The sequence below is a fragment of the Amblyomma mixtum genome, chromosome 5 (assembly GCF_055824585.1).
Source record: "Amblyomma mixtum isolate Tamu chromosome 5, ASM5582458v1, whole genome shotgun sequence".
Classification (NCBI taxonomy): domain Eukaryota; kingdom Metazoa; phylum Arthropoda; class Arachnida; order Ixodida; family Ixodidae; genus Amblyomma; species Amblyomma mixtum.
In genome coordinates, this window is record NC_143016.1 from 152,394,102 (window position 1) to 152,538,280 (window position 144,179).

The 144,179-nt window shown below is 47.7% G+C and overlaps 2 protein-coding genes and 1 pseudogene across 3 annotated transcripts; 1 reads left to right on the forward strand and 2 right to left on the reverse strand.

Annotated features, from left to right (window-relative positions):
• The first annotated feature begins 7,377 nt into the window (after positions 1-7,377).
• On the forward strand, positions 7,378-83,918 carry LOC149344170 (cytochrome P450 3A9-like). 2 transcript variants are annotated; one of them, XM_089546190.1, is made up of 14 exons: positions 7,378-7,556; positions 21,175-21,271; positions 24,530-24,582; positions 31,496-31,592; positions 49,698-49,823; positions 54,707-54,956; positions 57,588-57,718; positions 59,637-59,697; positions 60,238-60,307; positions 74,883-74,991; positions 76,172-76,260; positions 77,964-78,104; positions 82,330-82,495; positions 83,772-83,918. In XM_089546190.1, exons 1-14 carry the CDS (start codon positions 7,510-7,512, stop codon positions 83,850-83,852), a joined length of 1,518 nt encoding a protein of 505 aa, XP_089402316.1. In that variant the 5' UTR covers positions 7,378-7,509; the 3' UTR covers positions 83,853-83,918. The 2 variants fall into 2 exon arrangements, with proteins under 2 accessions (XP_089402316.1, XP_089402317.1); XM_089546191.1 differs by lacking the exon at positions 49,698-49,823.
• A 24,738-nt stretch (positions 83,919-108,656) lies between these two features.
• Positions 108,657-126,936, reverse strand: LOC149344171 (uncharacterized). The gene is made up of 5 exons (XM_089546192.1): positions 120,952-126,936; positions 118,943-119,011; positions 117,501-117,569; positions 116,875-116,960; positions 108,657-110,562 (listed from the first exon to the last, which is right to left on the reverse strand). The coding sequence occupies exons 1-5, from the start codon at positions 121,106-121,108 to the stop codon at positions 110,449-110,451; spliced, it is 495 nt and encodes a 164-aa protein (XP_089402318.1). The 5' UTR covers positions 121,109-126,936; the 3' UTR covers positions 108,657-110,448.
• LOC149344172 (uncharacterized) lies at positions 114,764-116,708 on the reverse strand (annotated as a pseudogene).
• Positions 126,937-144,179: the final 17,243 nt, after the last annotated feature.

Genomic DNA, 144,179 nt, shown 5'->3' on the forward strand with positions numbered 1-144,179 from the left:
CCAAAGTACAAGAAAAACTGCTGGCATCAGCTGGAGCAGTTTCGAAAAACAGCACAAAGCCACAGCCCCCAATTTCCATTGCCAGCAAACGCTCCAAGGGCGCCACCATCTCCATCAACCAACCACCACCAACTCGCCACCTTCCAATGGCACTCCCGTGGAGAAAAAAAAAAATTCATGCAGCGAGACTCCTTAAATTTCTCTGCCTGTGCACCCTGAAACTTGTCGCCCTTCTGGCTTTGCGTGGCAGATGTAAAGCAGTTAGCTCTCGCATAAACATTGTCGTTGGATTTAGGTTGCATTTCAGAGCGGTTAGGCTGCTTTGAAAAATAGACTGACACCTGACACCTGCACCGAGTCATCGCTGCGAGACAGCCTATGACGGCTGCACAACAGACATTTGTCCAAATGCGAACCCAGGACCGGACGTTTCGCTGTATAGGTCAAGGACACTGAGATTCAGGAAAGAAGAGCGATGTGCAGCCGTAGTATTATTTGAAACCGCTAGAGAGCAAATGTATCTTGCTGTTGTCTGCAAAAGTTCAGATAGGACACGTGCGGTGTTCTGTCACGCTTTGGTATTTTTTCAAAATGTGTAGGCACTCTTTATTGCGATGTGCGCTGCTGCGCAGAGCTGCCGAGCCCGCTGCGGCGAGGTGCGCAGCGGGCTTGACCACATCGTCCAGACAACCGCGATTCTGGACATTTTCGATACTTGGATCAATCCGGCCGATGCAGGCAAATCACTGGGTATCACGCCATTCTCGTTTTCTGCTTGACGATGGTGATGTTGTCGGAACGGCATGAAAGTGTGCTCTGTGCATATTCTCGAGTGGTTTTTAGCCGAGAAACTTGTGAGAAACGACAGGTGGCCTTACGTCTAACCGAACACAAGGGCTGCCTTCATAGAAACAAACGCAATGGGGCCTCCATAGAGAGAGACAGTGACTTCGGTGTTAAACGAAACAATGCTCATTTAGCCGGAAAGAAAGGCAGCAGAAGTTGGAAGAAAAAGCTTGAACAAGTTTGACTGGCTTCTTCGTCTAGTATAGAAAGGCACAATAGCTACAGGGCAGATAATACAGAACGCAAAAAACTAAGAAACTTACAAGCATAAAAATATTAAAACAGAGACGTGAATGACCACAAGAATATAGAAGTTATTAATAAGTTATTGTACTACAATAAGAGCATAGTTCATTAGCCACCTCAACTAGAAAAAACGAAAAAGCAAAGCGAAGGAAATCTAGCATTGCAGACATTGGGATACAAGCACTAAATTGCAGTACGAGCACAAGCCGGCGGCTTGCGGAAAACCTGAATTAAGCACTGACAATGTAGCAGCTCAAAAGAGATCACATCACATGTGCCGGACGCTCTAGGCATTATGAGACAAACAAAGAAAAATTTGTGAAACATCGAGGGAACATAATGAAGCGGCTTTACAACAGGGGGTGATGCCTAGGCCAGTAGTAGCACGGGTATTAAAAACATATTTAAGTGAATGACAAAGCATATGCGTACCATTGTCGCGGGTATAAAAAACAGCTTAGTCCGACGCAAAGAGTATGTTCGTACAAAGGTTGGGAGGTCAAGCAAAATAATAAAAAATAAAATGTTACGCTTTATTTGCTGCTTTTAGCGATGGGCTAAGCATATGTTTCACAACTGCAAAGCATTTAATAATTGGTGATGAAACGTTCTGTGGCAGGGTAGACGGCGGGCGAATTAAACAGCCATTCGTGGAGCCAGAGACGAGAAACGAGAAGTGTCTCAGAGTTAGCTAATGTTTACTTACCTACGTATAAGGTGAGAAAAAAAATATAGATGTGATGTGAATACACAGTAAAGTAAAACTAGTTTCATTGGGGGCAGATAGATATGAGGATGCTGATACAGCACGCCAATGACGCGGGCAATGTCTAAGGTTGAGTTGAAACAAACTAACCAAGTAATATGTATTATCCTACCTTTTGGTGAAAGAGCATAGGCAAAACTGCGCGCAAAACTGGTCCCGAAACTGTTGAGCGTCGGCCACAAGAACAACCTAGTGTCATGTGATCACGAGAGCAATTTCAGAACGTGTGAAAATGGAAGCTCATTTTTTCGGACAATATCAGCACCGGTGGAAAAAAAAAGGGGGGGGGGAGTTTGAATATGACCCTGAGACGAAGCACTAAAGTCTCGAATGCCACCTCTAAGAGCTCACTCGCCCAAGGAAGGAAAGAATGACCAAGCTTACAGTGAAAACCATGCTAATTGTCTTTTCGGACGCCAAGGGTTCAGAAGAATTCGTACCCCAATGGCAGACAGTAACGCTGCCTACTACGTCTATGTGCTCGGGACATGAAGAATAGTGGTCGTCCGAACGCGAGACGACATCGGCAATACGTGTTAGCAGCACGACGACTACTCTCCCAGCCACGCCTTCCTACGTGGTCAGTAATTCGGGACCAAGCACAACCTTTCAACGCAGCCCCAGCCCACTTACAGTCCTGACCTGGCTGTGACAGATATTTTATTACCGAGCATCAAGGCCTGCCTGAAAAGAGCCCGTTTTGAGACCATCGAAGCGACCCAAACCGCCGTGACAGAGGCTCTAAAGGATGCTAGCATTGACGCCTTTGAGGATGTGTACAGTGCGTGGCAAAACCTCTGGCATAATTGTGTAGACGCCAGAGGGGAAAACTTCAAATACCCTGAAATATTTTTACGGATATAATTGCATTACTGCTCCGAGACACTCTGTAGATAACTTATTAACTAATACAGATAGGCATCTGTTTACAATAAAAGATTTTTTGTCGTCTGTTAGTAACAGCCACATCAGTTCTGAGGATTTATAAATGCAATTACACTCGCCACTATCGGTCACCAAACATGGGCTATTTCTGGCACAATGGGAAGAATGCGCGCCTGCAGTGAGAGCTCGGTGACGCCCATCAAATCTCGCCAATGCAGGACGCACGTATAGCGTGGCATCTCTGCCCTTCCCGCGCTACGGTGCTCACCGCTCTTCACACTCTCTCTGTTCGCAAGAGAGCGGGGCAGAGATGCCAGCACGTGCGCCCTACATGGGCGCAATTTGATGGACGCTGTTGAGCGCTCTTTGGACGGGCGCATTCTTCGCATTGTGCCAGAACGGTTGTTGACCCACGACAGCGAGGGAAACGGCGTTTTTGAAGTTCTTGAAACTGATGTAGCTATTACTAGTGGATCGCTACACATGTCTAAAGGACCTGTTTGCGCTCGTTAAAAGTTAGCTATTATGTTCCGGTAATCACTTGGTTAGTTAACATGATTCGCCTGTTTTATAACGTACGCCATCATTGGTATGGCTATGCTGCAAAAAGCTTCTCGTGACCAGACCGATATTTATTTTGAAACATTACTGGCGAGCTTCCCTGAAAAACCTCTATAACTTGAATAAAAGGGTCCTCAATGTACTGCGCACGTGGTTTGCAGCAAGGTTGAAGAAAAGCCATTGACATCTTCGCACTGACCACAGTGTGACGAATGAAAATATATGAGTACTAAAGATATAACCGAACTACATACTAATATTTTGGCATAACCAACATGGTGAATTATGGAATAAATTGCTCGAGTCAAGTACACAAAGAGCCAGCACTAACATTCGGTCTTGAATATTGGGCACTATGAATTCATTTTGGGCCTAGAAGAGCAGTTGCAGTTTGATGGTTTTCGAAATGCTGTGTTGTTAGGCTCTTACGTTGTGGTTCTTAGATAAGGCTGACAACGGCTTGGAAATAACTTTTTGAAGAGCCTTAGAAATGATCAGAAAGGACGGACAAGGAAAAAAATTCCTTCATAAATAGCTTTTTTTGTTCCTGGTAGCTTTTCAAACACTCGGATGACCGTCGCTACTTGCACCATGGAGAGGAAAGTACATGACTTCAAGCTAATGGTGAAGATGCACGATATTTCTGCGGCAGTTATATCAGTAACATACTTGACCGGTAGTACCACTATGCCATAGGAGAAGCTGCGGTTAAGATTATGAAAGAAAAAGAATAAAACCCTCTGAGATAAGATGAACAGTAAAGAAGGTCTCGAGTTATAGCCAAGTTCAATAATGCGCGGAGCCTCCGTACTAGACAATGACGGGGATCAAGTAGAAGATAGGGGTTAATAAAAAAAGCCAGCTGCAAGCCACTAATTCAAGGACACATACATACACCTTGTCAGAACATTTAACGCCATTTTAATGGCTCAAAACTTTTGAAGGATTTCTCCAGAGAACCTCACTGCGACCATTTGAGAGTTCTGAAAGGTTTTTGTAGTAATTTGTTTTTTGCTGCTCTGATGTAAGTTTTGTTTTTGTTTCGTTAAGCTTGTTATTTAACAAATTACTCAGGTAGCCTGTATTCGACTTCAATACGGTTAAGGAATGAGGCCCTCATCCACGCTTTCCTATGCCTCCTGCGTTTGGTAGCCCTCTTACAAGCTAGATTGGGGCGCGAAATTTCTGAATAAAATTTTTCTATTAACTGTTAGCATCATTTATCGAACACAGCTCACCTCAAGGCTTGTTACCTCCTCGTCGGGGAAACGTTCGACCATAGAGCTGCGACGTATTAAAACGAATAAGTATATTGCATCGACCGCATAGAAGCGCATTTCTCTAAATATACCCATCTGCCGATATGATCGCTTCATCCACAGCACGCGACGACGGTTTTGTAAGCAACAAGTAAGCATTGGTAATAGAGAGATCAAGCAGACTGTCTTATAGAGTAGATACCCGGGTGGAGTCGTTAATTACGTTGAGGCATGCACGAGAGGAGAGGAGCACTTGAAAGTCATGCCACAACCTGCTGTCACCAAATATACTGAACCCTCCCCCTGCCTAGATGAATGCATAGTTTTTAGCTCTTTTATGAAGGTTTTACAAATGTTCGTAAGGTGGTTTGGTTTTACTAAGTTAAGGTCACTTGTGCTGCTATCTGCATTTTTTGTAGAAACACTCATGCACGGTCTAATGTCTTTCGACATCTCAATTCTATTAAAATTCACGTAACTCCTATTTTGCCGCTACGCCATGTTTGTCGCAACTTCATCATTAGCAGCGCGTGAAACAACTCATGCACAAGCTCATGGCGTGTAACCAGGCTTATGTAACATGCTTCTAGATGGTCATGAGGGTATAACTGGAAAAGTGTTTTAGATGTGTGTGTCCGGAGCTCTTTTACATTGAACTGTTTCTAGCTTAAATGAACAGTTGTTCCTTTAATTCAATACTGCTCTATGTGAAATATGGTTGTATATATTTATATGGATCTTGGTAAAAAATTTTTATTGAGTTACCGTCACCTACAACGAGCCAGATTCAGCTACAATCAAAAGTCAACCAACAAAAGTCAACTACAACCAAGCAAGAACCTGAAACCTTGGAAGGTTGGCGTGCTTGGTAAGGACCAAACTCGAGCACTACAGTAGATTTATAGCCTAGAAGGTTGACACCCTCGAAAATGGAATTCGTCATTCCAGCTTATTACTCTATCGTTTGACATTTATGAGAAAAATTCTCTGAAACGCTCCGTAATGCTATTGTAGATTTACTCCTGAAATATATTGGCCCAATTGGTATCCCGGGACTGGGAGGTATAAGTCAAACCGATGTAGAGCACGTGCTTCCTTGGTTTGCACTTAATACAACAGATGTGAACAAAGCAAAAAAAAAATCTTATATTTCCACAATCTACATAAAGTCGTAGTAAATTCCATACGAATTTGAATACATCACACTTCATAGGAGTTGCCCGTGTCTGCCAGTTTAACCAGTAGACAGCGCAAAATACTTAGCATGAGCAGAACTGCTAGGCAGCACAGAAGGTGCGAATGCTGCGAGAAGAAAGATCAGGTAAAAGCAGCAGTCGTGCATAGCGCGTTCTTGTCTCCATCTTCTCGTTGACTACACCTACCTCTGACACTTGGAATGACTTTCGACAACACTCTATCCATATCGCGGAAATAGCGAGACGTTTTGACCGGCTAGTGCGTAGCTATAGTCTCTTATCTAGCCATTGATGCACATATACAAAAAAAATGGTTTATGGTTCATGAAATGTTTTGTGAAACCCTAAAGCTAGTCAGTACTAACATACAATCTTGTTGTATCTGGTTTCACATCCTCTAACAAATTAAACGTAGTAAGTAGTATCCTAAGAAGAATTGCCTACCCCTCACGCATGGAACACAATTTCATAGTCATAAAATATCACATAGCACGAATCGCTTTATGTTATTCATAAAGAAGCAGTCTTTACTTGGAACTTTATGTCAGCCTTCCCTTTCAGATATTTTCGAATGTAAGAACATCCGATGACAGCGATTACGCCACATATAAAAAAATTATTCCTCGTGTGTGCACTAATTGCGGCTTTGAGAAGTTGAAAATAAATAATACACTCACATTTTTTTGATAAATTTAGAAATTCATACGGTCATTTGTGCAGTCAGCTCAGAGAAACCACGTGGCTGAGCTGTGCTGTTTAATCTAGAACAAGCTTTTCATCCGCGTTTCATCTGCATAAAGTGCACTCTGTCGGTTTGTTATGTATGTATAACGTTGAGAGAAAATCTTGTAGAAAAGTCTCACTCATTCATGGCATGCACGTCTTCTGTTTCATAGTTAATGGTCTCGTTTATTGTTATGAATGCTTAGTACTTCAGTTCGGGTTATTCCGTGCAGCAGCTCTGCACTTGTGCTAAGATGCTGTACCACGCAGCCATGCTCATAAGCATTAATAATTAAAATGGATATCTTGTATATTCACTTTACAACGAACTATTATTATTATTAGTATCACTATTACATTCCTTGCAGCCAAAACAGTGTCTTTGGGATGTCTTATACACCGACAATATTCAAGTAGTTTAACTATGGTTATGAAGAAAAAATTTGTAAATGGTGCTCAAAGCTAACACGCACTGCCTACTTCGTCGGCTGCTTTGTGGGGGCTTTTAGTGGAATAATCACCTCACATTCTAGAGGTGCTAGTTCTGACCCCCGGAGCAGCCAAGTATCCACTTTTTTTTTTTTTTTAAAGGGTACAAGATTGAAGATTTCTCCGGGTCTAGTGCTCGGGTTCTCTGGGGTGAAATGCATGGGAAGAGGATTTTAGATCAGAGCACTGCGTTGACTAATCAGTGATTCTTTCCGCAGTCAAACAACCTACTATTCATTCTCTTTGTCTCGTAAGGGAAAAACCCACTTGTGGCTTGAGGAAGGATTTGAAATTACCGCGCTTATTTTTATTCTCAGCTCCATAGCGCTCATTGCGGCAGCCGTGCAAACTAAAGCAGTCATCCTGTTTTTCTCGCCTTGATATGAAAGCAAGCACCTGCTTGTTTTCAAGGGCTGATCCGCGCATATAATCCGTGCACACCGTCAGAGCGCTTGTCCTGACGGCTAGCCAGCGCATTGCTCGCGCGATAACCCCATCAGGAGACTGGAGTCAAGCAAGCAGTACAGTTGCTGGGACAATGCTGACCATACTTGTGCCTGTGTTTCTTCTGTTGGTACTTTACGTGTGAGTATTTTCAGGCTTTTAACGGCGTCGATGTTGAGAAACTCGCAAGGAGGCGAAGTAAAATATGTTCATGTTTTTCAACCTAAACGAACTCGCTGCAGAATGAGCGTACCACATTGCAGTTCTCGCAATGGTGAATAATTATTTAAAAAGCATAATAATGTACGCAGCCCGAAATACAATTAACCTCCTCATCATAACAACCGCTGGGCGTGAGGTGTGCAAGACACATATTATTATGGATGTTTGATAAAGGAATAGGTGTCGTGCTACACCTGTCACCTGATTTCTAGAAGCGTGAAAAGTCAAACCACCCCGAACACCCCCGGACGTAGCAACCGTCTCTCGATCATTTGTGACTATGCGATGTTCCACTGATGTGAAAGAGCACGAGTTTGCCAAAACGAACCTTTTTATTGTGAAATCCACTGCAGTGGAAGTAAGTCAACATTTCATGTACTGACTGGAATGGTAATAAAGAAAGACAAACTATAATCGATTATTTGAGTTGCCTTCTCTAGGTGTGGAAAAAATCCCCAGTGGCTGCTCTCATTTGCATGTTAATTAGTCATTGTCATCAGTTTATCTGCGTACACTGCAGGAAAAACGCATCTGCAACATCCTCTTATTCACCCTGTTATGTACCAGCTCCGGTCACCTTATCCCTCCAAAATTTTTGATCTCACCAGCCCCTGCCCCAGTCTCTGTTGCCTCATGCTACGTTTACCCTATCTTTTAATTCACTCGGCTACTTTGAAGGATCTTCCGCTAACCTCCCTCGACATTGCATGCGTCTTTGCCCATCCTCGTCTCATCATTTCATTTCGGAACAGAACACAGCGCATACAAGAATATTTTTTTTCGTTCGAAACTGCAAGGGCTTGACTAGGATATCATAACTGGTGTGTGCTCCTCTTTTTGTGCCTTCTGACTTTACCCAGACTATATTTTCCTTTCTCTGAATAGCTGCGCAGTCCTAACTTTAAGTGCAACACTTCTTGTCTGCCCTTTTCGTTAGTTTTTTTACTTTCTGCCCGATGTGTTGCTACGCTAATATAAAGCTGTTATACATTTTCAGCATCAGAAATAGTGCTAAACTGCTGTTGATCATCTGACACGATTTGCAAATTGTACTTCACCACATTCTTATTTCCCTAGTTTTCCACGGTCGTGGTCCGGATCTACCTGCCCTAAGCTCATGTATTCCCTTGCCACTCCTAATGCTTCGCTGTTATACAAAACTATCGTTCCTTTCCTAGACTTCTGAAAATAATTTAAATAATAAGAGATTTTTAAGGAAAGGAAATGACTCAATAACCATTTCTGTTCTCCCTGAGACTCCGAGAAATGAGACCGCGCCGTAAGGGAAGCGAGAAAGTGGGAGTGAAAGATAGAACGGAGTGCCGTAGTAGAATTATCCGGAATGCAGTTGAGGATGACAACATTTATTTATTTATTTGTTTGTTTATTTATTTATTTATTTATTTATATATTAATTTATTTAATTAACGAACTGCAGCCGACATGCACGCTACGGCAGGAGTGGGCAAGGAAAATGTACAAGACACACATCGCAATTCTGCAGTTGTATATGCACAAATGCGCACCTTTATACAAAAAATGCAATGTATAAAGGGAATTATAAATTACCAAGAACATTCAAATCAGCCACCTGGAACAAATCATGCGTCTAGGATAGCGGATGCAAACCTTCTGGATGGGCATGAACGAATGAAGCAAGATAATGTTCTCCAGTCTTTAATAAAGCGGGAAAGAATAACAATCTAGACATACTAGTAGGAACGTAGTGTGATACCAGGTATACTTCATACCGCCCTCTTTTTGATGACTCTGGCGCCAAGTTAATGTACATGCTATTTGAGAGCGTAATCGAAGAACTGACAATGCAATGTAAGAATTTTAATGATTCAATGTGGCGATATCAAAATAGTGGGCATAAAATCAAGGAAGGAAGTGCAGAAAAGTACAAAAAATCACGATCATAACGACTATATATTACTTTGGTTTTCTGCATGTTAATTTTTAGACCGACCGTTCTGCTCTGCCGGTCTAACTCATTGATCATGCTTTGCAGTTCAAGTCCTGAGTGACTTAGCAAGGCAACGTCATCAGCGAATCGCAAATTACTTAGGTATTCTCTTTTAACTCGTATCCCCAGCCGTTCCCATTGCATGCCACGGAATTAGTGCACCGCACGGGCTCGGGCCAACCCGCGGGCCGGGCCGGGACATGATCTGTTTTGCCGGGCCTGGGCCGGGCCCGGGCCTGAAGTTGCGGGCCCGGGCCGGGCTCGGGCTTAAAGCTGCGAACCCGAGCCGGGCTTGGGTCCGTACAGAAACGGCTGGTGTCCGACTATTCATTCACTTTTGCAGAGTTAAGTACACAACTGCGGCATTGGAGCAGCGACACGGATGAACTATGGGTTATAGTACGCGCTGAGAAAAAAAAAACTAAGCTTTACTCATTGACTTATTTATTTCCTTATTTCCTCGCCGCTGTGGCTTAGTGGTCAAGGTGCTTGATTACTGAGTTGGAGAACCAGGGTTTGCTGCTAGCCTCGGCGGCCGCATTTCCGTTTCGGCGGCAAGCATGACAGCCATGTACTTTGCAGTATCATTGCTCGTTGAAGAAACCCAGGTGGTCGAAATGATCCGGAGCCCTCTACTTCGGTGTCTCTCACAGCCTGACTCCCCTTGGGTGCGTAAGCTCCCAAAACAGCTTTTATTTTATCGCTATATTTCTCTCATGTGAGAAAATTCACAAACTAAAGCGCGTTTGGTTTTCTTTTTGATCAGCCGTCCGGAACGTCTCGTAAAGGAAATAGCCGCAAAAGCTCGCGAGAGTTTGTAAATCTCATCTCATAACCACATCTATCCCTCCTCGCTTCTTCAGCCTCGTTGTCATGACAAGTGTTTTGCCCTGTAAGTTATCACGTGGTTCGCGCGTTATCTTCCGCTCCACCAGTAAGAGAAAAATTCAACCGGTGAGATCGCGTTCACTAAAAAAATGTTATCCCACTGCTTGCTAGGCAGCTTTTATGTTTATACTTCCGGGCGGCAAAATATAACTGATTAAAATCATGTGGGAATGAAAATTAGTCTATTACGCGCGTATGCAGCTCTTTTTATTTGGCTCTCGGAACTTCCGAGTTCATCTCTGCGCACCTACACGAGATCACTGTCTAAAAGACGGGCCTGGCGAGCGCTATTCTTAATCACTTCCTTCTGGGTTAAAAAGAACCAACTTTCTGCAAGCCAAACTGTGGTTTCAGAACCTTTGTAGGCCAGTTTCTTATCGGTCTAGTAGCAGTCTACTTGCTCAGAGTGAGCAATATACCTCAAGCGTTACTGTGAAACGAGCCGGGCCGGGCCCGGGCTGGGCTTCACTCCGGGATTCACGGGCCGGGCCGGGCCCGCTAGAGCGATAACTTAGCGGGCCTGGGCCGGGCCCGGGCTTGAAGCCACGGGCCTGGGCCGCGCTCGGGCTTCATGTCTCGGGCCCGGGCCGGGATTGGGCCTCAGATTGAGGCCCGTGCAGTGCTCTACACGGAATACTTCCTGTAAACAGGCGGTGAATAGCATAAGAGAGAGCGCCTTACATTCCAACACAACGAATTCTTACACCGCCTACGGCGTGCACTCGTGGCAGTAAGAAACCGCACTGTATCATGACGAAGCATCGATGAATAATAGCACTATATTAACAGGCTTACTGATTCATTAAGGCAGCAAGCTTCTAGCAAACTGCACAACTCCAGTCATGCAGCGTGAAAGAGAGAAGTATAGAGAGCGGGAACGAGGTCGTAGTCAGACTGCAGCATCTCCCATTCAGCCTTCACGGCTTCCCACAGCTCGTCGCTCGCCACATTGTGGAGGTCGAGCCTCGAAAGATTTTTCTTCATGATCTCCCAAACATTCTCTATTATCTTAAGATCGGCTCCTTGCGGCGACCATGGCAGTTTCATTGTCCGCGTCAGGTGTGGATGGGTGAAATTCCCTGCTGCAGATAAAAGCAACCGTCCTTAAAGGGAACATCGAGAAAATTGGGAAAAAGAGTGTGATCAACAATGTCAATGTAAATGGCGGAACAATATCGGCCTGGAATCCGAACGATTAGTCCGCCCGTCCCATGCGATCACGCCCCTGACGTTTACGTTGCGGCGGCGGTTTTTCGTCACGTTCTGAGCATGGTAAGGATCATGCCTGCAAAAGCACAAACAGGAACGCATTAAATTCATGGCCACATTCTCGGTACCATTTAGCGATGAAACTCAGAGGGTTAATGCAGATGAAAGGAGCATTTCTCAAACAAACATCGAAAGGAACTAATAGAGCAGAACGTTGGGCCATTTGGTGTAGCGACATATTCAGGAAAACATTGCGCAGATTAACACAACACGGAAGTGTGAAACACGCCCACACATACGACACAAACTTGCAACTGTATTATTAGAAAAGATATGCTGCCGTAAGAATCAGAAACGGTGCAAGCGTACAATATCCTGTGCAAGACGTGTGGGAAAGACAGCGATCACATGGGGCCAGCCCAGGTAATTGGCATGCTCTCGGAGCCTACCGTTTAGACAGCGCGCTATCGTGCCTCTATACACAGAACCACAGCTCAGTGTAACCTTATACACCATACCAACAGTGCAGTGTGCAAACTGAGTTTGGTGTTTGGTGACACATTTTTTTCTTCCTTGCTTTTTTACCTTGGCACCTGCTGGTCATGGGGCTCAAGCGGGTCATTTTCAAGGGGACTGTAATAACAACATCAGCTCCTAACTTATTAGCCATCCCTTTGACTTTGTGCGATAGCTTGTGCATATATGGGAGGACTTGAAAAGGCCTTTTTTTCAGGAGGACTTGAAAAAGGTGTTTGTACGCTTGCGCCCTTTCTGCTTCTTAAGGCAATGTATTGTTTTTGAGAATACAGTTGCAAGTTTGCTCTCGTGTGTGTGTGTGTGTGTGTGTGTGTGTGTGTGTGTGTGTGTGTGTGTGTGTGTGTGTGTGTGTGTGTGTGTGTGTGTGTGTGTGTGTGTGTGTGTGTGTGTGTGTGTGTGTGTGTGTGTGTGTGTGTGTTTCTCCCTCCCGGCCTATGTTAATATACGAAAACTTTTCCTGAATATATTGAAACGAATGCGAATGCGAAATGCATTTTTAATGTGCATTAAAATTCTTAATTGCCTGCGACGGAAAGAAACGACGATATTGTGTCAAAATAAAGGCATTTTTGCATACAAGGAGAAATACGTTTTGTGTAGAAAAGAAGGGAAAGTACGAAATAAAAGAGAACAAACCTTTCGAAAGCTCGGCGGCATGCTCTTTGCTATCAAGTACAGTCAGTGCAGAAGGTTGACTTGTCTGTGAATGTCACGGTACCCCAGCCCGCTACAGTCCATTAAAGATGGTACTGCGCAAACTCCAGTCTCCCCGCCTAGTTGGCGGTCGCGAGCAGAGTTTCTTGGGCCACATTTCTGTTCTTAAGACCTGTGTCAGGCAGTCGCCGTCGCCCAAGCTCGTTACTTGTGTTCAAGCCAATTACGGGTTTTATACGGCTCGCCGTGATGAAAGGATTCCATGTGGCTGTAGCAACGATGGTCAGGTCCTGCTCTGTTATTTTCCGGCTTAAGATAATACCCGCGTCACCAATGAGGCCTTCATCGCGGTACGTCTGAATAACGCTATTAATTTCCGCCTGCCTGGTGCGATTTTTTTTAATATTTCTCCCTGCGATTTGTCTGCCAGCGACAATCCAATTACGCGGTGTCTCGTCCCTTGCGGTATGCGAGGAGATATTGCGCTTACCGCTGGGCAGCTACAAAAGAGCAGCAAGCCAGGGAAATTCCATATTTACACAATAAAATGGGCGTTACCATTTTTGGCGCGTGCGCAATGCATTTTACTTGAAGATCAAAGCTCGTCTATTTCGCCGCTCCGTGCAGTGATAAGGCAAGAACTACACGGTCGGTCAGGGTTCGCACGATACTTTTAAGAAAGCCAGCGGCTCTGCATGACTGGAAATATGCTTTCGCCCGTGAATAAATGGGCAAAGGAAAACGGCTACTCGTACCTTGCCACAAAAACTGGAGGTTTTTTTTACATCAGGAAGAAGGTGACTCAGCTATCGTAATGAGAAGCCCAGATGACCGGCGAATCTGCTTGTATAGCCTTCAAATGAAGAATATCATGACCACGATTACTTCATAACACGGCTCAACTTGGAGGAATGCCTTAAGATCCTTTTTTGATGGTAAAGCATAAATGGGTCACCTTGCAGTGACAGCTTTCCACATCAAACGTAGTCAGCTCACAAAAAGTATGCGTGTTTAACATAATTGTTAGGAAGGTTCAAGTTTTGGCCATTGTTATACTAAGAGATGTTTGGTTTACAGATGATGGTGCTGTAATAATAATAGCTGGTTATAATTAATTTTACCTCAAGCGCACTGAGAAAACAGGCGGAGGTGTTTTAAATTCAGTTGGTTATGTGCTTTCCAGTAACGTTATACCAGAGCTATAGAGCATAACATCTGATTTTAAAATGCTGGTCATTCAGCATGCAGCCTAAGTAATTTCTGTTGTTTATCGCCCACAGCACTGTTGTGTAGAGAATTTCTTCGAATGTTTACAAGGAGTGTTTGACTGTGTTTTCGGCTATTGGCACATCCTCATAAGCGGGCAGCATTAATAACAGCTTTCGAATAACATCTCCTATAAGGAAAGTATTCTTTAACGCACGAGCTAAAAATACGGTCAACACATATGCGAAGATCATCGTTACCATCCATACTCGATCCGTTCATTACAAATCTGGACCCCGGAACCCCACCAGCAGGAGTGGTAAACCACTCCATAAGTGACCATTTACCGATACACTATAGGATTTTTCAAAGAGCCTCGCTACAGTGCAGACAACCGTCTCTTTCCTCATTACGAAACATCGATCAAAGGATACTCGAAAGTTTTTGTCAGGAGAGAGCAACCGAGACGTCGTGGATTTTTACCAAACAAGTATTACTGAAAAGTGACACAAAGAGTTCCTAGAAAGAGTTAAAGCTATCGCCGACGAATGCTGTTCCTAACTATCCAAAACCATAACTCAAGATCCATGAAACCATGGACCACAAAAGTATAACTGAATACGATGCGTAAGAGAGAAAAACGACTTGGAAATTCATACGTACGTAGATCATAAGCGATGCGGAAAGCTCCAAAAAGCTCAGGATCAAACTTGTGCAAAGAACTCGCAAACCAAAGCGAAGCTACCTAAATGATCCGTCGTCGGGTGCAAAAGCTGCTAGGCCAGACGAAACTTGGAGGCAACTAGATGCGCTCATGAGCGGTACGCCATAAGAAGTACAAGTCGAAATAATAATAAACGGTAAGGTCTTCTGGGGATGGACAACCGCGAAGCATACTTCGCAAAACTTTTACTTTGATCGTGCTGCTGAGGCATAAGTGTTTCTATCTCTAAATTTGTTGCGTAGGCCAGTAGGGATAACGATGGGCTCCTGCCTGGACGTGTTAAATTTGCTCAGGATGACTTCATGCCCTTTCTTACGCACATTTCTAATCTCTGCCTGTCTAACAGACGCTTTATCAAAAATCTGAGAGTTGCTGATGATCGCATAATGTATAAAAACGAAGACAATAATAATTTCTCTAATTTTACACATATATCTGTGCTTCCATATTTTTTTAAAGAGATTGAAAAGATGATTTAATCAAGGACCATGAAATTCTGCAATAAATATCACATCTTCTCTGTAGCGCAATACGGGTTTCGCCGCCGACCACTCATAGACGCCTCCACCAAAAGGAAACAATATTGGACAACTTGATATCAAAATTACTTCGCAATATTTGTCCATTTCTTAAGGCATTCGACTGCCTTGAGCACAGAGTATTATGAACTAAGCTTAAACGCGGTGGAGCATTACACTTAATTCAAAAGCTGCTTAGGATCTCGCGTTTGACGTGCAGAATTAAACAAAATGAATCTAGTTTTATGCTGACTCATGCAGGAGTACCGCAGAGCAGCGTCTTGTGCCCGCTAATTAATAATATATGCTTGCAAATTGCAACGTTAACTATAAAATCGCATGCTTATTTCGTTATATATGCGGATGACACTAGCAGATTTTTCACCGGAACTACAGCCAAAGAACTGCCTTGTGCTAATAATACTACACTGAAAAATATTCGTGAATGGCGCTTAAACAACTCATTGGTAACAAATTCAGGAAGGACGAAAGCTATTGCATTTTGAACAATAAACATCGCACTACACACTACCCCAAGCCTGTCTATCCATAGCAGTTACACACCTTAGGTAATGTAAAAACCCTCCGAGTTTATTTTTAAGCAAACACTTAAAAATGAAAAGCACATTTCGGTTCATTATAATAAGGCTATCCAAAGGATGCGTTACAATAAAAAATTACGCCACCTCTAGCCTGGAAATATCAAATTGCTCATCCATGACTAAATCTGCTCTAGCAGTCTTACATGCGGTAATTTAGTATGGGACACCGCTACACAAGCCAACCTGAGTAAGATTAAGATCTTGTAATAAAAAGTTTTGCGTATCATTCATAACATGCCCTACAATCGGCGAAGTGCACGCTTCTTCCTTCAACTCAAAGGAATTCCCGCAAACAGCTTATACGAATATACTCAGATATATTAATACATGAAACTAAAAAGGCCCCTAGCAGATTAGTAGAGATCATTGCAACACTAACGGCAAATACGAAAATAAGACCGCTGCGATACATGCCAACACGCCGCGTTCCATCCAGCAGACCCTCTTATTGGGAGCAGAGATTAAAGCAATTCTTACCTGATATGTAGAACAACTTACACTTACTGAATCTTCATGCTGATTTACGAAGTGTGTTATTTCCATAGGTTGTAGTGCTGTATATCTCTGAATATCGACAATACTTTCTGAATATAGACAACTCTAACTCTGAATATAAACAGCTCTAAATATAAACAACGTTAACTCGGAGTATGAAAAATGCTGTCTTTTAGGTTCCTTTTGCAATTAACTTGCTTGCGTAGTTATTTCTGGAGCGACGTCGTTGCTGGCGCAATTATAACGAGAGCGTAGTTCGTAGGCTGCCTTTTCTGCTGGCTTTTCCGCCCCGCTCCAGCTATCATGTCACGTGCCGTATAAAACAATATTAATTTGAAAAATAGTCGCTCTGTAACTGTTAGAGATATTTTCTTCCACTATCAATCAATCAATAAATCATTTATTGAGACATGAACTTGTATGCTCAGTACATGCCACCGAGATGAGACAAAAGGAAGAAGCTGCTGGCATTCTTCCTGACGAGGCCTCACCCCGGGTCACACATCAAAGGCAGAAGGGTGGTTACATTCATTAAAACTCAACAAGCTCTTTAGTTCAATTTTTACAGTAGTTGAAAGTTAATAAAGCCACACGGGATTACAAAGAGAAAAGAAAAAGACCAGTAACACTACAGATTCGCAACACAATCGAATATATGACAGGAGTGAGGCTATCACTGTAAACACTACATATCACAAGTATTTGATGGGTCAGTAGTACGCGTAAAAAGCATCTTCATTTTCTTTTTGAAATGACAAGTGGTTTTACTAGTTACAGCTTCGTCAATTATGGAAGGATACACATTGCAAAGTGCGGAAATTTGGTTATCAATGTGCTGGGTGCCGTAATTTGTCCGGGCACGACTGGAAATGAAAGAAGTGACTCGCAGACTATATCGTATGTTTCTATTTACGTACTTGTTTCTGAAAGATGTGACGTCCTGCTTTATTTTATGATAAATATGAACAGCAACTGAAAGCTTATAGCACAATGGGAAAGGAGGAACATTGAAGGACTGTAATAAGCAGTCGCCCGAGGAAGGATTAGGAGAACATGCGCGCAGGGCTCTTTTTTGTAATGAAAATAATCTGGCTGTGTCAGTTTTGTTGCAAGTGCCCCAAATTAAATTGCAATACACCAGTTCAGAATGGACGAGGGCAAAATACAACTGCTTTTTAGCCTGTACGGGCAACAAGTACCTGATGCGATTTATCACACCAATAGATCGAGCTACACGCAAACGGACGTGATTAACATGGTCACCCCAGCCTAGATCACTACGAAAGAATACGCCCAGGAATTTACAAGACTTTACGGATTCAATCAATGTATTGTTGAACTGGAGTCGGATGGGATAATCTATAGGCTTATTTTTGGGACGGAAAATGATAAACTTTGTTTTCTTGACATTCAATTCCAATCTGTTGACTGCAAGCCACAACATAAGTTCATGTAGCCAGGAATTTGAACGACGCTCGAGTTCACGAAGATCTAAACCGGAAAAGAAAACATTCGAGTGATCTGCATACAGAGCAATGCTAGAATAAGATGAAATGTTTACTATATCATTGATGTATAGTGTGAAAAGAAGGGGCCCCAGTATGGATCCTTGAGGAACGCCAAATTTGTTTAATTCTGCATCGGATATGGCATCATTTAGTCGCGTGTACTGAGTGCGATTTGTCAAATAGCTTTGTAGTAACCTGTGAGGTGTTCCGCGGATACCATACGTGTATAACTTATGAAGTAATATGTCGTGCTTGATTGAGTCGAAGGCTTTGGAGAAGTCAAGGAAGACACCAACAGTGTAGAGCTTATGTTCAATATTATGGATCAGACTGTTTTTTATCTCGAGCAGTGCTGCCTGTGTGGCTTTTCCGGGCTGAAATCCATATTGCTCCTTGCAGATGATATTGTAAGAATGCAGGAATTTATATACCCTCGTGAAGATCACTCGCTCAGCAACTTTGGAGAACAAAGGCAGTATAGATATCGGACGGTAGTTATTGGGATCATTTTTGCTGCCTCCTTTAAATATTGCTGTAACACGGGCAGACTTCATTTTATCCGGGAACTCTCCTGTAAGAAGCATTTGATTACAAATATGCGCAAGAGGAAGGGCAATAATCTTAGCAGCAGCTTTTATTGCGAGTGCAGTAATGCCGTCTGGGCCAGGAGAGCATGTATTACGAAATGAGTTTATAATGGAGAGAATTTCATATTCAGAAGTGGGGGATAAAAATATTGAATGTTCACAAGCTGGGACCAAAAAGGAATCGACTGAATTTACAGCTGGAGGAAGATTATACGAAGTGCCATTTCCTACATTTAAAAAGTGGGCATTCAGCTTATTGGCGACAGAGACACCGCTATACATTACTCCATTGATTTGCATTTCCGAAGGAAGAGCATGTTGCTTCTTTCCAGTGAGTTTGTTGATGCTTTGGCACAGTGATCTAGTGTTTTGCATTGATGAAAACTTTAGACGATAAAAAAGCGACTTTGCCTTTTTTAAATCAAGGTTTAGTTTATTTCGAAACTTTTTAAACTCCTTAAAATCATCTTGCCTACGTGTGTCAAGAAATCGTGCAAATAACGCATTTTTTTGTTTAATACGCTTCAGAAGGTCACCAGAGATCCACTCCTTTCTTGCTCTCCTACATTTCCTGACTTCTACAACTGGAAAGGCTTTGTCGAACGCATCCAGTGTATTCTCAAGGAAGATGTTATACGCGGCAGATGGGTTTTCTGTTTTAAATACTTCATTTATGCCAGTTTCAGACAGAAGTAAACAAAATTTGTCAATGTTCTTTTGGTCATATGTTTTGCGTATAAAGACAGAAGTATTTGGTTCCTTGGCACATGAAAAAAGTGCAAAAAAGGGAAGGTGATCGCTTTTTCCCGAAGAGAAAACACCAGACTTCGTATTGCAGGGTGAAAAGTCTGTGAAACATACATCGAGTAAGGTTTCCGATTGACAATTTATTCGAGTGGGAGTATCAATGATGTTGTCACAGCCATAAGATAACATCATTTCCATCAATCTGATTTGTGTTGGATTAACGTTCATAATATCAATATTCAGGTCACCTAGTAATACAACATGCATTTTTTGTTGACTGGTAAATTCCAAAAAAGGTTCCACAAACTGGAAAAACATGTCCACATCACTGTGAGGGGGACGATACACCACCATTACAGCTATATTATAATACAGGATGGTAACAACTTCAAAATTGTCAGTCACCAGTGAATAGTTGTTCAGTATGTCAAAACGCAGGTGCCTCTTTATGAACAGGGATACTCCCCCTCCTCGTTTATTTACCCTGAACTGAGATACGTCTTCATACCCTGCCAGTGGGATAACATCCTCCTACTAAACCCCTACAACTCTACATCCTACATCCTAAACCCTGCATCCTACAACTAAACCCCTATTTCCCAATGCCTGCATGACTGCTGAAGTTTCGACTTAGAGGGATACTTTCTCGTAATCTATGAAGGCTTTATATAGGGGCTGGTTATACTGTGCGCATTTTTCTATAATTTGATATTGAGGATTTGGTGAACTCTCGAGTAGTATTTACGAAAACCTGCCTGGTTGTTTCGTTGATTAAATACTAATGTTTTGCTGCTTTATTTGCGCTTACCGTAGTAAATAACTTGTAAATAACGGACAGAAAGCTGATCGGAATCTACAGCCGGCCAAATCTCTACCTGGCGTGCGTGATGGCCGCGTTTTTCGTGCTCCTGCAGCTTATGGCAGAGCAAACTTGCGAAAATATCAAACACAGGATCACTAAGCCTGTGCTTAATATTGAGCTTTCTGCAAGTTTGCTTCATCCCAAAGCACAGGAGCACAGAAAAAGCAGCCGTCGCGCACTGTGGCGCATCGCTTTACGGGTGCCCCAGCAGAATTAAGAAGACTTCCAGGAATCTATTAATGTAGAGGATGGCCAATTCCGCATACACGAACATTAACCCCTCATTGTTATCCGAACAGATGCCACCCGTGAACGCTGGATCTCAGCACCGGAACCGAAGTGAAAATCGAACTGCTAGCCCATTTATTTTTATTCGAGCTGTTTGCCAATAGGCATAATGAAAAGGGTAAAGAAAGTTATAAAAAGGAGTGTAGACAAGCCTCGCTTTGAAAAGGCAGCCTACGAACCACGCTCTCGTTATAACTTCGCATGGAATTTGCACTTGGCCTAACTACGCAAATCAGCCATCATTTTTGTTTAAGCCAAAGCTGAGGCGCGCAAAAGCATAACCTTAATGTTTTAGTCATTTGCATGCCGGTGGGTGTCACGGCTCGTGCAATGAGATGTAATCGCTCTAACGCACGCTGTGCTATCCGCTGCCGCCGGCAACCGTTTCGCGTGATTGCACAGCCTTTCTAGCAAGTGCGTTCTGTCCTGCTACGTTTAGATTGGTAATGCTTGTCGTGAAACCTTGAAAAATGACGAATTTCTAACTCGTCTATTGATTAGTGAAACTATCTATGTATGTGCCAAATGCCCCGGCGCAAGACGAACGTAGCGTATTTTACGTCCCGTTATTTGTGTATCAAAACTTAACCCATCGTTTTGCGCCAAGATGCTTGACACAGAGACTGCCTTTTGATTTGCGCATTGTGAGACACCGTCAGTGCTGTATGATATCTCGCTTAATGGTAAAAATATTATATTTCGCAATAACAGAAACTTCCAATTGTTGCATTGCCTTATTTCAGCTGGCGCCGAAGAAAGCTCTCGCTGTTCAAAAGACTTGGGATTCCCGGCCCGGAGCCGAGTCTCATATGGGGAAACATCCAGGAAATTAAAGCAAAGGCAAGTTCAGTATAGCACAATTCATGTTACAATACGTTCTGCTCCGGTTAATGGCGGCTGATACATTTCAAAACCACCCAGATCCTACCCTGTGAGCGCGTACGCTACGGAGCGCACGCCGACCACGGCGGGCCTTGCTTTGAGGGAACAAAAAGAACGACACTGTGGCTGGCGCAAACAGGAATTTATTGCTACAATAACAGCAATGCCACCTGGTAACCAAATACACTAAGGAAACGAGGTCGTCCAAGCCTCCAGCAAGGCTATGAGCGAACGTTCGCCCATGCTATGGGAAAGGAGGAACTCCGAGGCCGGACGGGATGAACTGGCGGGAGAATGTTCCAACCACGAGGCCTCGCCCAGGTGGCGGAGCGCGGAGTACCGCACCGAACAGTCCGTATGCGTCCGGATACCGAGCCGAAGAAAGGGTCGTCTTCCCTTTCTCCCCGCGCGTACAGCAATCACGCCGTCCATGACGCTCGTGTCGCTGCGACGCCGTCATCCACCCTTGTTAGTTAAGGTAACGAACTATGGAAGACGCATCGCTGGGAAGCAAACCACAGAAAACGAGCGGAAAAGGTTCCCACAAAGCATTGTAGGGGCTCGAAATGTAAAATGCTCTTTTAATCAAATTAGAAAGTAAGAGAGCTTCAACGTGTCTACGAAACAAAAGTTCCATCTGTCATTACGTATGGTTTTATGCCCTGAGGCAATCAACATCGCTTTAAAAAAAATCTGTTGCATGAAGTATCTGCCCCTCATGAGCATCTTAACGAGCTTGTTCTCCTGCACCCATACCGGCTAAGAGAAATAAAAAATGCGATCTTGCCTACATAGTAATTTTGTAAAGCACTCAGTAAAATTTTACTTATTGTTTTATCTTCGTGTTGCACACAATATGTGGAACAAACTGATTACTCTTATTTCAAATTTTCGTGAATCTTTACTGGCGGCTTCATGCACTATACACATCATCATCTAGCGGTGAAGACGAGTTTTCGCGCAGTAATACTTTTTTTTTCTTCTGGGAGCCTGAAACCAAGCATTCCGTTTCTACGTGTCCTTAACACCACTGATGCTCGCCAGTGTCCGTCGATTCTGCGCCGTGCATTTCCTGTATGGTGCATTTATTCCTCTTGATTTTAACTACATCATAAACTAATGTTTGTTTATTGTCGCTCTTCTCACTTTTCACATTACAAGTAGTTTCTTTTCATTTCAGCCGCTTCGCATGCTGTGTTCTGCCGCTCAAATGCCTTCACTGTTGGCCGTAAGGCTTTTTAAACCTATGTGTAGGCATTATACGTCACTTTATAAAAGCTCTATAACGCTCTTCGCAGTAAAAAAGATCACATGTTTTGTTTCAAAAAACATTCTAGCATCCTGGAGCGCTGACATACTCCTCCACAAGGCACTCCCATTTTTGCGAGCTCACCCAGTCAAACCAGCCTTGCTTTCAGCTGCTTCCTAAGCAGCTTGATTCCTAAGCAGCCGAACGCAAATGCTTTTGCGCCCCCACGCCGATTCAGTCTACCTCCTTATGACGACTAACACCTTCCAAAAGGCATGTCCCGTAAAAAAAATTGGAACTGCTCTTCTACGAAAGCTCGACAGAAAAAAGATTCAATTTTCCGCTAGGTATCTCACGCTTCAATTCTGTTTCACAATCTCACAAACGATAGTCCAAGGAAGGCTAAGGCCATTTGCACTGCAATTCGGTGATTTTCGTGGCCAACGTGTTACAGCTGGTGGACAACTTAAGTGAGGCAACAGTGGAAGAGCTATCTCAACGTTAAGGTCGGTGCAACCTGAACGGCAGTGCGACATGATCCTTAAATCCGTGGTAGGCTTGTTTACACTCCTTCTTATAACTTTTCTTACCTTTTCCATCATGCCCAATGGCAAACATCTTGAATAAAAAAAAAGTATGACTGACAACTGCAGTTCGTGTTTGACAAGTGAATTTCTTTAGACGCAGGTATTATAACCGCGAGAAATTTTCAACTTTAATAGAGAAATGGCACCAAAAGATTGCTGCGCTGAGCAAACTGCCTGTTTCCTTGAGTATTCAAGCTGCCTTTACGAATTTTTTTTTTCAGATACAGCAGCATGTGAGCTCTAGTAACTGAAAAAACAATGAACTGTAATTAGCTCCTAAAATTTGCGTCCCGCGAGCCAATCGGCTGAAATGCCGGCAAGTACATTGGAACGAGCATATTTAGTTTACTGGCTTCGACACCAGGCGACTGGGTAGCCAGGTAGTTCTACAATAACTTTATTCCTGAACACACGAATTCCATAAACATTTGCTGTAGACTTTACATTCCCATGTCCTGACAAAGAAAGGCAGGTGTCTCCATATGCTTTGAAGGTTTTTTTTAAAAATATCTTCATGCGATATTTCTTTCGAATGAGATATCATAGGAGCAAATCGTCGGCACTGGTGTTCCCTCCTTTCTCGTCGTGTGTGTCACGTTATTTTCCTAGACTGGACCACCTCATCCAGCTGGGCGCTATTTAAACGTTTTCTAGTTTTCCAGCCGTCCATTTTCTGTATGGTAAAAACCTGCTAGAATTTTTTATTCTCCTAACACTTTCTTTTAGGAGCCACCGCAGGCAGAAAGTGAAATTTTCTAATCATGTAGTCCCGGATGCTACCAGGAGCTTTGAAGTCACTCTTAACAAATTTCAGCTGCCGCACAGGCCCTTTTTAAGTCTTCGTGCTTCTAGCAGCCAGAATTTTCATTATCGCGTAGTCCATAATAACATTTCTGGTGTCTAGTTTGGTAGACGTACAACCATATTCTTCTTATCGCCTATAAGTGGTTCGGCTCCTGCTAATCCTGTTCTAGAAGTCCCCAAAAACTAAGCACAGAAAAAATTGTCGCAAATAACATGTCCCGCTCCGCAATACCCGCACTAATACAATTTGTTCTTAGTGTGAACCTTGTGGTCTATGTTAAGCTGGACAAATACAGGTAGCGGTAAAGCAAAAACAAATAACTGCTTTAAAAAAATATGGCCGCTTTGTAGAGCTACTTTTTTGCAGCTAGCAACATATATCCAGTTTTCAGTTATCTCCAGCTACATTACGCCATCGTTTCCTCCACGGCAGCTGTAGTTTGACTATTTACACCTGTCTAGATAGAATACAAGCTGCTTTTCTCTGCAACTGGTCGGCACACGCGTCAGGAAACTTGCCTTTTTTTTCCACAACTGCGCAAATGTTTCGGGGCGTTAATCGTCTTCCTCACGCAGGGTGCAGCGGCTGCCTTTTCTGACTGGACCAAGGTGTACGGTGACATAGTAGGGTGAGTATAATCAGCACAGCACCAAAAGCACAAGGCTTTGCGGACGTGTGCTGTGAACACTTGCGCTTTTTGGAGCATGCGTCGGCTCCGGCGGCGTCCTCTACACTCTCCCGCGCCGCGCTGCAGATGCTCTGCCGCCGCTCTGAAATTGCAATCAGAAGCTAGTGGAGTGGAACGTCACAACAAAACACTATGCTATCAAGCTGAAGGGCCAGTCTACTTTCATCCGCTGTGCACTGTCGTCGTGTAGGTTCACCATCGTCATGTAGATGCATCATCATCGTGATTCATATCAGAGGGCATGTTAGAGAGCATGTCTTTGAATGGCTTTCTTGGCTGAGGAAATTAATTTCATAAACTGTTAGTAACCGTAACTGCCTGGCGCTGTGTGGAATTGGGCTGCATTTTATTACGTGAAATCCGAAAAGAGCAGAGAACAGCCGAATGTGCCGCCCTGCAGTCATATTGAACGGAAGTCCGATATGTACGAAAATCTCTTCCCGCTGACCTATGGCACCTTCCTAAATTCCGGAGGCCTCATATGCTTCTGCGTGTCGTATTGTGAGTTTGCTTGGTTCTCTTGCTGCTCATATTGTCCCTCTTTTTCCCTTTTCCTTTTTGATCCTCTTTTCTTTCCATCAGTTGGCACACCATTTTGATAACATCCCTTCCTTTTTAGTCCTTTGCTGTATGCTTCTCAATGCCGAGTTCTTGTTGGAATTTGCTTTTTTTAAGAGATGCTTGCCAAGCTAAGTACTATATTGCGGAGCATATAACCCTCAGTACGTCCCTATTGAGGCCGTCCCTGCAGGCCGCCTCGCGGCCGCTTACATAACTTTCTCATGGGGCACCAGACCTGATTCCTGCTTGCAGCTGCTAGGTGCGCAGCGTTTGCGTGAGACATATGCCCTGGAAACGATCGTAGTTGAGCATTTATGTTCACGAAGCAGTCAAAACACATGCTGCTTTATGCTTCGTCAGTGGGGCTGAAGACGATAAAAACCCATAAGAACTAAGAATTCTTTATGGTAACCTATAACGGCTTGTAGAGCGTAGATGAAGCTCAAGTATGCGGTAGACTATTTCCAACATTTTCTATCTTTCATCGTGACAGTACAAAGCAGCTCATGGTCGGTGGGCACAGTGCTTGTGTCCGTCTTGCAGATATATGCGTCTCTACTTCCAAGCATGCGTTGCCTCTTAAAGTCAGAAGTAGCGACAATGTGTCGAATTCTATATAGGGAAGCGCACCGCTCGACCGCTCTGTATAAGGGTTACGCAGGGAGTAGAGAGCGTTGCGCTATCCGCACACCTGCGGTCTCGCATAATCTCGCACGGAGCAATGGCGCCATCGTTCGGAGCGGCGCGGAACCCTTAATAACGGTGACGACACACTCTGCCCGCCAGGTGCCGCTTCGCACGGATAAATGTTTTGTCAAAACGAGGTCGTGCCTTGAAACGATGTCCAGTCTCTAGAATGTGGTACAGCGTTACTGCAAATATCACGTCTACACTCGACCACGAGAGACTTTTTAAGCATGAAATGCTTTTAGCTCTTGATGTCGGCGTTCGAGGGTAACTTTGGCTCCGGCACAGTCGGAGAACCGAAGAGTGGAAGGACGCGAACCTAAACGCATTTTGGCGAAACTTCTAGTCACCCCCTGAAGTCTGCTTCCTGTGATGTCAATGGAACAGCGCATGTGCCAACAACAGCCTCTGAAGCCAGCGCACGTCGAGGAGCAGCTTACACTCTTTCCTACAGCCCACGCGACGCACAAGCTTTCCTCGCACATGTCTACCAAGCGACAGCTCCGTATGTGTTGCATAATCTGCGCACCCGCGGCCACCTCACCTCGAGCAGAGGCACGGGCCCTGAGACATCGTATCTCGTGCGGAGCCATGGCAGGATCCTTCAAGAGGCGAAGAACCCATCGCAAACACTGAGGGCCGCAGAAGGTCGTGGTCTTCTACGTTTAGAAGAACTTTTTGTTGGGCTAGATGGTGCATGTTGTAAGAAAAAGAACAGTAGCGCAATAAAGACGAACACAAGAGAGGACCACACATGACTAGCGCTAAACTTCATCTAACTTTATTCACTAACAGCGCAGCAAATATAAGGAAAAACCAGGATACGTGCCGACAGATATCAGTTTCCACACCACACTATCTACTGAACCGTTCAAGATACGCCATCTCCGATTTGTAGAGGTTCACTGACGTATCGCTAACACACGATACACCTCTCTTCCTTATATGATATGCTTCCAATAGTTCCCTCGCCCTTGTGCCTTTGCTTTTACCTAAAATCTTTATCTCATGAAACCGTGGTTGGCACTTTCTGCAGTACTTGCATCTTGCCTGTGGCAGATGTTCTGCCGCTCGAGGGCATTCATAACACTCACTTCTACGTTGCACCCTGCCACCCGAGCGACGGTGAGGACGGATTGTTGCGTTTGGCCGATACGAGACTGACTTCAAGCGACGCTCGATCTCTGTAATGTGCTACGCCAAAACTGCAAAGCGTTTCACGGTTGTGTCTACTCTCGACCACGAGAAACGGGTTATCTTTTTATTAGCATCGTTTTGGCTCGTAAAACCTGCACCAATGTAAATCCTGCAGCGATGACGTAAAGGTAGAGCATCCGCCTCACGCGGAAGGCGGATGCCAGTAGCCAGTAGCGCACAGCAATGGGACATCCCTTCAGTAATGAAAGAGGAAGTACAGAAAGCCTTAGGATCAATGCAAAGAGAGGAAGTAGCTGGCGAGTGTCAGATAACAGCAGATCTATTGAAAGATGGTGTGAAGATTGGGCTACAAAAACTAGCCACGCTGTATATGAAATGACTTAAGGCCTCGCACGTACCAGAAGCTAACATCATATTAATTCGTAAGAAACGCGACGTCCAGGACATGAAAAATTATAGACCGATCAGCTTGCTGTCTATTGCCGAGAGCCAGGACAACCTTACACTTTAATCAACCGCATGAACAGGCAGGCTATTGAAAAGGATACCCGACAATCGACAACATTCACAATATCAGTCATGCAGCTGATAGATAAATGCGCAGAATATAAGCAACCCCTATATATAGCCTTCATTGATTACGAGAAAGCATTTGACTGAAGGGAAACCTCAGCTGTCATGCAGGTATTCCGGAATCAGGTTGTAGAAGAACCTTATGTAAAAATACTGGACGATATCGATAACGTCTGCACAACTAACAAAGTCCGTTGTAAAGTTAGCAATAAAATTTCAATATGAAAGAGTATTCGGCATGAAGGCACGATCACGCCAATGGTTTTCACCACCTTTTCACAAGAGGTATCAAGAGGCTTAGATTGGGAACACTTCGGAGAAGTTTTAAAGAATACCTTAGGAATCTGCGATTTGATGATGACATACAATTGCTAAGTCACTAAGGGGATGAATTAGGAAGCATGATCAATGACTTAGGCAGAGCAGAGCGGCTGAGCACAACAGAATGCCAAGAGAATAGCAGTTTAAAATTAGCAGCGTGGCTCTGGAAGTCGTTAAGGAATACGTCTAATTTGGGCTGGTAGGGGCCACAAAACCGCATCATGAGAGGGAAATAACCAGAAGAATAACAATGGGATGGAGAGCATTTGGCCAGTTCTCTCGTATCATGAATGGCAGTCTACCAATATCGCTCGAGAGAAAAGTATAAAGAGGTGTATCTTACCGGCAATTAACTATGGGGCTGAAACGTGCAGGCTAACCAAAAAGAAAACCAACTTAAATCGAATACAACGCAGCGAGCTAGGGAAAGGGAAATGAGAGGTGTAAGTTTAAGGGGCAAGAAGAGGGCAGTGGGCCTGCGAACAAACCCGGGTTAATGACATGCTAGATGACAAGCATGACAAGCATGACATTGTCAAATCAAGCAATTGTCAAGCATGTCAAATCAAGCAATTGGGCTTGGGCATGGCATGTGTTAAGTCAAGATAACCGATGGTCGTTAAGGGTAACGGAGTGGATATTAAGAGAACGGAAGCGTAGCAGGGGACAGCAGAAAGTTATGTGGGCGGATGCGATTAAGAATTGTGCGGGGATAGGGCGGCCGCAGCTGGCACAGGACAGGGTTTTTTTGGATAGACATGGGAGAGGCGATCTTCCTGTGGTGGACGTAGTGAGGCTGATTACTGGCTTGTGTACACTTCATATGGTTATGGGCCTGTGAGGTATGTAAGCTACAACGGGTACATCTACTCGTTGCCCTTATTGTGCACGATTAAGAAATACTTGGCCTCGCTTTTAGATCCCAATTTCCACTTATGTCTTATTGTTTGCCATAAAGCCCCGGTTTCGGCAGCCATGGGATTAGCATGCACATAGACGTCGCGGTCTCAAATTATTACCGGTTTTTACGACGCAGCTAGCGTAAGTCATGGTAATGAATATGAGGAGTGCCGCCAAAGAAGAACAGGGGAATGCGCCGACAAAATGTGAGACTGAAAACGGCGCCGCGTGCAAGTTTCGTGTTTCTCGGCCGAAGCGAGTGAGGAATGGTTTCTTTTCCGAAGTCTGTTCGAAACAGGAGACGACGACAGGACGGCTCGGGTGGACCGGCGCTGTGCGTTTTTGTTTAATCCTTCTTGCTAGCTAGCCAGAGCGGCTTACAGCGAACAAAGTATTTTAAATTGTGTTTATCTCTTCTCATTGTAATATCTTCTAGTTAGCCACGGAGGCTAACAGCGAAGCGTGTGTTTGATATTGTGCACTCTTCTTATGCGTTGTGATATATTACGCCTGAAAGACAGCGGGAAAGTCATGTATTTGCTAAACAGAAAGGTTTGGCTGCATAATAGTCTATTGGCTGAGGATGTAGTTTTGGCGCGAATGCAATCAGATGGGTGCGCGCAAAGGAGAGCGCCCGAGGTTGGGTGTGTGGGAGCCGGACAGATCGGTCGTGTGAGGCCGATGGTGGGCCCGGGGCCATGCATGGAGTTGGAGACGTGGCCGGATGGGTTGGCCATGTGGTAGCAGGTGGTGGTTGTCGGGAGTCGTGGAAGTTTGGGCGTTTATTTTTAATTAAAGCGGAGGGGCCGAAATCTTCCGGGATGTATAAACCTATTTTGTAAATACGGCAATAAATAACTTCGTGATGAACTCCCCAGTCGCGAAGAACGTCCCCAGGATCACTCATAAGACCCGCCTTCTACCACTTCCCGTCAGCATCAAGTCAACAACAACATCGACTTCGACGCGAGAGGAAAAAATTCGTGACTCCGGTCTTTTCAGTTATACTCATTTAAACAAAAAGCCTTCCATAGGCCGAATGAAGTGGCATTCATGTGATTTGTACGGCATGTGTGCACAAATTGTTAATAAAAAGCTATGAATAAACTTCGACCAACCCTCACGTTTAATGTCTTCTTAGGCAATGAAGAGGGTGAATTCAATTCCATTTTTTATTTGTTTTCTGGAATACTAGTCGGTCTCTAGGGTTAAAAGTTGCAGTCACCAACTTGACGTGACCATAGAGCCGTTTAGAAAGCTGCAGAAGATGTTCGTTCTAGAGTAGGGTTACAAAATGAATTTCAACACGATGCAGAAAAAATGAGCCAAGAATAGACACCTGCTTCAAGATTTTTCGTAACGATCTATAGCCTTCTTTTTTAAAGTCAAAAAAAGCTTTCTTAACTTCTGCGAGCCGAGAAAGTATATCTGTTTGCGTTTATTTATGAACACGGGTTTATTGATTTATTGATTGTTTTATGATTTATTGATTGAAGGTGTAGCACTAAGTACGAAAGTAGAGGACAAACCAGGGCCCGGAAGTTCCCGTTCAAGATATAGTAGTTATAGGTAGCAACAATGCCATCGAACAAAGGAAACTAACGGTCATGTCTAAACAATACGTGCCGCTCTCTTGCGTAGGGTTTCTTTAGACTATTTTTGCCGTTGTTGCAAGCAAGTATTGAAAACACAATATTAGAAGCAAAACAGGGTAATAAATAAAATGTCTCTGCCTGTGTCCTTCTTCTTCTTGTCCCGTTCGTTGCGCTGTAGTCACGGAATATAAAGGCACCTGAGCGTAAGCTAAGATTCAAAATGGCAGACAGGGATTCCTTGCGTCCACAAAATATCGAAGCAGCCTAAGAAGAATTCACTAGGCTCCTATGTCGAGATTATATTTTCAGCCACCTCAAAACTGCCAGAAATACATAAAAAGCTTGCTGTTAAAAAAAGAGATCCGCAGTATGCACTCACAAGGAAAAAAGAATTTTGTTGTCTCCAGTGGAGGTGGAGGCCACCGAGTGCCTCTGTCAAGCGGCATATAATACATCGCCCAAACTGGCAGACTTAGCAAAGACAGACTACGAGGGCGCGATCGCGAAGTGGATCGATGTAATGAAGGGCACATGGCAAAGCACTGTTGTGCGTTCAGGTTTCAGCCTAAATATGTACGTCGCAGCACCTTATATTTCCGAGTGACCGCAGAACGAGCAGTCTTTCACTCCTCGTTTGGGTGAGCGTTCCATACGTTGCGTTCTTGATAAGGAACTGAAGTCGATAAGGTGGCCTCAAAATTGTCGTGTTTTATTATCATAGCAGTAAACGCAACTTCAGTAGTGATGGCCTTGAATTTCTCCAAAGCCTTCATGCCATTACCCACTCAATACAGGGAAAGCTCTAAAATAATTATGAAACGTTTCCAAATTCTGGTTTAAATAAAAAAAACAGTACATTACGCTCAGTTTCACGATAAGAAAAGGTGCGAACTGCGTGCTTATGATGAACAGCAGCCGTAGTATTTTCGGCCTTTTATTAGCCCTTCAATTATCATCTGAATATTTCCTTTTGGAATCAGACCCCTGAAGTGAAATGAAAGCGCAAATGATAGTTTACTGTCGCAAACTGCTAATCACGAGGCACTGAAACAATGCAGATTCTACAACGGAGCGGTGCCTTTCCTGTTGGTCAAGGACTTGGAGCTGTTGAAGAAAGTGTTAGTCGAAGACTGGCACGTATTTGCAGACAGAGGGGTTCGTACCTTGTCACTTTACAATATTCATTAATTTAGAATATTATCTCTCTTTATGAGCTGCTGCGATTTCGAGGATAAAAGAAGCGATTTACGCCCAATGTATTTACTCGAAACCTCCAATATGAAGTAGATTCCAAAGGCGGCTGAGTTACCCATTAGCATCCACATCAGCGCCTTCATGTGGCTACAAATCAAAGCTGTAAAACTGTCCCAGAAACTTTGCAGTTCAAGCAAAAATCTTTCTGAACCAGGGTCGAAGCCGCGATCACCGTCTCTCCGCGCTAATCGCTCTATCAACTAAGCTAACCAGAACAGCAAGTAGGTAGCTAGCTTTTCACTGTAGCCGTAAAGCTCCGCAAATGTCAATATAAGTACTTCGGTCAGGTTAAAGTATTTGGCCCGAAAGGATGACAATTCTTGTGCCGTTAATATCACTTGCGTGAATGATCTCGAGAATATGGTGAGGGCACAACACTCAAACTGTCTTTATCAAGGAGACCTCGCGTCGCAAATGGACACATATGAGGACTGCTACAACCATGATCTGGATTTTTTTAATGATTTCTTAGCAGCCCGCAAAACCGCTTGACACTGCTGCACATGAATGCTCATAGTATTCGAAATCATCACGGCAAATTAAGTAATCTATTTCTTTGGTTATCATGGTGTTCTACAGTTCTCTGTAGCTTGGCTTTTATTGGAAGAGTCTGAGCCCCACCTTGAACAATACAGGACTAATGCCTGAGTTTTGATTGAGGAAGTTTTGTGGTTTTCGGCGTACTGCAGACAGAAAAGCGTGAGGTAATATCTTGATTTCCAATGGTCAGAAATAATATAGAATGTCTTATTGTACAGTTAGATGCAGGCGAGACTATAGTAGTCCATACGCCACCAGCAGGGGTCAAGTTACAATTTTTTCAACGGCTCGAATGCGTTGTTCTTTTCTTGAGTAGCTCAGTGCGTCCCTTTTCAATCACGGGTGAGGAGAATGTTATTGTACTCTCAGAACATACAGGCAAGTCGAATGAAAAAGAAATTTTTTCGCCCGTGTGAATATTTTTACAGAATCGACCGCTATGACGGTAAAACTTACCACGCTAGTAGATATATGCCTCAGCAATATATACCCCACGTCTATATATCTGGTTTATAATGAATAGATGTAAGCGATCACCTACCATTGTTAGTTTAACCCCATTTACGCGTTTTAGAAATAAAGTAAGAGAAATAAACGAGTCAAGAATTATAAAAAAAGCTCACGCTCTGGAAATATTTTGTTCCCTTATCAGTGACTCTGACTGGTGACCTGTATTGAACCAACAAGTCTCAAAGAAGGCATATGATGCGTTTTCGATGAACTTATGTGGTGTTACGATCAGGCTTGCTTATTAAAGACGAACAGATTGCGCAGGGATGTATCAGTAGAGCTATTTTTAAAATTTTAAATAGAAAGAAAAAAGTTGTATCATTCATTTGTTAAATATCTTGAAGCCACAAAGTTCAATGACTTCAAGAAGTGTAGAAATATGGTAAACTCATTGGTAAAAAACAAAAATAGGCAGCATTACGGGCAAAAATTTGCAAAAATAACGACCATTCCCAGAAGGATATGAAACAAAGTTAGAAACATAATTCGCGAAAAGAAACCATGGGCAGGTTTGCATACTGCAACGCACAATGGCGTTTTGTCGAGCTTTGCAGCTGCAATCGCCTTAAGTAGCTTCCTTGTGTCTGGCTCAAAATCTACCTACATTAAAACAAACAAAATACAATCGAGCCACTAGGACTATTGATGTAAATTCGCTTGAATTAACGCCCATGACACCTTTCGAAGTCAACTGAACAATCGTTATGCTAAAAAATAACGTAGCAACTGGCTACGGCGGTATTTCGTTTGGGCCGTAACATGTGTCACTCATGTAATATCTATTTCTGTGGCTTATATCATCAATTGCATACTTCAGCCCGAAGAGTTTCCAGTTCGTTTAAAGGCTGCACTTGTAAATTCTGTTTTCAAGGGAAGTTACAGCTACGGATTGAGCAACTACCAGCCAATTTCAGTCTCGCAGTCCTGTCCAAACTCTTTAAAAAGCCATCAGCGTCAGGATCTAGAAGCTGTTCGATAAATATTATGTAATCAGTACTAGGCAGCACAGGTTTTTTTTAATGTTTTTTTAGTCAAACCAGCCTTGTTTAACGTAAATAATGGTATGATAAGAAATTTCGAACAACGGTTGTACACGCTTCAACAGTTTCTAGACCTGCGGACAGCGTTTGATTGTGTGTATGAACGTTCCGACGTAGAGTGGGACCGTGCGGTGGTCCAGGGACCCAAGGGGGTCTAACACACTTGCCATAATAAAGTTTTTCTCTCTCTGTGTGTGCCACTAGGTACTTTCAGTGAAACACAATAAGTCCAAGATCTACGGTATTCCTTTATAATTAATAGAAAGCTATCTATCCAGCTGTTATCATTATGTTCGTATGAATACTATCTGTTTGACTAGGCTGCTTTGTTACCTAGTCTGATTTGTATTTTGTTTAAGCTTACGTTTTTTTCTTTCTTTGCTGTATCACACTACATTTTGCATTTACTTTTTGTTTTTCATTTTGCTGCACTGTCTTTACTTTTTTATCCACTTCCTTCTGTAACGCCCCCTGGAACCCTAAAGGTATTGTAATAAATAAATAAATACGCGTCTAGGCTCCTTCAGGCAAAAAGGAGTTCCAGAAGCATTTATTCTCGGAACTTTCAACTTCGTAAAACAAATAAATAGTTTATGCTCCTTTCTAAGTGCCGCAAAACGAATTATGTTGGCAAATGACACCGACGTCTTATTCTTCAGCGATTCACTGCCACAAGTTGAACTTGAACATAGTGGTGTTCTGGGCCAGTTGGTAAAGCATGTTTAAGGGAGGCGTAGCGCGAAAAAAGACAGGGACGAGAGAGACACAAGACACAGGACCAGCGCTAACTTACAACTGAAAAGTATATGAAGCGACTATCCGAGCTCGAGGAACCAAACGCGCATGCCCAGCAACAACTGATTAGATAAAGCGGAAAGATAAACCTGACCTAGCACGACTAGAACACGACCTAATCACCATGACGAGAGCTGTACAGCCCCGTGCCAAACCTACGAGCGGTGACGCGAAAGCGATTACTTAAAAGTTAGAAAGATGGATTCCTTTCCAAGCAGAACTACCGACGTTTCACTGATGCACTTATCTCTTCCCAGCTTATGAATGAATGAAGCCTCAAGAACCTCCCTTGCTAGCTGTTCTTTAGAGCGACCAAGAACTTTAGTTTTCCCGAAAAGCGGATGACAACCGCAACTAGAGCAATGCTTAGGCAGATTCTTACTTCTGTCTGATCTGATGGACCTAGCATGTTCTCTTAGGCGATCATTGAGGCAACGACCGCTTTGCCCTATATAAACACGACCACAGCTGAAAGGGATGTCGTACACAACAGCTACTTTTCACTCAACAAACTTAGTAACATGATTAACACTGCAAACCGGTTTCTTCTGACTTCGACTTTAAAGTGTCTTGTGTCTCTCTCGTCCCTGTCTTTTTTCGCGCTACGCTTCCCTTAAACACAAGTTGAACATGCTGTTAATAACTATTTTTTCCACCTGTTTTGTTGGTTCGGCATAAAGAAGCTATGGTGCACTGTTGATTAAACAAAATCTTCGCGCTGGTAAATAAGGTTAAGGAACCTGTCATAGAAATCTTTCTTGATTTTAGAAAGGATAAGTTCATGTTAAAGCAAAAAAAAATTAGGTGTGTGGTCTGAAAGAAACTTAAACTGGACTTTTCTTCAGCAAAGCTCCGTACCAGTGAAATGTAGGCTGCCTCTTCAAGATTTGTCCAGTTTTCCTTAGTGGTTGCTTTGTTCCTTTAGTACTCGCTTTTTTCATTCCAAGCTTTCCTGCTACACCTTAGTCTGGGGCTTCACCGAAAGTCAAAATTACAAATTTATTATTTTGCAGGAGGAGGTGTAAATCATAATTGCGCAATATCATTGCCCACCATAAGGCTGCCAACTTTCATGAGACACCCAATGTTAAAGCCAATCAAATTTATTATTTCATATCTCTTAAGAACATTCAAAAAGATTTATAATGCACAAAAATTCTGGGCAAATAGTGCGTACACAATTCACAAAGAAAATTTAAGAACGCCAAAAATAATTATGAACCACAGCGCATTCAATATCAGACACGTAGCCTGATAAACGAAACAGGAATTTACCAACTACGGTGCCGATATCTAAAAAAAACTATTAGAGCTATGTTGATTGAAAATAATAAAGAATTAACTTAAGTTCCTAATGCTTATATCCTTAATTTGTGTGCGTATGTAAGTGTACGTGTGACTGCACAATTTCTTTTCAATCTTGCTATTGCGTATGGCTATCATGTAAAGTTCTAATGATATGTTCAGATTTATTACTGATATTTAATGTAGGATGGGAGTTTGTTAAAGGCACTGGGACCTCAGGAGCAGGGCGGCAACAGTCCGTGGTCGGCGAAGGCGAGAGCACAGCACGCGCAGCGATGGCAATGCCACCGCTAAGCAGAACGGTCGTCTTCGTCTTCACAATTGCCCCCGGGGAAAAGAGGAACCAACCTGGCGACTTAGGGCGCGGGCAGGATGGCTGGGTCGTAGAATGGCTTGAGGCGCTGGACGTGAACAGTCTCGCGTCCACTGCAGCGGCGATCAGAAGAAGGCACGACAGGCTCGACTGTGTAATTAACTGGAGATGTGCGCTCCAGGACACGGTATGGGCCATGGTATTTGGCGAGAAATTTTGACGACAGGCCCGGAGTACTTGTCGGAACCCAGAGCCACACAAGGGAGCCATTGGGGAAGTGTGGCGTTGTTTGATTGAGGTCATGGCGGGATTTCTCTCTGCACTGGTTGTCAGTTGTGAGAGCACGGGCGATGCGGCGACAGTCTTCGGCGTACTGGGCGGCTTCAGATAGAGGCGTATACTCGGAAGCGTCGGGTTGGTACGGCGGAATGGTGTCGATGATAGCAGAAGGGTGACAGCCGTAAAGGAGAAAGAAAGGAGAGAAGCCAGTAGTGGACTGCGTTGCGGTATTGTACGCATAGGTTACCTACGGAAGCACAAGATCCCAGTTAGACTGGTTATAAGAGACGTACATAGATAACATGTCACGGAGGGTACGGTTAAAGCGCTCGGTGAGACCGTTGGTTTGCGCATGATATGCGGAGGTGGTGCGATGAATTATATTGCACTTGGTGAGCAGTGCCTTCACAACATCGGATAAGAAGGCGCGGCCTCTGTCGCTCAGCAATTCGCGAGGGGCGCCATGACGAAGTATGAATCGGTTTAAAATAAACGAGGCAACTTCGGAAGCTGTGGCAGCTGGAAGGGCGGCGGTTTCGGCATACCTTGTCAAATGGTCAACCGCGACGATAGCCCAACGGTTGCCGGCCGAAGTGTACCGAAGGGGGCCGATAAATCAATGCCGACGCGGTCAAATGGGCGTGGCGGGCAGGGTAGCGGCTGCAATTCTCCAGCAGAACGTTGAGGAGGTGGCTTCCGACGTTGACAGGTGAGGCATGGGCGCACATATTTGAGGATGAAGGTGTACATGCCACGCCAATAATATCGTAGCCGGATGCGAGCGTAGGTCTTGAACACTCCGACATGACCACACTCCGGGTCAGCGTGAAAATGGGCGCAAACTTCCTAGCGAAGGTGACGGGGAATAACTAGCAACCACTTGCAGCCATCTGAGTTGTAGTTGCGGCGATAAAGAAGGTTATCACGAATTCAGAAATGGGAAGCATGGCAGCGAAGAGCACGCGAAGGAGAAGCAGCCGTAGGGTTGGTGAGGAAGTCAAGAGGAGAAGAGATCGATGGGTCGGCACGCTGCGCCGAAGGCATGGCGCTGAAGTGAAGCATCGGTGGGGAGGCGTCTAAGGTTGAAAGGCTCGAAGTATTGGCTGGAAGTGGGCAGCGCGGTAGAGCAACGGCGTCTTGATGTTTGCGGCCAGTACGATACGCGACGCGGTTGTCGTATTCCTGGAGGCGAAGGGCCCACCTCGCGAGGCGACCGGATGGGTCTTTCAGAGAGGAAAGCCAGCACAGCGCGTGGTGGTCGGTCACGACTTCAAACGGGCGGCCGTAGAGGTAAGGGCGGAACTTGGTACGGGCCCAAACTATCGCCAGACACTCTTTTTCAGTGACCGAGTAATTAGATTCAGCCTGTGTGATCGTGTGGCTAGCATAGGCAACAACGTATTCGGCGAAGCCAGGTTTGCGTTGTGCGAGTACGGCGCCGCGGCCTACCCCACTGGCGTCAGTATGGACCTCGGTTGGTGCGGTCGGGTCGAAATGGCGCAGTATCGGTGGGGCAGTGAGGATACGGCGCAAAGAATCGAAGGCGTCGTCACACACTTGGGACCATTGCGAAAGATCGGAACTGCCGGACAGAAGTTGTGTCAAAGGTGCAGCGATTGAGGCAAAGTTGCGTATAAACCTACGGAAGTAGGAGCACAAACCTAGGAAGCTGCGCAGTTCTTTGATAGAAGTAGGTCGAGGGAACGCAGCCACAGCACGAAGTTTAGCCGGGTCCGGACGGACACCCTCCTTGGAAACAACGTGGCCTAAAATGGTGAGTTGGCGAGCGGCACAATGGCACTTCTTTAAGTTGAGCTGGAGGCCGGCGTCAGAGAGGCAGGTCAAAACGTGCTTCAGGCAGTAAAGGTGAGTGTCAAAGTCAGGCGAAAACTCGACGATGTCGTCGAGGTACCAGAGGCAGGTCTTCCACTTCACACCACGCAGAATGGTATCCATCATCCGCTCAAACGTGGCGGGAGCATTACAAAGACCGAAAGGCATTACAGTAAATTCATATAGGCCGTCAGGTGTTACAAAAGCTGTCTTGGGGCGATCGGCCTTTTCCATGGGTACCTGCCAGTATCCGGAACGTAAATCTAAAGAGGAAAATATTTCGGCCCCTTGCAAGCAGCCTAGCGCGTCATCGATGCGTGGCAGGGCATATACGTCCTTGCGCGTAATCTTGTTAAGGCGGTGGTAGTCTATACAGAAACGGATGAAGCCGTCTTTCTTTTTGACAAGCACAACTGGCGAAGCCCATGGACTGCTTGAGGGTTTAATCACGCCGCTCTTGAGCATTTGGTCGACTTGATCTTCAAAAAAATTGGAGGCTTATCAAGGTTAAGCCCAGTGCATGCGAAGCATGTTAAGCAGCTGCCTCAATGTGGATGGGGCTAAGTAACGGAGACGTGGTTTTAGGTTAATCGTCGTACTTTATTCTTTGCAGCCCGACAAACACTCTTATTGTCCGTAAATGCTGACGCGACGGCGGGCGCGCGCCGCTTCATCCCTGGCGTGACGTCACATATCACGTGATGCAGCGATGGTGGCGCCGCCGCCGCGTCGCGCGCGACGGCGCGAACCGAAGCGTGGAGGCCTCCGCCGGGCGACGTCCGACGGCGCGATATGAGGCCCCATCTGCAGCCGGTGTGACGCCATAACGTGACGTCACATCATGTGATCTCACTTCAAGGTCAATGGTGGCCACCGCCGGGAGGCGACCGACGGCGCGATATGAGGCCCCATCTGCAGCCGGTGTGACGTCATCACGTGACGTCATGTCACGTGACCCTACTTCAGGGTCAATGGTGGCCACCGCCGGGCGTCGCGAGAAGGCCGGAAACCTACGTCAATATGCTTCGCATAATAACTTGGCGCTCGAGTGCCGACACACGATAGGGGCGCTGCCGTAGAGGAGCGTGGGCACCTGTGCCTATGTGATGTGTGACAGTCGACGTTTGGCCCAGTGAGCTGTGATGTCAGTCGAAGGAGGCGCGGAACTGGTGGAGCAAGTCGAGAAGCTGCGTGCGCTGCGGCGGTGGAAGATCTGCGTCGATGGAGCGGAGAAATAGTTCGGTAGATGAAGGAGTGGGTGTAGAAGACAGTGGGCTGAGCGCAGCGAGACTGATGTCCGATGAACCGGCAGTCTCCTCATGGGTTAGAATAGACGCGAAAGGTTGGACACTGGCGACACATTCGCCACGGCGCAAAGCACTAGGGTAGGGAAAAGGGTTACAGACCCACAGTACGGAAAGGCCAGCAGAAATAGTCAATGCGGCTTAAGGCAGAGGAAGGCACTTGCGCCGGAGAAAAGTATGGGCTGGCGTGAAAAGAACAGTGTCATCACGGGAAGGGGCACAAGAGAGGCGCACAAGGACGGAAGAGCATGGAGGCAGGTCGACGTCTTCGGTGACGAGGGCTTTAATACATGGCGGTGAAGGAGCAGCGTCCGGCAGGGATTGGGGCAGAGCAGAGAACCCGACTTCAGCGCGAGCGCAATCGATGACAGCGGCATGACGAGACAGGAAATCCCAGCCCAAAATAACAGAGTGAGAACAACACGGCAGTACGACGAACTCGATCGTATAGAGGACATCCTGAATTAAAATTCGAGCGGTGCAAGCTGCCGACGGCTTCATGTGCTGAGCGCTGGCCGTGCGCAGCGAGAGACCGGCAATTGGCGTCTTAACTTTCTTCAAGCGGCGACAAAGGTTTGCGTCTATTACTGAAATTGCGGCGCCAGTGTCTACAAGCGCTCGTGTGTCTGTCTCTTTCTGTTGTCCGTTGTTTTTATGCGCTTTCCAGGTTTAACATGTCTAACCAACTCGCCCAAACGCAGCCATTATTGGTCTACAAGGGCCATGACAGAAATTCCCTCGACTGAAACGTCAATAAGGTTCGCAGTGGACAGCTGAGGTCTTTGGTAGTTCGACGAGGACGCAATTCTTGCCTCAAGAACTGCGACACCTAGTTTTCCTCTTGAGAATTACTTGGGCGGCGACGCATCGGAGAAATGGAGCGTCGTCGCGGCGAAGGGGCAGGGCGGTGGTAATGGCTGAACGGTCGGGGGAGAAAGGCCGAGTGGACGCACGGGGCTCAGCAGACGCGGAGTACTGACGCGCTGGAGGCCAGTACCCGACCAGCGGTGCCGAAACTGGGAGACGGCGACGGCAATGACGGGCTACGTGGCCAGGCAATCCGCAAGTGTAGCAAATAGGCCGGTTATCCGTCGTGCGCCAAGGATCTCGGTCTCGTGGAGATGGTCGCAGATAAGGTGCCGGCGCTTGTACGGGCACTGACATTATAGGGTACGTAGGCGGCCGAGGTTGTGCGACGACTTCAGCGTAAGTCATTGGACGGGCGACAGGTTTTGGGGCGACGTTGGCATAATTCAGAGGGGTGGCGACTGGTCTTGGGGCGGCGTCAGCGTACGCCAGCGGAGCTGCGACAGGTGATGGTGAATGCGCTGATGGAAGCACCTCAGCAACCTGCTCTCGAATTGCATGTTGGAGAGCCGGGGCCAAATATGGTGGCGACCCTTGAGGGCTAGGCAAAAGCGAAAGCTGACGGGCCCCCTCCTCACGTACAAAGTCCTTGATTTGCTGCAGCAGAGAGGAGCTGTCAGCTGCGGGTGTCAGTCCAGAAAGTGACTCTGGCTGAGCTGAGTGCTGAGGAGTCAGGACCCTCTGCTTACGCAACTCCTCGAAGCTCTGGCACAGCGTGATGACTTCCGAAACGGTGCGCAAGTCCCGAGCGAGCAGCATTTGAAAGGCGTCATCATCAATGCATTTCAAGATCTGCTTGATCGTGTCAGCTTCCGGCATGCTGACGTTCACTAGGTTGCAGAGGGCGATTACATCTTCTGTGTAGCTAGTGAAGCTTTCGCCGACCTGCTGCGACCGTTCACGCAAGCGTTGTTCGGCGCGAAGTTGTCTGACAGCTGGGCGACCAAACAGTTCGGAGAACTTCGTCTTGAAGGCCGAACAAGTCGCAACGTCCCCTTCAGGGTTGCGATATTATAAGTTTGCGACGCTGGTAAGATAAAATGATGTACTTTGTCTCGTCATCCCACTTGTTATACAGGCTCACCCGCTCGTAGGATGCGAGCCAGTCTTCCACGTCATGGTCATCTGTGCTGCTGAAGATAGCCGGGTCCCTTTGGCGAAGGGAGCCGGCACAGATGACAGTCGATGGGCCTGCTTGCATGCACGGCTTGGTGCTGGGTGTCCACAGGCATCGCAGGTGTCGGAAGAGTGCGGCTACGGAGCTCCAGAGCCGATATCGTTACCCGGCGACTCCACCAAATGTAGGATGGGGGTTTGTTAAAGGCACTGGGACCTCAGGAGCAGAGCGGCAACAGTCCGTGGTCGGCGAAGGCGACAGCACAGCACGCGCAGGCCGCCGCTAAGCAGAATGGTCGTCTTCGTCTTCACATTTATAATATTGATGTCATATATTTTTTAGTCAGTATCTGCGGTTCATGTTTTCCGACATGCTGACATGACTTATCGCTTTTTCTGTCAGTGCTCTTTAGCATGCCCCTAATCTGAAATATTGTTACGCCATTCTAAGTCTAATCAATGTCAACCAAAACTCTAAAAGGGGTAACAGCTATCGTCACGTGATTCGCCTGTTTCTTCTTCTCCTTTATCAGCCTCAGAAACAAACGAATCAATGAGATCCATAAAGAGTAATTACTTCTTAAATAAAAACTACCTCGAGTGAGGGCTTTCCTCTAAATTATTTGGACCAATACGGTTCCCTCTTCAAGTTGTTTGTCGATTCAGCCTCGCCGTGTCATATGCTAGCCGTTATGGTTGGCTCAGCGGGTAGATCAACTGCCTCGGATTGGCGGTAGCTTAGAGTTCAATCCCAGAGCACGGACGAATTTTTCTTCACCGGTTAAGCTGCTGAGAAAGCTTTGTATAATTTCTTTGTAATTGTATGGCCGCATTGAGGACGACACTCATCAGTAATACTGCCTAGCAGAAACGTTCTATTTGGAGGTTGCATTGTCTCTTCACATCTGTGAGGCAGCTGCTTTAAGCTCCGTCCCGTCGATTGCATTTGGTCTGAAGACGGAAGCATGTCATGCAAATGAAGTCTACAAGACTCAGTGATCTTCATTTATTTATTTACTTAGTATACTTCAAGGCTTCCGACATGAGCGGTGAGATTTAACAAGCGACGATAAACAATGTGTGATTATGGATGTTCATGGTCATCTTAGAGGCTTGAAAATGGCAGCGGTCTGTTGTCGCTGAAGTTTCGACCGAAGGTTGTTTGAGCCTTTGATAGTATATAGGCAGAAGGACCGCTGAAATGTGACAGTATGAGCAGCTGAGGATAAATTTCGTTGGGATGGATATGACGGGAACAGTGTTGCGCAAGTCCTGCTCTATGAAAAACATCTCTGGTAAAGCCAGACGTGCGATATCTGAAGGCCACGGCAAGGGTGGGGATATTACGACTTTATTTTAGAGCGCTGTTTATTTAGTTACAAGAACAATAGCAAAGCAGGAGCCCATTTGCGCGGTTTGGGACTAACTCTAGAAGGTTGTCAGTTTACACCTGGAGGGGGGGGGGGTAAGCATCCACAAGTTGCTATCGCAGAAGAGTTGCGTAGGGAAGTAGTTTGTTAGAAAAGGACACTAGGAATAGCTTATAGCATAGACATTCAATTGCACGATTAACCAAGCTTGACATTTTATCGACATGCCCTTTCCATTTTAATCAGGAGCACCAAGATGTTTGGTGCTGGTATGTGCTCGTATGTGAAGTTTGATGTTCCGAGGTAAGATTTGGGTCATGAGGGACGCCCTAATTATTTTTTATCATGCGCTTACATAGCACAGCACACCGGTGGTTTTGAATTATGCCTCTAGCGAAGTGCTACCACCATGGCCGGGTTTCGATCCCGCGACATTGGACCAAAATATTTAAACAAGTGAGAGAGTCTTATGGGATCGCTCTGTAAATACTGCGTGGGAGTGACATAGCTGCAGTGACGATGTAAAAAAGGTAGTGCAGTCTTGCTTTAAGCAAGACTGTACTACCTTGGGTCCGAACAGTAGTAAAGATAAGAGATTGGTCACGAACTACCGCCTAATTTGACTTACATCCGCTTCTTGTACACTACTTGACCGCATAATTCACAAGTAAATATACAACTTCCTCGAAACTAACAATTTTTTTACTAAATAGCGTCGATTCAGGATGGGCCGCTCAACTTACACAGAACTAGTCGAAACTATTCATGACTTTGCATCATCCATTAACAATGGAACGCAGATTGATGCAGTATTTATGAATTTTTCAAAAGCTTTTCACGAAAATATCACGAAAAGTTAATTTATGAATTAGACACAATACTTCATAACAAAAAAAATCATAACATGGATTCCAGCCTACCTTTCAAGCAGACAACAATTCGTGGTTTTAAGCGATCATAATTCTGAGAGGCTTACAGTTCACACTGGCGTCCCGCAGGGCACTGTTCTTGGGCCTCTGTTGTTTAAAATATATATTATGATATGGTTGCTAACATTCCTGTGAAAGTTAGACTATATGCTGATGACTGTGTTATTTATAGTGAAATAAAAAGCGTGTTAGATCAACTACTACTGCAAAACGTTTCAGCGTGGAACTGCTGCATGGTAAATGAACTTTGATAAAATGTATTAATGAGGATCTCTCACAAAAAGAAAGTCTTACCTTTTTAATACTCTACTAACGACGTTAGTCCTTCAGAAGTAACAGAATCAAAATATATAAGGCTCTGGATCACTAAGAATCTTAGCTGGAATAAATATATTGATCTCATAACATGTAACGCTTTTTGTAAGTTGTTTTTCTTAAGGCGAGCATTGCGATTGTCTACCCCATCTGGCCACCTTCTTGCTTGCAAATGTGTTTCCCTAGCCACCCTAGATTATGCTGCTATCCTTTGGGAACCGTTCACTCAGAGTAATATCTGCAAAGTAGAGAGGGTTCAAAAGAAGGCTGCTGGATACATATGTCACAATTACCGATGTACATCAGTTACACCTCCTTTAATCAAAGCTGGCGTGCGGCAATAACTGAGCGAAATTGTTCTTCACGACATAAATGCATGTATCAATTATTCAAGAACACTAGCGAACTGCACTCACCAATTTTTCTTGTTTTGTCATCTGGATATGCGACCTGGCAACGACTTGAGCTAAGGTTAACTCGTGTTCGCGCCCTTAATAGCTGCTTTAAATACTCATTCCTTCCAAGAAATATTTACGGTTAGAATAATTTCACTAACAATGAAGTGTTGTAACCGTCACTGACGTTGTTCTCACAGCATATTACATAGTTTATTTAAATGACCTTAACTTCTACCGTGTTATTGTTCGTATATATAAATTCTGTATGTTTGACACTGTGTTTCAGAGCTGCCACTTGCAGTGTTATTCCTTGTTTACCTGTGCTGTTTTTTTAGCTGCTTAGTTTTTTTCGCCACCTTGCTAAAATCCCGACACTGGGATTGCAGTATGGACAAATAAATAAATAAATAAATAAATAAATAAAAACATTTCCCTCAATTCCTGTACCACCACAATATTAATCGATGCTATAGAATCTGTTCAGAACCGGTAAGGTCGCTTCATCCTTTACAGTTATTCTCGTACGGCTATTGTTTCTTTAATTAAAACTAAACTTGGTCTGACTAGCCTTGCAGTTCGCAGAAATATTTGATGCCTCAGTCTTTTCCAAACCATTTTCTTTCATAACGAGACTCTAAAACAGGAATTTTTTTCTTCTATACCATCATACCTGTCATCACGTGTGGATCATCCGCATAAAGTTTCCATCCCAACTTGTAAAACGAATGTGCTTTTTAATTCTTTCATACCGAAAACTAGCACTGAGTGGAACCACCTTCCACCCCATATCGCCTGCATTGAAGACGCGTCATCTTTCAAGCTACTTATCACCAAGCACATCATCGAACAAGCGTCTGCATCATGATTTTTGCCTTTAGCCTGTACTTTTTACTTTGTATTTTTTTTATTTTTTTCGCCCACCCCCTCTGTAACGCCCAGAGGGTATTGTAATAAATAAGGAAATAAATAAATGCGAAAAGAGGGGCGCCTATGCACTCTCCTGCTCGCATTTATTTTCATTGCACTGGTATCTTGATTATAAGAAAAAGACGCTATAATCATCATCCATTGTACCATTGACGACTCTAGCGTCTTTTTCTCGCCAGCCAGGCACAAGCGCGATGGAAATAAATGCGAACAGCGGAATGCGTAGTCGCCGCGCTGTTTGCATTTCTTGGTACCGCCTCTGTAGTGCGAAGTCATTTGGGAGTCTAGTAGCATCCGAGGAGGTGCTTATTTGGCGGTAGAGCAAGAAATATCCAGCAATAAGTCCAACTTTCCAAGTGGCGTTCACCAGCAAGTCATTTATATTGGTTAGAAAAAGGAGAGGTCCCAGTACTGTACCCTGAGGTACGCCAGCAAGCACTGGAATAATCGGCGATAAATCGGAGTTGACTGAAACGAATTGTTGGCGATCAGGCAGGAAAGAAAGGACCCAGTTGAGTACATAAGGATCTGTCTTCATGCACAAGGGTTGAGTAAAATGCGGATATTAAAGACTTGATCAAGAAGTTTTTGTAAAAGGGCACGGAGGAAAATATTGAGGTCGAGGCTGGAGCGTAAATGAATGAATGAATGATTGAGTGATGAATGAAAAACTTTATTGTACAAGGCTTCTTCCTCGCAACGTAGGTGGAGCCCTCAGTCCAGGGCCCCAGGCGCCTTTGCAGTCTGGCGAGCCCTGTCGATCAGCTTGAGCTGCTCTTCAGGCTTCAAGCAAACAGGGCAAACTGTGTGTGATAGAAATGAACTATCTGAAAGCCACGCGTGGCTTTCGGAGGCTAAAAGTCTGCCAACGTCCGTATGAACTTTATGCTCCTTGATTTTAAACCATGGCCTTGTTATGGAAATGAGCGGTAGTTATTTGGGCAGTAACGGCAACCTTTTTCAAGATTGCAACAGTATTCCCCACTCGGCATCCATGGGGCACTGACTGATCCGGTCGCCAGGCCCTCCTCAACTATGAGCGATAGCAAGTAATTACTCATATTTTGGTCAGTTTAAGCATCTTTGTGCTTATGTCATCGTTTTCTGTCGAGGATTAATCTTTTAAGCATTGAAATGTATTTTTAGTGCCACTAGGGTAGTAACTGTAGAATTCATTCGTGGCAGAATCAAGGTGACATGGCCAGGAAGGTTCTGAAGAGGTTTTTTTGTAATTACGACAGAAAATTAGGCATTTATGATGCTTATTTATGATGACTAACTGAAACAGGAAAAGTGAAATTAAAACAGAAATAGGTTGCGAAGAAGGTGAAAAATTCAAAATACCCTCGTAGACAGGCTGCCCGCAAAATCTCGCTGTTGAACTGATTAGGCTCACAAATATTGAGTAGCTGCCCATGGAGCAAACATGATGTGAATTCACTGCGCGATTGAGAAACACATTAATTCTGAGAAGGCGTCACATTTTGCCCGGTGCACACTCTCATTTTGCTTCAGGGGCTGAGGCAAAATGCAACTGTTTTAATTAGGAAAATTCATACTTTTTGCTGTGTGTTCTTTTTTTAATGGATAGCGCGCGATGCCGGGATGGTAGCAAATACCGCTCTTTTCTGCTTCTTCCTCTTATCACGTCCGGTAATTCTGGACAAAATCATTTTTAAGCGGGAAACCATTTACGAACGCACTTTTTTTTTCAAATAATGTACGATTTCAGTATAACAATTAATATAACCACAGATGACCCGGCGGGAGTTTTGTTTTTTTCGTTCATGTTTTTGCTGTCGTCACAAGCATTTCCCATTGCTTTCCTATGAAAGTCTTAAGGGTTCGGGGCGATCGATGCAAACACTTTAAAAGAAAGATTTTGCTACATATCAGAATAATGGACCATTATCTTCAATAATTGCACAACTTTCTCTTACAATTTTTCGATTTTCAAACTTTTCGCCTTAGAAAGCTGGACATGTATATAATAAAAAGAAGGTCACCGTTCAGAAAGTTGTGGGGCGTTTTGCTCCAGTCTTCGGTGTGTTTGGCGCACGAAACAATTTCGTTTATTCTAGATTTAAATTTTCGTTTTTTATAACATGCGTTTACCTACTGATATGTCTAAACAAACGTGAACTACTCTTCAAGAAACTAAATATTTCAAGGAGATCCTCTGCAGCAATCAATTTCATTTTGTTGCGCAAGCATGCCGTCTTTTTTCAGAATTATGCCATAGATAGTACTCAGCTTACCGTTTCGGTAACCTGCGCCTCCTCCGTAGGTGCACACGACACAAACGGCACGCGCATTTAAGTTTTCTGGCAGCGCACGAACTCCCACAAAAAAAAAAAACAATGGAAAACAGTGCGATCCTCCATCCAACTCACAATTTCGAGTTTGAATTGCTGAAATCTTTCGCCTGGAAGTTACTTTTTCGATCTACAAGACCACGGGAAAAACCGCTTTAATTTGCTGTACTGTATTCACCTATGGGATAGAAACGTGGAGGCTAACAAAGCGGGTTCAGTTTAAGTTAAAGACAGCGCAGGGAGCTATGGGAAGAAATATGATAGGTGTAACGCTAAGAGATCGGAAGCAGGCGGACTGGGTGACAGAACAAACGCGCGTTAATGATATCCTAGTTGAACTCAAGAAGATGAAGTGGGCTTGGGCAGGGCATGTAATGCGAAGGCAAGATGAGGGTAAGAGAATGTATTCTAAGAGAAGGCAAGCGTAGCAGGGGGCGGCAAAAAGTTGTGTGTGCAGACGAGATTGAGAAGTATGCCGGGATTCGGAGGCCGCACCTGGCGAAGGACTGGGTGAGGACATGGGAGAGGCCTTCGCCCTACAGTGCGCGTAGTCAGGCTAATGATGATGATGACGACGACTGTAGACAATATAAGCAGCGTCCAGTTTACGTGCCCATGTGCGCCTTTGGTTTAAATAAATCCCTACCCATCCACTTCGGTGTCCCTCATAACTAGAGGTTGTACTTTTCAGTTTTTCTTTTTGAACACTCGGCTTACTTTTTATGGTTTTTATTTCAGGCCGCTGCTTTCGGTTTTTTTTCTAAGACTTAGTGTAGCTGTTTGAGTTGTCAAGAGTTATTCATAGTCTTTCTCGGTATTTTTGTCATCCAGAACAATTTATTACCAGTAATTAACATGCAAATGGTAGTGCTTGCAGCTGTGTTTGTAGAAAAAATTCCTAACCACATTAAAAGAGTAACTCAGCTTAACTCAGATAGCCGCCAAACAAAACCAGGAGTGGAAGTTTACTTCTAAGAACTAGGCTGACATGTTATGGTTGGGATGTCACGCTGCTTGAGCGCGAGGGCCGGGCATCACGAAGCGTGCGTGTCGATGGCAGCTGTGGACCCGCCGCTCATTCGTCGCGGTAGCCAAAACATACTTTTCGTGACGCCCATTCCCCGTTTCGTGCCAATTACCTGCATGCATTTCATTAATCTAATTACGCGTCTAACTGCTGAAAGCAGGCGATGATAGTGAGTAAACAGTTGTCAGCTAGAACTCTGTGAGTGGATGATGCTTCCCGTTCTGCAGGGGCGTGCAAGCTAGCGGAACAATAGCTCAAATGGCACAACTGAGCTGCTTATCCCACAATACCATCGTCGCGTCATGCCTCGGGTTCCCCTACGTACTTAATTTTCAACTTTAATTGAATGTAACTCGTATTCAGCAGCCAGCTAGCTGTGCCTTGCAAGCCAAAAATGTTTACTTTTTTCTGTGAAAAAAATCATCGAAAAGTAAATCAGGCATAACTTTATCGTTTTTTTTGTTTATATAGAGACGTTAAACTCCTACTCATAGCCCATGCGTTGCCTAGGGACGCTAAACCACGAGTCTCGGCTATTAACGATTGCTTAATTGAGTAGTTCTTGTAGGAGAGCTGTATTACTATTACAAAAAAAGGCAGCCTCTGCGTATGTATTTATGCTAAAACATCGATTCCTTATGGCTTTCTTTAGGGACTACTTCTCCCATTTCCGGAGCCCCACACTACGGCGTCTCTCATAGCCTGAGTCGCTTTGAGACGTTAAACCCCATAAAGCATAAACCATTTTTCTTGCTCCATGATCTGGAAAGAAAGAATTGTGGCTCTAAACACAGGTAAATAATGCGCCCTTTTGTTTCTGCAGGAACTTTTCAGTGTCCTCCCAGCTCCCGTAAAACCTGATTCAATGGCTTTTACGGCAACGGCGGAGCGTTGGAGAGCCCTGAGGCAGACAGTTAGCCCGGCGTTTACTACCAGCAAGCTGAATAAGGTATTCCTAAGAAGTTCTTGGTAAAGGGTCAGTTGTCAGTTTTCTCTGCCGCGACGTGTGTTCGGCCAAGCAACGATTCGGTGTCTTCTTACATCTGCTGTAACCTGTCATGAGATGTCAGACATGTTTACTGTACAAGGATACCCTCCTAGATGCTAAAGTATGAATTGTTTGCCACTGTGGTTCTAAAGGCGGCACATTGTTGTAAACATGCCAGGTACTTGACTTGATGAACAAATAAACTAATGCTTTAGCAAAAGCCACGACTTCATTTGAATCTGCAAACTGGTTTCCCTAGGTGCTGAACGACAAAAGATTGAGGCTCTTTCCCGACGTCTGAAAAAAATTGCGTAGTGCACTTAAGACTGCTTAGGTGCTTTCAATGCGAAAGCACTGTCTCATCGTGAGCTCTGTTGCGAGGTTCATTAAAGATTCCTTCCTTTCTAATGACACACCATTCACCAGCATACGGTCGTAAGGAAGCGCATACACTAGGTTCGCGTTTATCCGCCAAGAAGTAACGCGGTTTTGTGGCCTATAAGTGGCTTGCTCACCTCATAATCTGAAGATCCTTGGTTGAAGTCCCCACACCTTCGGAGGAATTTTTATTCTTCTTTGCTCTAGTCGTCACTAACTGTGGTCTACTGCATGCTGACGTCAAGAGAGAATATGGCGACGTCACTGACGAATTTCGTGCCGTGGATGCCGACGGACGCGGGCTTTTATGCTAATCCGACATATAATGCTTGCGCATAAAAAATGACTATTGGCCGGAGAACGCAAGCATGCACACCCAGAGGCCCACGTCAATCGGAGAGGTGCGCGTCGCGTTCCATTATTAGGAACCCTCTAGAGCGAGCAGTCACCGCGAGAGAGACTTATTCGATAACCGCTAGTAACCAGGAAGGGAAGGAAAGTGATAGTAATCTATGAACTAGTATCACTCGTCAGAATGTGCTTATTATTGTCCTGTTTGCATTACGGAGTTTAAGTAGGTGCTAGTATTACTCCTCCAGCTACAGATGTCCAAGTGGAATAATAAATTAAAAGATTACAACTTTGTTGCCTGCTTCATAATTTTTCCGTTTTATGACACCCTGCGAAGCTCATTTATAACGCTTCATAAGCACTTTTTCTTAAGAAAAAAAGTGTCTGAAATATCCAATCTTGGGTCCTAACAGCCGGCATATCAAGGGCTCATAATGTGGTAGCCCGTACGTACCAAAAATAAAAACTACCCTCCGGCCAGAGGCAGATGGGAAGCAGGAGAGCAACAACTTTATTGTAACAAAAGCTCGTAAAGGATGGGCTCCTTCTTGTCCAAGAGTCGACGGGCCTGGGCTTCACGGGAAGCTCTGCCTACTCGCTATGTTTGGCCAGCTGGTTGAGCAACTTCCTGAGCGGCCTGCCATGAGGATGTGGATAGGCTGGGCATGGGGGGCACTGCCGGCGGTAGGGGCATTCCCACAGGCACTGCATAAGAGTGGACATGGCCGTCCCACTTGTTGAGTTGAGTAGAAGAGTCAAGGCAGGGTGGTAGCGATGAAGTAGGTACGGAGAGATGTAGCAGTTTGTCTGCAGTTGCCGCCAAACTGCGCTGCATTTTATATCTAGTAAACGGTGAGGTGGTGGCCGTATGAAGCAGCTCTTTTTGTATGATTTGGCAGTATATGAGTGGATCCCGCGATGTTTCCTGCGATGGGTTGGGTGTCCGACCTTCGGAAGCATGGTTCTCGAGTCACCGCATGAAAACGCTGATTACCAGGGATCGAGGTATTCCCAGGAAGTCATGTGAGGGTTATCTTTCGGCTAAAGGATGCGAAAACACGTCTGGCGGTTGATGTGATAACGCTTTTCTTGTACTGACGCAACGCTGATTAGTTGGCACATATTTCTGTAATGTTGCGGTCTTGTGTAGCGTGTGTGAGCATCATGGCGATGGCCTTGCCCTCAGCCTCCGTATGGCTGTTGGCGCGGAGGGCTGCGGACCCGATGGTGCCATCCTCGTTGGCGGCGACAGCGGTATAAAAGCCTGGTAGGCTGTGTTGAGGCGCGTCCACGTGGAGGATGTTGGGTCTGCCTCTGTAATGTTTGGTGTAATATTCAGCTCGGGTCTGGCGTCTGCCACTGTGGAGCTCCCGGTTCATATTTTAAGGAAGAAGTTTGCTGAGCAGTTGCCCCTGCATGTCACGTGGGATTATTTCATATTTGGGGGCAGGTGATCAGGTGGTTGGAGGTAAGTGCCGATGCTATAGGAGCTGTTGGCCAGTTTCTGTGCGGGTTAGTCGAATTGTGTGATTGCTCGTTGGGCTTCGAGTAGTTACACACTTTTAAAAATACACTTGTAAAAATACAAGTGTACCAGACGGCCTTCCTAGCTAATTTTTGCCACGGTATGCAGAGTGGGTATCGTTTATTTTGACAAATATTTTCAGAAGCTTCTAGCGGACCTGCCATGCAAAGCCTCAAGATTGTCACAGCGCTATTGTGTTCCCAGTTCCTAAATCCGGCAATCAAGTATAATTAAATATTGCCCAGCTTCCACCAATGCGTACTGTAGCAAAGCATATTCAGCATTTCTTTTAAGCGAATCACTCCTGTTCGTCTCGACACGGATTCCAAAGTGGTTTAGCGATTTGTACTTAGGTCCAAGACGCGGATTATGGTTTTTAGTTACCTTTCTACGCTCGAGAGCAAATTCACGGCATCTACATAAAAGCTGAGAATGCCTTTGGCACGGCTCTACATTGAAAATTGCTCTTTAAGCTTAGGCAAGCAGGTGCTTGAGATATTGTGACCGTGATTGCAGAGTATCTGAGTGGTGGTGTACGACCCGTGCGTTTTGCGTAACGCTTCTATTATTCAGTATAAGTTTTTCCAGTGTTTTTCGTGGGTTATAGTCGGACACAACTGAAGAACGAAGCTGCTTTTCCCCGTTAAAGAGAGAGAGAAAGGAATTTTAATGAGAGAAAGGTGGAGAGGTCGGCCGGTTGTAACATGGCCCTGGCCTGCTACTCCACACAGGGGAAAGGGAAGAGGAGGAAAAGGAAAGTGCGAATGAAGGCTGATGATGGCATAATACAATGAGTTTCACGGGTGATGTCCACACACACACACACACCACACTGGCTGGCACTCGCATCGCGGTTAGTAGACGCACATAAAACACATAAAACTGGTGTCTGCAGCACAAACACCGACACATGTCGTTAACCATGTCCCCCTCCAGCCAATCGCGTCGGCCGATTCTCGTGACCCTGCTAGGGTGACAATGCCGGGAGTGCTGCCACAATGGAGAGAGGGATCTATCCCCAACTATGGAGAGAGGGGACTACCTCCTTTTGTCTACCACTCCCTGCTTTGTCACACTAGCAGGCTCACGAGAATCGGCCGGCTGGAGGGGGGTCCTTTGACGGGGAAAAGCCGCTTCGTTCTTAAGTTGTATCCGACTGCAGTGTTAGGTGCTTTGCTCTTTTCAGTTTTTACAAATAGAGGCGTATGTGAAAGAATCCTTAAAAAATTTTGCTAACCTACGCAAACTTGTTAGTCGCAAAAGCAAATAATCAACCAACCAAACTAGAAAAACAAAGCTCATGGAACGCTCCATCCACCCTGTCGAAAAAACTTTGGCTTGTACGTTATATGAAACACATAGCCGCATCATCAGAGCAAACTGGACGCACAAAACGCTCACGTGTCATCAATCAAACACCTGTGCGAAACCATTTCCTGGAAATAAAGTTTGTTCGAAGACAGTACGTGCTTCTGTGTGAATGACCTGGTTTGTATGGTACTTTATGTTCGCTTCATTTCACTTTTTTCTTTCCTGGCTGCACTGAAAAATCTGTTCATTATGCCCGGGAAATCATTTGTCTTTCAGATTAGTTTGGGCCCGCAAATACATTTGCATGGTCGCCAGTGCTGCCTTAGGTAACTCGGGGTGGTCGGTATTCGCAACTGCCTCGTGCAGTGTTTCCCACGCCTCTCCTCATATTATATATAGCGAAATAAACAAAACCAAAAAAAAAATAAAAGTATTCCCAGTGTACTCGAACCAACTGTAAAAGAAACCTTTCACCGACGACAGTTTAGTTTATTCTACCGAAGCAGATACAAGTTACCACATGGTATTCAAATGACGACGTACGGGAATACTAAGACCGGTGTATAGAGAGGGGAAGGAAAATAATTGCAAATTTAATCCTTATTTGTTCTACAAGAAATTCTGTTCTTTTCCTTGGCTATAAAGTTAGTGAAAACATTTGTAAATTCACATTCTTATATTTCTTTAAGTACTTAAGAGCCGTTCATCCTAGCGAGCTGTGCTGGCGCACCAAGGGAAGGAGGTCTCCTCTAAGACCTATCGCAAACTACGCTATCTGCGAAGACAATTGAAGCATGCGCAGCAAAGATGAAGCTAATAGCCTGTATGACATTTGATCACCATGTTTTTGGAGTAAGCTTCAGCTGTGTATTTGAGAGATACACTACAAAAAAATTAACAAAATCGCTGTGTGTGTTGTTTCTCTTCTATGTAGGAGAGCCCATTTTGTAGCTGACACGCTAAAAGCGTGTCATCTGTGATTATTAGAATCACAGTTTCAACAATTGCATTGTTCTACTGTTAACGCTTTTTTGATGCTGCCGTATCAATGTCTGACTATTTTTTTTCCTTAATAGAGTGGTCCTAAACACAAGATTAGTGCTCATAAATAAATAAAACATTGTATTTTTCTCCACATGAAACACAGACGATGTAGAAGAGACAGTGAAGCCGTGGGTGTAATCCACTGAACCTTTCACTACTCTCTCCTTTAATTTTGTTGCTCATGACGATAGATACCTGACGTGTCAGTTGCAACCTACTCTTTGTCATTTCGCAGATATTTCCCGTGTTTGTGACTGGTAGTGAAACACTGGCAGATATCGTTGCGAAAGACTCCGAAGGGGGAAGGTCGACGGACGTCATGTTTCTTCTTCGGAGGTACTCGCTGGACGTCATTCTTAAGGCTGGTTTCGGCATTGACCTGGCCGTCCAGAAGGCGGCACATGGCAGTATCTACGACAGGCTCACAGCAGCGAGCCCTCGACTACTGCAGTCTCTCGGTCTACAGGGAATCACTCTGATATCTAGTGAGTGCCAGAATGCTTTCTTTTTTCGTGTCACTTGTATACGACCAGCTTTATTCGGGGCTTTCCTGCTGTGAAAGCCATGTCATGACTGTAAAAGTGTGCGCAAAAGGCATCAAAGTCTAAGGAAGATTTGCGGCATGTGTGGATTCAACATTCTTCAGCAGCAGTCAACAGCAACAGCAGCAGGAGTCAAGACAACAGCAGTCAAGAGCAAGGATGTGAGAAGCTTGTTATGATAAGCGTTTGATTTAACAGCTTTTACTTTTTGAAAATTCGGCTGACTTTTTTCGGCGTTGATTTCGAAACAGAGTTATTGTTTATTTTTTCGACTAATATTATACGCTACGCATAGATTACAGGATTTTGTTTTTCTGGTGTTATAGTGCGGTGCTCCTGTGTTGTAAAAGGTGACCTAGAATCTTTGTTTAGCTATTGTCAACCCTGTCGTTCAATTTAACAGTACCTACGTCAAACATTCTCGTAGTTAGAGGAATGCCTGTAGAAAGAAATGCCGTAGCATTTGAAAAAGCACGAACGGAAGATGACTGATGGAACCGAAACACAAAAACGCGTAGGTTGGTTTCTAAAAGTTAGGTTCTCGTTTTAACGTTGGACTTGCGCACTTGGTGGAGCGAGAGGGCGGGCATTAGTCTGCGCACTGACGCCACCGACGAAAGGGCCGGTATAACCATCGAAGTAGCCAGAACATAGTTTTTTTCCGCTTATGCATGGCTTAGCGCCGGTGTGGTTTCATGCAGTAGAGAAGCCGTCTTCACTAAGCAACTACTCTAAGCGGGTGACGGCAATTAACAGGGCTTCGCTAGCAGGCAGTGTTTTGCGATGAGCTGGAGTTTTATTTTGATCAATGTTCATCGACAGTGTTGACCTCGATGTTCCAAAGGAGGCCTCTGATGATTGGGTGCTACGATGACACACTGCAGGAACGGCCTAGACAACGTCGTCGGAGAGTATAGAGTAATACACAGCACAATGAACTCACAACTTCTTTACGAATTGGCAAAGTGGTCGCTATCATACATAGCGGTCAAGAACGTCAAGCCGGAGCTCGCTCTTCACGTCGCCCTGTCAGCCTGACAGACCTAAGAAGCGTAAAGAGTAGCGGTTTCTTGTATTCCTGAGCAGCGCCAGCGTCAAGCGTGGCCTTGACCGCACTATCATCCATCACATAACCAAGCCGTTAACGATTCAGCTGCCGCGGCCGGGATAGAACCCGCGGCTGCTGACCCGAAAGACGCGGGTTCGATCCCGGCCGCGGCGGCTGAATTTCTTGAAGGCGAAATTCTAGAGGCCCGTATGCTGTGCGATGTCAGTGCACGTTAAAGAACCCCAGGTGGTCGAAATTTCCGGAGCCCTTCACTACGGCGTCTCTCATAGCCTCAGTCGCTTTGGGACGTTAAACCCCAGTAACCCAACCCAAACCCAGATCAGAAGACATGTTAATTCCAGGATTGTGCAGCAGAGTTTTGTGATTTTTGTGAAGGCAATTTATGTTGTTTTCGAATTATCTATTGACAGTATTGACAACGAATAATTTGTTGACAGTTACGACGGCACAGGAGAAGGCTGTTGTTACTCTCAATGATAAATTTCTAGTTTAAAGAATTCAGTCTTCAGTCAATGGTTTGTATCGCGATAACGCCGGGTAAAAAAGGGCGTGTGAATAAGCGATGCAGTCGTGCAAGTCTTTAACTTAAGCCAGGAATAAAAGTGGTCCTAGTATACACACCTCGAGGAGTGCATTTATGCATGATAAAGAAAACCCGAAAGCACGTTAGAGATACAAGCTGCTTGTTGTCGTTCAGATAAGTGGCTATTAATAAGGTAATTCAGACCTACAGTGTTAATTCATTTAAGGTTAGTTCATCAAATAAATTTATTTTTTTTAGTCAAATACCTCAGTTAACTACAAAAAATACCGGACCAGCAAAAGTTCCCTTATCGTAGCGGTTTTAATTTTACTAGCAAAAGACAGCAAAGGAAGATTACCAGAACATTCTGATAGGAATCTGAATTATAAGGTGATAAAATGCTAAACTTTGACAAGTACTTCCTCAACCACGGTTAAAAATATTTCTAATCTATCTAGCTAAAGGACGATATGGGGCGATAGTTGGAAACGGAAGTCCTATCTCTTTTCTTAAAAGTAGGTATAATCATAGCTTTCTTTAATGAGACTGGAAATACGTAAGTTTCAAGAAATAAGGTCATTATGGTAGAGGCCTTTGTGCTTCAATAAACGTAGTTGGCCTGTTGTTTATTATGGTAATGGGGCTGGTACTAATTTCCGGCGGACCTAAGGGCTAGGACCAAACCGTTTTGAGCACCTGCTTACAATCGCATTCACATAGGAGGTGGCTGCCCGGGTTTTAGCGAGTGAAATGGGCAGTAGTACTTCAAAACCCAAATTTCACTGCTGTAGCATAGCATGGATTTATCATGTCCATCAATTCCCTCTTCCTTCTCGCTTCGTTTCCCAGGTTTTTACTCGTAACTAGGCCTCCGGCGTCAGAATACCACGTCCAGAATGCCATGAATGCGATTCTATTTGAACTACACTCAGCGCAGTAATTTAAACCGGAATTCTGTTCTTTTTCTCCGCTTTACATCTAGACTGCCTGCCGGAACTTAATGTTTTATTCAAGTGGCTAGTGTCTACGGCATCACTTTTTACTGATGGTTGCATTCAGCTTATCCAGACAGTAGTGACACCAATCGTCGAGAACCGCCGCAAATCTGATTCCGTAAGTAGCTTAATGTTTGTACCGCGCTGCATGCTGTCATAAGTTTTAATCGTGCTTTAGAGGCATAAATATGGATGTACAAATTTGAAAGAAGCCAACAGCCACAGAAACCAAGGGGCACAGGGGATTTTTTTTTAAATTTATTTATTTATTTTGTGGTGTTGATCAATTTAGAATATTACTGAATATGTTATCGCTTAAAGCTAATTGATTGGAAAAGCAGAAGAAAAAACAACCACATGCCGCCGGTGGGATGTGGTTGTTTTTTCTTCTGCTTTTCCAATCAATTAGCTTTAAGCGATAACATATTCAGTAATATTCTAAATTGATCAACACCACAAAATAAATAAATAAATTAAAAAAAAAATCCCCTGTGCCCCTTGGTTTCTGTGGCTGTTGGCTTCTTTCATATTTATAACGAGCCCCTCATCCCCTTCTCTTGTTTGCTTGATGTACAAATTTGTGGTTTCACAAATGCGCCTTTCGTAAGAGCTCAGCCTCTCTCAGTAATGACCTTAAAACTCAAATTTCTATTCCTCACATTCCGGTATCAGTTTTGTATTTTTTATTGCTATAAAATTGTCGATACGCCACGGACCCTGTCTATTTGAAAGCATTCGTTTACATAAAAATAAATCGCAATTATACTTTCAAGATTAGCAATTTACTTTATTCTTGTAAACGACAGATATTTTATTAACCAGCGCACTCCAAGAACTTGTTATGCACTGTGAGTGTAAAACTAAGCACAAGGAAGGCAGTTGCAACGGAAACAAGAAAACGAGAGCTCTGTGAGAGAGACAGAATGTGGGTGTGCATCTTATGAGCGGTCTGTACTGCTGCAGGGAATAAATTTCAAATGTTTACGTGAATCAAGCAATGGGGTTGGTTAGTTCAATGAAAAGTGGTTGGCTGATTGAGTGAAGTCTAGGAGAGGCCAATGATATGGTGCCCTCGTTCAAACATGATAAGATGCAGAACAGCCCAGCGAAAGATCCGATCGCCAGGAGTCGGATTCTTATAGGTTTAGAAACTGTACAGACTCTCAGTAGATGCTGAACGTCGGCTCCCGCCTTACGGGAGTGGCATTCCGGATACCTGGGGTGGAGAAACAAGTATACTCGATATTCATCTCGATTTTCAAAGTCTCCTAGGTTGGAAGGCCGCTTTATCCATCTCCCACTGCTGCCCCGCCCACCAAAACGTCATCCACCATCCACCCATAAAACTTCAGCAGCGCCATCCACCACCAAACCACCCACATACGTCCTCTGTAAGGCCTCCACAAATCCGCACAGTAGTGGGACAAGAAAGTGGCGATGGAATCGTATTCAAGGACTCATTTGGCAAAGCAGCTTCTCTCCAGAAAAGCACCATCTACTTGTTTACCTAGATAGAGGCTGCGCTCCCACCCACCGCCATTCACAACCTACCTGCACTCTTCAAAAGAAGAGAAATCTATCTAAAGAGGAGAACTCTAAGAATCTCGAGGTGATCAAGCAACTACTGGCAAGCAACTACTCATCAAGCATAGTATTGGGGGGGTCGGAGCGCTTGATGTAACGAGTTTTCCATCAGAAAATGTCTATAAACAGAGCTCATTACATAAAAAACTGAACTAACCTGAAGCGAGAACTAGCCTTTTATATCCTCCAGGGAAGAAAATCCGCCTTTAATATTTTGTTACCCAAATGTACACAACCGGAACATCAGGACGTGCAGTAGGATGTGTTAACAGTAGTCGGCTGGGTTTTGGATGTTGCTACATTGAATAGAAAAGAAATGAAGTAATGGGAAATGAGGACGTCCCGGCAAAAGCCTCAAGAGCGCCAAACTGGACGGGTGCATTTTTCTTTATTCAGCGTATAAATTAGCAAAAATAACACTTCATCTCACATTTTTGTCCTCCTCCTTGCAGGGACAGCCGGCTGATGTCTTGCAACTCCTTCTGAACCGAGAAATCGGCCTCAATAAAGAAGGTTCGAAATCTGCGTAGCCTTCTTATGCTCGTACCCAGATTCTTTTAAAATTCTGCATTATCGCACAAGAGGGCGCCGTATATATGCTCACATTTTGCATATTTTCTTGTCATTCCTCTCGTTTACCTACACCGTGCGGTCCGTGTTAAAAAGCGTTTAACTTCGTGCCGTGTAAGTTAACAACAAGCGATTGTATACAGCTTCACGCTTGTTATTCTGGCCTCTATTTCTTGAAAGGCTGTTATGACGTAACAATTCCTTTCACGCAATCAGTTCAAAACCATTCGTAACTTAGTTCCGCTTATGCGAAGGACTTCAAAGGCCTTCGCATAAGCTTTATACAAGCAGCTGTGACAACTTTCTAGCACAAAAATCTATAAAAAAAAACACGCGCGTGCGTGTGCACAGGAAACAGCACGCGCCATACCAGCTCTAAATCGATTGTAAAGAAGTTATGCAGTGCAGCACAGAATCTTACCGGCCCACATTTCTCAGGAAAAGCAAGCAAGGAAAGGTCTGCTCACGTCTCCTTAATTGCAGGAAACCCGGCTAAGGCTGCTCTATCGCGCGCTGAAGTCTTGTACAACGCTTGCGTGTACGTCTTTGCAGGGTAAGTTGGCTACAGTCCTCTAATAAATTAGGCCCTCTTGTTGCATTCGCTGTTTGGTGCACCCTGGCGCTCGTCCAGTTTTGTTCATCCTTAGCTTCGAGTTAATTCCTCACCTTCATTAGCACCTTAACAGCGCGTTTCGCCGAAGATGTCCTGCCTTTTGAGTAACAAGAGCCGGTCGTAAGTAATATTGATATCAGTTTTTGGAATTTCGAAAGCGCAGTTGCCCTCGGCGCTGCAAACCAAGAAATTTTGTCTACATCGCGCCAGAATACATACGCGCTTTAAAAAAAATTTGCAGCAAAGCAACCCCTCCTATGCACGTAATTCGTTGAAGTAGCCAACATTTCTTGGAGCATCTGCGTTTTCTAAATTCTAGAAGCTGATATAGATATTACATGCGGTAGGGCTACACGCCTCTCAATAAAACAGCTTACTACTAGTAATAGTTAAAAGTTACCATATTGAAAAGCAGCTCGAAAGGTGACGGACGAAAAGAGGCGAGACAAACACAGCGCTTCTTGTCGCCTCTTCTGGTTCGTCATCTTTGGCGCTGTTTTTCATTATGGCAATTCATACCCAACTTGCCTAGATTTCCGTACTCCAGAGGTTAAAAAGTTAACTTCTAAACATTCATCAACCAGCCTACTAGTTAGCAGGTCTTAGCTGTATTCTAATGCGCTACACTGCTGTAAATGCTGTGCCGATAAAGGCATTCTTTTGACTGAAAAAACAATTTTTAAAAATTTCAGGACTTCTTAGATAAAATGCCCGAAAATACACGCCTCTGACGACATTCTCAAACCTCTATGAGTCAATCTTACCAGTTACAATGCGACGTTGGCGGCCTGGCAGCGAGCACTTAAAAACGCCGAAATAACGATGGTAGATTACGATTACGACAGTTTGTCGCGTGCAGCCCAAGAGGCTGCTAGTTAAAACACTTAGCGCGAGAACCTCCGTGAATATTGAGTCCGGCGAAGCCATCGGAAAGCGAAGCTGTTTTCTTTGCGCCTTTTGAATCTCACTCGGAACTTTGAGTGTGGTGAAAGTATTTTAATACGACAGCATTAGCAGGGCCATGAAAGCGAAAACTGTTCGCGAGTGTCGGCTTGGGTGTGAAGCCTCCTCCTGCTACGCGGTGTTTGGGGGAATTTGCCTGTCTTTACGCGCCACCTGTCAACCGTAACCCTCTCACCACTCCTCTACCCTCCTCCCCTCCACTTGAGGCGGAGAGTATTAAGACGCCGGACGAAGAATCACTCGGCAAAAACGAAAATTACTAAGCAGAAAATTACTCAGCCAGCTTCAGCTCTGCGTGCATGTTACACAGCCTCCAGAAGAACTATGTATGCCAGAATGAGCCGTGAACGCGTTCTTCCTTCTCGCATCGCTCAGGAAGAGCTACCTGTGCCCCACAAGCCCCACCGGTGACTATGTTTGAAACAGCCATCTGCCGGTGAAGTAGCGCATCGCTTAACCGCTGCGCCACTGCTCAGGTAGAGTGGTGTGAGGATTCGCCGACATCTAACAATGTGACACATTTTGCGTGGTTGCGTAGTTACACATGGTATGGCATTATATTTGGAGTAGACTATGGAGTGAAAGACAGTGGACTCATGATTGGAATATAATCAGCACTGCAATAGACTGGCGAGTGAAAGAAGAATTGTAAAGCATTTCCTCCGCATCAGTACAGTTCGTTTCACCTAATTTGTTTTCTGCTGCCCACTATTCTGACAGGAAAGTATGGAACCCATCAGATAAGCCTGGGTTTACGGGTTCTGGGTATTGTCACCTTAATTTTGCCGAGAATGAGATGTTTAGGCATTTCTTCCTTTAAAATGATTCAGGGATGAATCTCAGCCTCTGCTTGGGGAACATAAAGAGAGGAAAAGCAGGGACAGGCACAGAAATTCATCAATTATATTCGTCATTCCAGGAAAGGTAGAACATATTACCATAAATATTGGTGCATGGCGAGAAGCGATAGAGTGCATCCACTTGAGCCATGTAGTGATCGTTGGTCTGAATCATGGCAACGAAATTGCCAGCATTGTGAGTTTGGGATAGAAAGCGCTCGGCGCGCACGCTAATGTTAAGACTATAGTACCTCACCGGCATCCCAGAAATTTATTGTTGGAGGCATTTTGGGACGAAAAAGTAATCTACGAAGACAATACACGAGGACAGGCGCTGTTCTGCACAAATATGGTACACCAGCTTCCCCAAACATCTCTTCTAACAACTATTATAGGTGGGCGTTTGCTTCGATTTGGTCGTCTCGGCCAGGTTGAGGTCTACGGTCCCGTCTCAATATGCGGCTGCTGTGGTGTGACAAGGAGAGACGGGTTTCGAGGATAGGAGTAAACTACGTGTTTACTTTACATATTTACAGGAGTCTTTGAAAGAAACAAGCACCATTCAGTGAGAAGCACTCTACTAGCGCACACGCATTCTGGCTGGTTAAATACAGCCCGAGATCCCCTGATCCCTAGCCGGGGAAGCTCCGTACCTTAACCATGGCCGATCAAAGAGTCTCTCAAAATGACTTGGCGAGCAGACCAACACAGGAGGCGCACCGTTGCCATCTCGCAGCGGTTCCAATGGCGAGGGCTCGTTTTTCCGGCAGGGATGTCGATGCTGTTACAACTTATCAGCTGATCTGGTGATAGACCTCCAACATCATGAATAGCAGTACCTCTTGCGCCGGTCTTCGACCATTGTTCACTACAAGTACCATGGCCAGAACCGTGGCTGTTCACGGAGATGGTGGAGTACTGCCGCCGTCGTTAGCTCAGGGAAGAGGGAGATTCGCTTTTTTTATAGGCCACAGACCTTCGCTAAGCGTGCTCTCTGGGAATGCGTTGGCTTCCTCCTTTCGCCTCCACTGTTCCGCAAGGCAGATAAGATTTCTTCCCCTCAACGACGCGATCAGCCCTTAGTGGTCACGCAACGCAGCGTCCGCATCCCCAGTGCTGCAGGTGGGCTAACCCTTTCTACCGGAGACAGCCGCCGCGGTGGCTGTGTAGTTATGGCACTCGCCTGCTGACCCGGAAGACGCGGATTCCACCCCTGCCACGGCGGTCGCATATCGACGGACGCGATATGCTCGAGGGTAGTGTGCTGTGCGACGTCAGTGCACGTAACCAGGCGGTCTAAACTATCTGAAGCCATTCAATGCGGCGTCCCGCATAGCCTGAGTCGTTTTGGGACGTCAGACCCCCTAAAACCAAACCAGAACCTTTCTCCCGGAAACAAAAGGAAGACGCTTCAGCTGTCGACGCCGCCGCCATGGCGCCGCGCACGATGTTGGCGCCATGCTGACGCCGATGTGAAGACGCGTCTGCTGAGAGCTCATGGGAGGTCCCGCGCAAAAAACCCTCCCAGGATTGGGAACTGAATTCTGCCATGGTTCACCAATGCAGCTGCATTGTGGAGGCTAGCGAAAAGTCTGCAGGTTAAACTGTGGACAGGACATCGGGCTACGGAAACAATACTACGAGTAAAGTTGAGAAATGAAATCCAGGGCTTAACGAAAACCCTTCTTGTCGGGCATAATTGCGGATGAAAGGCCTCAAGCCCCAGCACTTTATAAAATGTAAAGAGGTTTTTGGCTCCAGTACGAATGCCATTTTTACAAATGTTATGAACATGGTTTCCGTAGCGGTGCCAAATGGTTTTTATACTCAAATGGGAAGTCGGCGCTTCAAGTATTTACATCAACATCATCAGACCTGAGAAGCAGCGCGCAGATTTCACAACACGTGTTGAGGATTATAGTTGAAAGGAAGAACCAGTTTGAACAGGCCACAAAACGAGCGGAGCACAAAACCGAGATTTCTTAAAGCAACCGACCGGATACTAAAATGACGAAAGTCGCATTCGGGGCCGACAGAGAATCTGGTGCAGTGATTCTGAGTTCAGTGGCAAAGAGGATTCTCGGTTTCCACGAGAGATGGTAAAGTTGAGAGACCACTCCACTCCGCGACAACTCTGTGGCAGTAGAGGAGAAGCTAAAAAGAGGAAAACACGCCTCCTCTTCCTTCTCAGCGGAGCATGGCCCCCGCTTGCAATTTTTAATTTTCTTTTAAAGAATAACATGTTATCAGTATTGCTTATTTTAAACTGCACTTCTAGCATAAGTGACAAATTTTAGCGTTAAAAGGTAAGAAAAACTGATGTTCAATGTGCGCAGTTAGGTCAAATGCGAATTAGGCGTGCTAGCATTTCGGTTTTCCTTTCGCTTTCGGGGTTCAGTTTGGTTTGGTTTATTCGGATCTCACGTCCCAAAGCTACTGAGGCTATGAGGGACGCCGTAGTGAAGGACTACGGAAATTTCGACCACCTGGGGTTCATTAACGTGCACTGACACCGCATATTACACGAGCCTCTAGAATTTCGCCTCCATCAAAATTCGACCGCCGCTGCCGGGATCGAACCCGCGTCCTTCGGGTCTGCAGCCGAGCGCCATAACCATTGAGCCACCGCGACGGCACTTTCGGTGTTCAGATCCAGTGCTCACGGATGGCAGTTGTCCGGATAGCGATAATGGCTTAATGTCCATATATGCGGAATTGGTCACTATCTCCATTCATAGCTCCCTGGGAGTCTTTGTATCACTGTAAGGAGATAGCGCCACCCAGCGGCGTTCGTGAGGAGAAGAAGACAAAGCACGAGGAGCGCGTGCGGAGGGGTACGCCGAGACAGGTCGAACAGGATTACGGGGCAGAGAAGAGAAGAGCGCGGTGGACGACGGACGTGGACGAGTTCTGCTGGCTCCCCGAGTTCCGGGCTTGGGCCTCAGCCGCAGACGTCCGGGCCACCAGACCTGGACATCCATCGTCGAGACCTCAACCACCAGGCCCAGGCGCCACTCTTCTCCGTCCATCCGTCAGCTGCTCCACACAGGCCGCTTCTGGCACCTACGTGACTTTTCCGGGATACCAGACCTGGGAACCGTGCTGGGAGCCCACGAACGCTGACGTTGCGGTAGCGTTGCATCGACGTTGGAACGCCAAGAGACTCCTTGACTGCCCGACACCCAGCCAGTCCTCTCCGCTCGTTGCTCGAATAAGACAAGTAGTGTGAACTTTCCTCTTTGACTTTCTTTTCCCTGTATTGTCCGTAAGCACTTTGTTCTGTTCCACCGTGTGTTTTTTCCCGTGCGTTGCCGCCTTGCTCTCTTGTTCCTTTCCTTTTTTCTCGCTCATACTGAAATTGGTTTCCTTTCCGATAAAAGCCGCCTCGTTTATTGTTTGTACTTTTGTGTTTGTTTAAAATAAGACCTGCAATCTCACAGATCCTCACAAATTTGGCGTCCGCGACAGGACGAGGTCGGTTATTATTTCTTTGCCTGTTGTGTTAATTTAGGAACAGTATGAGCGCGTCAGAGTTGGTTGCCTTAGGCGAGCGCATGGGCTTGTGCGGCGCGGAGTTACGAGCGTGGGTGGAGGACGAGCTTCGTAACGCACGGGAAGAGAGAGCCGCTGAGCGTGAAGCTGCGAAGCAGAAATTGGAGTTAGAGCGAGAAGCTACGAAGCAGAAATTGGAATTAGAGGCACGGAATTTAGAGACGGAGAAACAGAAATTGGAGTTAGAGGCGCAGAACTTGCAGCGACAAATAAGGCTCAAGGAGGGTGGCCCAAATCCTCCGAGTGGCCGTGGAGAGCGTAGCGTCTCATCGACCAGCTCCATTAACCCGCACAGCCTCATACCACAGTTCAATGAAGCGCGGGATGACCTCGATGCCTACTTAAAGAGGTTTGAGCATGTGGCCACGGGGCAGGGCTGGCCAAAAGAAAAGTGGGCAACGGCGTTGAGCTTGTGCCTTGGTGGCGAAGCACTTAGGGTCTTCGGTCGGCTCTCGCCTGAGGATTCCGTGGATTATGACAAAGCGAAGCTTGCCTTGCTTCAGAGGTTTAGGTTCACCGCGGAAGGGTACCGAGAGAAGTTTCGCCAGAGCAAGCCCCAGGATGGAGAAACGGCCTCGCAATATGCTGCCAGGTTGTTTAGTTTCTTTGACCGTTGGGTCGAGATGCGGAGAGAAGGCCGCACTTTTGAGGTGGCTCGCGAGATGGTCGTGAGCGAGCAATTTCTGAACAACTGTCATTCTCGTTTAGCCCTTTTCTTACGTGAGCGGGAGGGCAAGACAGTTTCCAAGCTGGCGGAGGCTGCCGATCATTTTCTCGAAGCACAGCGACAAAATAACTTGTTGTTCTTCAAAGAACAGGGAGAGCATACGATGAATAAAGCCAAGGACGAGGTTTCAGGTTCACAATCTCGCCTGCGGTGTTTTCTTTGCGAGAAGACTGGGCACAAGGCGGCAGATTGTAGGACGAAGCCGAAGCAATCGTATTGCACCTGGTGCCGCGAGGTAGGATATTATGCCCAGTCGTGCAAAGCTAAGAGGCCAGGAGACCGTGAGGAGTCCGCCTGTTGCATGACACCTCGATATTCACATCCCGATAGCACTGCAGTGGTAACGCGCGTAGAGGGCCAGTTGGGGGAGATGGTCTGTCCTTCCAACCCGGTGGAAACTGCTATGCCCGTGGCGCACGGTGAGGTGTTCGGCCAGCCTGGTTCGGTATTACGGGATACGGGCAGCACCGGCATTGTTGTGCGTGAGTCCCTTGTACCGGCATCGGCACTTACAGGGAAGCAGGCTACATTATTCTTGGCCAATGGGACCCGTGTAGAAGTTGCGGAAGCGGCGGTGGTGATTTCCTCACCGTACTTTTCGGGTAAGGCCATCGCGCGGTGCTTGTCTACACCCCTATACGACATCATAATAGGCAATGTCCCTGGAGCTAAACCTCCATTCTCGGTTGACCAGCCAGTTCTAACTGATCAGGCAGTTTCCCTTGCCATGACGGGTGCCGTCGATGTTCCTTCCCTTATGATGACAGCAAAGGTTTCAGTGAGTAGTAAAAGCCCCACTCTGAACACACTCCACTTGTCACGGCCGGAGTTTCGCCTGAAACAGGAAGAAGACCCGACTTTAGAGGTGTGTCGCAGGAAGTTGGGGCAAATATTCCGTGGAAAGGGACAGACCACCCACTCTTTTGATACAGATGAAGGGGTTCTCTTCCGGACATACCAAGAGTGTCCCGGCCGAGTCGTTGAGCAAGCGGTGGTACCGAAGGGCTTACGCACACAAGTCCTTAAGTTGGCGCATAAGAGTGCATTATCCGGCCATCAAGGAATACGGAAAACAATAGCAAGGGTGCTCAGTGAGTTTTACTGGCCCGGTGTACAGGCTGACATTAAGAGTTATGTCAGATCGTGTGTTAAGTGTCAACCGACTGTGTCAAAGGAAAGGGAGAACAAAGTAAATGACGCCGTTGTTCCATCGGTGCCGGCGGACAACGGCCGGCACAGAGTGTATAACATCGTAGGACGGGGACATTTAAAACCATGGTGGAGACCGAGGTCGGTTTGCAGAAACCGGTTTCACAAAGGAAAACGGAAGTACTAGTTGAAAGAGTTCTCGCGACGGTGAAGTGGTTTGATGTGAAGAATGGAATACGGAAGAATATAGCCCACACCTGTTCTTGTTGGCATTATCTGTGTTCATGTTTGTTTTTGAGTGTCGGCTACCTAATTTGTATGCCTTCCGTGTTTCTTCGCCCTTCTATGGACGCTTCACGTTGACTTTCCATGTGCTCTCTGTGCTGTGTGTGCGAATGTCTGTGAACGCTTCGAACATTGTCGACCGTCGTATTGTGTGTGGTGTGTAGTGTGCGCGCTGTGGTGCGGTGTTCTGTGTTGCGATCGTCGAACGCGTCTGGTGTCGCTCTCCTGAAGTTGAGTTCTTTCCCTTGGAAAAAACTTCCGAAGAGGGGGCCTTCTGTAAGGAGATAGCGCCACCCAGCGGCGTTCGTGAGGAGAAGAAGACAAAGCACGAGGAGCGCGTGCGGAGGGGTACGCCGGGACAGGTCGAACAGGATTACGGGGCAGAGAAGAGAACAGCGCGGTGGAAGACGGACGTGGACGAGTTCTGCTGGCTCCCCGAGTTCCGGGCTTGGGCCTCAGCCGCAGACGTCCGGGCCACCAGACCTGGACATCCATCGTCGAGACCTCAACCACCAGGCCCAGGCGCCACTCTTCTCCGTCCATCCGTCAGCTGCTCCACACAGGCCGCTTCTGGCGCCTACGTGACTTTTCCGGGATACCAGACCTGGGAACCGTGCTGGGAGCCCACGAACGCTGACGTTGCGGTAGGGTGGTGGTGATGAAAACATTTATTACGAATGAACAGGAGGTATGTTTGGATCAGCCCGTAAGGGACTGATCCTTACAAACACTAGGTGGAGGTCCCTAGTATGGGACCCCAGTGGCGGTTGCCGCCGCCCGGGCGCGCCCGACTAAGGCTTGTTGGGCCTGTAAGTCGTGGCAGCCGAGCAGGGTCGCCTCCCAGTCCTCCCGGGTTGGGTTGGGGATGGGGGGAATAGCGGGGTTGGAAGGGCAGGCCTACACCATGTGATAGGTGTCAGAAGACACCGCACTACAGTGTGGGCTGCTGCCGCTAAAGGAGGGGTCAAAATGTTTTAGCGCTGCCGGGCACAGCAATGTATTGGTGAGAAGGCGGAGAAGGAGCCGCTCATCCGCCTTGTTCAGGCCTTTACATGGGCTAGGGTAAAGGCGATGACAATTTTGATAATATGTTGTAATATCTTTGAATATCTAGATCGGATTAATATCGGGTTCCTGATCGGATGGGGAGGAGAAAACAGCCCGGTGAGAGAGAGCGCGGGCGGCTGCGTCTGCTGCCTCGTTTCCTGCCAACCCCTGATGAGCAGGGGCCCATATGAGGTAACGGTGTGCGGGGTCCGTATCCCGTATGCAATTTTGGTATATTCGATAGGCTAGGAAGGGAGTGCAGCCTTGTTCGACGTTCCGACAGGCCCCTCGCGAGTCAGTGATTATGTATTTTGAATTGGAATGTGAGGCCGTGAGAGCAATCGCGACCTCTTCTGCTTGTGTTGCACTGCGGGCTCTGAAAGTTAGGCCGTTAACTGTGTTGCTGTTGTGAACTACCGCGGCCGTGTACCATCCCCCGTGTTGAGCCAGTCCTCTCCGCTCGTTGCTCGAATAAGACAAGTAGTGTGAACTTTCCTCTTTGACTTTCTTTTCCCTGTATTGTCCGTAAGCACTTTGTTCTGTTCCACCGTGTGTTTTTTCCCGTGCGTTGCCGCCTTGCTCTCTTGTTCCTTTCCTTTTTTCTCGCTCATACTGAAATTGGTTTCCTTTCCGATAAAAGCCGCCTCGTTTATTGTTTGTACTTTTGTGCTTGTTTAAAATAAGACCTGCAATCTCACAGATCCTCACAATCACTCCTAGCGCAGGGGTGCAGCAGTCAAGAGATGCGCCATTGCTCATATATGGCTGGTACTACCATCGGTGGGTCTTGAATTGCTTCGGTTGTGTTGCGGCCCAGATTGTTCGTCCCGAAAACATCTCACCATTAAATGTGCTGCCGCCTTACACGGTGGTCAAGTTGCTACGCATATATATATATATATATATATATATATATATATATATATATATATATATATACATATATAGCACAATAAGGTAAACGTACTTGGTTGCTAGTTTAAAATAAGATGCGGAATTGAGAAACGCTTCGTTTATTGGGAGTCGACGTTTCGGACAGAGCCTGTCCTTTTTCAAGACTCAGGCTCTGTCCGAAACGTCGACTCCCAATAAACGAAGCGTTTCTCAATTTCGCATCCTATATATATATATATATATATATATATATATATATATATATATATATATATATATATATATATATAGCGAGGTATACGCTTCGTTAAAGGAAACATATTTATTCAACTCGACGTTTCGATCGGAAGACCGATCTTCTTCAGGAGTGATTTTACATTGTTAATGCATCCCCTTTTATAGGGGTGGGCACAGAACAGGTAAGTGGGAAACACAAAGCACATAGCAGAAAAAAAAGTTATTACAGGCAGTGCGACCCACACACACACACACACACACACCCCAAAAAAGGAGAGAGTGCGAGGAACAGGTACTCAGTAAGAAAATACAACGTCCAGATGCGGCCTCTGTTTTGTTAAGCACCACAGGCTTGCTTATTGACAGGCGTGTCCAGCTGGGAGGTGCTCGACAGGTGCGTGGCCGTGCAACAACTTTCGTTGAAAAATGCGAAAACTTGTTCCTTCTCCTGGCCGCGAGAGCAAAAAAATATAAAATATGACCCTCCAACAGAGAGAGCAGACAACCACCGCGAGTAGGTAAAGCGCTCACGCCAAGAAATTCCTCCGCGGGGCGCTTCTACATGCTTCCGAAAGTACACAAATAGAATCATCCAGGGAGACCGATTGTTTCTGGTATTCGCACAATAACAGAACCGATCTCAGAGTATATCGATTCGCTCATCAAACATATACCTCCGAAACATCCATCTTACATACGCGACACTAATCACTTCCTGAAAGAATTATCGAATGTCACCTTCCCTCAAGGGGCTTTCCTAGTTACCCTGGATGTGGTATCACTTTACACTAACATCCCACATGACGACGGAATTCAGGCAATGGTTGGATCATATAAAGAATACAAAATTCTAGACACCCCTAGTTCAAGTGCCGTCGAGACACTTGCAAATTTGGTTCTTAAACTTAACACCTTTGAGTTCAACAACTCATATTATATTCAAACTAGCGGTACAGCTATGGGCACAAAAATGGCTCCCAATTACGCCAACATATTTATGAACAAAACTGAATCAGACTTTCTGTCCTCATATCCAACAAAACCAGCTTTTTACAAACGCTTTCTGGATGACATATTCATAGTTTGGACAGAAACCGAGGATGAACTCATCCATTTTATCGCCTCATTCAACAAAATCCATCCCAATATCTCTTTCACACACATCTACTCAACCAATAAAATTAACTTCCTGGATGTTCTGGTTCGAGTAGAAGGAAGTACATTAATCACTAGTGTCTATAAAAAACCCACAGACAGACAACAGTATCTTCATTTCAACAGCTGCCACCCACGCCACTGCAAAACTTCCATCCCATACTCACAGGCCATCAGATTCAAACGAATTTGCTCACGATCGGAAGATTTTCACGAAAATGCTAATCGCATGCGGGACACTCTAAAAAAACATTACCAGTCTTCTATAATCAACGATGCCATTAAAAAGGCAGAAGCTACTAATATTAATCATGTCATTAAGGAATCTCAGCCATCATCACAGCGCTGTAATCTCATACTAACCTTCACAAATAATCTCCCGAATATTAACAACACCCTAAAAAAACACTTTAATATCATAGAACAGAGTGACCGTCTTTCAAATATTTTCACAACGGTCCCCCAAGTAACATATAGAAGACCAAAAAATCTGCAAAACCATGTTGTCCATTCGACAGTCAATAAACCCAGAGCTGTAGGTTGCACACCATGCAAAAAAAGCCGATGTCAAGTCTGCAAACACATGGAAACCACGGCACTGGCTAAAAGCAGCCATTCAAATTTCAAGCATTCTATCCGGGAAGACCTGAATTGCGATTCCAGCAACGTTGTTTACATGCTCGAGTGTGGCGACTGTCGAATGCAATACATAGGCCAAACATACAATTCCTTCCGTTTCAGATTTAATAACCACCGCTCACATACCCAATCCCTCCCCAACCTCCCTCTTTCGAAACACCTCCGCGAGAAAGGTCACGAGTTTGACAAACTTAAAGTAACAATACTACAGAGTGGCTTCAAAAACACTCGTGAGCGCGAGCAACGAGAATCATATTTTATTTTTAAATTTAACACAGTGCAAAATGGCATTAATGAAACTTACGGCACCCTCACCTCTCTTCCGAGGTCAGGGGCCTACGAAATTAAACGAAGCACCACTGAAGTCGTCTGAGGTCATACCCCTTTCTGCATGCCACACCTGTGCCACACCTGTGCCGTTTCCCCCCGCCCCCCGGGTGTGCTCACCTTGTGGTCACGCTAATGCCACACAATTTTTTTTTTTTTATTTTTTCCTTTTTAATTTTACTATGTAAGCTCACATTTTTTATATATTTTTTAATATTTTTTATATTTTTGTATATATATATATATATATATATATATATATATATATATATATTTACATTCCTTCCAATACTTCCTCTCAACCAGGGGTGGGTGCACTATTGCTTGGTGCGAAGAAAAAGCACTACTTTTTTTTACCTATTTGACTTTTTTTTTCGAGGTTTCTTCCTTGCTCTTTTCATTTTCTCTTTTTTTTTCTTTTTTTCTGTTGTCTGCTCTCTCTGTTAGAGGGTCATATATTATATTTTTTTGCTCTCGCTGTTCCTCGCACTCTCTCCTTTTTTTAGGGGGGGGGGGCGGTGTGTGTGTGTGTGGGTCGCACTGCCTCTAATAATTTTTTATGCGTATTTTTCTGCTATGTGCTTTGTGTTTCCACTTACCTGTTCTGTGCCCACCCCTATAAAAGGGGATGCATTAACAATGTAAAATCACTCCTGAAGAAGATCGGCCTTCCGATCGAAATGTCGAGTTGAATATATATGTTTCCTTTAACGAAGCGTATACTTCGCTATATATTCTTATAAGCAGTCTAGTACTTCACGCTTTCACAACCTATATATATATATTTTTATTGTCGACTGTATTCCTCACAATCTAATCCTTTCCTTCTATTGTTCAAGATTTCTGTTACCTTTCATAATGTTCACTTATTGTTTTGTTTTACTTTGCTGTTAACTTCGCTTAATGTTCTTGTTGCTTTTTGTGTGAAAATGAATACGTTGTTTTGAAACTGTCTCCCCTGCGATAATGCCTTCGAGGCGACGCAGGTATTCTGTAAATAAATAAATTAATAAATTGTAACGGGGGGTTTAGTACAAGGTACTGGGGCGACGGGAATGGCAACGGCAGCAGTCCGCGATCAGGTCGGCGAAAGGCACACAAGCGTAGCTCTGGCCAAAGACTCTCGAGAGCACTGTCACCTCGTCTTCGTCTTTGCAAAACCATCAGACGCATCTTCTTTAGCCTTACAATATATATATATATATATATATATATATATATATATATATATATATATATATATATATATATATATATATAAAAGGCATGTTGCCCACTACACAGTAAGCAGTTGAGCAGTCTGTCACAAAACCACCTTCTGACAAGGAGACAGGCAAACACAAAACGGCTAAATGCGGAAATGCACAATGCAAGTTCTAGCACACGAAAAACTGTTTTCATGATCACAACAGATTTGGTAGGCCCTTCTTTTTACAATAAACTTCTATAGATGGCGCAATCTACACCACCGATGTTACCGCGGAGAGAGCAACGCGCTAGGTGGCCAGGCGTACCGCCGTGCGGCTGAACTATATGGCGGAATGACACAGTTACGCATGCTACACCCCTGCAGCCTTTGCATGATGGCCTAGAAAAGCTGCCGCCTAGTATAACACAGGCGTTGGCCGCACAAAAGCCTTCTCTGTGGCAGTTGTAGTTTCACAGCTCACTTCTCAATAAGGTCCCCTTGGAAGTCAGTGTCCGTCTACTGTACGGTATGTGGCGTCAGTGATCAGGAGCGGCTGTTAACATCACAGGACGAGCTGCTCGGATTAATGGAGAACGGCTCTTCCATTCACCGTCCTACAAAGAAAAAACAACGGTTAGAATTTGTTTTCTTCGCTACCGGGGTGCTCAGTGGTTCTGGCACACTGCTGCTAACCTGAAATACACGGGTCCCATTCCGGCAGTGGCGGTTGCATTTTAGTGGAGCCGAAATACTAGAAGCACAAGTAAGCTAAACTGAGCTAGTCGGAGCAATTACATCTTAGAAAAACATAGCGCGAAAAACGAGACACAGAACAGGTGAAGACAGGACACGAGCGCTTGTATCCTGTCTTCACCTTTTCTGTGTCTCGTTTTTCGCGCTACGTTTTTCTAAGATGCAAATACTAGAAGCCCGTGTAGTGTGCGATGTAAATGCACGTCAAAAAACCCAGCTTGTGGGAATTATCCAGAGCGGTCCGCTGTGGCGCCTCTCATGATTTGGACGATAAACCTTATAAAATCATAACACCAAACGAAAATTTGCTTGCCACTTTTCAATTGTATGTCGCCAGCTACAGGATGCTCTCCTTGTCTCACAATCACTCCACTGTGGAGCATCCAAAGAGGCTGGCGAATAAAAGCCAGTAGGGAAGGGTTATTGGAGAGGGCTTTACTTCTCGATACCGACTCATGCCGTTAGTACTCATATCCAGAAGGCGCTCGTCCTGCAATGAGCTCGGCCTGGTTGATAATGCTGATAAATGCCGAACTCTGATTCCTCGGTGCATGTGGCAACGACCGTCCTAGATAGCCACTAGCATCACTGTGGGTATGGATAAGGGGTTAACGCGACAGCAAAACACCTGTTTCATTTCCTGTAGTTTATGGCACATAGAAGGTTCGGGCGCCGGTTCTGCTGCGGCTTCTTTTTTCTTACGCTGGCTTAATTAGTCTCCGTCATTTCTGGAGCTGCAATGTAGTCCCTAATTTTCAGATTGGATGGCACAGTCCATGCAACAGCGGCGGCCCTCTATACGCTGGCCTTGAATCAAGGCGCCCAAGAGAGCCTTCGAAAGGAAATTCGGGCCGCCTTGGACAAAGAGGTAACTTCTCTCTCCTTCTAGAGGGACTGCTGCTTATGGCGCACTTTCCTTCGCCAGTCACGCGTAGCACTTCCAGCTCTTCCTTGCACTCCGAGTAAGGGAAAGCACAGCGCAAGAGGAGAGCCATCTCGCGCTACCTTCGTCGTCTTCGAGTGGGGCATGCTCTCATCCGAGGTCACGTGGCTATTCTCTGCATGTGCGCGGAACCTCGCGTTTCCTGCAGTCAGTCGGAGCAGGCTAATCCTAAAATTAGATTAACACCTCGGGAGGGTAGTGCAGCCTTTTTCATTACTGTGTTTGAGGCGGGATCGAAAGTCGAAAGCGAAGTAGGCTTTCCTCTAGCGCGCTCCTTTTATAAAAGGGACTGAGCTGTCCTAAAGCAGACTCCCTTCCGTAAAAGGAAGAGCGCTAAAGAAATACTTGCTCACTCTTTACTCCTTTCTGTGGCTTTTTTTATTCTGTGGCTCTTTTTAAGTACACTTAAAAAGAGCCACACAATCAATTTTTGTTACGAGCTGTAATTCGATGGAGTTTTCACTGTTCATTTGTGGTAGCGTTGAGGTTTCGTGTTCACTGAAATGCGTTGTGTTTTATGTTGCATACCTTTAATTAGATCCCTGTCTTTGAAACATATGGTCCATGCATGTTTTCTTGATTGTTTGTGGTGACTGCTTACGAGTCGATTGGGTGTTGTAACCTAAGCGCATGCTATATTTATGAAATTGGCATTGCTCGCCTGAATCTTAGTCCCCGTCACAAGCATGGATCAGGACCCAGGGCCGCAAGATCTGAACAAGTAAGATACAACCTCTGAAAGGGTGGCAGTGACCTTTGATCAGGCTAAGGAGACCACCGCATAGTTAGTCGCAGCAGCTATGGACTTTTGGTTAGAACATTCGCCTCGTACGCGCGAGGTGCTTGGTGGGAGGTGCTAGGCTCGGAAGTTGCACGTGCATTTTCACCTCTGGGTGCGTGGCGGTGGACTTGCGGATGCCGAAGCTGACGACGCGAAGCTGAGTAAACAGGTAAAAACAGGTAACACTGTAAAACCGGCAACGTTTAGGGTTGCTCTCGCTTAATTTCACGATGTAAAAAGACCGTGCATATCTGGCATTTTTTTTTGTGTGTGTGGATGCTCGATACCCACTGCCGGCCGGCCGTTCTTCCTGTTCTTCGACAGGGGAAACTCGACTATCACACAATAGGACAGCTGAAGTACCTCGACATGGTAATGAAAGAGACTATGCGCCTTTATTACCACAACGTTGGGTGAGTATCTGGTCCTTCTTTGAGATTCATTGTGCAGTACGAAGAACTTCTAGCTAAAAAACGTTAACCCTACTCGAAGTGCTTTCGTATGAGTAATATTGTCTGTTGGGTGGAGAGGCTCTCGGTTGAGCCCACATCGACCAACAATATGCAGCTAATGGAGTAGTGTGTCGTTGCCATTCGGAATGAACTCGAAGTATTGGCTCCACACTGAGAGAATTTCTCCACTTCAAATTAGTAAACGTTAATTCACCACCCGTTGTTTCTCCGAATGCCTCTGCGAGGAGGCGGTAATGAGCTGACGCCAGTAAAGCGTGGATACCAGCCCAGGGCAGATTTTTTTCTGGATGTGTAGCGTGCCTGGTCTCTCCGTATCCAAGCCTTTCACGTTGAAGAAAAGAAGAACGTTAAGATTAGTGCTCCCACGCTGCAAAAGGTTCCTACGCAGCTGGCACATACGTACGGCCCTTCGTTTTCAGGCAGAACACGATCTTGTCCAAAATCCCACCTGGTACACCTTTCGTGAAAAATTGTCAAAAGCCAGAATTCTACCGAAAGAGCGCTACGCTCAATAACAAAGCTACTTTATTATTTGATGATAGGGCACAAAGAAGCAAGGCAATGAAAAAAAAGCGCGACGACGAGAACTCTGCCGTTGTCACCAGAGTTATGTCAGGCACACCGCAGATGTCGGCAGTTAGGCGTCGCTGAATGGCTAAGTAATTCGTCTATTCAATCCGTTGGAAGAACTCTACTAGCAGAGGAAAAGTGGGCGGCTTTAAATATGAGGTTACCGCTACGGGAAATAGCGGCAACTTATGAAAGAGGAGTTCACCGCAGGCAGCCCGGAGTCCGTAGTTATTATTACATTTACACCCAGCTGTTGGAGTGCCGTGAAGAAGGGCCAATGTAATATTTCTATAAAAATTTGGCAAAAAGAATACGCGTCCTGACTTAACATCACCTGATTCAGTCATTGTGTCAAGCACCAACCTTGTTGACGAGGTCCAGCTGTGTTGATATCAAAAAAACACTCCCAATTTTAATGTTTGCTTAGCGCAGTAAGATATCTGGCCCCGTTAAGCACGAACGCGAGAATGACGCGCGTGCAAATGGTAATTTAAGCAAATAAATAAATACAATTAAAGAATAAAGAATAAAATTCTAGGTGAAGTACATCATTTTGAAATTGTCAGTGTAAGAACCGAAACCTATATCGCGTTATGATCTGAAGGAAATGAGCGATCATAGTTAAGTTTTTTCACCCACAAAAGTACTCTGCAAAAACTGAAATAATAGAATGTCCTATAGAAAAAATCGACAAGTAGCTCTAGTTTTGCCTAAGATTTCCGAAAAAAAATGCTCAATTTAGGTTTGTTCCCCTATTTGCGAAAATCAACAACTGCCTGCGTAAACGCTGTCACTTTTTTTATGTATCCAACCTTTTCGCCACTTCTTTAATCCCTTCTCTCACTTTACGGTCCAGATAGGTGTCTGCCCACAGTAAGTGCTCCAATGCCTTTGTTTACAAAAACTATTAACGGTGGCGCGCACTCTCGGCGGCTTCGGCAGGGGAAGGAAGGTTCTAGCTATGACTGGTCGTGGTTGTTCACTGCTTAGAGCGCTGGGCTTCTGAACCAAAGTGCCCGGGTTGTTCTTATACTCTGTCAGTTTGAGGTCATTGCTGCTTCCGACCGACGCAGGTTTGTGACAAGACGCGCTACACGTGACTTCGAATACAAATCAGTCAAGATACCTAAGGGTGTCAGTGTCATGGCTGCTGCGAGTTGCTTAAACCAAGATCCAACTATCTGGACCAATCCGACCCTGTTTGATCCTGAAAGGTGGGTAATCTTTACCTTCGTACTGCAGTGTATAAAACGATACTGGTGACAATTTATCGACCTCATTGTTTCTTCGTGCGCCGCAGATGTTTATACTGTATCACATTTTACACTACAACACATGTGCGACTTTTTTTAGGCTCTGAGTCATGTAAAATGCGGGTTCGCCACATCGGACTTGTGCCTACGCCTCAGGTTTCATTGTATATAAGTATTCATTCTGCATCAGATAAGAAACCAGCCGACCTCTTTCACACCTTTTTTCAACTTCTCTAAACAAGCACTAGAACCTACAGCATATTGCCAGGAGCAACCACCGTTAAAATTTTAAAGGTCACAGAGTGCCTGTGGGAATCACCAGCCATTAGACGGCGCCACACATTCATGGAATAAAGCAGCTGAATTGGGTTTCGATTAGAAGAACTCTTGAATTGCACCTCGCTGCCTGGTCTTTCAAACGCGGAAGGAGCGGTGGGGTCCAGTCATCCCGATGTTATAAGAGTGTTGTGTTGGGTTTTATGGCACATAGGCAGCTAAGGCCATCATGCGCCAAGCACACGATGTTATAAGAAATAATTCTGTAGTAATTAGCTTTCAGTGTAGAAGTTCGAAATCTTGGTAGTCCTTGGAGTGTTTTATCCAACGCGACCGCAATATTCACACGAAAGAGCGAAGTAGAGAACACACTTGGGGCGGACTGAGGCATCCTTAGCGCCATCGTAAGCACCGCGCTAGTTTAGTGAATGTTCTGGCATATTTTGATGTGTTGCAAGTGATCTTGAGCCGTATAGTCTTACCAGTTTCACTGTGTTCGCCTTTAACGCCGGTCAACAAATTCCTCTAATGTGTACACAAGAACCTCCCAACCTTTCCTGATTAGCAGCCAGCTCCCAGCCAATGATCATCTATACCAATCGTCTCACTGTTTGAGCCTGAGCCACCTGTACCATTAACAATCAGGCGTCTACGCATTGCTGCATTTCATAAGCTCGCAAAATAACATGACGATACGCACATAGCCTTATGCAAAAATTCTGGAAGATATCTAGAGATGGTGCACAGCTATCATACTCTTACATAAAGCCAGCAATAAAATTCTAAAAAGAGAAGGTATCAGGCAGGCACGACCTCGCCAGTGCTAATCACCGCCTGTTTACGGGAGGCCTGGATTAGGAACTGTTTGGGATAAGAGTTAATGAAGAATACCTTAGCAATCTGCGATTCGCTTATGACATTGCATTGCTAAGTCAATCTGGCGATGAACTCTAAAACATACGAATCAGTTAGACAGGCAGAGCAGTACTGTGGGTCTAAAATTAATATGCAGAAAACTAAAATAATATAAACGATTGCACGATTCATAAACGATTGCACAGCTATCATAGTTCTCCATAAAGTCAGCAATAAAATTGCAATAATGAAAAGTGTCAGGCAGGGATACACGATCTTGCCTATGCTATTCACAGCCTGTTTACAGGAGGTATTCCGGCGCCTGAAATGGAAACAGCTGGGTATCAGAGTTAACGAAGAATACCTAAGTTATCTGCGATTCGTTGATGACATTTCCTTGCTAATTCACTCAGGACATAAACGGCAAAGCATGATCAATGAGTTAGACCAGCAGAGCAGAACGGTGGATTTAAAAGTTAACATGCACAAAACCAAAGAAATATTGAACAGTCTAGCAAGGAAACAGCAGTTCGCTAATGGTGGCGAGAGGCTGGAAGTAGTAAGAGAATATGCCTATTTAGGACAGGTAGTGACCGCAGATCTGTATCACGAGACTGGAATAACTAGAACAATAAGAATGGGGTGGAGCGCGTTTTCCAGGCTCTCTCAGATCATAAATGGCCGTTTACCAATATTCCTGAAGCGAAAAGTATTTAAAAGCTGTATCTCATCAGTACTCACCTATGAGGCAGAAACGTGGAGGCTAACGAAAGGGTTCAAGTTAAGGACAGCGCAGCGAGCTATGGAAAGAAGAATGATTTGTTTAACGTTGAGACAGGAAGAGATCAGATTGGGTCGGGTATAATGAAGTCTTAGTCGAAATCAAATGAAGGAACGGCTTGTGCAGGGCATCTAATGGGCAAGTTAACCGATGGTTCATGGAAATAAATGACTGGATACTAAAGGAAGCGAAGCATAGAAGAGGGCGGAAGAAAGTTAGGTGGGAGAATGAGATTAAGAAGTTTGCTGGATGGGGTAGCCGCAGCTAGCAGAGGGCAGAGGTAATTGAAGAAATATTGGAGAGGTCTTTGTCCAGCAGTTGGTGTAGTCTGGCTCATGATGAAGACGAGCGTACCCGTGGTACACGCTGCCCCTTACGACATTAGTATTTAAAAACTCTGGCATTATTCTTAGTGAAAAAGCAAAGTTTTAAGAAGTGTTTAAGACGCTCACCTGTTATAGAGAAGTTGTCGGCTGCTCGTGATGTCGACGCGAACCATAAAGGTAAAGCTGGGGCTTGCTTTCGCCAGTCACTTTAAACTCTTGAGAACATCGCATATAGCCTTGTAAATAGCTGATTTTTCCGGTTACTCCTCAGTTTCTTGCATTCCTTTATTACGGACACAGACACATGGAACATACTGCGTTGGAAAGTCTTTATATAATGTAAAGCCGTAGTACTACCAACCCGCTACTAGGAGTGTTGTGACGAATAAGATGGACAGACGATTACGAGAGCCGGTATTGCGAAATTGGAGCGTAGCTCTTCATGTATTTTCAGTCCATAGCTGGCAGGTGGCGTGCCACGCTGCTACCCACCCGCCGGGTTCTTACGGTGGCAACCACATTCCGGTTGTCCATCCCTCCACTCTCGCCGTGGCAGGTGTCGTTTCGCTCTGCTACTACCTGCCACCTGTCAGATGACAGGGTGGCATATGACTTGTCAGTTGGGATGTTACGCGACGACTACGACGCAGAACACAGACGCGGGATAAAAAAAATGCATCTCTCTAAAAAAATGCATCTTGATAATGCCAGCGAAAATGTTCAGAATGCCCTATATGGACACAGCTTTTAGAAAAGTGAATCTAACCGCACAATTGTGAAACTACATTTCGGCGAAAAATTAGCATTCAACTCATAGCCGGTGTAAACGACATTGTTCGCTGAAGTCCCCGAATTTCTAAGGGCTAGCTGCAGAATGAAATAGACACAACAAATTGGTAGGGGTTGCACGTTGTTAAAGCGAGTAGACGTGCGAAAGCAGGTGATCATTCTTCAAATAGAGGAGGCACTTAAACTTTGCCTTAGGGGCGTGGCATGATATCTTTAGTATGCTGAATTGATGCTGAATTGATGATTCCTACTTAAGATTCATATATGGCGGGGAGTCCTCATATACCACTACCAGCGCCGTTTCGCAGCTGTTAAGCGATGTGCACTGCACTGGCAGATGGCTGTTTCTATCCCAGCCACCCGTCGGGATAGTGCGACCCGTGTTGCTCTTCCCGAGCAACCTCTCATGCAGCTGGCACGAAGCTCGTCCGAACTTACCCGAGCTTACACGAGTAACTCGTATAAGCTCGGGTAGTAGCGCAGTTGCACCGTTGCTAGGCAACGGCACAAGGTCAACAGAATGTACGTACGTGCATACGGTGTCAAGATTCTTAGTCGGTGTTGGTGAGCATATGAGAGTTTTCGCACTAAAACGTTAAGAGATGATAGGTTCCCTTTAACAGAAAAGGCAATGTCTACACTTCGGATTAAAATAAAATTTCCCAGGCCGCGCCACAGACACATCGGACATTCAGTACGTTTGACAACCGAAAAGAATAAAAACAATAGCCTCTGCCTGTACCACGTACATAAAACAGGCTTAAACCAATTATAAAATACTAGAGGAAAACCTTGGGTAATTTTAAGTTTTGCCACCAGGAGTTGGAAATATAAAATAAAGAGGGGGGGGAGCTAATATAGCGACTCAGAGCCAGGGGAGCGGCCCGGTGAGACTCCCCTGGAAGTAATGGTAAGGATGGGCTCTAAGGATGGGATGTAAGGTTTTCAGAAAAGGAGTTATGGAAATTTTGACAACAATGGAGACACAACGGACAGCGAAGGACGAAAGTTGCGGGTTCTTCCACTTCCTCGCCCTTATAGAATATTTGCTCATTTTCACTCAATTTGCGGCCACACTTTGTCATGCAACCGTTCAGTGGCAATTTGAGTCTTTAGGGCTCCATCGCAAACATCTTGTCCTGACCTTCCTCCGTGCCAGGTTCAACGAGGAGAACAAGTCGCAGATCCACCCGATCTCGTTTATGCCCTTCGGACATGGTCCTCGCGCCTGTATCGGACGCGCATTTGCAACGCTCAACGTCAAAGTGGCTCTCGCTACTTTGCTGTCAAGATTCAGAGTGCACGTGGACGAGGAACGACACGAGGTGGGTGGCATCATCTCTCTTTTGGCTGTTCGCGCCCGTTAACACATTTGTTGCTCTCAATTCAATGCAAAATGTGTTTAAAGGCTGCTCTTAACTATTTCCTGTCAGTAGGCCTTTTGCTTTCTTCATTTCTTTTCTTCTATTTCTTCCTTTCCGTTTCCTTGTTTCAGAGAAATTTAGCATCATTTATATTGGAAATAGGGTACTTTTTTGTGCCGAGTAGGGGAGGCAGTATATTATTATTTCTTTGAAACAGCAAGCTGAAAGCACATTCTCCGCTATTTTCATTAATAGAGGCTTGCCAGCAGTATCAATTTTTTATTTGTGTTTTATGTATATCACAGAAACAAAGAGCGATTTTATAATTCCTCGCATGTTTACCTGGAAGCTTCTGCGTGTGTTTTCTATTTGTGAATTTTTGCGCTGGTTACTACGTGTGTATTAAGTAACCAGCTAGCCCCAATTAAAAGGCCTGCAAATCCTGGTCCTGGTATTTTACAACTTCTAACCATCCCGAGCGACAGTTTTTTGTGAAATTTTGCACATAGATCTAAGGTATTGCCCACTGATGTATTTCGTTGAAAAAGAGACGAATTGTCTGTATGTACAAGTAGATATGCAACTCTGTATACTGAAAGTACAATTTTGGTGGGGAACCATTTTTTTTCTTAATCGAAGTAACTACAGTCGGAAACAACAGAAATAGGAAGTGGCAGATGTCCCTCAAACGAGACCCTCCTGCCAGCAATTTTTCATGACACGGCGGTTAAACCAATTAAGCCATATTAATCCCATTTCATCTGCCACCTCATGCGACTTCACAGTAGCAGGCTCAATGGGATTAATCACGACGTAATGAAAATCGTTTGACGCCATTGGCTGGATGATCGCCTTGAAGGGGCGTTTACCGCGTTGTTCTTGACTTGCATCCGACTATAACGGTGCATGAAGACGTGCGCACACACTTGGGCATGTGTGCATGTTATTCCGTAATGAAAAGTGTGCTGAGCTGTCGCGGTGGCTCAGTGGTTATGGTGCTCGGCTACTGACCCGAAAGACGCGGATTCGATCCCGGCCGCGGCGGTTGAATTTCTTTGGAGGAGAAATTCTAGAGGCCCGTGTACTGTATGACGTCAGTGCACGTTAAAGAACTCGAAGTGGTCGAAATTTCCAGAGCCTTTCACTACGGCGTCTCTCATAGCCTGAGTTCCTTTGGGACGTTAAACCCCATAAACCAAACCAAACCGAAAAGTGTGCTGATGTCTTTCTTCCGCAGGATCTCATCAAACTGCGCAGCGCATTTCTGACGACATCACTGCCCCCATCAATATGGCTCAAATTCAACGAGACCTACTGAACTTCATGTAAATCTTCGAATTTTCTATGTCATAAAAAATGAATAAACGAATGCGGTGTTCGCCGACTTCTTTGTACCTTTCCTTTTTACCTCCAGGGTCAAGAATAGACAACTGTAGGGTTATAAATGCCACAAAAGCTTTACGTATGTACCAGAGCAGAAGCTGTATAGTGCGAACCAATAAATAACTAAATTAGAGTAAGAGCTGTGCTATAAAATGGGTGTACAAGTGTTCCTAATGACACATTATGTGTAGATACAGAACGCGAAAAAAAGCCATAGAGCGCAGATTATTTGTCGCGTAGAATCTTCTCAAATTACCTGTTTGCCAGTGCAATGGCCTCCTCGCTAAGAAAAATTCCAGTCCTCTTCAAGCTGCGTGCCATCTATCCGCTGTAAACATTCGAGGGAGAATTCCAAACGTATCGCAAGAAGAACATTCGTGTTTACTATCACCCTTCACCGATTTCAAGATAAGCAACACTGGCTACATATGTTAGCTGAATTCGCACGCTAAGCCAAGACGTGTTGCGACGGTCAACGCCGTAAAATGCCGCCAAAGAGACAGAAAGCTTTTCTGAAGTCCATTTAGGCACAATTGAGGCCTGTGCATTAAATTTGCATCGATGTTTTGGCCCTTTCCCAGTGTCGACATCCGGTAGCAAGTTGATAGTGGTGGGACTCATTTATAATTGGCGACCAACGTTGGAGCAAGCGCTATGCTACGCGCGGTAGCGCAGTTAACTTGCGGTGTTCCTCATGGAAACCACCCTCCTTCGTCACTGTGCCCAAGAAGTTCTTGTTATAGTCTGAGGAACTGCGTTTACTCTCAACCTCAACAAGAAATCCTCCACTATCACGAAACCAGTCAACGAAGGACGACAGCGAAGCGTTGTCAAACTAACAGGCTAACAAAATGCCTAAGCAATATTAACGCCGACCGGCTCACCACGTATATACGGCTTCGAGCAGAAGACACAGAAGCATACTCGCCAACTTTAATTCGTGCTTCTACGAGGCCTAAAAAAGCAACAACTGCAACTGCAGCCCGTACAGCAGAAAACGAACCGCTAAAACTGACAATGCACACCCATAGGCACCTCAGGGGCTGACCTAAAAGGGTAATACACATTATCAATAAAGGCTATTATTATCCCGTTCGTAATTTTGAAATTAAAACTAAGCATAGTTGATAAGCTTTGCGCTAAATATGTAAACAAACGCAGAAAAGCTTAATTTATATACTTAGTGTGAGGTTATTGATCACTGGAGGGCGCCAACGCGCCGGTAAATAAAAAGCCACGCATGACTGGGCTAGTCAGTGCTTGGCATGCCCTCGACTGGCGTGTTGTTCTTCACACTTGACCGGGAAATGTTCCCGGCCCGGCTTATCACAACTGGCGACGAGAGATAAACCACAGTCACGTCTGCGTCATCCACCCCCTGTATCGGCCATGTCTCTTGTCGGGAAGGGGGAACCGTTCGACGCGGGTACGTCGGATTGGACCGAGTATCGTGAACGGGTGTAATTGTACTTCAGAGCGAACGACATCGCTGAAGCGAAGAAAACTCCTGTGTTTCTGACGTGCTGTGGATCAGAAACGTACTCGCTGCTGCGGAGCCTGCTAGCCCCTACGAAGCCTGCCGACACCACCTTGAATGCAATTTTTTACGCTCGGAACAAGCACTACTCGCCAAAGGGATCGGAGGCTGTGGCCAGTTTCAAGTTTTTTTGTGGGCACCGTCTGGACGGAGAGTCAGTTAGCGACTTCACCGCATCACTGAAGAAGCTTGCCGATGACTGCAAGTTCGCATCGTTTTGTGAGCGGATGCTGCGGGATCAAATCGTGAGTGGAATCAACGACGTTACAATGCAGACTCGGCTGCTGGAAACGGCAGATTTGGAGTTTGAGACCGCAAAGAATACTACCATTGCCATGGAGGCTGCACGGAAAGATTCCCGTGCATTATGTACCAGCTACCCCGAGCGACGCCAGTGCCATCCGAGGAGTCTGCGAATGTTCTGAAAACCAAGCAGCAGGCAAGTGGTTCTTGTTTCTGCTGTGGGGGGGGGGGGGGGGGGGGATCATCAGCCACCCCAATTCCGTCACATGAGCAGCGTTTGCTTCAAGCGCGAGCAGAGAGGACATCTGGCCAGAGTATGCCGGTCAAGCACGTCACAGACTGCAAAAACGAGATTCCGGAATGGACCCAAACCTGTCCCCAACCTGGACGACGAGTTGGCAGCGACGGAATACAGGCCTGAGAAGGAGGGAGCATACGACCTATGGACGCTTCAAGCGGCCAGGACAGAGCCAATGCGTGTGGAAATTTCCATCAATGGAGTGACCTTGGACATGGAGCTCGATACCGGCGCCAGCGTATCAACTATCAGAGAGAGAAGTTTACGCAGCTGTTTGCCTCGGCAATACTGGAGACATCGGAGGTTCAGCTTCGAGGATTTTTCGGTGACACGAAGCCGGTGGCAGGCAAGTTTGTGAAAACCGTGAAGCTCGGCGAGAGCGAATGTGTGCTGCCTTTGTTCGCCTCCAATGCGGCTATTCTGTTGTTAACTTGAGTTTCGAGCGCGCTCACTCACGCCTCGAGTGCCGTGAGGGCATGCTCATCCTGTCCTGAAGGGGTTGCGTCGCTTTCTATTGCCTCTGCTGCGGGTGAGGCAGAGGTGTGGTTGGGGGAATTTTGGCGGGTCTCCGCTATGGCGAGGCGCTTTTCAAAATTTGCAACCTGCTCGCGGAGAGCAGATATTTCTTTTTGTTCGGCAGAGATTGCCCGTGGTTGGGATTGGGAAGGGAAGGGAGAAGCTGCCCTGCCCGCGCCGCTCACCTGGGAGTGTTGCTTGACAACGTTTGACCACGTCTTGGAGCCGCCGTTCTGGGGAGGTCCGAGGGGCTTCGCTGCACCGGCTTGAGGCGGCGGTGGCGCAGCTGGAGGTTTTCCCTGGCTCCCGGTAGAGGAATTCACAGGCTGGTCCGTGGCATGGTCGGCAGCCTTGGCCTTCAGCTTGTCCGGGCGACGCTTGCCACGCTTGCGTCGGTTCCGCTTCGATTTACGCCCGCGCTCGGCATGCGGGGGCTGGATAGCGCGATATTTAGCCGTACACGCAGGGCCCCCTGTGGCATGGGCCCCGCCGCACACTGAACACTTTGGGTTGCACTGGTGAGGGGCCCGCACCCCCTCAACGAGTAGAGCCTGCTGTCCGCACAGGCCACACCGGTCCAGCCTCTGGCCGGGGCAGGTGTCCACGCGGTGGCCAACCACACCGCAATGTCGGCAGGCTGGAATGGTTCGCTGGTAAGGCCTAACTTCTACAAGCTCCGAGTCGTAGTGCACGAAACGTACTGAGACACAAAAACAGCTTCAAAGGGCTATACATAACTTCACTGGAGACACGGCCAAGCTGGCCGATGCGCTCCGCGACAAATATTTGAGTACACACCAGGATCCCCGTGGTCAGGCGTACTCGTATGCAGGTTCCGAGAACGCGGATTTGGACCAACCGTTCCATCTCCATGACCTAAAAGCGGCCCTGTCTAAAATGAAGCGAGGTACAGCACCAGGCCGGGACAAGGTGACGGTAAAGCTTATTGCCAACCTCCCAGATCCCGCCTACGAAACTCTCCTCCATTACTTCAACACTATCTGGATTGGAGGCACACCACTCCCCATAGATTGGAAAACGGCACTAGTAACTTTCATTCCCAAGACAGGTAAAGCCATTAACACCGACAACCTCCGGCCCATCTGCCTTACTTCGTGTGTGGGGAAGCTGATGGAGACTATGTTCCGCGACAGATTGTCGGCTTTCCTGGAACAGCAAAACATTTTCTCAGACACCATGTACGGTTTCCGCCCACACCGGTCCGCACAGGATGTCGTGTTGCAACTTCACGAGGAGATTCTCGACCCCGTCGAGCACCCCAGCAATGATAAAGTAGTCGTCTCACTTGACCTGCGGGGGGCTTTCGACAATGTGACCCACGAGATCATCCTATCCCACTTGTCGCAAACAGACTGTGGGCGCAATACTTTCAATTATATCAAACAATTCCTTACAGATCGCCAATCCTATATCCGGCTGCAAGACACAAAATATGGCCCATATCAACTTGGCACACGAGGGACCCCACAGGGAGCTGTCCTCTCGCCATTACTATTTAATCTGGCCATGATGAAGCTCCCTACCCAGCTGGCAGAGGTCGCCGATGTGCAGCACGCTATGTATGCGGACGACATCACTCTCTGGGCAACACAACAATCGGTTGGAGACATCGAGACCAAACTCCAACAAGCGGCAGCTGTTGTGGACGAATACGCTCGTCGCTGTGGTCTTGAATGCTCCCCCGAGCAAATCTGAATTTGTGCACATACGCCCCAACTAAAAGTGCACAACCAAAATTGCCCTTTCCCTATTTAGCGGACCGATACCTGAACACGAGGAGATCCGGGTACTGGGGCTTTTCATTCATCATAGGCGCAAGATAGACACTACCCTAAACAAGCTACGTAAGGTGGGGGACCAGGTGGGTCGGATGCTCCGCCGGGTGTCCAATAAAAGGTGGGGACTACGATGCAAAGATGCCCTGCGGCTGGCCAATGCATAAGTGACCAGCCGGATTTTGTATTCGGCTCCCTACCTCCACCTACGCAAATGCGATGAGAATGCCTTAGAAGTAGTTCTCCGCAAGATTTATAAGAGAGCGCTCGACCTCCCCATAACGACGTCCAACAAGCGTCTCCTCGGTCTGGGGATGACCAACACCTTTGGGGAGTTACGAGAAGCTCTTCTTAACAATCAATACTTGCGCCTAAGCAAAACACCTGCGGGGAGCCGCCTTCTGACCCGCTTACACATATCCTACGCAACACATACAGAAGAACGGGTCCGCATCCCTGAAGCCTGGCGCTTTGCACTCCAGGTGCGACCCCTTCCGAAGAACATGACTGCAGACACCCATGATGGTCGCCGTCTCGCGCGGGCGGAGGCTATTTCTCAACAATATGGCCATAAGCCAGGTGTCTTCTATGTGGATGCGGCCGGCCCACACCATGGGGGTTGGTACACAGCGGCCGTCATCCACCAAAACACTACAGTTCAGGGCCTTACTTTCCATGCCCCAAACATTACATTTGCGGAAGAGATCGCATTGCACTGGCCGCCGCAGATCCAGAGTCCCGAGTCATTATTACGGACTCCAGGGGCGCCTGCCGCAATATTGAGCAAGGGTATATTCCAGACCGTGCTTTCAAAATTCTCCACGCATGCGAATACACAGGGTTTCCGAACCATCGTACCATCGTGTGGGCTCCGGCTCATGCGGGTCTTGAGGGGAACGAGGCAGCAGACGCTGCCGCCCGCGCGCTTACTCACCGGGCGTCGCCTCATCCGCAGCCTCATCCGGAATTCAATTTCAATCCGGTCATCACCTTTAAAGAGATCACCTCCCTTTATCAAAACTTTCATGGTCTCTATCCCCCTCCCTGTAAAGGCCACACCAGGGTGGAGGAGCGCTGGCTTCTCCGCCTCTATACCAATACTGTACTGTGCCCGGCAGTACTTAAGCACTTCAATTCTTCCTTCTCGGGCGCGTGCCCACACTGTGAGGAGGAGTTTTCGGACACCTACCGCATGGTGTGGGCATGCCCTTCCAATCCTGCCTACCCACCCCACCTCCACCCCACTAGAGAGGACTGGGAAGCTGCCCTGCGCGGCTGCTCCGAACTCCATGCCCAACAGGCATTGGTAGCTAGAGCCCGGGCCGCTGCGGAAGCTACAGGGATCCCGGACTAGGGATCCCTCCTAGTGTTTGTAAGGGGCGGGCCCTTCCGGCTCGCCCCATCGACCTCTCACTGTAAATAGGAATAAACGTTTTCCTCCTCCTCCTCCTCCTTTGTTCGTCGTGAACGGCCCGTGCCCAACGTTGTTCGGAAGTTGGATGAAAGAATTTCAGCTCGGAATTGGCAAGCCAGAAACAGTCAACGCGGTGACGTCCGTGGAAGAAGTAGTGAGTCAATTCCATGAAGTATTCTCGGAGGGACTGGGCGCCCTTGACGGCGTGACCGCCCAGATTACCGTACAAGAGGGTGCTAAGCAGAATATGTTTTAAGCCGCGAGTCGTCCCGTTCGCGCTACGAGACAGTTTCCGAGGAGTTGCAGAGGATGGAGCGTGAGGGAGTCATCCGTACTGTAAAGACGTCCGATTGGGCCGCGCCCATCGTTCCCGTGGTAAAGCGGGATGGCCGCGTTCGCCTGTGCGGCGACTTCAAGATGACAGTAAACCCCGTGACGGTGCTGGAGTCGTACCCAACCCCTCGCATCGAGGAGCTGTTTGCAAGGCTAATGGGGTGCGCTAAGTTTACAAAGCTCGACCTGAGATATGCGTACCAGCAGGTTAAGCTGCACGAAGACTCTCAAAAATTTGTCACCATCAACACCCCGAAGGGCTTGTACCAGTTCACCCGACTTCCGTTTGGGGTGTCGTCAGCCCCGGCTTTATTTCAACGCGAGAAGGAGAACCTTCTGCACAATCTTGACCATGTCACGGTATACGTTTACGATATACTGGTGACAGGCGCCAATGACAGCGACCATTGGGCTACTGTGTGCCGAACCATGAAACGACTGAGCAGAGCTGGGCTGCGGCTGAAGCTTTCTAAATGCGAGTTCCTGGTTCCTAAGGTGAAGTATCTGGGGCACGTCATCAGTGCAGCCGGTCTCCAATCGAACGCAATCAAGACTGAAGCCGTGCTGGCAGCACCAGTGCCTCGGAATGTGAAGGAGCTACAGAGCTACTTGGGCCTGATAAACTTTTATACACGGTTCATGCCAAACCTCTCTAGTGTGTTGCACCCGCTTAACCGCTTGCTAGGGGCAGGGGCCCGGTGGTGCTGGACGTCTGAGGAGGAGCAAGCTTTCCGGAATATTTGTTTAAGGGAGGCGTAGCACGAAAAAGACAGGGACGAGAGAGACACACTGGTCCTGTGTCTTGTGTCTCTCTCGTCCCTGTATTTTTTTGCGCTACGCCTCCCTTAAACATGCTTTACCAACTGGCCCAGAACACTGCTATGCTCTTTCCGGAAAAGCAGAGCTGCTTACGTCCGCTAGAATTTTAGTACATTTTAAGGCGAAAGCCTTTAATGTCTCATCGTTGTAAGCAGCAGTTGTCGACAGAAATGTCATGCTTTTCAATTGGTCGAAACGGTCGTAACGTCACAGTGCGCTAATTTCAAACGGGGCCAATTGTACTTCGGCTAGTAAGTATGCAACCAATTGAAGGGATCATGTAGTGATGCTCCAAGTAAGTGGGACTGAGCTTAGTTAATTGCTTAATTACCTAAATAGCCTAATTGACTTTTCTAGTCAGGCCATATAAATAAATAAAAACCGAGTAGGAAATTGGTCGAGCTCGGGGATCGAACCCCGGTCTTCGGAGTGCGAGACAAGCATGCTATCCACTCCGCCATACCAGCTCATTTTTTTTTCTTTATTGCCTGCCTTTGGCTCATGACAGTGCACAACAAAAATACACATAACGTTATATACATACGACACTGTCGTGGTCAGCCAGCACGAGACTGGCTTCGTCAGCTTAAAATTCCCGCAACATACACAACGGCTCTAGTCTTGAGAGCCGCTCGGGAGGCTCCGCAGCTGCTTTTTGGATTGCAAGAAACCAGTCCATGCTTTCCCTAAAATAAATTCGGGCGGGTCGTGCGTCTTTGTCACAATGGTAGCCTGCCATTCTGGAGCGCCATATACAGTGGAGGCCCAAGAGCATTATGAGATCAAAAGGTGCCCCATCCTCATTATCAGTGCTTAAATAGCGAATTCCGAGCGCGTCAAGTGGTAGCTCTTTCTTTATGATCCTTTGTAACACGTCCCAAAAATAAACCCCTTCCCAGCAATGCAAAAAAACATGGTCTATTGTTTCAGGCTGTTTACAAATTAAGCAGTTCGATCCCCACGGTAAAAAGAAATCCTTTCCCTCTAGAAACTTTTTAACTGGTAACGTCAAGGTGAGTAACTTAAAAAAGAAAGTCTTTACTCCTGGTGGCACCTTCATTTTCTTCACCCTTTTTAAAACATCCCCTCCCGGGCCTCCACTGTAGAAGGCCCTGTACATGGGCTCTGGGAAAACAGTATCACAAAGATCATTGTACAACTTTTTCCTTTTACTTTTCCACAAATAATCGGTGGAAAAACGTGCCGAAAGAAACCGAACGCTTGCTACAATCTCTTTGTAGTAACCAAAAGTTCCACCAGAGAGCTCTTCTGTGGATACCACAAACTCCGGCAGCAATCGTCGCAGCTTCACTTGGCACACGGTGCGCAAGAACGGGTCTGTGACGTCGCGAAAAAACAAAAAACGGTTCACCAGCTGCCTTAAAAAGAGGTGCCCTAGCCCTAGCCCCCCCGTCTTTTACTCGCCGGAACAGGTTCGTTCTGCTACAACGTTCCCAATCGGATGCCCATATGAAAACTGCAAAAATCCTCTGTAGCTTCTGAACGTTCACACGCGAGCAATGAAAAACCTGCATCACATACCAGAGTTTGCTAATAAAAAAAAGATTGCAGACTGTAGCTCTGGCGAAAATTGAAAGGCTGGTGCCTTTCCATTTCCCAGCTCGGTCACGTGCGTCTTTAGTTTCCTCTTTCCAATACTCCTCGCTATCGCGATAAGCATCGAGCGGAACGCCCAAATACTTGCCCGGGGTCGTCGCCCACGGTACGTTGGCGAAATGGTCCGGGTGGGATGGCCACCATCCATGCCAGAGCCCAAAGCAATTGGACCAGTTAACCCCGCTACCTGTGACTTCGCTGAACGCGCGTACACACCCGACAGCTTCACTTATGCTCCCCTGATCAACCGTAAATACTGCAACGTCATCTGCATAGGCCAGCAGCTTAACTTCAGCTGCTTGTAACCTAAAGCCATTGATACTCTTGTTTTCTATGATTTTCATGCACAGCGTTTCGATGTAAATACAAAACAAGAGAGGGCTGAGGGGGCAGCCCTGACGCACCGAACGCTGCACGCTAATGGGGGCCCCCAGACTCTTGTTAACAATTAGTCTCGTCGTGCAGTTTCGATACGCCAGGGCTACACCCTTACGGATAACTGAACCGACGTTCACATGGTCTAAAACGGTAAACAAACTTTCATGGGAAACACAATCAAATGCCTTTTCGAGATCAATCTGAAGCATCGCTACTCGCCCATTGATGTCGTCACAGCTTTCAAGCACACTGCGCGCTTTGTGAATGTTGGAAAAAATTGAGCGCCCTTTGATTCCACATGTCTGGTGAGGTCCAACAATATCCGATATCACTGTCTGCAGTCTACGCGCCAATACCTTCATAAAAATTTTGTAGTCCACATTAGTGAGTGCTATGGGTCGATACGCTGTAACCAATTGTAATTTCTCTATATCATCCGTTTTAGGTATGAGCACTGTATGGGAGATCCCAAAAGACGGAGGCAATACGTTTATTTTATAGGCTTCATTGAAAATTGTACACAGCACTGGGGCAATTTTGTGCTTAAATTCTTTATAAAATGCCGCACTGAATCCGTCTGGTCCTGGTGATTTTCCTAGGTTTAACTGATCTATCGCGTGCTCTACCTCGCTGTGAGTTATTGCTAGTTCCATTTTCTTTTTGTTTTCTTCGTCAAGCCGTGGCATTGCACCAAGAAACTGATGCGTAAAGGCTACTGCGTCTACAGGAGTCGATGAAAAAAGCCTCTGGTAGTATTCATTAAAGGCTTCTTTGATGTGGTCAGTGTCTGCCGATAAGATACCCCCCCATTCTATTTTATCGATGTGATTTCTTTCAGCGCGCGCTTTTTCTAGACCAAGAGCACGTTTCGATGGTGCTTCGCCAGCAGCTGTGTCTTCCGCCCTTGCCCTCACTAGTGCTCCGCGATAACGCCGTTCTTCCGTAAGCTCTATCTTTTGTTTTGTTTTCCTGACATCTTCTATCCATTTCCCAGGCTCTTTGCATTCCTGCTTCATCAGCGTTTGAAGCAGTGCCCTTAGCTCAGCTTCGTCTTGTTTTTCCTTATAACGGATACATGTCGCCCTTTCTATTACTTTGATTTTTAAAGATTCTTTACTTAGCTCCCACTGTTGCCAAATCTTCAGGTTCTTGCGCGGGTTTATTTTCCCTATTTCATCCTTTACTGTTCTGCAGTAGATTTCGTCTTGAAGAAGCGTGTTGTTTAGCTTCCACATTTCCCACGAAAATGCCTTGCTTCGGTTCACACTTCCCAGGCAGCACTAAACTAAACAGTGGTCTGAGAAGGAGACTCCCACAACTTCATAATGGTTGCAAACAGGGGCAAGGACGACTGATGCGTAAATGCGGTCCAGCCGTGCATGGCTTAAGCCCTGGAAATGAGTGAACTGCACTGTCCGCGCACCCTCAATAAGTTCAGCCACATCCTCAAGGTTTCCGTTCTCGATCATTCGCATCAACACTTCAGTGCTCCTTCCTGTCTCGAAACCCCCGGATGCTTGACCTATCGCGCGCATTAAGAACACAATTGAAGTCGCCTAATACAATGAGCCGCCTCTCCGTACAAAGGCGCTCTTGGAGGCTTTGGAAAAAGGCAACCCTTTCCTCAACCACATTCGGCGCGTACACAGTAACAATGCGTCACTCATTGCCGTTCAGACAAAAATCAAGCACAATACACCGGCCATACACACACGAAAAATAAGCCTGCACCTCTAGCCCCGGCATCTTCTCTACAAAAAGCACGCAGCCAGCCGATGTTCCCACTGCTTGACTGACGACAGCATAAAATCTAGTCGTGAAACGTCGCACCATGCTGTCGGTTCCTTCGTTGCCGTCCACTTTCGTCTCCTGCACGGCCAGTACATCTATCTCGCGCTCCGTAATAAGTCGGTACACCTGACCTTGTTTTTTCCTTGCCGCCAGGCCCCTCACATTCAATGTAGCGACTCTAAAGGCGGAGGCGGGAGCCATTTTTACGCAAGAGGAAGGAACCAACAGCATGGTGCTTACCTTCCACGTCTAGCGCGCCGCTAGACGCCACTGTTGCCGCCGGTATCATCCGGCGCAAGAACATCAGTCTTCTCGAGTAGTACCTTGCCTGCGGAGGAGTACCGTTTGTCAGCCGCATGGTTTGGGCGTGGCCGTAACGACGAACGCCGGGCTTGAGTCGTCTTTGCAGGGGGCTCCTCGACGCCGGGTGCTACCACTTTGTCCCCTTCAGGGCTGGCCTGGTCATGGGAACGCTTCGCCGGGGTGTTAAGGGGGGGCGTGACGCTTGTTGTGCGGGCGCCGGTATTTTCGTGGTGGTCCTCGTTCAGGTCCTTTCCCTCGACGACTACGGGCTCTGATGGGCACGCCCCGTTCTCTGACGTCTCGTTAGAGACGCCGAGGGAGCCTCCCGTCGGCTGTTGGCTCTCTGGTTCGTCGGCCGCTTTTGTGTCGTCACTGGGAGTCCCAGACGTCGCAAGTGTGGAAGCCGACTTGCCCGCCTCGTCCGTACCAGTGGCTGCTTCCTCCGCCTCGGCGATTTCCATGAGTTCCGCAGTGTCGTTCGTCTTTCCGAGCCCCGTAGCTGACGCGTAGGTACGGACGCAGTCCACGTCCACGTGTCCGTAGCGCCTGCACAGGGAACACCTGGGCACCTTGCAGTCGCGGCGAACGTGACCCGTGCCGTGGCAACGCAGGCACTGCATCGGTCGCCCAGGGACAACAACGAGGGCCAGCTCACCGGCTACTCGGACCTGGTGTGGCAAATCATCCACCTTAATTCCAGGCTTCAACTTAAGTAGCACGGTCCTGGTGGTCGAGCCTTTCCCCTTCAAGCCTTGGACACGCCAACGCTCCCGCGTCACCTCCGTCACGTTGCCGAACGCCGCGAAAGCAGTCCGGATGTCGTCGTCCGCCACACCGTGCAGCATCCAATGCAGGCGCAGCTTTACCTGCTGATCTTCAGGGTCGAAAATAATGCACCGGCGCCCTTTCACTTGTAGCTCTTTGCAGGCAGCAAGTTTCTTCGCAGCTTCTGAGGTGCTCATCGTCACCGCCCACACGTGGTTAATCTGACACGCCCCCAACGCCACGACGTCGGGGAGCGCACCAGCGTTGGCCAGGGCATCCCGAAAATCTTCCACCCTGTAGGGCCTCGCTCTCACGTCTCCGTGAAGAAACACCGTGTTAAGAACAACACGTCCTGTAGGCAAGTTAGGCAAAACAATTTCGTATTCCTGATCTGCGTCGGCAGCTAACCTGATTCCGCGGCCAGCAAGTGCCGCTATCGCCGCTCCGCCGGAGCTCATGATCCTGCGTCCGTCACGCTCGGTGGCCGGAAGCTCGAATGCCCGCCATGCCAGCTCGATGGTTTGGAATGAACAAAGGCGCGTCTAGTGAATACGGGTCGTCGCTCACTCCCATCCTCCACCCTTCCCTTCCGGCGAGGTTTAGGTGTCCACCAAGTTATGCGAGGCAGATACATTTCCTTTCCTCAAAAACCAATTTACCGACGAGGGAGGCGTAGAACCGAATGGGCGATGGTGTTCTATGGACTCCCTGGCAGCGTTGCAAGACGCTGTCGCCTTCCACTTAGAGGCGAAGCTGTACATCTTAACCACACATCAGTGACCGCACTTTAGGTCAAAAAAGTGCCCCCCCCCCCTGAATTTTGACGGGTATCCACCAAGATATGTGAGACAAATACCGCGTAATTTCCTTTCCTCAAAAACAATTTTCATTTTCTTCATCACAGCCCCTCTTTCTTCTTTCACTCCCACTTCCTCCCTTCCTCTACGGTGCGGTTCAGGTGTCCACCGAGATGACAGAGAATTACTGCGCCATTTCCTTTCCTCAAAAAGCGCTGCGTTCAAAGGGAAACGCATCGCGACGAACAGGTGGCGGCGTTCCGTGGACTCCCTGGCAGCGCTGCAACACGCTGTCGCGTTCCACTCCTAAAGGCGAAGCTTACGCGTCATTAATTAGCAGTTAATTGGTATTCAGGCATTAATCAGTAAATTACCATTAATTGGTGATTTGTCATCACTTAGTAATTAGTGCTCAATTACATGTGACGCAACAGTGCCACAGAAGCAGTCAAAGTGGTGCAGAAAACGCTTTCGCCTCTACGCACTTTAGACAGTCAAAGTGCCCCCTGAATTTTTTGACCCTGCAAGGCCGACAGTGCTGATAACAGATGCCTCACCTTACGGGTTGGGGGCAGTCTTGGCACAGCGCGAGACGTCGGGGAAGGAGCGCCCCATTGCCTTTGCGTCTCGAAGTTTGGCGGCTGCAGAAAGGAACTACAGCCACTTGGACAAGGAAGCTTTAGCGCTAGGGGTCACAAAGCTCAGGGAGTACTTGTGGGGTCGACCGTTCGAAGCCATCACTGACCACAAGCCACTACTAGGTTTGCTCGCGGCAGACAAACCTGTCCCAGAATCCTGCTCTCCCAGGGTGCTACGATGGGCCGTGCTGTTGTCTGGGTGGTGGTGGTGAAAACATTTATTGAGAACGGACAGGAGATGTTTGGATCAGCCCGTAAGGGACCGATCCTTACAAACACTAGGTGGAGGTCCCTAGTTTGGGACCCCAGTGGCGGTAGCCGCCACCCAGGCGCGCCCGACTAAGGCTTGTTGGGCCTGTAAGTCGTGGCAGCCGAGCAGGGTCGCCTCCCAGTCCTCCCGGGTTGGGTTGGGGATAGGGGGAATGGCCGGGTTGGAGGGGCAGGCCCACACCATGTGATAGGTGTCCGAAGACACCGCACTACAGTGTGGGCAGTTGCCGCTAAAGGAGGGGTCGAAATATTTTAGGGCTGCCGGGCACAGCAATGCATTGGTGAAGAGGCGGAGAAGGAGCCGCTCATCCGCCTTCTTGAGGCCTTTACAGGGGCTAGGGTAAAGGCGATGGCTATCTTCATAGTAAGTTGCGATATTTTTGAACGTATAGACCGGATTAAAATCGGGTTCGTGATCAGGTGGGGAGAAAACAGCCCGGTGAGAGAGCGCGCGGGCGGATGCGTTTGCTGCCTCGTTTCCTGCCAACCCCTGATGAGCAGGGGCCCATATGAGGTAACGGTGTGCGGGGTCTGTATCCCGTATGCAATTTTCGTATATTCGAAAGGCTAGAAAGGGAGTGCAGCCTTGTTCGACGTTCCGACAGGCCCCTCGCGAGTCGGTGATTATGTATTTTGAATTGGAATGTGAGGCCGCGAGAGCAATCGCGACCTCTTCTGCTTGTGTTGCACTGCGGCCTCTGAAAGTGAGGCCGTTAACTGTGTTGCTGTTGTGAACTACCGCGGCCGTGTACCATCCCCCGTGGTGAGGGCCGGAGGCGTCCACGTAGTATACACCTGATTTGTTGCCATAATATCGGGCTAGCGCTTCCGCTCGTGCCAGGCGCCGACCATTATGGTCTTCATGTGGCATGTTGGCTGGAAGAGGCCGCACGTGGAGGGCACGTCTCCACAGTTCCGGGATGCGAAACCTGTCTTCCATTGGAGGGGTGTGTTGGATATGGAGTCGAGCAAGAAGGCGGCGACCCGACTCCGTGAGCGACAAGCGCGTGTATACTGGTTTGTAAGGTGTGCCTCCCGGAGCTCCTGGAAAGTATTCACCACCTCAAGGGCCATAAGCCGGCTGTTTGAAGTAGTGATGGGGAGGTCAAGGACACGTTTAACAATTATGCGAAGGATGACCTCAAGGGCGTCCTCCTCGTGTTTCCGTAGGTGGAGATAAGCAGTCGAATAGAGAATTCGACTAGTTACGAAGGCGTTTGTCAGCCGCAAGGCATCCGTACTTCGTAACCTTCCGCGTTTGTTGGAAACCCGGCGGACCATGCGGCCCACCTGGTCCCCCACCTTACGGCGTTTGGCCAATGTAGTGTCTGGCCGCCTGTGTTTGTGGATGTAGAGTCCGAGTACCCGTATCTCATCACTTTCGCGTATGGGACCACTCTCAAGAGAAAGAGATATTTTAGTTGTGCACTTCTGTGAGGGGCGGAGGTGCACAAATTCCGATTTTTGAGGGGAACCTTGAAGACCGCAGCGACGGGCGTAGCGGTCTACTATCGTCGCCGCTGTTTGCAGGCTGGTTTCAATGTCCCCTGTGCTGCCCTGCGTGGCCCACAGAGTGATGTCATCGGCGTACAGGGCGTGCTGCACGCCGGCGACACCACTCAGCTGGGCCGGCAGTTGCATCATGGCCAGATTGAAGAGCAGCGACGAACGTATTGCGCCTTGAGGGGTTCCCCGCGTGCCGAGTAGGTAAGGACCATGATCTCTTTCTTGAATTCGAATGTAGGATTGACGATCCATTAAAAATTGCCTTATGTATCGGAATGGGTTAAAGCCACAGTCGGCGTGACTTAGGTTAGTGAGTATGATCTCATGTGTTACATTGTCAAATGATCCAAGGCGAGTACCCCTTAAAATCCAAGGCGAGTACTACCCGGTCATTATGGGGGCATTCGAGGGGGTCAGGGACTTCCCGATTGAGTTGCAGGAGGACATCCTGTGCGGATCTGTGTGGGCGGAATCCGAACATGGTGCTCGCAAAGACATGTTTGTGTTCAAGATATGTAGATAACCGATCCCGCACCATCGTCTCCATTAGTTTGCCCACACATGAGGTGAGAGAGATGGGGCGGAGGTTTTCTGTGTCAATTGGTTTGCCAGCTTTAGGAATAAAAGTGACCAAAGCCGTTTTCCATTCGATTGGCAGGGGGGTGTCCCCGCGCCAAATCGCATTGACGTATTCCAGGAGGGACTGGTATGCCAAGTCGGGCAGGTTCGTCAAAAGCTTGACGGTGACCTTATCCCGTCCTGGCGCAGTGCCCCGTTTCATTTTGGCGAGAGCCGCCCGCAGGTCATGGAGCTGGAAAGGTTGATCCAGCTCCGTGTTCTCTCTGCCTGCATAAGAGTACGCAGATCCACGGGGGTCTTGGGCTGTACACAGATACTGGTCCCGAAGTTTCTGTGCCAGTTAAGTCGTGTTGCCAGGAAAAGCGTGCATGGCTCGCTGCAAATGTTTTTGTGTTTCGGTTCGTGTTTGGGTTGGGTCGATTAGGGCTGTAAAGAGACGCCACGTTTTTTGGCTGGACATTTGTCCCGCGGCGGTGTTGCATCTATCTACCCAGTTGGAGTCGGCGAGTTGGGCCGCGTACTCTGCCGCTTTCTGAGTAAGCTCGGCAAATCGAGCTTTAAGCTTTCTATTGTGCTTCTGGCGTCGCCAACGGCGGACGAGGCTGCGACGGGCTTCCCAGAGGTGTAGAAGGTCCGTGACCGCCTCTGAGAGCTGGATGTGTGTTTCATGCGAGGAAAGGTGTGCCAGCAGCTGTTGGGACCATGCTGCGTAGCCTTGCGCGGAAATGGGTGTATTATCAAGTGCGTTAAAATTTTGCCTGAATTTCGTCCAATCTGGGATACGGGCTTGTGTTCTGGGACGCTTGAAGGGGCGTGTGCGTATTGTAGTGTTAATGATGCAGTGGTCGCTACCGAGGGTCTCCTCGGTGTTGAGCCAGTCTGCGTGTCGTATGTTGCGAGTGAAGGTTAAGTCCGGGCACGTATCCCGTGTCACGGAGTTTCCTAGCCGTGTTGGGTGGACGGGGTCCGTGTGGAGGGTGAGGCCCAACGTGGACGCAAGCTCCGCCAGCCTACGTCTGCGTGACTCCTCCTTGCGATCCCCCCACAGCTGACTGGGAGCGTTAAAATCGCCAGGAGATCGCGGCCCGCTACTCTTAGCGCGCGGCTAAAGAGGTCCGCAAAAGTCACTCGCTTGAGTTTGGGAGAGCAGTACACGTTGAGTATATGCAACGGCGGGTCCCTGCGGCGGATTGGTAGGATAGTCACCTTTACATAGGAATACTCGAGCTTGAGGTCGAGGTCCACTAAGTTGGCTGTGTAGGCTTTGTGAACGAGAAGACATGACGCGGGATCCTGTTGGAACGTCGTGTAATTTGAAAGTGTGGCGCCCAGGCCTGGCTCCTGGAGGGCAACCACGGCTGGTAGGGACTCGAAGGTTTCAAGGTAGAGGCGGAAATTGGCCCGCTTAGTGCTGTTTTTAAAGCATCTGCAGTTCCATTGTGTTATGGAAGTTGATATGGCCGAATTGGAGATGGCGGAACTCCTTTGATTATCTTGAAAGAATGTCGTACGCCAAAAAAGGACGAAACAGGAAGGAAAAACACAGAACAGGAAAGAGGCGCAACTTCCAACTTTAATAACAGGAAAGGAAACCAGGCGCTCTTTTATAGCCGCTGAGCTGCATGAGGGTGCGTGAACTAAAAACCAAATGCGGTGGTGGACGAGTGATAACAACACTGCAACACAGCACAACAAGTGATAGGGAGGTCGCTATTACAAAAGGCATTTTGAAAACTCATGCGAGCGTGAATGATAGCACAGGTTGAACGATTATGAAAAAGGATAAAAACTACCTCTAAGATATTAACAATCATGAAACCGATTGAAGGAAGCAGGCGGACTTTGCAAAGGGCATCTAAACGAAACCGTCCAAAAAAGCTAGTTCGTTTCTGGTGAGGAGAACAGAAGGCGTGCTAACGCAGTTGTCTTTTCTTTGATGAATATAAAAAGCCTCAATGACTTCTCTTTCGATTTTTTCCTTTGCCCTGGCTAGAAACCTGGTCTCTTGAAATTTCGGAAAACAATCTTTACACCTGCTACAATGTAAAGCTAGATTGCTTCCCTTCTTGCTTTTTAGGGTCACATTGTGCTGTCGAGCACGCTCATTGAAGCACTGTCCCGTTTGCCCCACATATACTTTGTCACACGTCAAAGGGATCTGGTATACCACATTAGTGGTACATTTTGTGAACATTGTTTGTGAACATTGTTTTGTGAACAGGACCCTGTGCTAACCCCGACTGGCTCTGACCGCGAGACAACTACACAGCAGTATACGCACATTTTGAGTTTGATTGCCAATGTGAGACACGATGGCAGAAGTCGAGCGCTTAGTCATATTTGGTAAGGAGTTGGGTTTGGAGGGAGCAGAGCTTCACGAGTTACTGAGGGAAAAGAGAGCAGCGGAACCCGAGCGGCGTAAGCTGGAAGACCAGCGGGAGAAAGAGCGAGATGCTCGTGAGAAGGAGCGCGATGCGCGGGAGAAGGGGCGCTCTAAGCAAAAGCTCCAGGAGATTGAGAAAGAGATGGCACTCCTTCAATTAAGGGCGGGTGCCAATATTAGCAGCAGTTTGGTCAGCGAACCGAGCTCGTCGACGATGGCAACCCGAGTTCTCAGACCCCTCTGCTCAGATTTAGTCCACACAAGTTGATGGCCCCATTTAACGAAAAAGGTGATGACCTCGACGCGTATCTGGCGCGGTTTGAGCGGGTGGCGGAAGCCCAGCAGTGGCCACGGGAGGAGTGGGCCACTGCGCTGAGCACTTGCCTCACGGGAGAGGCCCTGAATGTGTTTGGCCGAATGCCAGCTTCTGACTCGAATGATTATGTAAAATCAAGCATGCGCTCCTGCTCACATTTCGGTTGACAGAAGAGGGATTCCGTCAGAAGTTTAGGAACGAAACGACTAATGACCACGAGACTCCCTCGCAGTTTGTATCTCGACTGGGGAACTACTGGGGAAGATGTATAGAACTGTCGAAAACAGAGAAGTCGTACGAGGGAGTGAAGGGGCTAATTTTAGCCGAACAGTTGTTAGAAAACTGTGCGCCTGCAATGGTCACGTTTATTAGAGAAAAGCGGACCACGGACCTCAAAGAATTGGTTGAGCCAGCAGATGAATACGTGACGGCATGAGGGACCGTCAACTTCGGCCGAAGAGGCTCCAAGAAATAGAGTCTGGTCGCAGGCAATATGGCCGAACAGCCGCGTGGCCCGGGGGCGCTTGCACGGTGCTACATCTGTTCGCGACCGGCGCACATTGCGGCCTAATGCAGGGCGAACCGTGGCCCTCCAGTGCAAAAGAATCAGACGCCACCCAGCTCCAGGAACATGTCTGCATGTATCCAGGATGGCTATCTAGAATTAAAGGATTGACAGCACGTCCCAGTCGTGAATATGACTGCATTGGCAAAGACGCCCTACTTGCCGGTCGTAGAAGGCCTGATCAGTGCAAGAAATGGTCGAGTGCTGAGGGTGATCGTCAACCGCACCTTCGTGAAGGAAGAAGAAATGACCGGCGACCACCGGGTCGTCTATTTGGTAGACCGCTCCGCTAAGCTGCTGCCCGAGGCCCGCATTCAGATCGACATGATGTAAAAAATGTTATCCAACTTGCCCAACTTTCCGCTTTGTTCAGATCGACACCCCATACTACAAGGGGGAAGTTATAGCGGGTTGCATGGAGGAGCCCCTTTTCGACCTTGTTCTCGGAAACATTGAAGGAGTACGATGCCCAGAAGCACCAGATACTGTGTCTAAACCCGAGGACACGGAAAGGGCAGAGGCTCCTTCAAGTCAGCATCATGATCCATGCGACAAGAGTCCCGACCAAGTTACCATGCCCACGGCGGCGGTCACGACCCGCCAGCAGGCGGCCCGACAATCCAAAGAGGGATTCTGTAAGCTACGGGTGCCAACTACTCTCCCTGACGTCAGCCCCTACCAAATGACGCAAGACCAACGAGACGACAGCAGCCTACTGGTTTGGTTCGAGGAGGACGAGCGGCGAAAGAGGACACAGCGCAAGGGAGGCGGTTCGTTCAAATTCTGTCTTCATGATGTCCTGCTATACCGAGAGTACGTTCCGGACACCGGAGCGAAGACGACCCTGCTAGTAGTGCCCCAGAAGCACCTCGAAAAGGTTCTCCAGTTGGCACATGGGGGGCTGATGGCAGGGCACCTCGGTAGAAAGAAAACAACGGATCGCATCCTCGCAGACTTCTTTTGGCCCGTATTACATGGGGACGCGGGCAGGTTTGTCGCATCGTGCGACATATGCCAGAAGACCGTGGCGCGCGGCACAGTGCGGAAGGTTCCCTTAGAGCGGGTGCCTCTCGTTGACAGCCCCTTCAGCAAAGTCGCGGTCGATATAATAGGACCCCTTAAGCCCACCACACGCCGAGGCAGCCGCTATATTCTGACGCTGGTAGATTACGCTACCCGATTTCCAGGAGGCTGTAGCCCTACCAAGTATTGAGACAGAGCGGGTTGCCGAGGCACTTCTACACATATTTGCACGAGTTGGCGCTCCAGAAGAGATGCTCAGCGATCGAGGGTCCAACTTTACTTCCGAGCTAATGGCTGAGGTTGGGCGCCTTTTATCACTGCGGCTGAAAACAACGACTCTTTACCACCCCATGTCGAATGGTCTGGTGGAGAAAATGAATGGCACCTTGAAGAAGATGCTGTGCCGTATGTGTGCTGTACAGCCCAAGGACTGGGACAGATTCATCGAACCTTTACTATTTGCTTACCGGGAGGTGGCCCAGGAGAGCACGGGTTTCTCTCTATTTGAGCTGCTTTAAGTGCGGAATATCCGAGGGCCGCTCGCCATCTTACGAGAGCTGTGGACGGGCAGTAAGATTGAGGAAGAGGTGAAGACAGCTTACGAGTATGTCATCGACCTTAAAGAAAGGTTGGAGACGACGTGCGAAATCGCTCACGAAGCACTGAGCCAAGCAGGAGAACGTTACAAGGCGTACTACGACAATCGGGCCAAACCGCGGCAGCAGCAGGAGTGAGACTAAGTGCTTCTGCTAGTGCCCACTAAGCACAACAAACTAACCATGAGATGGAAGGGACCTTACCCGGTCGTTGGAAAAAAAAAGCGGAGTGGATTACGTTGTCGACGTTGAAGGCACTACCAAGACATTTCATACCAACATGTTAAAGAAATATAATGCCCGCGAGACGCGACCGAAACACTCAGTGCAGACCGTCGCCATGGTGGCTGCGGACGAGGAGTGCACCGAGCTCATGTAGCCATTGGATGACCAGGTGGGGCCCCAAAACGTCGACGTGTCGGACCAACTGACCCCGCAACAGGTGAAGGAACTGCGACGTCTTGCGTTAACCTATCGGGATGTCCTCACGGAGAGGCCAGGCTTCACGACATGGGCTGAATGCTCCTTGCCGACGACGGCGAATAAGCCCATCTATGTGAAGCAATATCCACTACCTCATGCCGTCCAGCAAGCAATCGAGAAGGAGGTGTCCAGCATGATACAGATGGGAGTGATGAAAAAATCGCGATCCCCGCACAACGCCCCGGTCGTTTTGGTCAAGAAACCGGACGGTGGCTACCGGTTTTGTGTAGATTTCCGGCGACTAAATAATGTGCTGGTAGCCGACGCGGAACCTATTCCTCGCGCGGACTGCCTAATCGCCGAAGTTGGGGCAAGAAAGTACTTTTCTAAAATGGACTTATCGAAGGGATATTGGTAAGTGCCTCTGTAAGAGGAGTCAAAAGAAAAGACCGCCTTTTCAACACCAAGTGTGCATTACCAGTTCAAGAACATGTCATTTGGCATCAAAACGGCACCGGCAGTATTCGCAAAACTAATGAGGAGAGTGCTGGAAGGAATTGACAATGTCTACCACTATTATGACGACATTTTGGTAGCGACGGAAAGCTGGGAGGACCACGTGACGGCACTCAACCTTGTTCTAGAACGAATACGGGCAGCCGGAATGACGATCCATCCGAAGAAGTGTCACCTAGGTTTTGAAGAACTTTCTTTCCTCGGACACACCATCGGACGGGGCAGCCTGGGTCCAATGAAGGCCACTTTGGACAGGATCCGCGATGCTCCGAGGCTGACGACCAAGCGCCAAGTTCGAGCGTTTTTGGAACTGTCGGGTTAGTACCGGGAGTTCATACCAAACTATGCCACCGTGGCGACTGCCTTGACGGACCTGACTAAGAAGCTAATACCTAACACAGTTAAGTGGGGGGACCGGGAGCAACACGCTTTCATAGAACTGAAACGGCTTCTCGCGGAGCCACCCATCCTACAGGGGGCTGATTTCCAAAACTACTTCGTGCTTCGCACAGATGCCTCCGACCAGGGTCTTGGGGCAGTGCTCCTCCAGAGCAAGGAGGGCGTGCTGCACCCCGTCGCCTACGCAAGTAGGAAGCTGCTACAGAGAGAGCGAGCCTACTCAGCAGCCGAGAAGGAAGGTCTCGCAATCGTTTGGGCAATCAAACGATTTAAGTTTTTATTTGTATGGGCGAAAGTTCACCCTCCAAACCGATCACCAACCACTCAAGTACATCCGTGAGGCGCAGTTCATGAACTCGCGACTGCTCCGTTGGGCTCAATTGCTGCAAGAGTATGACTTCACGGTAGAGAACATACGTGGAAAAGATAATGTCGGTGCTGATTACCTCAGCCGGGTTTCAGAGCCCAGCGCTCGCCAACAAGTTGATGTTGATATGTAAGGATCAAGAAGTTTTCGCTTTAATTGGTGTGTGGAGTCAGTTTTTCAATGTGTGTCTACATATTACTTGTGCGCGCCTGCATTCCGCAGTATTATCTCAGTGTGTTTATGCTTGTATTTCGTAGTATTATCTTCGTGTGTCTGTACTATGATTTCAGTGGAATGTTCCTGCATCGCATACTGCGAAGCATGCGCGACCTCTGTTTTTGCAGTGTGGAATGTTAACAGCAATAACATTCTTGACGCGGGGGTGGTGAAACAGAATTCGCGCCAGTTGCGATTTTCCCCAGCGGCGGTTGAGCCCGGCGGCGGGGACTCCGTCCTAAGCATCCCCACGCGCCCCCCCCCCCCCCTCCTCACGCACGCACTTCTCGCCGTCTGGTCTCCGACGGTGAGAAAGCAGTTGTCTGGCCAGTGACCTCCTGAACGTGGAATTCGGGATCGGGCGTCTGCGGGGCCAGCCGGGGCTCGGCGCGGGACGTTTCGGTGCGATAGTGTACGTTTTGTCGCCGCCTCTGATTCGTCGGTCCCGGGCCCCGGGTTGTCTGGGGCCAGGAGCAACAACAGGCCTTCGAAGACCTCTGCCTTCGTCTCCAAAGTGCGCCCATCCTTGGCCACTTGGACGAGTCAGCCGACACTGAACTGCACACAGACGCCAGCAACATCGGCCTCGCTGCGGTGCTTGTGCAGTGGCAGGATGGTCTCGAACGCGTAATCGCATACGCAGCCGCACCTTGTCACGCTCGGAGGCGAACACTTCCACCACTGAAAAAGAATGCCTGGAAAATGTGTGAGCAGTGACTAAATTTCGCCCGTACATACACGGCCACCCTTTTAGAGTCGACAGTGATCACCATTCGCTAAGCTGGTTGGTGAACATCAAAGATCCCTCGAGGTGGCTTGCACTCTGGAGCCTTCGCCTTCAAGAGTTCGACGTCACCATCGTTTATAAGTCCAGTAGGAAGCATAGTGATGCCGACTGTCTGTCTCGTGCTGCTGTTGAGGACAACCGAGCTGATCCCGAGGCCGCTTTTGTTTTTCTCGGCGCCGTCTCCACGTCCGTCCTCACTCAACACCAAGGAGACGACAGTGAACTACGGCCTCTAATTGAATATCTTGAAGGAAGCGCTAAGTCACCACCGCGAATCTTGTCACGTGGACTGTCGTCATTCTGTTTGCGTGATGGCGTTCTCTAGAAGAGAAACTGCCACCCGACGGAAGTTGTCTAACTGCTCGTCGTACCTGCGGCCTTGCGAGACGAAGTCCTGCAGGCGTGCCATGATGACCCATCTTGGGGTCACCTGGGTTTTCCCGCACCTTGGCGTGGATACGCCAGAAGTACCACTGGCCCAGGGTTGTTGCAGTTGTGCAGCGATATGTCAGAACTTGCCGCCAGTGCCAACGTCGCAAGACGCCACCGACAAAGCCAGCCGGACTACTACAGCCTATTGATCCGCCTTAAGTCCCCTTTCACCAAGTTGGGATGGACTTACTCGGCCTATTTCCAGAGTCCTCGCTGGGTAACCGCTACACAGTGATCGCCACCGACTACCTCAGCCGGTACTGTGAAACTAATGCTCTCCCTCGTGGTACCGCTGACGAAATTGCGAACTTTTTCGTTGTGCTTGTGCTTGTGCTTCGTCACGGTGCACCAATCATCGTTGTAACTGACAGGGGAACGGCGTTTACCTCGGCCCTTACGCAGGAGGTTATGCGCCTTAGCGGCACGAGTCACCGCAAAACACCCGCTTACCACCCTCAAACGAACGGACTCACCGAACGGCTCAACAAGATCATTGCCAACATGATTTCCATGTATGTTGACGCAGCCATACTCCCTTACGTCACATCTGCCTATAATAGTGGTCGACACTCTAATCCCGGCAACCCTTAATATATGTGCACACTTTCACAAATTTGCACATCGATAATTTTCAGAGTTACAGCGTACCGCATACGTTTTAGCAGTTACACTCTACCTTTGAATTTGGTGTCGGCCATGAACTAAAGGCAGGTTACGCTGTAACCCTCAGCGTTGCTCTCATTTTTGAGAAATTTAAAGGTTAAGCGGTAACCCTCAGTCTTACCGTCAGCTGTGAATATTTTGCAAGTTACGTCGCAACCTTCATCCTATCTTAGTACTTCACAGGTTACATGTTAACTCTCATTTTCTTCTTTCAATTTATGCATTCATGCACACTGACGCCCTTGCGTTTCACCTCCGAATCGCGGCTCGGTTCGAACATAAGAACTCTGGCTTAGTAGCCGAGGTATGAAGGTAATAACCACTATGGCGGGTTAATGCTTCAACAAATAAGTCTTCGACCCTTCCAAGTTGAAGATAACTGTACTGCGCAGTATTAAAATGCGCGCTTCAATGTTAAGCCGCTGTTGTGCACATGTACAAAGGAACAAATGGTATGAGGCACAATTTGTTTTATTGAACCTCACTGCTTGAAAATAATGTACATAGTGAGAACCGGCCAGACTTCGGCTATGTAAAGATTACTAACAAACCCTCGCGGCAAGCTCCACAGCTTTACAAAATGTGGTAATCCTGGCTTTCCACCGGTGCCTTTGCGCGGCTGTGCCGGCTTCCCGCGTTGTTTCTCCTCTTTCCCTTGCTCCCGCCTCAGGCGGTGGAGAGGCGGCTAAGTGACTAATCACTGTCATTTGGCTACAGCTCCGCCCCGGCTCCCCAACGGCCTTTGCCATTGGTACCTTTTGGCGGGATTTCGGGACCCGCTTGGGCGGCCGCGCACCGCGCGACCGTCCGAGCGGGAGCCCAGAGAGAGATCCGTCGGAGACAGCGTAAGGTGGGTACGCTACTGTTTTGTCCGTGCCGGCCTTTGCCGTTCGGACCAGTGCATACTCGAGCTCGTCCGCACGCGTCCTCTGACCTGCAGCGGCTCGAGCCTGTCCAGCGGGGTCCAGCGACCTCAGACAGGCGTACATTGCGTTGTTTGCGCACTCTCTCTCGCAACCGGCCCAACGGTCGACACAAGAGAGGGATCACAGCACTGCCGCGGGGACATTCTTCTACAGCGGCGTGCTAGCGGCGCGCATTGCTCGAGTCGCTTCGTGCGCGCAGCGGAGCCTTGCTCCTCGCGCGCCCCCGGGACGGGGTGACTATTTAGTGTGTGTGTATCTGCTGAAGGACGACCTGAATAAACGTCTCATTTGTGAACTTGCAGGCCTATTTCCTTGCGGCGAATCGCTCTCCTCCCTGCGGAGGTTGGGTGCGCCGCATCGGTGTCCCAGTGTGTGTGTGGTGACGGCTGATCGGGGCCCTTGGCTCGTGCGAAGCCCGAACACGCTGTGGTTTGTGGCCTGTGTCCACTGAGAAACCCACAACTGGCGCCCAACGTGCTAAGTCATTGGCGCTTACGTCTTTGATGGCACATTAGCCGAGCAGGTCGCCTTGCCGATCACGCTTGCGCACCATGTCTAACACCCCCAGCGGGGCACTCGGCATCTACATGTCGGCTCCCTACGGAGTTGTAGCGTCGTTTTATCATCTGGCTGCTGTTCCTTCGAATAGCTAGACACCGTGGTTTGCCGCGGCCCCCATTGGGGTTTACGGCGACACAACCCAAAATGTCGACCACGCGGCTCCCATTGGAGCTGTACCGGGAGCACCCTGCGGTGCATGCGCTGGTCACATGGCTCAGCTGTGCACGCTTTTCGCCCAGTGCGAAAGCAGTTCGTGTCACGCTGCCGCAGCAGGCAGTTTCCAACAGCAGCAGCCGTGCCCCGCGAGCAGTCAATTCTGCTCTGGGAACGGCGAGGCGCTGGCCCGGTTCCCTGTGGAAACCACGCCGCTCATAGAACTAGGAGCCTTGCCTCCCTCGTTCGTGCAGCCCGCCCAAGCCTCCACTGAGGCAGGCGTGCAGTCGCTGAGGCCGGGACTCCATTGAGCCAGATGCGGAGAAATTTCGAGCCATACTCAAATTTCCCGCGGCCAAGGACGTACGCGCCCTGCGCCGTTGTGTGGGAATGACCAACTTGTATCATCCGGTGCCCGCATGCAGGCATCCTTGACCTAGCTCTTCGGAAAGACTGCCGCGTGGCGATGGGGGCCCGAGCAAGAGCGATCCTTTCGCCTCCTGTCTAGTGCCATTGCCGAGACAGCACAGCTCAAGCTACCCGACCTGACCAGACAGTTCGTAGTACAGACTGACGCGAGCGATCTGGCTTTAGGAGCAGTTCTCCTACAGGAGTTCGATGGCGTGCTGCAACCGCTGGCCTTTGCCAGCCGCTCTTTGCTGCCCTCGGAGAGGCATCTTTCCGTGACCGAGAAGGAGTGCCTCGCCATCGTGTTTGCACTGCGAGAGAGAGAGAGAGAGAGAGAGACTCTTTAATGAAATGCAGAGAATTTAGCCGGCGTTTAAAAATCGCTGGCATGCTACTCTGCGCAGGAAGGGGAATTTGGGAGAAAAAGACAGGAGAGCAGCGAGGAAGAAGTAAAAAAAAAACCCGAAGATAAAATGCGGCCATGAAATGGGTGCTAAGGATGCAATGGCGAGTATTGATGTAACCTATGGAATGATGGAGCGCATAGTCCGACAAATGGGCTGACGAAGTTCACTGCATGAAGAATGCATGAAGGTAACGTGCAAGTGAATTTAGAGCTTATCAATATGTCCAATGTCTTTTAAATATGTAAAAAGAAAGTTCATTGCAAGTCTCTGTTGCCTGAAGCAGGCTAAGGGACCTAAAACTTTGTCCATTGTTAGGGGCACTGGGCAGAGCTTCTGCATGCAATGTTCATAGTACGCACGCTCGTTAGCATACGCAGGGCACGCAAGTAGGATTTGTTCCACAGCGCAAATTCGACGTCTACCTTGATGGAACGCAATTCGTGGTGCAGACAGACCACAGTGCGCTCAGTTGGCTGATGCGGCTCCGGGGCCTGCGGGTCGGCTGGCGCGCTGGGCTCTCCTGATACAGCATTACGACTTTTCGGTGCAGTATCGAAAGGGGAGCACAAACGTGGTAGCTGACGCGCTATCCCGTGCCCCACTCGCCAGCGGAGCCTTGACGCCTGTAAGCGGAGGGGGCGAAACAGCGGACGAGCCGCCTGGCGGCAAGGAGGGGGAGCCCGCAAACGGGTTAACCCATTCCGCTCACCAGGCAAGCAACGCTTCGCAAAGCGGACGAGAGGCAAAGCTCTTCGTGAGCGCCTCGGAGGTGCCGACACGAACGGAAATTTTGGCTGCAAACCTGAGTGGGGACGAGACCAGGCTCCCCTCTGGGATGACTGGAATCGTTTTCAGCCGCAAAGAGCTACTGAAAGCTCAGCAAAATGACCCCTTTTGTCGCGAGGTGAGCGACGGTCTCAGGGAGACGGAGCGCCGTGACGCTACTGGTATTGTAGCGGGCGCAGGGGGGCAGAAGCCAGCGTATGTCGCGGCGAACCCCGGGGATTCATATTTGCTGGACCATGACGGGCTCGTGCTGAAATACATAGCCACCGATGACGAGTCCATCGACCAGTTCAAGGTGGTTATCCCTAAATGTCTGAGAGGCGCCCTGTTGAGATTCTCTCATGACGAACCACTGGCCGGTCATCTGAGTGGCTCCAAAGTTTTTGCAAAACTGATTCAATCGGTGTTGTGGCCCGGCATGAAGCGTGACATTTTCCGCTATTGCCGTTCCTGCCATGTCTGTGAAGCGGTGAAGTCACGGGGCGGCAAGCCGCCTGGAATGATGAAACCAATTGACAGTGTGCGTCCTTGGCAGATGGCCACCTGCGATTTGATAGGGCCTTTCCCCAGGAGCAAGCAGGGGTTCATTTACCTGATGGTAGTCGCTGACCACTTTTCCAAATGGGTTGAGTTGTACACCCGTCGGAAAGTGTCAGCACGAGCGGTGCTGGATAAACTCCAGGAAGTGTTCTGTCGGTTCGGCTTTCCGGAAAGACTGATCACGGACAATGCGTCCTGTTTCACTGCTCGGGTGTTCGGTAACACGTGCCGTTCCCTCGGAATCGAGCACTACACCACTTCACCCTACCACCCCCAGTGCAATTCGACCGAGCGAATCAACCGACGCTCAAGCCAATGCTTGCGGCCTTTGCCGAGTGTCAAATGGATTGGGCAGACCATTTGAGCGAGTTTGCGTTCGCCATCCGAACATCTGAGAATTGCTCAACTGGTTTCTCTCCCGCCTTCCTCAATTTCGGGAGGGAGCTGGCGAATCCGATGTCAAACGTCGTGCAGAGCCAGCTCGGGGATGAGCAGACGCAGGCAGACTGCTCTGCTTATGTGTCGACGCTTCGGGACCGGCTTGGTCGGGCTCTCAACAGAGCAAGGCAGAGTTTGGCGGCAGCCAGAGCCCAACAGAAGGCTCAATATGACCGCAAGCACCGCCGCCTGACTTTTCAGGTGGGTGATCTTGTCCTGAAGCGCAACCACGTCCTTAGTGATGCGAGCAAGGTGTTCTCAGCCTCGCTCGCTCCTAAGTGGCTTGGTCCGTACCGAGTGGTCAGAGTCTGGTCGCCACTCGCGTACCTGCTGGAGGATCCCCTTTCGGGCAAAACTAGCCGTGCCCACATCGCAGACCTGAAGGCCTACGCGTCATGGTCTGACGAGCCTGCGCCGGTACCCATTGGTATCAAAGGCAAGCGCAAAGGCACAACTGGTGCTGCGGAACGCGAGCGTACGGAGCACCGGTACAATCTGAGGCGACGGTCACCGGTGTGATTGATGCCGGACGGCGGACTTTTCCGCAACCGAAGGCACGCAGCCTCAGCTAGCTGGCGAGCTTTCTCGTCAGGCCTTACCCAGGTGAAGCACGGTGTGTTATTTTTTTGTTGTTTTTGCAACATGCTCAGTGTGTGTGTTTATCAGTTTATTTATTTGTTTGCTTGAGTCAGTTTCTAGCCACTTTCGTTTCCTGCTTGTTCGTCTGTTTTCTTTCTAACGGCTGTTTTCGTTCTAACGTACCGAGATGTACATAGGTAACCTGCGTTTGTGTTGGCGTTCAGTTTTTTTTTACCATACTTGTATATAGGCAAACTTCAGCACGGTCGTGCTTGCTCTTATCTTCTAGAAGCGAAAGATGGGTGTCGTTTCTACAGCGCGCCTTTTCTCATTTCCGGCCCGACTGTGGGTGGTTGGCTCGTTAAGGAGCCCGTGTATCGCGGTGCGAGTTTTGTGCGGCCCGTATGGAGGGGAAGTTGGCGGGGCGTTTGGGGCGATGGGGGAGCGGAAAGTGCACCCTTTGACCCTCGCCGCGGCGCCTCTGGACGCTTCTGATGAGCGGATCGCTGTCGCCGACCGGCGACTGAGCATTGCCGGTGTGTGTTTGTTTGTGGCTGTGTGCGTGCGTAACCATCAGCCGAGGCGACGCCTGTGAGTTGTGCCGTTGTGTGCTCCTGCGTGAGCGCGGGGATGAGAAGGACCCCTCGCTCTTGACAAGTTTACACATCAGGACGCCGCCGAACGTCCGCGCCCGTTCCAGCCGTCGTGAAAGGGGTGCACTAACTATCTTGTGCCAGAACGTGACATCGTGTCCGAGGGCGCGAGGTTAGTGTTCTGCCGCGGCTCTGTCGTCATCAATGGAAAGAAGACCACCATCAGTCGTCCGCCCTCCCAACCTGTTCAACTTGAAGTCTGCGAGCGGTGAGTCGCCGACAGGCCCATTGGGCCGCGCCATCGAACTTTGACGCTGTCATCCACCTGTCACATAGTTGTACAGTTGTATTCACATCGCATTGTATATAATCTGCATGCTGTTTAGTTTCTTGAAGCATATGCCAGTGTTTGTTCGTTTGCCTTGTTTTCCTTTGTTTGTGTTTTTTTTACGTTGTTCTGGCTGGAACTGAAGTGTAGCTAGTTTTTGTGTGTATTCATTTCTTTATTTTGGAACTGAAGTGTAGATTATTTTTTTTTATTGATTTCTTTATTTTGGCCGCGTGCTTTGCCGATGGGTAGGAGGGCATTTAAGGAGAGGGGGATGTGGGAATCCTGGCTTTCCACCGATGCCTTTGCGCGGCTGTGCCGGCTTCCCGCGTTGTTTCTCCTCTTTCCCTTCCTCCCGCCTCAGGCGGTCGAGAGGCGGCTAAGTGACTAATCACTGTCATTTGGCCACAGCTCCGCCCCGGCTCCCCAACGGCCTTTGCCATTGGTGCCTTTTGGCGGGATTTCGGGACCCGCTTGGGCGGCCGCGCACCGCGCGACCGTCCGAGCGGGAGCCCCGAGAGAGATCCCTCGGAGACAGCGTAAGGTGCGTACGCTACTGTTTTGTCTGTGCCGGCCTTTGCCGTTCGGACCAGTGCATACTCGAGCTCGCCGGCACGTGTCCTCTGACCTGCAGCGGCTCGAGCCTGTCCAGCGGGGTGCAGCGACCTCCGACAGGCGTACATTGCGTTGTTTGCCCACTCTCCCGCAACCGGCCCAACGGTCGACACGAGAGAGGGATCACAGCACTGCCGCGGGGACATTCTCCTGCAGCGGCGTGCTAGCAGCGCGCATTGCTCGAGTCGCTTCGTGCGCGCAGCGGAGCCTTGCTCCTCGCGCGCCCCCGGGACGGGGTGACTATTGAGTGTGTGTGTATCTGCTGAAGGACGACGTGAATAAACGTCTCCTTTGTGAACTTGGAGGCCTATTTCCTTGCGGCGAATCGCTCTCCTCCTTGCGGAGGTTGAGTGCGCCTCATCGGTGTCCCAGTGTGTGTGTGGTGACGGCTGATCGGGGCCCTTGGCTCGTGCGAAGCCCGAACACGCGGTGGTTGGTGGCCTGTGTCCACTCAGAAACCCACAAATATCTTATTCAAAACAGTCAGGAACTTCCTCACGCGCGCTGAAACAAGGCCCCTAGGCCTTATTTGTGTTGTCATATGCAGGAGCATGTGCAGTTTCGGTCGGAATAAATCTGAGCCATAAAGTTTCACAAAAAGTTAACTTTGGCGTGCAATTAAATTCTTAACATTCCCAAGTTCATCTGAAGATATTACGGGTGAAAGCAACAACAGGGAGATGATGCATAGCAACAGAAAGCACTCACAATGTAGCTCATCCTAAGCCCAGTCTGGCATAAAGTTATCTATCATAAAAAGAAAGTGCAACATCAGTACAATGCTAGAACTAGCTGAATAAGGAAAACTGCAGTCTGGATCAAAAGGTCGAGGATAGTCACTTTTGCTCACAAGTTAATGAAAGCAAAACTGGGATATGACATTGCTGAGTTGGGTTAAAGTGACCCATGATGCATCTCTAACAATAAATTTGATAAAGACTGACAACTCATGGGGAACAATGCCCTCGAGCAATATGTGCATTGGGTCATACAACGGATCTGTCAGGAGTGAAAAGTGGGTGATCTTCTCGAGTACAGACCTGGAAGTGATGCCACATTTTGCAGAAAGTTCAGTTAGATTTTTTTTCTGAGTCACCAGTATCCAGCTGCAGCAACCAATTTTTATACTAGCCCTGTGTGCGCAATGGGCACTCTATCTCATAATGAAACAGGTGAAATTCTGTTGTTGGCACCATGCATGATCTGCATGCAAAGCGAACGTTCCTGTTGAATGCTTCTCTGAACCCTCCGATGTTATGGCACGACAAAGAGTCACCAACCTAAGCAAGCACGAATTCAAAAAGTGTGTCCTCACCATGCAATGTCTTTAGTTTGGACCCAGTTTCTAAATCATTAACTGTAGAAATGAAATCATCAAGTAGACTGCCTTTCGCATCTGCTGACTTCAGATCTTTTGACTTTCCTACTGCCAGAAGAAAAATGTTACTTAATTTAGACCTCTCAGATGGTGAGCTTAACAAATGAGACATAAAATACTGTCAGCTTGCCTCTTGGACCACGTTTCATACCAATAACATTTGCCAATTCAATGCCATCAAAATAAAGCAGCATTACAACCAAGTTTTCTTCATTAGAGCGCACAACTGGGTGGTTTTGAAATCTAGTGCCATCGGTGAAATCATTCAATAGATGGCTTTCTGAAGAACCAACTCTGGATTGAAAGCGGCTCAAAAAGCTTGGGTGGTGCATCAAATTTTCAAGTAGGTTTCTTAAAGGAATAAAATAGCCTTTCTCTCTAGAAGGAAATATCACTTCCTTTGGAGGAACATAGATTCTTTGAGAAGTGTACATTGCCTTGCGTGCTTTAGAATTATTAACAGCAGAAACATCAAGTGTTACACCAGCGGTCATCAGAATATCCTGCACTCCGTTTACTACAACATCTACAGCTGCTTTCGAGCAACGGTGCTGTGCCTCAAGTTGTCGTGCTAGACATGACAGCGTAGTCAGCAAATGTGAATTTGATGACGGTTCGGAAGCCTCTATACAACTCTCTGTATCAAAACCTTCAATGCTCAGCTGCTCACTGAAGCTACTCGCAGGCCAAACAGTTGTAATACATGGTGCATGTCCTCCAGCCTCAGCCCCACCAATCCGCGTGTCATTCATATCAACGTACACACAAACATTACTTTCATCAGCTTTTTAGCAATCATTATCAATGTGCAACCTGTAATGTGGCATACGGAGAAACCATTTGTGACACTTTACACACACTAATTTTACGTTATTCTTATGTACATCTCTTATGTGGCATGAAAATGCATAAAAGTATCTTGTGGTGAACATGCATGCAGTGCAGATGTGCCTCCTGACCTTGGTCTTTGTGGGCGGTTTTGAGAGCTGGCGGATGCGGCTGTCGTCTTCCATGCCAGACTTGGTATGGTGCACCTCTTCTGTATCTGTAGACATGAGAATGACTCAAGTCAGATACCTGTAATTGACTTCAGGCATTTTGTACGCTAGATCTGGCACAGCACATCAGTTCTAAACTAGGAGAGAGAGTACGGTAAGGGTGCAGGAAAAGTGTATACTGCAAAATTTGTGCTGCTTGCATGAAATTCAAAATTATCGCACAAACAGGTATACTGCAGAAAGTCCCACATCAGATCGATCAGAATTTCAAATTGTTGTACTCTTAAAGATTGTAAATGTTTATCTGCAGCTACTTTAATTTGCAGCTCAACCTAGGTGGAAAAGCAATTCTAAAAAAAAGCGTTCCTGCCCATTCCGCCAGCTGTTGTTTCTAGATAAAGAACTCAAATCATTATTGTTTTCATACGCTCTCCACACCAAGGGGCAGGACATTGTGTATTTCGTCTGAACCTTATGCCATCATAAGGGGAAATGCCTAAAATCCAGCAGACGATATATACATTAATAAAACTATTATTCATGTGCTATGAGGAACAGCCACATTCCTGTTTGGTGATGAGACGCACCTTGTGAAGTGCTAGGCGGCGCCGAAAATGAAGAATGTGGATCGCCTTGCATGCCGTGATCACTCCAATCTGAAAGTTTATGCAAATAAATATTTCATGACAACCAGAAACTGGTATGACTGATATGCTGCGACACCCCCAAACTTGTGCATGCAGTTTAATTTTCATAAATAATTCCCAATATCCTGGAAAAGCCACCGCATACTATGCAATCACTAAAAAAAGTAGCTCTTTAGCTTAGGAGTAACACAAAATTTTCAGGTCTTTCAGAAAATATTAAATGTACAAGCGTTCTCCACCATTTATTGGATATTATAGCCGAAGTTGGGTTCCTACAGAAAACAAAACGTGCAAAATTTAAAAAAAACGGACTGCACTGTGTTGTCAACACACGACACAGCCTTTGCATTTTCTAGCAGATGTTGGTCTAAATACGTTGCTGCACATTAGGCGTACTAAACAGTCTCGGCCTTTCAAGCAATACCGAACAGAGCAGACCTTTGTCGGGAAAATAATTACAGCCTCTCCAGTACTCGAGAGTAGATGTAAGCATGAAATTGTTCTTTAGGCACCCCAGTGGATTTGGCGCATAGCACGTGAGCGGCAGCTTAATCATGGCTTTCTATGCAAGGGCAAGTAGTCTTCTGCTGTGGTTTATGCCTCACAAAGCGATTGCTTCCTGCAAGACGCTTTTCACCTCTTCCTACATGAGGCTCCATAACTTCCATGCACAAGCTGCCAAATGTGCGGGTGTCCCACCTATGTTTGGAAGTCACCACTCAGTTGCCCATTGTCAAATTAGGTAGGACACCAATTTCAGTCAAATTCGGATGAAGGCAAATTTTGGAAGACCAGAGGGCCATGTTTTGGAGGCGGCCCACCTAAATTTCAACGCCGCCACTTAAATGGCCAGACTGAAATTATATTGGACACCAATATTGGTGAAATTCGACAGGTCAAATTTCTAGTGCCCAGAGGGCCAACTTTCGGAGGCAGCCCACCTATATTTGGAAGTCGCCACTGAATTAGCCATACTCAAAATGTTTAAACACCTATTGTGGTCAAATTCGGACAGGGCGAAATCTTGGGGGTCCTGAAAGGCAAATTTTTTAACGCGCCCAGCTAAATTTTGAAGTCACCACATAATTGAACGTACTCAAATTATCTTCGACAGCAGTTATGGTCTAGCGCAAGCCAGATCAAAATTTTCAGTTTGGTGGTTCAGAGGGCGATTCTTTTTTTTCGGAGGTAGGAGAGGGGGGAGGCGTGCGTACTGACACTTGCTCGGACACATGCTGGTCCTGTGCGAGAGGTTAGGGAACAAGGTCATCTGATTAATTCACGTTTTTCACAATATTTTCCCCTAAACCATCGTGATTAATCTACCTTGAGCATTAGCTTCACAAAAACAATAATTTGTCGTGCATAGATGGCACACTGACCATTTTCGCCCACCGTTTCTTGTGAGGAGACGTCTGGCATATCAACGTTGGTGGTTGCTTCTATTGAACCTGCATTAAAGCAGAGTGCCAGCTAGATCGTTCACTAGATAAAAAAAATCGGCAAACAACACAATCTCGTGATGTCAAACAAAAGAGAAAGGCGACCCTCAGTTTACCGGGTCAAAATGTCTCCATGCGTTTCCAACAATACGGCGCGCAGTTCTAACAAATTCACTACACTGCCTTCACAGGCAAGTGCACATGAAAGCAAAAATACCAGTTCTCAAATGACACGACGTGAGAAATGCTTATCGCGGGGATTCTCAAAACTACTGTGACTGAGTTAGCCGCAATCTAATGGCACTGCAACCTGCGCTGGGGACTAGAAAGATAAATTGCCCTTTTCGTCGCCAACAGTACAGCTTCATGGGTGAAATTCATTGCGGGAAAAGCTTAGCCCGTTATACAGCCGGCTCCCTACCAATGTTTCGATATGCTGTTATAAATACAGGTACCAAATATATTCTTTAACAAAAGACGTAGCGTAAAGACGGGACGAAGGGAAGAGAGGACAGGACGGTAGCACCGCCCTGTCCTCTCTTTTCTTCGTTCCATCTTGGATCTCTGACCAACTAGCCCAGCAGTGTACTTAGTTAAACTAAATATATTTAACACACAGTAGATTGAACATTACAAAAATTACGAGGACGCTTAAGCTTCGCTTTAAGAGTGGACGCGACAGCGCCTACCCTTCCGTTTTGGGATGACCCGGGCCATATTTGGAGGTCTCCATCGTGTTCGCCGTAGCCGAATTAGGCTGGACAGCCATTTTTGTCCTAATCGACCAAGGCGAAATTTCGGGGTTGTGGTGGCTAAATTTAGGAGCGGCCCAGGTCAAGTTCAGAGGTCGCCATTGTGTTCGCCGTAGTCGAATTAGGCTGGACATAAATTTGGTGGAAATCAACCGAGGTCAAATTTCGCGGGTGGGCAAGCCAAATTTGGAGGTCCCCATCGTGTTCGCCATAGTCGAAATAGGCTGGGTATCAATTTTGGTCCATATCGGCTGAGGTCAAATTTCGGATGTGGTTGGGCCAAATTTGGAGGTCGCTATCGCGTTCTCCGTAGTTGAATTAGGTTGGGCACAGGTTTTGTTCCAAATGGCCCGAAATCATATTTCGGGGGTAGATGGGCCAATTTAGGTGTGGCTTGGCCCAAATTTGGAGGGCACCACCGTGTTCGTCATATTCGAATTAGGTTGGACATCAGTTTTGTTCCAAATTGGCCGAAAACAAATTTTAGGGGTGGGTGGGACAAAGTTGGGAGTGGCCTGGGCTAAGTTTGGAGGTCGACACCGTCTCCGCCGCCGTCCAATTAGGTAGACGTTGGTCCAAATCGGCCGAGCTCAGATGTGTTCACCATAGTCGAATTAGGTTGGACATCGATTTTGGTCCTTAGGTGACCTCTGGTTTGATAAGGAGTCAGACACTTTGTGGCCAAAGGTCCCCTCTCATAAGGAAAAGGATTTTTCGCTCACGTGCAACGCCACCCAGCATATGCTGGGGAAGGGATATCCGTTCACCGACTGTTCCTCCAACACAAATTAGTGCTCCATAGCGCAGCCTATCATAAAGACACCTGGAGAAGAAGGCACGCTGCTTCCAAAACGTGAGGCTTAATTAAGTCGACATTAGGCTGGCAGCATTGCGCTATTCGTAACATACACAATACTCGCAGTCAAAGGCGGCGCAGTCACTATGCCACGCGCGAAAACAGAACAACAGGAATCCTGCACATGCGTTCCCTGTCCAGCTGCTGAGCTCCCTGTTTCCTCCGAAAGGTTTACTCACGAAGTCGCACTTAGCGCACAATAATGCACGCAAGCAAAGCAAGAGATGCGCTACACAGAGTTCTACTAAGGCGCTCAATTTCCCCCCTTTGTTCATGTGCAAACAAGCTTGCTACAACAACATAAGTAACCACGAGGTAAAAATCCACGTAAAGGTACTCACCGATGTCGTTTATCTTCCCGTGCGCTGCCGGGCAGTGTCCGCAGTACTCGCACTTCAGTTTCAATTCCTGCAAAACCATGTACTGCGGGCAGTCACAGTTATCTTCACTGCTCCGCCCGCGCAAGACGCCAAACACGTCCCTGCTGATGGCAGCCATCTTGACCTCTATTCCGTCGTCCCCTCATGAAACGAGATGACGCATCTTTGGCGAGCGCCTTCGCAGTTATTCTCCTCCTCGTTCTCTTCCTCCTCTCTCTCATAGCTGCGCACGCGGCCCGCGCCAACCGTGCTTGCGCAAGTGAAAGGCGGACAGATTAGCGAAGCTCCCACGAAGAGGCTACGCACAGTTTCCGTACACACTATTGGTCTCGGGAAGTGAGAACGAACTCTCTTGAGCCATCTCTTGCGCCGTCACGTGGACTCTTGAGTCCGCGCGTGCCCGCTCGGTATAGCCCCGCGCTCAGACAGAGAAAGGAATTTTAATGAGGAAAAGGTGGAGAGGTCGGCCGGTGGTAACATGGCCCTGGCCTGCTACTCCACACAGGGTAAAGGGAAGAGGAGGAAAAGGAAAGTGCGAATGAAGGTTGATGATGGCATAATACAATGAGTTTCACGGGTGATGTCTACACACACACACACACACACACACACACACGCACGCACACACACGCGCACACACACACACACACAACACTGGCTGGCACTCTCATCGCGCCAGCAACTGGTGTCTGCAACACAAACACCGACACATGTCATTAACCATGTAGGTAGTGCACAGGCGGTCACAGACGAGTATCCAGGCCTGTTTCACACAAAAAGTTGAGCAGGGCCTTTATCACACGCCATCAATCAGGACGTCTCGTCCTGACGCCCAGAAGAGTTTCCTCAGAGAGAGGGCGAGAGTCCAGTTGTTTCACGGTCGCCTCCAATGTTCTTCTTTCGGCAGTATAGCTCGGGCACTCGCAAAGAAGGTGTCCAATAGTCTCTGGAGTTTGGCACTGTACACAATTTGGGTTACTTTCGATGCCGATCTTGTGAAGATAGTGTTTGGTGTAGGCAACGCCAAGCCGTAACCGGTGGAGTAAAGTCCCATGACGTCACACCACCATAGATGGCAAATGTAATCGTGAGCCAGCGTCAAGCTCACAGACGCGGTCCTGTTGATGACTCGAATCATGCCAGTGCGACTGCATTGCGGCTTGCATTAAATGCGCCAACAACGCTCCAATGTCTGATCTAGAAAAGGCTATCTCAATGAAAGAACCATCACTATGTGCCATCCGTGCCTCGGCGTCAGCACGCTCGTTTCCCGCTATGCCGCAATGGCTCGGTATCCATTGAAACTTTATAATATGGCCGCGCTGCAAAGCTTCGGCTAACAAAAGCACAATCTGTTTAACCAGCTGCTCGCATGCCCTTGCTTTTACATAAGTTTGTACGACCTGCAATGCCGATCTCGAGTCGCAGAATGTAGTCCATTGCTGCGCTGGCTGGTGACCAATATAAAGGACGGCTTCTCGTATGGCTGCCAATTCGGTTGCCGTAGAGGACGTGTTGTGCATGAGCCTGAAACGGTGACATGGGGCATTTCCTGGCACTATCACCGATGCAGCTGAAGAGGTGGTCGTCACGGATCCGTCCACGAAAACATGTCGGGTGTCAGTATACATAGATGTAATGTATGACAGCGCCAGCAGTTTCAGACCGAGTGTTGGAATGTGCGTCTTCTTTGTTATCCCTGGGATTGTTGTACGTATAGATGGTTTTGGTACTGCCCAAAGTGGCACCTCCGCAATCTGGTGTGGCGCGTAATTCGAAGGCACCGCATTGCGCTGCATCCAGAGGGCTCTCGAAAAGGCTGCATCTGGGTGCACCGCACTAATGTTGGTCAGGGGGTGATGACGCCTGGTCAGATGCCGCAAATGCACACGAAGTGGCTCCTGTTGAAAATAAATTCGTGCTGGGCAGGCGCGGGTCTCATAAAATGTGCCCCATGTAGAAGTTTTACATGGCAAACCCAAGCATACTCTTACAGCACGAGCCTGCGCGCTTTCAAGCGCACGCAGGCCTGATAGTCTGACCCCGTAAAGAACGGGTGCACTGTATCTGAGAAGGCCGACTACCAGCGCCTGGTACACGTGTAGTAAAGATCGCTCAGAGGGACCCCATCATTTTCCTGCCATACACCGCACAATGCTTGCAAATCTGTCGAGCTTTTTCTCGAGCACAGAAATGTCCTTCGTCCAGGACAGGCCACGGTCTATCGTAACACCAAAGAATTTGTGATGTGTTACGTATGGAACAATTTGCCCGTCGTTTGTGACCGGATACCACGCCATTAACTTGCGTGTGAAAGCTAATGTTACGCTCTTAGTTGGCGAAAGTTGAAGCCCCTGACGGCGCAAGTACGCAGACGTAATGGAAACCGATCGCTGCAATCTTGCTTGCACTTGAGGACGCGTGACACTTGATGTCCATATGCAAATATCGTCTTAGTAGGCGGATATTGAAACAGTCTTCGGTAGTTGTTTAAAAAGGACAATGAGCCCGAGATTGAACAACGTTGGACTGAGCACTCCTCCCTGAGGAACACCGCAAGCAACATGATCATCTGCTGTGTCTCCTTCAAGAGTCTCCATGTAGACTGTCCGGTTTGTCAAATAGCTTGCAATCCAATTGTGTAGACGTCCGCCTATACCACATTCATCGAGTGCATTTAGTACTGCATCATGCTGAACATTATCGAATGCGCCCTTGATGTCAAGGAAAAGAGCAGCAGTCAACCTGTGACGGCGTTTTTCATGTTGTACCGTTGACACGAGATCAATTACACTGTCTATGGTAGACCGGCCTTTGCGAAAACCTGTCATTGTGGAAGGGTACAGTCCACGTTTTTCAAGGAACCATTCTAGACGGGTTAGCACCATACGCTCCATCGTCTTGCCAATACAACTTGCCAGAGTTACTGGTCTGTAGGATGTTAAGTCGAGTGGATATTTCCCTGGTTTGAGCAAGGCCACAATGCGGCTTCTTTTGCACTGCTGTGGAACAGTGGCAGAGGCGCAAGAGTGGTTGAACAATGTTAAGAGGGCTTCCATTTCCTGTGGGCCTAGATGACGAAGCGCATTGTATGTTATTCCATCAGGTCCTGGGGACGAAGGATGCGTACAAGCGGAAAGAGCTGCTTTCAGCTCTTGAATTGTGAAAGGGATGTCCAGTCGATCGTCCATCGTGGGGGGAGCACATCGATGCTGCCGAGGTGAAGAAGCACTTCCTGCAATTCTCGAACAGAAATCCTCTGCCACCTCTAGTTCTTGCCGTCTTTCATAAAGTGCCAATGCACGGAAAGGGTGTTTCTGCTGGGGAAATGACGGCAGTGCTCGAACGACGTGCCAGATTTTGGAGAGTAGTTTGCGGGGATCCAATCTGCTGCACAATGACCGCCACCGTTGTTTGCCTAGGTTCTCCAAATAGCGCTGTATTTGTTTCTGTGCACGTCGAGAGGCCCGGAAATCCGAGACATCCTTTGTCCTCCGGTATTTTCTTTCCGCGCGCTGACGAATCGCCCTAAGCTGCGCGTAGATCACATCCACTGGAGCTGTGGAATTGGGCGCTGAGATGTTGCGCGTTGTATCTTGCATGGCCGAAATAATACGCTGTTCCACATCTGTTGGATCAGCGAGGTTCACACGGGTTTTTTCTAGAACAATGCGGAAAAGACTCCAATCGCTGCAGCGTATTTTGGCATTTGGAAGACGGTGAAACCACCGTAGCTGCACATACGTTGGTATGTGGTCACTTCCATAAGTTTCAAAATCAGCACACCACGTTCCGAACGATGAGAGGCGCCTGGATACAAATTCCAGGTCCAGGCAGCTGCTGTAGGTAGTTCCGCGTAGAAATGTCGGCGTGCCATCATTCAGCAAAACAAGACCTGCATTGTCCAAGAACGTGGCGATATCCCATCCTCGAACGTTCGTAACCGCGCTTCCCCAGCGATGGTGATGCGCATTGAAATCTCCTACTATTATATGGGCCTCCGAAACGCTGTCGAGTAGCGATTGTAGTCGTAGAGCATCAAATCGACCCCTTGGTGGTATGTAGCCATCTATACTAGAGGTTGTGCGCCCATTGAAAGTCACAGTGATTGCTACATACTCGTCGCTACTGCCCCCAGGAATTTGATGGTGAACGTAAGTGAGGTCACGACGGACGCATAGTAGTACCTTGCTCAAATGCCGAGCCGCTTCAGAGAGGACACTCTCATAACCGGACAGTCGAAAAGGAGATGTCATATTAGGCTCAAATATTACAAGCACTGGAAATCGGTACTTGAAAATCCTCTGCCTGAAATCTGCTAGGCGGCCTCGCAGACCTCGAGCATTCCATTGTAATACTGCCGATCGAGAGATTCTCTCCTGTAGTGAGGGTGCTGACGACGGTAGAGCCATAATTTTTGACTGCTATTAAAGGGTGGCAAGCACCGGTTCAATAGCGTCTAAAATTTGGACAGCAGCCTTAGCAATTGGCGTGTCCACTCCAGCAATTATCAGCCGTAAGGTGCCTATCAGCTGTTTCAGCATCGCCCTGATTTGATCATCTGTTGTAGACACATCCGGCGGACGCACAGGCGGACGTGTCACAGAGCTTACAGTACGCGATGGTAGAGGTGGCCCCTCTGCGGAGTCCTCCTGGGTGGTTGACAGTCTTGGCTCTCGCGGAGCTGGAGGCGGTGGCTTCTGCGCGGCAGAGCGGTCTCGGTCCTCCTGACGTATTGAAACTTCATTTACTGAGCTCAATTTCTTCTGCCGGCTTCGTGTCCTCCTCCTGGAGCGACGCACCGCGATTGCTGCTTCTCGGCGAGTAGAATGATCTCTCACCATTTTCTTCAAGATCTTCATCTCTGTTTTAGAGCGCAGCTCTTTGGCGTCCGTTCCTGGGTTTCGCGTCGTCGTCGGCGTCGGCGTCGGCCTCGTAACCAGCTCCGCCCCCAATGTCATGCTTTTCAATTGGTCGAAATGCTCGTGACGTCACAGTGCGCGAATTTCAAATGGGGCCAATTGTACTTTGGCTAGTAACCATGCAACCAATCAAAGGGATCGTATAGTGATGCTGCAACTAAGTTGGACTGAGTTTAGTTAATTGCTTAATTAATCAATTAGCCTAATTAATATAGAGGAGAATGAAGAGGTCAGAAGAAAAGAAAAGAAAGACGCGCGCCGCAGCGACAACAGCGTCCGCGGAAGGAGACGCTGCTGAATAAAAAACAGATAAAGAGAAATTTATTGGACCCACAAGTACATAAAAGGGACCACAGTCCCTCGAACAGGCAAATGAACAATACAGCGACATTCGTCGCTCAATAACACGAGTCGCGAAAAAAAAGATACAAAAGGCGACAACCAACACAAACACCAACAAACTCCACGAGAGTCCGGATTGTCCTCAAATGTCCAGAACGCGCGGGGGAAGCACGCACTACGGTACATACCACCAACGCGCACGTCACACACTTAATAGGGCAGGAGCCGCACCGTCACGCGACCCCTGTCGGCGGCGATGAAGCGGGTGCTCCACCGCCGCAAAAACTCCTCTTCTGGTAGTTGGATTCTGTCCAAGCACGCCTGTTGGAACAGGCGCGCTCGTACGCGCTGGAGCAGGGGGAACATCGCGCGCTGAGGCCGACCCTGCAACGAAGCGACGCCACGCTGGCGCCACAAAACAAAGGCGCCCACACAAAGATAAGTACGAAGCCGCGTTCCCACCACCACCACGCACTTCCCCACTCAGTAAGACGTTGCTCGTTTCATATACGTTGTGTCGAACATCCTAGACAGTTCCAACAATTGACAGGTTAATGACAGAACACGATGGATAGAAATGCAATAATGTAAATATGAAATAGCCTAATTAACCTTTCTAGTTAGACCGCATAAATCTATAAAACCGAGAACGAAATTGGTCGAGTTGGGGAATCGAACCAGGGTCTCCGGAGTGCGATACGAGCACGCTAGCCACTCCGTAATGCCAGCTGAATGGTTTGGAATGAACAAAGGCGCGTCTAGCTAATACGGCGTCTTCGTTCACTCCCATCTTCCCCCTTCCCCTTACGGCGAGGTGCAGGTGTCCACCCAGATATGCGAGAGAGATACATTTCCTTTCCTCAAAAAATAAATTTACCGTCCAGCAAGGCGTACAGCCGAATTGGCGATGGCGTTCTGTGGACTCCCTGGCAGCGTTGCAAGACGCTGTCGCGTTCCACTCTTACAGGCGAAGCTTAACATGTTAACCACACATCAGTAACAGACGCAGACAGCCAATGGACGCGTCATTCGCTGGCAGCACTTGATTCATCATTCACAACCACATTCTTAACGTACGCTCCCTTGCCGCACATGCCAAGGACGTACACCACGATCACATTCTGCGCCATTCCTCTGTACTTTGCTTTGGTGAAACCTGGATGGATCCCGAAGAGCCTCTCGAAATCATAGATTTCCTATACTGCTGTGGTGCTCGCAGAGACCACAACAGAGCGGCGGGAGTCGCTATCTACTTGCGCACAGGTCTCTCTGCAATACCAGTCGAAATGTTTGGCACGTCACATGAACTTGGCGAACTGTGCGCCGCAAAGTTGCCCAACGGCTTGCTGGTAGTAGCTGCCTACTTCGCCCCTACCGCACTCACGAAAGACGTCGTGCACTTCCTGCAACTCGCATTAACCGTCCATCGATCCACACCGATGTTAGTAGTGGGGGACTTTAATGTTGACATAAAGACAAACAGCAATTTCCTAACACTTATGCGGGAGAACATCCCGTTCCTCTCGCTCGTAACGCGTCCCACGGCTGTGACAACCTCGCGAGGCACTTGTATAGATCTCGTCTTTGAGAATCAAGCATTGGTGTACCAAGTCGAACATATATCAGTCTATTTCTCCGACCACAAAGCTTCATTCCTGACTGTCAAGAACTGTTAGTGGAATCTTTGTTAAAGGAATACGTGTGAAAAATAAAAAAAAAACTCTGTGATAGCGCATACATGTGTTGCTCGATTTCTTTGCCCCAATCTATCGAAAAGGTGAAACACCTTTTTGCTGCGCTCAAATTTCGCATTAGGAAGTAGCGTAATCGTCGGTAATTTTTTTTTTTACCTTCGGACATTCCCTAGATGTTGCCTCATGAGGACCTTTGCAGTTGGCACAAACTGGAGGCTCAATCATACATGTAGGTCCCTCGTGCACGCCACCACAACGCGGACATGCTTCCGTGCTCGTACACGCAGTACTTACATGTCCAATGTTCTGGCATTTTCGGCACTGCACCGGTCGGGGCACATAGGGACGCACTGGGTGCCTCACAAAACCCACTTTTACATGAGATGGTAAAGCAGTACCCTCAAACACTAGTTTGACACACCGTGATTGGCCGAAACGATGGATGTTAGTTATGCGAACAGAACTTGATACGAGTTGCACCAAGTCCATATCCTTGATCTCTATGTCCACGTCAGAAATCACACCAGCAGTAATGTTAAGTCCATGAGCGAAGAACGAGCATACTCGTATGTTGCCAAGGGCAGACACAGTCTTCAACTCCAGGGTGGCCCGGCTAGAGACATCAACAGAGAGTATATTGCTTCTTGCATTAATGTGCACTTCTTTGACTTTGCCCGGAACCAGTCGTTCAAGAAGAAGAGTCAAAGTCTGCCTGTTGATGGAGTTGAGATTCTCTAAATCTTCATCAGGCATGTATGAAATTGTGTAAGTGAGAGATTGCTCTCTTACATTGGCCTCGTCAGCTGTTTTCTTGCTCACACTGGGTTGGTTAGGCATCTTCCTGGTCACAATGGACTTGTTAGCCCGCTTCGTACGCACACTGGGCCCACACTCAGTCGGGGTTTTGGAAAGCTTCCTCTTCAGGCCCCGACTCACAATCTCGGTGTAGCCACCGTCGAACTCCATGTCATCTGAGTCGGAGAAACTAGATGACCCCGGGAGCTCTGAGGGGAGATCCATGCTGCATCCAGGCTGATCGGTGCGGTTCACACTGCTAACCACAGAAGGCAGCAGAGGCGGCAGGTCATCCGCCATCGCCTGGGACGGCGAGGTTGCCCTGAAGGCCACAGAAGCACAAATTATTTCGAAAAAGCAGGAGCTAGACCAAGAGAAGCTGCGGCTCGCAGCGCTCTTCTTCTTGACAGCTCCGCGCTTGACAGCTCCGATGCCCACATGGTCTCGAAATTGATGTCATCCGTGCCGCTAACATATTTTCGCTACCTCGGGCCTTTCTTTAAGAAGCTGAGATCCAATCCTCTCCGCATTATATAGACGTAACATGCAAGAAGTCCGATCACAACATTTCAAATCCTTGTTAAAGGGCCTAATTGGACGATATTTAACCCTAGAATAACACAACTACATTATGCTTCGTTGCTAAAAATCATGCGCCGAGCTTATGTCACTGGAATTATCATTTAAAACGTGTCATAACACGACGCGCAGGATAAGCTTCTACTTCATTCCGCATATATGATGCACATACTAACACGCTTTTTGCTTTGCAGCGGTGCGCACAAAAGAGTACTCGTTTCGCGGGCTCCGCAATGCAAATGCAAGTGATAAAACATGGCGGCAGCGAGAAAACAGCCGACCCGGCTTCCCCGCCTTCCGTCTTGTCGGGAGACGTCGCATGGCTGAAAAAGCACGCTGTGGCCTTGAAAAAGACACAAGGTTTTTTTTTTCGTTTCAACGGGATCGCCGCGCCGATTATAGGTTACCGTAATCTGAGAGGTGCGTTTTATTGGTTACCAAACCAAATAAAAAACGGTTTTGGGCATTTTTTTCTACGGGTTACAAGGCAGCTCCTTCAGCAGTAACTTATGAAACGCACCTCTTGAGTCGTTGTAACCTATGCATTGGTAAAGAATAATCAAAACGTCAAAAATACTCGCGCTGTAACGCTTATTTTAGACGCATTTATTGTGTGTAACTCCTGTATAGGTAGCTTTATGGGTTACCGGGATTAGAGTGTACATGAAACGACACGCTTCACTCCACTTCGTTTAGTGCATGGTCGCAAAGCTACAACCATGCTGGACGCAATGTTGCTTCTGACTAGTACTCCCACATCTGTTATGGGCGCTGCTCACTTCGTTTGTCACGCCGACGCCGCCCGCCAACTCGCTTGACAGCGCATCCGGCACCAGCAAACCCACGACGCTCGCCGCTATAACCTCCGCCACAGAGCTGTTAGTTACCAGCTCGGCGAACAAGTCTGGGTTTGGAGCCCAATCCGCACGCGTGGGCGCTCCGAAAAGCTTATGCGCCGATATTTCGACCCCTACGAGGTACTCCGCCAAATTAGTGAAGTGAACTGTGAAGTCCTCCCCCAAGGAACAGTTCGCTTCTCTGGACGGCCGACCTCCGAAATTGTCCTTGTCGCACGGATGAAGCCGTACCACGCTCGCTAGCGCTTCAGGCGTGTCTACACCTGCCGCTGGACACACGTGGCGTCCCTTCTTTTTGTGATTTTCATTGCTGCGGCACCAAGTCAGTGTCCTTCAGACAGGGGGAGCAATGCACCGTACGATCCAATCAGTGGCGCAGTACCGCGGCCGAACTGTTATAGCTGTATCTTCCTTTGACTTGGGCATTCTAGGTGCTCGAAGATGGTCTTCTTCCTCGCTCGAGCTCTCTGCTGTCTGGAACTCCCATTTCGTCGTATTAAAACCTGGGCTATGTTATTCAACCATTTGTCGGTGACAATATATCCAAATGCAGAAAGGAAGAGAGGAAACTGTGTAATGAGTTTTCGCCTTCGAATACGGGACTCGTGGTTCAGAAGTCCAGCTCTGGCTCCGATCTTCCGCACACGGCGGATCAGCAGAAAACGGCACCCACCCGGCGAATGGAAGCGACAGCCGATGGTCCCACGAGATCTGTGTGGAAATTGTCATCGATTTCACCTGCTGCGGTTACTTGGCAATTTCTACTGCGTGACATTCTCTTCGTGTTGTCGATTTACGTTCATTGTTTTTGTCTGGATATCAGAACGTGACCAGAGGCCGCCGGGGTTTGAAATCTGAAATGGGTCTAAAGTTCCCTAGAAAATCTTGCGGAGCTGGTCTCAGTGGTCTAAACTGGTCCCGCTTATTCAAAAGCTCAAGTCAAATCGATACTGCTTTTAGCGCTTCAGTTTTGCGATGAGTGCAGTCGGTAGAATTTCCACCTCCGCTAGCAATCGCAGAGAGGTGTAATGGTACTGCAAGGCTGCAACTGAAATGAGGCGGTGTATTCTGCACCCGGGATGCAAACCAGTAACATTACCACTTCGCTATGGGTTTAGGCTTTTAGTATTGGAGTCGGATATATGATTGCCGATATGTGAGGAATTGCTTAATGTACTGGAATGTGTTTTACCCACAGTCGACTTGGAACAGGTGGGAGAGGATAATATCATGCGTCACACTGTCGAAAGCACCCCGCAAGCCCAATGCGAGGACCACCTTGTCGTCACTAGGGTGCTCGGCAGGATCAATAATCTTTCTATAAAGTTGCAGAGCACATCTTATGTAGACCGGGGTGAGCGTAACCCGTACAGTATGTCTGCAAAGGCTTTGTGCGTTTCTAAGTAGGTGGACAGTTTGTCACGAACCATGGTCTCCATCAACTTCCCCACGCAAGAAGTGGGAGACATGGGCCGGAAGCTGTTGGTGTTGAGATGTTTACCTGGTTTGGGTATGAATGTGACGACAGCCGTCTTCCTATCCGCTAGGAGAGGCATACCTCCCGGCCAGATGGAATTGAAGTATTCGAGCAGCCGCTCGTAGGCCGGTTCGAGAAGGTTAGCGAGAAGTTTCACCGTCACCTTGTCCCTGCCCGAGGCTGTCCCTCGTTTCATTTTGGCCAGCGCCGCTTTGAGGTTCTGAAGCTAAACCGTTCAACCCAGCTCTGTATGTGTACATATATTTATCTCGGAGCGCGTCAGCCAGTCTGGCTGGGTCTCCGTTTAAGGTGTGAATGGCTCGTTGAAGATGTTTTTGGGTTTCGGTGCGGGTTTGGGCCGGATCATTGAGGGCGCGGAAAATGCGCCACGTGCTCCGGTTCGACATTTTTCGAGCAGCGGTGTTGCATTGGTCTACCCAGTTCGAGACGGCTAATTGAGCCACATACTCTGCCGCTTGTGGGGTGAGTTCCGCGATGCGGATTTTAAGTTGCCGATCATGCTTCTGCCGGCGCATCGGCTGACGAGGCTGTGCCGGGCCTCCTAGAGGTGAAGGAGGTGGTTGTTCATCGCCGGGTTCGCCTCTGAGAGCTGAACGTGCTGTTCAGTGCCTTTGAGTTGGCAGATGAGGTGTAGTGACCATGTAGTGTAACCTTGATCCAATACAGAGATAGGGTTAGTGTAGTTGGATCTGAATTAGGTCCAATCAGGAAGGGTTGCTTTTTTTCCACCCCGGGCCATCAAGACCTGCACCACCATGCGCCGGAACTCCAAGGGGAGATCTTGGGGTATCTGTTGTTTCAGCCAGTCTCATTTGGAAGCAACCAGCACATATGAGCCGCCTGGGTGGCTCCGAGTGCCTGCTGTCTGTTCGGCGACGGTTGCTTCAGGGCCTGCCGTAATGGACCACGAGGAGTTGGTCTGGTCCTCATGTCGATTCAATCAACGGGTTTTGCTGCGTTGGAGTGCGGCCGTCTTTGACTGACAGGAACGTCGGGCCGAAGTTTGGGGTACAAAATCGCCCAATTTCCTGTGTCGCCCCACGTGCCGACAGCCACCGCAGCGAGCAGTCGGCCGTTATCAATTCACATTAATCGCGACCAGGTCTGAAGACGAAGGGTTTCCAGTGTTGCCCTCCTGCGTGCCTGCCCCACGAGTCGGGGGTTATTAACCACAGGTATCGGCAACACGTGTCTACCATTAGCTGGCGATAGAACAACCCGTGGTGGTGGTGGTGAAAAACTTTAATATGCAAAGAGAGTTTGAGGGTCAAAAAACCCTGCTACATGGCCGGGACACCGCACGACGAGGCCCGATCTCGCCCCCGCTTTACTAGAGCCCTTTGAGACTCCAGTGTGGAGCAGTTGGGGAGGGCAGTCTCCCATGCCTCTCGGGTGGGGGTGGGGGAAGGGGGGAAGGTGAGGATTCTGAGTACATGCCCACACCATGTGAAAGATATCGCAGATCTCTCCACAGTGCGGGCAGCGCCCATCTGTGTTTGGGTCGAAGTGTTTTGCTATGGCAGGACAGAGAAGAGTTCCTGTCTGCAGGCGCCGCAGAGTTCGCTCCTCCGCCTTACTCAGCCACTTGGCAGGTAGTGGGTAGAGACGGTGGCTGTCGCAATAATGAATTAGGATTTCGCGGAACCGCAGAAGCGATTTATGAGCTTCTGAGCCAGGAGAGCTAGGATGAGGAGCCCGGTGTGTGAGCGCTCGGGCGGCCGCATCAGCGGCCTCATTGCCTCGTAGACCCTGATGGCCAGGAGCCCAGATCACTTTTGTGGGAGTTGGATCGGCGGGAACGCGTCTTAGAATTTGGGAGACAAGAGGTGATATTTCGCCTGCAAGATAATGTTCACAGGCCCGGCGAGAGTCTGTGATAACCGTTCTCGATTTTGGATCGGCGGCAGCGAGAGCTATTGCGACTTCCTCCGCTCGTGTTGAACTTGGGGCCCGAAAAGATAGCCCATCAAAATTCATTCCCCGGTCGACTACGTCAGCCTTGAAGAATCCCGTGGGCGACGGCCCTGTGATGTCCACGTAGTAGACGCCCTCCATATATCCATACTGCCTCTCAAGCGTGCGTACACGCGCTTGTCGTCTGCCTTCATGTGAAGCCATGTCCATGTTACGCGGGAGCGGAGCGACCAAGAGCATGTGGCGCCACAGCACCGGGATGTTCTCCATCCCCTCTGGTATGCATGTGTGTTGGATGTGTAAGCGGTTTAGCAGGCGGCGCCCAGGAACCGCCTGCGATAGCCGCGTATATTGGTTCACGAGGTGGGTCTCCCGCAACTCCTGATAGGAGTTTACCACTCCCAACGCCTTCAGTTTGGCGTTGGAGGTAGCCACCGGGAGGTCCAGTGCTCGCTTTGTTGCCTTTCTGATGATGGCGTCAATGCGCTCGTCTTGTTTAACAACCCGTGCTGACCTACCGAAGCCTACGTGACCTCGCCGGCATTCTCCTCACTCAAGCTGGAACATGTGACCGGGGCTTGGCTACAAGTGAAAGAAAGAGTGAGCCTGTGCGTGAAAGTGAACGCTGAGGCCACTCCCTCCTGGGCGAGCCCGAGACGCATGACTGGGGACTCTGAGGAATGAGAGCCCTATTTAACTGGGCTGTGGTTGTGGCCGAGGGATGCTCCCATTGGCTCTCACTCTCCCGTTTGCTCTTACGCTTTTAAAAATATAAATAAACCCACTCGTAATCTTCCTCCCATCACCCAACTCATTGACTTGACGGCACTCCTGTCCTGGTGGTGGGAACGGGTGTCGGCTTGACCACGGTTCTGTCAGCAAGCTAGCAGCAGCGGCAGCAGCAGCAGCGACTCTGAACCCCTATCTCCAACAACTGGTTGGCAGCGGTGTGATGAACCGGGTGGCATGGTTCTGCATCTGCGAGTGAGTGCTTGGTTTTTGCTTTGGATCCTCCAGGCTTCAAATTCTGGCTTAAAAATTTGAACTGCTGGCTGATCGGGTGTTTCTATGTCTGCAGCACAGGGGTAGTTGCTCAGAATCACCATGAGTGAGCAAAGCCAATATTTAAAAGCAGCGACCGTAGACCTGACGATGTTGTCGAGGACAGAGCTGTTGTTCTTGTCCGATGAGTTAGGAGTGGATGCGGAGGAAAGAGCTAAGGATTCGGATATTGTTCAGGCAATCCAAAATTTAGAAACGGAGGAAGAGGACGATTTATTAATTGGTTGGGACAATATGCACAACTGGGTAAAAGAAGACGAGCGTGAAAAAGCTGAGGCAATGGAAATGGAGGAACGTAAAATAGCACGGGAAGATGCTATAGAAATCTAGCTGCGGAGCTAAGGGAGCTTAAACTCGAGGCTCAGAAAAGGCGGCTCGCAAAGCTCAATTGGCTCAAGGGGAATGTAGCAGCAATGAGTGACGCTATCTCCTTTCAGACACGGCCCTCAACGTTCCAGTCCATCGCCGAGTTGGAGAGAAGTGAAGCCGCAAGACAGGATTGCGAAATGGCGCACATCCGGCATCGATGATGCACGACAAAGCGCGGCCAAAATAGAGTGGCTACAGAGACCGTTTCCGAGATAGCTAGGTGTAACTCAGCGAGAGCTCGTTCAGAAAACGTGACGAAACTGCACGGATGGCGTCGGGCAAAGCCGAGCCAAGATGGAGTCCCCAAAGTAGCTAGACAGAACGCCGCCCAATTCGATAGTCGCAAACCTGCGATTGAGGGCAGAGACACGGAGTCTAACCGGCACCGACGGTTTAGAAGAGAGAGAGCTCCGAAGAGAGGCTGTGCAGTGAGAGTAGCAGCCGTCGCCGAGTTGGTTATGCGCAAGGACGCTAGAAAGGGGCCTGTACAGGCGACTAACCGGCACGGATGTGAAAGGAATAATTTCCCCAAAGGCAGTGGTTTCGCAAGGGAAACAAAGGGACGCCCTTTAGGAATTGTGAATTGCGGCAACTCCGATTTGAGGGGTCACTGCGATTTCAGTGACCAAGCCAGTACTGTGGCTACCTCGGCGAAGCTGGCGTATAAAGAGTGTGGAGCTGCTGTTAGGTTAAAACGCAGTATTGAAAGCCAGGCTGAGACACAGGAAAAGAGCCCGATTCTAGAACAGTAGTGCGTTTCAGAGGAAAGCGCTCAGGGCGATAAGCAAGCGGCGGAGGACTACCTTCATGGGAGCGAACTGCACAAGTCGGGGGCAGCTGAAGGTCCGTCTGTCAGTTGTGTGTAAATGACCATCTGTTGCAAAGGCAAAGAGGTCAATTTTCCACCTAAGGAAGGACGACGCGATGATGATGATGAAAACTTTATTTGGAGCAAGGGAGTTTTGGACACGTAGGTCCCTGGGCCCCCGCACGGTCCCACTGCACTCAAACGTTCATGTCCCGGAGGCTCGTGACGCTGGCAGCCCGGCATGCGGCGATGGCTTGCTTGGCCGGGTCGTCGGCGCACAGTACGATCTCCCAGGCCTCCCAAGTGGCAAGGTGCTCCAGGCCCCGCTGGGGAGGACCCGCCGGTCAGAGGAAAATAATATGGTCGAGGATGCCTTTGGGGTGATGGCAGAGGGTACAGGAGGGGTTTGTGTGGACTTAGTGATATCGCGAGCGTATACAAGGGGAGGGCAAAGTGCGTGTTTGGAGCCGCCTCCAAAGTGTCTGATGGTAATTGTCGAGGGAGGGATGGGGTGGGGGGTGGAGCCGACGCTCGGCTTTGCAGGCCTGCGTTATTTCACTGAATCAGTGCATGCGTTCCCGCGAGAACCCCAGGTTGGATGCCGCCGGTGCCCGGTTGAGAGAAGCTCCGGCTAAAGCGTTGGCGCCCTCGTTTACGCGATTCCCGGAGTGGGCAGGCACCCATATCAGCTGGGCGGGGCGGGTGCGCAGCGATGGAGTCCAGTATGCGAAATGCAGGGACGTGAACTCACCCGCGAGAAACATTTAGCGTGCCAAGGGCTGGAGGAGGCTGTCTTTGTTCATGCGATGCACGCGGAGAGTTCTAAGCGAGAAAGGAAAAGGGCAGGAACCAGAAGGAAACGGTTGAAATATCACGCCCTAAATTAAGGTGCGCAGACAGCTGCTGATGTTAGCAGAGATGGAAATTCGGCAGAAGGAAAAGCAATACCTTCCCCAATTCGGCCTCGTAAGTTCGCGGCTGATGTTACTGGTCGGGCGACACCCGTGGATTGTTAAGGCGGAAGCCTGTAATGTCTCATCGCTGTAAGCAGCAGTTGTCGACAGAAAATGTCACGCTTTTCAATTGGTGGAAACGGTCGTGACGTCACAGTGCGCAAATTTCTAACGGGGCCAATTGTACTTCTGCTAGTAACCATGCAACCAATTGAAGGGATCATATAGTGATGCTCCAAGTAAGTGGGACTGAGCTTAGTTAATTGCTTAATTACCTAATTAGCCTAACTAGCTTTACTAGTCAGGCCATATAAATTAATAAAACCGATTAAGAAATTGGTCGAGCTCAGGAATCGAACCCCGGTCTTCGGCGTGAGAGACGAGCATGCTATCCACTCCGCCATGCCAGCTCTTTTTTTTTGTCTTTATTGCCTGTTTTGACAGATTACAACAGATCATAAACAGATGTTCTGCGCTGCACACTCAAACAACAAGAACGGACATGTGTTTCACTCGCGTGAGAAAATCAAAACTGTCTCAGGGAACACAACTCTCCCATCAACTCGATAACTTCATCTCCAAAACATAGCTCCTTGTACACTTCACGTAGCTTAAATATGTTTTCTTTGAAGTAATCGCGGACAGAACGCGCATCTTCATCACAGTGTCGTACAGCCATCCTGCTTCGCCAAATACTGTGCAGGCCAAGCAGGAAAATTACATCATATTTATAAAGATCCGGCTCTATGTCCAGGAATCGTAGCCCATACGGCGTTAGGGGTAAGTCTTTCTTTATTGTACGCTGGAGCACGTCCCAAAAGAGCAGCGCATCCCAGCAATCAATAAAAACGTGTTCTATTGACTCTGGTTTGCGACACAACAAGCAGTCAGCACCCCATGGTAGAAACAATCCCTTTTCCTCCATCCATGTTTTAACCGGCAACGTCCCAGTGTGTAACTTGAAGAAAAACGTCTTCACACCCGCTGGCACCAACATTTTTCGTACTCTTTTTAAAACATTTCCTGCTTGGCCTCCACTATACATAGATCGATAGATTGGCTCCGGGAAGACAGAGTCGAGCAAATCTTTCAACAATTTCTTACGCGTGACATTAGAAAGATATTCCAAACTGAAGCGCGCATTCAGAAACCGGAAAGCAAAGACCACTTCTTTCAAAAACCTACTTGCACTGTATCTCATCCCGACCACACTGGAAATAACATAGTTTGGCAAAGCCGAAGAAAGCCTCACTTGAATAAATGTCCGCAGGAAAGGGTCGCGTTGATCTCGAAGAAACAGAAATCTTGACACCACCTGCCTCAGGTACAAGTGTGGCAAGGAAAGACCCCCTTTTCTCAAACGCAGAAATAAATTATCACGTTTAGTCCTCTCCCATGAGGACTGCCAAACAAAAACTGCGAAGAGACGATGAAACTTTTGAATGCTAAGTCGAGAGCATGAAAGGACCTGCAACAAATAGCACACTTTTGAAACCAGATATACATTGCATATGTTTGCGCGCGTGAATACAGACAGTTCCTTCCCCGACCATTTCTGTGCACGCGTGGAGAGTTCTTGAATTTTCTCCTTCCAAAAGTCATCGTTATCTCGATACTTGTCAAGAGGTACACCTAGGTATTTGGAAGGAACATGTGACCATTTTACACTTGCATGAAACAAAGGCGCTGATGCCCAATTCCCATGCCAAAGGCCCGCACACTTGTCCAGGTTAACAACGCTATTGGTTACATCACAAAATCTACGAACAACCGACATCGCATGTTCTATGCTGCTGTGGTCACTACAGAAAACTGCCACATCATCGGCATAAGCCAATACTTTAATTTCACATGCTTCCAGTTCGAAACCACGAATACAGCTGTTATTTATTACATTTCGGCAAAGCGGCTCCAGGTACAGAGCGAAAAGTAGCGGTGACATTGGGCAGCCTTGCCGCACGGATGCTCTAACGGCAATTCTGTCTGTGAGCTCTCGGTTAACAACCAGATTCGTGGTACAGTTGCTATAGGCCATTTTAACCCCTTTTAAAATAACTTCTCCAACACAGACATGTTCAAGGATTTTAAAAAGAATGTCATGACATACACGGTCAAATGCCTTCTCTAAATCAATTTGCAACATTGCGACTCGCCTAAAGTCAGCGTCACAGCATTCCAGTATACTCCGAGTGACATGAACATTCGTGAAGATGGTCCGCCCTTGAATTCCACACGTCTGGTGGGGGCCAACCAAGATGTCCATAACTGATTGTAAACGTTTGGCTAATACTATCATAAAAATTTTATAATCAACAATAGTAAGCGTTATCGGCCGATAACCTGTAACTTGCTTAAGCTGAGCAGGATTGTCAGTTTTCGGTATAAGTACTGTATGTGCACGAGAAAACGACGGTGGTAAAATACCAGTTCTAAATGACTCTTCATAAACGCGTTGCAAAATGAGAGCAGTTTCACGTTTGAACGCCTTATAAAATTCTGCTGCTATCCCGTCAGTACCTGGCGATTTCCCCAAGTGAAGCTCATCAATAGCGCATTCCAATTCCGCTGTTGATAAGTCGGCAGACAGGATGTCAGTGTCTTCACTGGTCAGTCGGGGTAATAGACTTAAAAATTCATCCTGAAAGGCCTGTACATCTGCCGATTTGGAAGCGAACAAATCACGGTAATGCTCACTGAAAGCCTCCCTTATCGCCTTGGGATTGTCTCTCAGAATGCCTTTGTTTTCAATTTCTACGATATCTTTTCTTCTAGCGTATCTTTTTTCTGTCGTCAAATTTCGCCTACTGGGCATATCATCTGCCAGCAAGCGATCTGCTCGTGCACGAATTGCAGCTCCCTGAAACAATGTCGCATCGATAACCTCAAGCTTTGCTTTAACTTCGCTGATAAGGTCACTGTATAGTCCCGGAGCTCTACTTTCTTCTGTAATTAATTCTTTCAACATCTGTTTTAGGTTCTTCTGTTTCGCTTTCTCAGCGTGCTTGATTTCTACGGACCTTTCAATAGCCCTCATTTTGACATCAATTTTGAATTCCTCCCACTTTTCTGCCCAACTTTTTCCATTATTCAACCGAACTTCTTCTAACACGTTCTTTGTTTCTAAAACAAACGAATCGTCCTTTAGTAACTTTGCATTCAGTATCCACAAGTACCAGCTGAATTTCGCTTGAGGTGTCACATTCCTGCCAATGGTGAATATGACACAACAGTGATCGCTAAACGTAACCGGTTCGACGATGTAGTTATCGCAAATTGCCGCCAGCTCAAGGGAAACGTAAGCTCTATCTAGCCTAGCATGACTACACCCTTGAAAATGTGTATAATGACGCCTCATTCCGCCCTTTGCAAACTGGGCTACGTCTTGAAGTGAATACTTTTCAATGTTTTCTTTCCAGAAAACAGCACTTTCGCTTTCGGTGACTGTTGAGCCTGATCGGTCATCTGCACTGAGAACACAATTGAAATCCCCTAAAAGAATGACAAGTCTATTGCATTCCAGATACGCACATAGTTCCTGGAAAAACAAAAGTCGTTCACGGGGTTTCGTAGGAGCATACACACAGATAACTCTCAAATATTCCTCCCCGTACAACAGATCACAGAGCACAAACCTTCCCCTCGTGCAATACACCACTGCTTGTTCCTCGATATTAAGACTGTTCTTAATTAACAGAACACAGCCCGCTGATGTCCCCACTGCATGACTAGCACGCACGTTATATCGCGGCTTGAACTGCGCAACCATAGCGTCTGTCGCGCTCGCACTCTCTACCTTTGTTTCTTGTACTGCAAGAATGTCCAGGTCTTTCTCATAGAGCAGGCGCCTTAGCTGACATTGTTTACGTCTAGCTGCTAGTCCACGCACGTTTAACGTGCCGCATTTTAAATTTGACGGAAGACAAGCCATGCTGAAAATCCTGAGCACAAAAAGGTACAAGTCCCTTACCAGGCGTACGCCTTACCCTCCGAGAAGGGGCGATTAATCAGCGCTCCTTGCGCTGCGCACGGGAGACGCGGACGATGAACGACACTCAGGCACATACTTCCCCTTGGCCCCGGTGGGTCTGAGCCACTGGCGCTCAAGGCGTTGCGACCTGACCTCGGTGGAAGGTTGTGAAGGGGACGGCAACACCGTCTTGGCACGCTTAGCCGGACCGAAGGTGCCATGTGATGCCCTTTCATCCTCGACTGGCTCCGCTTCGGCGTTCATGGCAGACGCCTGGTCACTCATCGGTGGCGTTTCAGTCGCGTTGCTCAAAGCTCGCTGTTCGTTCGGCGTCTTGCTCGAAGTTTCCATGTTTCCTTTGGAGACGCTTCCCTGTTCCCCAGACGCACTCTTCTTTGGACGGTCATCAGGGGCCGCCGTTTCAGCTTCCTCAACGTCCATGATATCCTCTTTATCGTCACAGTCCTCTGAGGCCGCCCCTATCACATTGGCGTACGTACGTATGCAGTCCTCACGGACATGACCAAAGGCTCGGCACTTAGTGCAGCGAGGCGTCTGGCAGTCGCGGCGGATATGCCCGCGTCTGCGACATCGGAGACAAACAGGGGCCCTACCGGGCACAACCACAAGGACGGAGCCCCCGTAGAATTTGAAAAGATGCGGTAGCTCCTCCGCCGTGACTCCCTCTTTAAGCACCATTCGAGCGACACGTGTTGTCGACTCCGCCGATTCAAATCCTGCAACACTCCATTCCTCATGCTGAATTTCCATCACTTCCCCAAACTCGCTCAGGGCCTTCCGTAGGGTCTCACTGGGTATGTGAAATGGCACCCATTGAATATTCCCCCTGGATCTCCTTTCGACAAGGGATCAATAATGGCACAGTAACCGCCTTTCACACTCAGGCCCCCGGCCGCAAGTACAGTGTCCTTCGCCTCCTGGGTGCGGAACCTCACGAGCCAGAGGTGGCTCATCTGGTAAGCGCCAATGCCGCTGACATCCCTAAGGACGCCGGCATCTTCTAATGGTTGACGAAAGTCCTCTATTCGATACGGACGCTTCGAGGTATCACCGTGCAAGAAAACACACAAACGCATACCTTCGTCAGCCGGCAGTGACGGTAGCAGAAAGCGATAACCAGGAGGTGGTCCAGACACCGATTCATCCCGACCAACAAAGGCCGTTGCGACACCTCGCCCGGAGCGAGCCATTTCTGCGTCCGTCTTGCAGGGCAGCCAGAAGCAGAATCCCCTCCGCCATGCCAGCTCGATGGTTTCGAATGAACAAAGGCGCGTCTAGTGAATACGGTGTCTTCACTCACTCTCATCCTCCTCCATTCCCTTCCGGCGAGGTTTAGGTGTCCACCGACAAATGAGAGACAGATACATTTCCTTTCCTCAAAAACCAATTTACCGACGAGCGAGGCGTAGAACCGAATGGGCGATGGCGTTCTATGAAGTCCTTGGCAGCGTTGCAAGACGCTGTCGCATTCCACTCTTAGGGGCGAAGCTTAACATTTTAACCACACATCAGTGACCACACTTTAGGTCAAAAAAGTGCCCCCCTGAATTTTGTGAGACAGTTACTGCGTAATTTACTTTCCTCAAATACGATTTTCATTTTCTTCATTACGGCTCCTCTTTATCTATCTTCTTTCACTCCCACTTCCTCCCTTCCTCTACGGTGCGGTTCAGGTGTCCACCGAGATGACAGAGAATTACTGCGCCATTTCCTTTCCTCAAGAAGCGTTGCGTTCAAAGGGCAAGGCATCGCGCCGAACGGGTGGTGGCGCTCCGTGGACTCCCTGGCAGCGCTACAACACGCTGTCGCGTTCCACTCCTAAAGGCGAAGCTTAAGCGTCATTAATTAGCAGTTAATTAGTATTCAGGAATTAATCAGTAATTAACCATTAATTAGTGATTTGTCATCACATAGTAATTAGTACTCAATTATATGTGACGCCACCAGTTCCACAGAAACAGCGAAGGTGGTGCGGAAAACGCTTCCGCCTCTACCAACTAGACAGTCAATGTGCCCCCTGAATTTTTCTAAACCTGACCGCAGTAACAGAAAGGGAAAATCTCATCAGCCAAGCAAAACAAGAGCGTGGTATTTCAACGGGCATTGGCCTGCGGGAAGACCCAGACCACACCGACCTGACAAAATGGCGGTAAGGAGAAACGCGAAGCGGCCCGAGAGATTAGAAGACGTTAAGTTGCGCGACCTTCAGCGCATGCGAGCGCGGGGATCAAGCAAGAGAGACGATGCATGCAAGCACGTTCAGCGCGCGTCATTGAGAAAAGGGAGGCGTCCATCACTTTCGGCACTGCATTACAGGAAGCGCGCAGGGCGGAAAGGTAGCCGTGCTTCGTGCTGGGGGCGAGAACAAAGAGTAACTTCTCGCGCTGGTCGCTGTTCGTCGCCAGGGGCCGGTTCTCGACTTCGCTTGTGCTACCAAGGCTTTCTGAGCGTGTTGAGGGGGCGCGGAGACAACAGAGGGAGACGTAGATTTTTTTTTTCTGTAGCCTTTTGTCAGGATTTGACAGCAGTATAATCAGACAGAGCGCGACCCCAGCGGGCGCGTCTGAAGGGTTAATCCTTTCAACGCGGCTGACGTGAGACAGCTTCACCCCCGCGTAGCCATTCGAATTAGCTTTTTTTTTTCATCCTCCTTTATTTTGAGCGTGTGTGTGAAATCGTGGAGGCAGGGGCTACTTTCTTTGGGCTAAAGATTCGGTTTGTGGTTTTGTGGTTTTGTGGGGTTTAACGTCCCAAAGCGACTAAGGCTATGAGAGACGCCGTAGTGAAGGGCTCCGGAAATTTCGACCACCCGGGGTTCTTTAACGTGCACTGACATCGCACAGCACACGGGCCTCTAGAATTTCTCCTCCAAAGAAATTCAACCGCCGCGGCCGAGATCGAACCCGGGTCTTTTGGGCCAGCAGCCGAGCACCATAGCCACTGAGCCACCGCGGCGGCCTAAAGATTCGGAGTTGACGGATGTTACTGTGTTTTCTATAACTTCGACAAACGTTATTGCGGCCACTAGGTTCGAAATAACGAGTGCTAATTTACCACGAGTGACATGCTGGCCATGTACGTTGATACTGCTCACGCCAACTTGGAAAAAATACTTGCTTTCGTAAACTAGGCTTAGAATACGGCTGCGCATACAACGATGGGATTCTCCTCTTTCTTCCTCGTATATGGTCGAGTAGTAGTAGTAGTAAAAACATTTATTTTTTTTTCAAAAGGAAGAGTTAGGGAGTAGGGGGATGGGGATAGATAGATGTGGAGCTACAGTGGTCGGTCTTCCCTAGTCCAGGATACCGTTGGCCTCCGCCGCTGCCTTGGCCCTCGTCACCAGCATAAGCTGAGTGCTCGGGTCGGAGTCAGCCAGGAGGGCCTCCCACTGCTCTAGACTAGGGC

What these genes read in the sequence shown, in the direction of transcription:
- LOC149344170 (XM_089546190.1), top strand. Translation starts at nt 7,510, where the DNA reads ATGCTGACCATACTTGTGCCTGTGTTTCTTCTGTTGGTACTTTACGT. An exon ending in CTTCTGTTGGTACTTTACGT is followed by an intron (nt 7,557 to 21,174) that starts GTGAGTATTTTC and finishes GCCTTATTTCAG; the next exon opens with CTGGCGCCGAAGAAAGCTCT. An exon ending in GTGTACGGTGACATAGTAGG is followed by an intron (nt 24,583 to 31,495) that starts GTGAGTATAATC and finishes GAAACAATGCAG; the next exon opens with ATTCTACAACGGAGCGGTGC.
- LOC149344171 (XM_089546192.1), bottom strand. Translation starts at nt 121,108, where the DNA reads ATGGCTGCCATCAGCAGGGACGTGTTTGGCGTCTTGCGCGGGCGGAGC. An exon ending in CGGGAAGATAAACGACATCG is followed by an intron (nt 119,012 to 120,951) that starts GTGAGTACCTTT and finishes GCTTTAATGCAG; the next exon opens with GTTCAATAGAAGCAACCACC. An exon ending in AGAAACGGTGGGCGAAAATG is followed by an intron (nt 117,570 to 118,942) that starts GTCAGTGTGCCA and finishes ATAAACTTTCAG; the next exon opens with ATTGGAGTGATCACGGCATG.